Raw genomic sequence first — 144179 nt, forward strand, 5'->3', positions numbered from 1 at the left:
AGGCAGAGGGAAGTTTCCTCAAGAACTGGTCCATGACCAACCGTTCCACGATGTGGCTTGCTGAGTTGATCTCGGGTTGTAGCCACTTCCGGGCGAGGTGGATGAGGTCATACATCTGGCTTCGGGTGGCTTTATCCATCGTGAAGGACCATGCGTGAAACCTTTGGGCACGAACAGCCGTGGTTACGCCGAGGCGGGCGAGGATCTCGAACTTCAATTTTGCATAGACGTTAGCTTCGGCTGGCTCTAGATCAAAGTAAGCCTTCTGGGGTTCGCCGCTTAGGAAGGGTGCGATTAGACCAGCCCACTCAGCTTCTGGCCATCCCTCTCTCTGTGCCGTGCGTTCAAACGTGAGAAGATAGGCTTCCACATCATCCGAGGGTCCCATCTTCTGAAGGTAGTGGCTTGCCCTGGTCATTTTCGGAACTGGGGCTGCCTCTGCCAGTGGAAGGTTACTGATTGTCCCCCTCAGGATCTCGAGTTCCTGCTGTAAGCCCTGAGCGAACCGCTTTTGCTCCTCTCTCAGCAGGCGGTTTGTCTCTTGCTGGTTTGCATTAGTCTCTTGCTGGGCTATTAACAGCTGTCGCTGGGTTTCACTCGCCTGTTGCTGGGCTTCATTCGCGTCTTTCTGGACAGCGACATTGCGTACCAGCGCACTCACCACGTCTTCCATCTTGTTTGGAGAGAGAGAAAAAAAAACCTTCTTTTTTTTTTTTTTTTTAAAGTTCTTTAACCCCCAGACCTTTCAGTGTTCTGCCCGCATTCTCCACCATATGTGACAAACGGCTTACTCCGGGGCTCCGCCGTCTGTCCGGGACTGTTAGAACACGGTCTTTTAGGGTAGGTTAAATGATGAGACGTCACGTACTGTTCCTTTAAACAGGCTATGCCTGGTTTATTCAGTCCCAGGCATTGAGACTGCCACAGTTTAAACAGAAAACAAAGCCAAACAAAAAGCTGCTCGTCTGAGCGATAACTTAAACTTAGATGTCCCTGACTCAGAGTTGGAAGTGGCTTGTCCACTTCCACCAACAAAATAAGTACCTTTGCAGTCTTTAGACAAACTAACAGAATGAATGAAGCGATTTGGGAAAGAGGCTTTCTCACCCCTCTGCAGTTCAGCAGCCTTCCAGGCTCTTGGGCGGGGCTCAGAGGAAACAGGTCTTATATACCTGAACTCTAATCAGCATGACAGGTGACAGAAAACAGGCAGCAGACAAACTGTGGAATGGAGTGCCTGTACCACGAGGCTGCCCTGTTCAGCTTAGACAGGACAGAAACTGTTCAGTATCCTGGGAGCCCTGTATATGGAGTTTATTACCAACCCCTGGTTTCTGTCACAATATATTATATATATATATAGGCAAAACGATACCGCATCAAGATGAAATATCAGAGGCAGCACTCCAAATGGTAATCAAAATATTGTATTGAATCAACAAGACATCATTCCAACGTTTCGGTCCTCAAACGGGACCTTTATCAAGGTGATGTGGACATGTTGGAATGATGTCTTGTTGATTCAATACAATATTTTGATTACCATTTGGAGTGCTGCCTCTGATATTTCATCTTGATGCGGTATCGTTTTGCCTAAATTATTTTATAGGATTTGCACCCAGTATTTTGTTGATTCGGACGGAGTGCTTGTGGTTCTTTCAAACTATATATATATACTTAGTTAAGTTATGGTGGGTAAAAAAAGTGACAAAAACCCTCCACAGCAAATCATATATCAAATGGAAATATTCCTGTAGGCTCATTTGCAAATGAGCCTACAGGAATATTTCCATTTGAGATATATATATATATATATATATATATATATATATATATATATATATATATATATATATATATATATATATATATATACATATATACACATATACACAGTTAGGTCCGGAAATAATTGGACACTGATACAAGTTTTGTTATTTCGGCTGTTTACCAAAATAAATTCAAGTTACAGTTAAATAATTACTATGGGCTTAAAGTGCAGTCTATCAGCTTTAATTTGAGGGTATTCACATCCAAATTGGAGGAAGGGTTTAGGAATTACATACATTTAATATGTAGCCTCCTCTTTTTAAAAGGACCAAAAGTAATTGGCCAATTGACTCAAAAGCTGTTTCATGGACAGGTGTGGGCTACTTTGTTATTTCATCATCAATTAAGCAGGTAAAAGGTCTGGAGTTGATTCCAGGTGTGGCATTCGCATTTGGAAGCTGTTGCTGTGAACCCACAACATGCGGTCAAAGGAGCTCTCAATGCAAGTGAAACGGCATCCTTAGGCTGCAAAAAAAAAGAAAATCCATCAGAGAGATAGCAGCAACATTAGGAGTGGCCAAATCAACAGTTTCGTACATTCTGTGAAAAAAAGACCGCACTGGTGAGCTCTGCAACACAAAAAGTCCTGGACGTCCACGGAAGGCAACTGTGGTGGATGATTGTAGGATTCTTTCCATGGTAAAGAAAAATCCCTTCACAACATTCAGCCGTGAAGAACACTCTCCAGGAGGTAGGCATATCATTATCAAAGTCTACCATAAAGAGAAGACTTCACAAGAGCAAATACAGAGGGTTCACCACAAGGTGCAAACCATTCATGAGCCTCAAGAATAGGAAGGCCAGATTAGACTTTGCCAAACAATATCTAAAAAAGCCAGCCCAGTTCTGGAACAGCATTCTTTGGACAGATGAAACTAAGATCAACCTGTACCAGAATGATGGGAAGAAAATGTATGGAGAAAGCTTGGAACAGCTCATGATCCGAAGCATACCACATCATCTGTAAAACACGGTGGAGGCAGTGTGATGGCATGGGCATGCATGGCTTACAATGGCACTGGGTCACTAGTGTTTATTGATGATATGACAGAAGGCAGAAGCAGCCGGATGAATTCTGAAGTGAATAGGGATATATTGTCTGCTCAGATTCAGTCAAATTCAGCGCAGTTAATTGGACGGCGCTTCACTTTACAGATGGACAATGACCCAAAACATACTGCGAAAGCAACCCAGGAGTTTTTTTAAGGCAAAGAAGTGGAATATTCTGCAATGGCTGAGTCAATCACCTGATCTCAACCCGATCGAGCATGCATTTCACTTGCTAAAGACAAAACTTAAGGCAGAAAGACCCACGAACAAACAACTGAAGATAGCTGCAGTAAAGGCCTGGCAAAGCATCACAAAGGAGGAAACCCAGCGTTTGGTGATGTCCATGCGGTCCAGACTTCAAGCAGTCATTGCCTGCAAAGGATTCTCGACAAAGTATTACAAATGAACATTTTATTTATGATTGTGTTAATTTGTCCAATTACATTTGAGCCCCTGAAATAAGGGGACTGTGTATGAAAATGGTTGCAATTCCTAAACGTTTCATACGATATTTTTGTTCAACTCCTTGAATTAAAGCTGAAAGTCTGCACTTATATATTTGGAGACACGAGGAGCCCCTGGACCCATAGCAGCCTCCACGGATTATACAGCAAAGCCAGCTGACTACCCCCTTGCCGAGAATCTTAGCAGTGACGGAGGAAAAGCCACACAAGCTCTGTGAGATACAGATGTAAAGTGTCAGCGTGTGACAGGAGCTGTTGGAGGCTGCGTGAGGTTTAAAACTGATCAGGTGCATTCAGCATTAATCGGGCTCTCTCTACCCCCACTGATGACATCCCAAAGAGATTTCTCTCCCATGAAGGTGTTTTTAATATCTTGTAAGTGCATCTCCTTGGGACTGCTGTTGCTTAATAAATTTACCCTGATTTTTACACATTTATGCTATGGAGCCTGCGCTTCTCTGTGTTATATATATATATATAATATATATATATATATACACGCGCGCGCGCCATCCTGGCGTAATGCTGATGTCTGTCTGGGCGCTTCTCGACATGGTCTTCTAGGGTTTATTTAGAGAAACACAAGGATATGACATAGAATTATAGTGCATAACTCAGGCTTCTGCCTGTTTTATTTTGTGCCTGTAGGGGACTGCAGTTTCAACAGATACATGTTGGAGACACTCAGCCATTAACCTTCAGTGTTTATTCTTATATTAGTGACACAATATTTTATACAGCCTGTCACTTTAAGAAAACGAAACCATAAAAATAAAGCCTACCCCTTTTTGGGAAACTAACTGTACATCAGCATAAGCCTCTCTACTTGTCACTGGCCAACTATCCTGGTTCCCAGTTTAAACAACACACTCCTGTTTAGGGTTACTACATACTTAATAATATCCACAGTCTTTATGTATAGACATATACATTGATTTCTTATCTGATAGAAGGGGACAGCGTCCCAATAGATTGTCCCAATAAATTCTCTGCAATCCTTACAGATACTGCAACACATGAAGGGGGCGTCCTCCCCGAACTGGATACAGGGTAGCAGTGTGCCCCCAGCCTCCAGGCTCTAGGAGAGAGACTGAAACAGCAAACTTTTCTGTCCTAAATACCTGTTTCTATAATTAGGTGAGCTGGTGAGGGGGAACTAGAACCACTATAATCTATGGCCTGGATTCTTTATCCACCAGCCTCAGTAAATGTGAAGCGGTGGAATGGATCCTTTTAGACTATTTTTGCACTTTGACCTAAATCGGGCAGAAAGCTGCCTAATATCCTGGGACTATGTCACTATCTATATATATATCTATATATATTTGGTTCTAGTTACATAGAACAGTGTTGCAAAGGATTTAATGTGCGCAAAGACGAGGTTTGCCAGAGTTTGATAAATAGACCTCAAAATCATCAAATGATACAGCATAAAGACAGACCTGTCACCTCTCATACTATGTGTCACTTGGTTGTATTTTTACTGGGCTCATAGAACTCAATAAAATCTCATAACTCTGCAGCCAGCAGAAAAAAATATGTGGAATGTCAAGGTTGCAAGGTGTGTTCTGCTCTATAATTAGTAGTTGTATGTAATAATAGATATACTGTATACACAGTGATTATTATTTTTTTTTGTGCAGAGCAGATTTAAAAAAAAATCTTATGTAGGGCTGTCTATCTCCAGAGAAAATACTGAGATGCTCAGGGTCAGGAAAACCTGAGATGGGAACCAGATATTTCCCACTCCCGTCAGTGAATTTTGCCACAAGGCCAGTACTTCTTTTACACAGTACTCTTATTGAGTCCACAAACTCCACCACCTCTCTTAATTAGGACATTGGACTTAAACAGTCAGCAGTCTTATAAACACCTGCCAACTAGCACTAGAATGCTACAGCATAAGAAAGAAAGTGGCACAAACCCCGTGGAGAGGGGATTAGCATCAATTAGCAGGAGATACATATACTAGATGTAAAGTGTGGGGTGAATTGGAGAGATGTGAAAAGGTGTTAAGTGGACACCCTCCCAGAGACAGAGGACAGGAAATACAGTTTCCTGGTCCATACTTTGAATATACATGACCTCTCTTTTTTATTTCCTTTCTTGATTATTAAACACGTTTCTCCGAGTGATTATCCTGCCTGGGAAAAACACTGTCCCAAAGCTGTCCTGGTATGCAGTGCAGGGGAGGCCAACTTCAGTCCTCAAGGGTCACCAACGGGCCAGGTTTTTCAGGATATTCTTGCTTCAGCACAGGTGGCTCAATCAGTGGCTCAGTCAGTGATATCCTGAAAACCTGACCTGTTGGTGGCCCCTCAGGAGTGGAGTTGGCATCCCCTGCTGTAGTGATTCAGCTTCAAAGAAAGGGAACAGAGCCCCGAAAAGCTTGGATCAGTAAATAATCAATAGTTTTAATACACACCGCGTGTGGTCACTTACATAACAAGAGCAGGAGACAGGATTGTGGAGATCTGAAACAGGCATTTCATTTAAGTCCAAATGTGGAAAGGGAATAGCTGCCTTGGGTTTTTCCATATAGTTACCGTAAGCTTAATTCTATTAGAAGTTGGTTAATAACTTTCACATGCTGAAAAAAATCTAGCAAGTAATTTAGAATTTGAATTCTACTAATTCTACCAATCTAATGTAAGTAATCCAAAATATATTTTTGGATACATACAATGTGGCTTTTCCATTGGGAAATATTATTGATCTACTGTACAATGTATGCAATGATGATACATAATGAATGAAACTCTGAAGCAATATTTAGAAGTGATGGGCGTTTATGATGCTGTTATGCTACAATTTAGAAATATGACAACAAGCGTCCAATTTCGTCTTCCACCCAATAAACATATTTTTTTAAATCAATTTGCCAATATAATTGACTTGTTTTAAACAAATGTGTTTTAATGAAAATTATTTTATAGTTACCATATAAATGAAGTAAGACTTCCCCAGAGCTATCAATCATTGTGCATAGCGGCAGCTACGAAACTCGAACCAAAAGAAGGTCCAGATTCAGATTGTACACAGAGCAAACCGCCCCCTTTAATGTGGAATATACAGCAGAAGACAACAGAACTAATGATATTAGACACGTTGCTGTGGTTTAGATATATCTCCTTAAGCATGTCACTATCATAGCTGTGCAATCAGTAATGACATTCGTCAAAGTGGCAACACAAATCATTCCCCACGTTACACAAAACGAGTAATGTGAAATCTGGGTCACAGGATGTGATTGTTGTAAGGATACTTTACATAGCCATGACATCTTTGAGAACACACAGTTAGTGCAGTTATGGCAGGGGTGCTCAACTCCAGTCCTCAACCCCCCCCCAACAGGTCAGGTTTTCTTGATATCCCTGCTTCAGCACAGGTCGCTCAATTAGAGGCTCAGTCGAAGCCGAAGCCTCTGATTGAGCCACCTGTGCTGAAGCTGGGACTGATTGGGCACCTGTGCTGAAGCAGGGATATCATGAAAACCTGACCAGCTGGGGGGGGGGGGCTTGAGGACTGGAGTTGAGCACCCGTGTTAGGGTATGAAATGCATGTGTCTGGAAAAAGGAATTGCTATCAGGAGCACTCCATAGCAACTTGGGGGAAATCTCAGTTTGTAGCAGATAAGAAACGCAGAACTCGCCAAATCTGTCCATTTCTCCATCCTAAAACTGCCCAAACGAACGGATCCCCGTTTCAGTATTTCTCGGCTAACGCCAACAGTTCGCTTGTGTATATCCTATTTGGTTTTCATGCCCCCAAACATTTGCACCGACCAGCACGCAAAGGGTTAACTCCCACTCTGCTCAGATTCCCAGCCAGAAATGTTAACTGCCCTGTGCTGCAAGAGGGAGATTCTATCTCCCAACCCAGCTGCACCTCATGCCACCCATGGGACTCTCTCTGTCCTTACAACACCATAGCCCTGCACATGAGGCGCCCTGCACATGAGGCGCCCTGCACAAGAGGGCGACCACTTTGCTGTCTGCTACTGCAATGCCATTAGACTCTACTCTATAACCCCTGCTGCGCAACCTCCCCGCTAGTCCTGGTCACCTATCGCTCCCCTTCTTGTTTTAGACTGTAAGCTCTTCGGGTAAGGGGTCTCCTTTCCTATTGTCTAATGTTGTGTCAACTTACTTTATATGTACTATTTTTTCTATGTCATTGTCCTCCCTCCCACGTTGTACTGCGCTACGGAATATGTTGGTGACCTACAACAAAAAGATAATGCTACAAAACCTTTCAAGGTTTACATAATGAAATCAATATATTGTTCCTGAAGTATTATGTAACAGTGCAGATCTAGAAAGAACCATGCTCAAGATACGGCACTAATAAAATAGTTCGCATTTGTAATTGCCGAGAATAAACACTAGATGGCAATCTAACCCTTGTAGTACTTTTTACACTTGCTTTATAACATGTTTAAAGATGCAATACATGCTTCTTTTTTTTTAAATTACTGTTTTTGTAACATAGGTTGGAAGCAGGGGAGTCTCCGGAGCTGAACCCCATTCATTTCAGCTTTGGGAACCCCTTGCTTCCTGAGATACTTACCTCCAAATGGGGTGCTGGTATCTCAGCAAAGTTTAAAGCTGAGCGGAGCTATCTAAGGAAACAGGGGGTCCCCAGAGCTGAAATGAATGGGGTTCATCTCTGAAGACTCCCTGGTTCAATCCTATGTAAAAAAAAAAAACAATCACCTGTTTGGATTGCCTATTTAATATCAAAGAAAGTAAGCTTTCAAAAGCTTGTTAATAGAAAATGTCATAGGTCAGTTAAAACTGTAACACAAACAGATGTGTTGTTATTTATTTGTATATATTAAAATAATTTATAGTGTTAATTACCCCCATAAACTTATATAGATTTTTTTGCCCCCCCTATTATATATTTTTCTTATAAAGAGCTGCCTGCATTCAGCACTTCACTCAGTGATTGCGTGAGAGAGGAGAAACCATGTCTGGTGCTATGGGGGTTTAGCTCTGGGGGTTAGTCATACTATATCTGCCCCTTTAATTACTGCTGGGTCACTGCCATTGGTTTAACCGTGTTCCAAGGTGGGACTCACTCGTTAATCCATTATTACCTTGCTCAACTTACTGGTGTTCGGGGAGAGGCGTAATAGGCTTGGTAGTAAGTGCTGAAGAAGGAAGATAATGGCCAATTGAGGATTAAGGAAACAGGCTGAAAAACCCAAACCTGAGCACCCCTATCTCAAAGAGTTTACAATCAGTGTTTTTAACTTGACCTTCAAACATCATCACATAGGTCCCCTCTTAAGATGTGTTTCATCAGAAATCATTATAGTCTCCAGGGGGTCCCCGGATAGGGTTGCCAGGTGTCCGGTATTGAACTGGACTGTCCTGTATTTGGATACTATGTCCAGTAAAAATGAGAGGTACTGTAATACTGGACATGTATGTGTCCGGTATTTTCCTCCCTGGACATAGTGACCTGACGCACATTTTCACCATTGAGTCCAGTATTTTTGGAGAAGCCACCTGGCAACCCTATCCCCGGAGCACAAACTCTGTAGGACCCCTCTGGTTCCCATCCCATAAAAAAAGGGGCGAATAAAAGGGAAGTAGAAACGGCAGGATTGCTACTTTAACAATAAGCTTATAGATGGTCCCAAAGCATGCATAGAAATATCATGTTTTCTACAGGAGCAATTACCGTATTGGCCCGATTATAAGGCAGTGGATTTTTAATAAAGTTACATTGAAAAATCCATACTCGCCTTATAATCGGGCCCTGCTCACTTGGCGAGCAAATTAGCAGTCGGGTGTATCAGGTAGGAGGGTAAAATGGAGGAAGCTCCACCTTGGGAGCCTGAGGCAGCCATGTTGCTTGTGGCAAGAAGGTCAAGCCGAGAGATACCACAGGGAGATAGAGACAGAGAAAGAAAGACACACGCAGAGAGACAAACAAAGAGTGTGTGTGTGTGAACTGTTTTCTTTCTAGCTGCGTCTAAAATTAGAGGGTTGCCATATAATCAAGCAAATACGGTAAGTTACTTAAACCCCCTCTAAATGCAGTCATATACTGAAGTATGGGAAAGTTGATAATATATGAGCAGCTGGAGAAACATTTATTATAAGGAGCAAACCCCCCCTCGTGGTGAAAGTGTTTATGTTCCAACATGTTCTGGGAGCCAATACAATTTATTCAATTTCAGAATTTGTATCTACAAAATTACATTAAAAAAAGTTATGGTGGGTAAAAGAAGTGACAAAAACCCTCCACCGTACAGTGAACAGTAAATAAAAACCCCACTTGTGGTGCATTTGCGTGTCTCAGACGGATCTGCTGCCCTGTATTTCCCCCTTATCCCTTAGCAAATGGTGCTTCCACTGCAGCTAGGGATTCTGGGTAATGATATGCAAATGAGCAGTGTGTCACTTTTTACTTCTCATCCATTTGAACATGGATCCCTATAAGGAAGCACTGTTTGCTAAATGATAAGGGGGAAACGGCAGGGTAGCAGACCTGTCAAAGACACACAAATGCACTGGATGTGGTATTTTTATTTACTTTCTATAAAATGCTTTTTAATTCTATTTACTGACCTAAACTGCATGCCATTAAAATATGGTACATAACAATACAACAGATGTTGTTTTGTTAAAGTATTACAGAAAGAATAGGGTGGATTGTGCAGCTATCCTGCATTCAGAGTTTGTGCAGATCAGTAATACTTTGGCCCAGTTACATACAGAAATACCATGTGCTCCCAGCTCTTCCTTACACGGCACAGCTAACTGGGAACAAAACAAACTGATCTCCTGTCTGGGATGATTCACTGCAGCTGCAAAGTCAGCCCTAAACAGGAAAAGAAGGAAGTGCTTTACCAAGCCAAGAGGATAGAGGGAACAGGAAAGGGGAGAGGAGGGACAAGGGAAAGAGGGGGGTAGGGGTGAGAGGAGAAGGGGAGAGAGGGGAACGAGGAGAGGGGGTAGAAGGGAAAGAGGAGAGGGGGAGAGGAAGGAGAGAAGATAGTGGGAGGGGAAATGGAGGGAAGAGGAGAGGAAGGCAATGGGAGGGAGGGGAATTGAGAGAAGGGAGGAGGGGAAATGGATAGAAGGGGCAGGGAGAGGGAGGATGGAAGAGGGGGACAGGAAAGGAAGAGGAGAGAAGGGAGGGGGAATGGAAAGAAGGGAGAGGTTGGAGGGGCGAAAGGGAGAGGAAGTGGGAAAGGAAGAGGTGGGGGTAAAGGAGGTGGGAGGGAAGAGAAAGGGAGAGGGGATGAAAGATACATCTTTACCAATAATAAGGGAAATGTTCACACCAAACAAGAGGGAGTTTGGGGGATAAAACCCTCAATATGAGAAGAAGTACATAGCAATAGCATTACTGCTGTATAATAATTTTCAGAGAGAACATGTTTTTCCCACAAACAGCATCTGCAGTTTTAACCACTGGACAATTGTTCATGTAGAATGTATTTTAAGTTGAGCTAAATGCATTGGGGTTGGATGAATGAACTGTTACATGTATCTGATCACCAGGGCACAGTATATATATATTTCAAATAATAAACACATAAAACCTCAAAAATTGTCACCACCATCAGACTACAAGACAGAGGAACCAAACCTTTGCTTGAGCAACTTTTGCTGCTTATAAATGCTGTTACAGTGTGGAAATAATGGATATAGGTGCTTGAAAGTTGTGTTCGTATGAGATCATATCACCATGAGACGCCATATCAATCCATTGCTTATTAAATGGCAGTAAACCAACTCATTACTGTAGACCTATCAACTCTCCATCATTAATTGTCATTCTTAATTATTGTCATCACCAGTGGAATATACTTTGATGCAGTGCCACTCCTGCAACTGAGGACTATGTCATTAAATCCTTCGGTGACGGAGGCACGAAACAAGGATTGTCTTGTAGCTAAATTGTTACAATTACACATAATATTGACTACTTAGATTATAAGATCTTTTGGGGCAGGGTCTCCTTTTGCCTTATGTTGTCACTTACCTGTTGGACTTATTGCCATTGTTTGTCATGCATTTACCTTGTAATGTTGTAAAGCACTGCGTATATTGTTGGCGCTATATAAATAAAATTATACATATATACATGTATTAAGCATTACATTTTTTCTTTTGTCCCAAGACCTCCAAATCTGACCCCATCCAGACCTTTTCAATCTGCCCAGTTTATTGCGTGAAGCATTCTTCACAGAAACTGGATTGCAGCAGAGCAACCCTGCAAGTTAATGTTCATATAGAATAGCATAGCAATACAGAGTACACACCAAGAGCCTCACTTTATTATTTTATTATAGCTGACCCTTGTGTTTTGATGACAGCCCCATCCCCCTCCTTTCCCAGGCACAGCTAACATCTGACATCTGTCTGTGTCACCCTGTCAGCTGCTTGAGGCAGCGCCCTGCCCCCTTTTTCCCTTTTCGTCCAATCAAAGCGCAGTTTCCTTGAACATTACGTCAACGGCGTCCTCCGATTGGCTGGCTATATTAAGCAAGCAGCCTGACCCTTTAAATACCCAGAACGTCGCGCGGCTCGTAGTTAATGTGCATGGAGAAGCCGGAGCAGCGCATCTTCCCGCACAAATTGCACGCGGACAATACACCAGGAACTAGCAGCGCAGAAGCACATCGGCGGATGCTCAGCAAGTGCAGATCTGCAGAAAGCGACGGCTGCCCGTGCACCCGGAGAGCCTATATACTCTGTGCACCCGGAGAGCCTATATACTCTGTGCACCCGGAGAGCCTATATACTCTGTGCACCCGGAGAGCCTATGTACTCTGTGCACCCAGCGGCATAGCAACTATATCCTCTATGCATCCAAAGACATAGAAGATCCTACATCCCCCCCCCCCCTGTGCACCCAGACACAGGATCAGCCATATCTTCCTACCATCCCACCCCGTGCAGCTGAGCCTGCGCTCTCCTCCTCCTCCCCAACCCCCCCACAGTCTTATTACAGATACACACCATAGGCAAGATTAGAAACCGCCAGGGAGCCGCCGGCAGCTCCTCCAACAAGGTGTCCATGGCGGCCATCCGGAAGAAGCTGGTGGTGGTGGGGGACGGCGCCTGCGGCAAGACCTGCCTGCTCATCGTCTTCAGCAAGGACGAGTTCCCCGAGGTCTACGTGCCCACCGTCTTCGAGAACTACGTGGCGGACATCGAGGTGGACGGCAAGCAGGTGGAGCTGGCGCTGTGGGACACGGCCGGCCAGGAGGACTACGACCGGCTGCGGCCCCTCTCCTACCCGGACACCGACGTCATCCTCATGTGCTTCTCGGTGGACAGCCCGGACTCGCTGGAGAACATCCCGGAGAAGTGGGTGCCCGAGGTCAAGCACTTCTGCCCCAACGTGCCCATCCTCCTGGTGGCCAACAAGAAGGACCTGAGGAACGACGAGCACGTCCGCAACGAGCTGGCCCGCATGAAGCAGGAGCCGGTGCGGGCCGAGGAAGGCCGGGCCATGACCGTCCGCATCGCCGCCTACGAGTACCTGGAGTGCTCGGCCAAGACCAAGGATGGGGTGCGGGAGGTGTTCGAGACGGCCACCAGGGCGGCGCTGCAGAAGAGGCACGGGCCCACCGGGGAGTGCATGAGCTGCTGCAAGTTGCTATGATCCTGCAAAAACTCCTTTTTGGGGAGGGTGGGGGTTGGTTTCTTTTTGACTGGACTTGGGGCACAGGGATGGCCAGATTATCCACCTAACCACTTCTGCCAAGGAGGAGGTGATGACATGCAAGGACTGGTTTGAGAGACAGGGGGTGCGGTGTGGGTGTTGGCAACTCCTGGTTACGGGATGGGTTGGTGCTCAAGAGTTGGGTTAGCAATCGGGTCATGTAGCCAGTAGACTTGTAGGTAACCCAACTGTTGTGTGTTCTTGCATGGAGAGTGGGGGAATCGTGAGATCTGCTCCTCCAGTTTGACTGACTCCTATGACTTGTGCTGGTTTTGGGGGTGAATACACTGCCTCTTTCTCCTCCATAGTCTGCTGAAGACCATGCCACCGGGAGGAGAATAATACACCAGATCCCTCTCGCAGTCGGTGCTTCCTTGTACAAGTATCCAGATGTGATTTTTATTCCTTTACCATATAGGGAGGGGGGATTGCATGGGTGACTGTATCCTCGCCCACCAGTGACACAAACTTTTGTTTCAAAATACTTCCTGCGGTGTAAGATAATTCTCCAGTGGACCCTGAAGGACCCTTTTTTTTTGTTTGCCCTAATGAGTATGGGATTGGTGGGTTGTGGTCTGCAATCTGCAGATTTGGGAGGGAAGCAAACACTATATAAATATAAAGGCATTAATCACTTCAGTGTCAAAGGGCAAACTGTTGCTATACCCTATGGCATTGAAGGGGTTGAATAGCTTGTCCTAAATATTCAGGGCTACATGAAATGAAATCCTTCTGACTGTAAAATAATCTGGGACTGTTGTATTGAATAAGCCTAATGAGGAAGAAATGTGTATTAAAAAAAAAAAAAAAAAATCTCTGCCTGTCTTCGCAGTACAAGTTTTCATTTTTTTTTCTGTAATTCTATTTAAGTTTTCGTATGGAAACGTTATTTTTGCACATTTTTAAAAAAAAATAATTGTATTTGACACTTAATGCACTTGCCATCTGCATAAAACACTAGCGTTCTGAACACCTTTCTTTGTAACCTCATCTGTTGATTTGTCAAAATCCAAGACCAGAACTGAACAAGAACAACCACTGTTTTTACTTTTTTTTAAAAAATTTCTTGAAATATATAAAAAAAAAAACACTGATGTTGATGGATGTAATATTACATTACGTAGCCATTGTAGTGCTAAAATTACATGAGTTTATTAAAGTAGTACATTACCATTATGTACATTTTTGTTAGAGAAAAAAAAAACAAATGTTATTTTTATACCTCCTTTTTGGACAGTGGTACCAAGTTTGTTAAATTGAGAACAAAAGCTGACAGTGGTGAAGAGATGTTTGACCTATGTTTACATGAAGTTCTTTAAGATGTGTATATACAGGTTTTTATGTAAAATATTAAAATGCTATATAAACATGACATCTGGTATTCAGTCTTGATTGTATCATTTTTGATTATTAAGGGAATCAAAATATATTATATATATTTATTTTTTAATTTTTGCTTCTTGTTTGAAGCCCACTCACAAATTACAGCTGCTGGCCTCTGCATCTTCTTGCAGTGAACCCTATTCTCCTGCAGGCATCAGCATAGAAACCCTTAAAGATACCATGTTGAATTTCTTTGACAAACATTTCCCCTTTCAGAGGCCCAATCAAGTGTTGTCTTTATCCTTCCTTTCCCCTCCCCCCCCTCTCCCCCTTATCAGAGAGCCAATAAAGTTAAGGGGAAGGGGATCTCTGGCTGTATAAGCATTTGTGGGAAACCGTGACCAGAGCAAACCCAACCCTCCCAAGTGTAGCTTTAAAAAAATAATAATTTAAAATACTTACGGGTGTCAGATTTTGTTTAAAATTAAAAAAAAGTATCCATTACCAAGGTGAGGCCTTTTTTAAATTGCACCTTGAAGAGTAAGATACAGTATGTCTTTCCTACTGTATTAATGCAGTGACATGACTTTAAAAGGTAGGATCTGGTTGATTTGATACTTATCAGATTTTAATCAAAATAAGTATTTCTATAAAAGTGTTTTTTTTTGTTTGTTTTAAGTTAGTTTAGTAAAGCTGGTGAGCTGAGGTTGGATTTCCGGTTACTCCTTGCTGTATGTTAGTGTTTGGTTTAACACTGATAGTCTGCTCCTATATCGCTTTCTTATTGGTCGTCTAAAAAAAGATTGGGTGGGATAAGAGGAAACGCTTGCTAAACACCAGCCCCTTCAAAAGCCCCAAAGAGAAGAATAGTGCCCAACTTCTACAGAAACTGAAACAGCCAAATTGTTGCTTAAAAGATCAAAACCTACAACAAATGTGCATGTATGCAGCACTGGTGCAGCTTGTACCTTAACATAATCCCCAACAGAACATTTATTTTTTCACAGTATAGGCAAATGTTTTGGTCTTTGGGGATTTAAAATATACGTGGCAATTTGTCTGTTGACTGACACGTGACAGGTCTGCGATGTAATTTTTATTTTTTTTGTGTGGGTTGTTATTCCTTTCTGGGCTATGTGCTGATGGTGGAAAAAGTTACTCCTCAGAACAGTGGTTGCCAACTGGTTCTCAAGGGCCACAAACAGGTAATTCCGAGCCACTGATTCAGCCACTTGTGCTGAAGCAGGTATAGCCTTAAACCTGGCCTGCTGGTGACACTTAAGGACTGGAGTTGGCTACTCTTGCCCCAGAAGAACCATACTCCTCACTTTAGGCAGTAACTCCTTTTACGAGAGGGAGATGACATTCATATTTCTTCAACCAAATGGGCAATCCAAGCTAGCAGGTAAAAAAAATAAGCTTTTCATTTACTTGACAAAAGACAAAAAGCACTAGTGCTACGTCCAATATGACAAATTATATAGTTAAATAGTTTTCTATTTTTCTCATAAGTGAGGGTCATTTAAATTCTTTGGCCAAAGCATTATTATAAGCTTGCGCACCACTCCAAGGTATCCTTCTTTTGCAAGTCCTAACATTATCTCCAGCGGTTTCATTTACCCGCCAGTATGATTGGCTTCATGAACATGTAACCCTTAACCCTACTTAAAGTAACCGTTTGACTTATTAGCATCTTGTAAAAACGTAATCTGCTTTGTATTTGTAGCCCCTCACATTACCCGCCTCCAAAAGGAGCGTGTTGCACGGTGGGTGTATAAGTGCAGGTGGTGTGCACTGGACTCTAGTTACCTGGATCTCAGGGCACGTGTCCGGCGGGCTGGGTGTGTAAGCCTTGAGGTAGATTGGTGGATGATGATGAAAAGGGCACCAGAGACCTTTATACAAACAGGACAAGTTTTATTACTTCAAGCAGGACAGGTTTTCACATAGATATGCTTCCCTGGATCCAATACAATTCATCCAGGGAGGTCCACATGGCTTAGTCATCTTTGCAGTGTACATACCTTAGTGGGAGGAACACACCTTTTCTTGTTAATGGCCCTAAAACTAGGAGGGGCACTTTTCCTGCTATAGAAAATAATGAAAGGTGACTTTATACACTCACACTAGTTCCACATGAAACATACACCTTCTACCCTGATGTTATGTGGGGTCCTCTTGGGGTCTAAGGCTGCGCTTATAGTGCCGGCGACGCGAAGTCGCAGCAAAACAAATGTATAGAAGTGACGCGACGGAGCGACGGCTTGGTTGCGATTACTGGAAGTTGTCAATTTGATTTTTTCCAGCGACCGCAACGTTACGTCGCTCTCCAGGCACTATAAGCGCAGCCTAAGGCCTTAAGTCCCCACCCCCAATATTTATAGTCCATGGTGATATAATACCTCCCAGGTAACCATGGTGATTTATCCTGGACCCTCTTAAGGACGAGTTCAGGGTGGCTGCTACGCGACGTGCGCACGCCCGTCCGTCTCAATTTCAGGTTGTTCGGTGGGAGTGTTCAAACTGAAAACTCCACCGGCGGCAAAGTGCAGCGTTGACACTGCTACATTTTGCCGCTGTAGCCCTGGTATCCCTCAGGGGATTGTCACATGCTGCAGCTTAGCCAATAGGGCGGCTGCAATTAGATAGGAGTATAGCAGCTTCAGAGGCTGCAGTTTACATGTTGCTAGGCAACCAGTGACGCTGTGAGATGATGACAGTTAAGACAGTGTTTGAAGAGTGGCAGTTGGAGCTGGGAGCTGGGTGAGTTAGGGTGTGTGTGTGCAGGGAGCAGTAGCCCCTGGCACTAGGCCTAGTTACCCCCTATGTCCCAGATAACTATTATCCTTGCCCCATCTTGTGCTACTTTAGGGACAGGCTTTAAGTAAGGAATCTGCCCCTTTAGCTGTTTGATTAGACCAAGGAACTGCTCATCTGCTGCGCTGCCCGATCACCGGGTCTGGGAGCAGACCCCCTCTAGATAGACTATCTTCACGGAGTACTCCGCCACGCAGTGACTGCGGACTGGAGACGGACCAGCCCCAAGGTATAGACGGTACGTGTACGGTGATATTATCCACGCCAGAATTCACCCCACGCGTAGGCGGACGGCACGTCGGATCAGCTGGATCCCATTCTGTTATACTGCGGTACCCGGGTGCCGGAGCCCCGGGCAGGTACCTATAGTAGTGCACTAACACTCCACGGGATAGCGCTATCTCCAACACTTTGGGTGGGCTTGGACATAAGGGACATCAGGGAATTGGTGCCCAGCACCCAGGTACTTTGGGGACACCTATGTTGATATGTGGGTGGTGAACTTCTATACGTATAGTTATATGCCTATTACTGTGTGGTACAGAGTACTAAGGTTATTAGTTATAGTAAAACGGTTGCTAGCATATATATTGTGTGCGTGCATTATTATTATTGTTCCTGTAAGAGGACCATCTCACCCCGTTGGGAACCCTTACAGGTGGAGGTGCTGTATCCGAAGAATCAGGTAACCCCAGGCTCCCAGCGGCAGAGGTTCAGGCCTTCTGTAAGCCTATTAGGTAACGCACCACATACGGTAACACAGGTGTATTTCCACACAGGGTCCCTATCTGCGATTGGGGGGGGGGGGCAAACTGTGTTACACCTCTATAACCAAAAATGATATTTGGGGCCGCAGTCGCGTCACGTGAGCTGGTTCAGCAAACCAGCTCCGTGACACATTCGCCCCACCCCTCGCCACGCTCCCAAATGCCGCGACCCAACTCCTGCAGCTAAGACACAGATCGCTGGGCGGGAGAGGCGCACACGGACGCTCGCAGCTGTAGCATCCACCCTGAACAAGGCCTAACATACACCCACTCTGGATGACAGATTAGGCTCTTTCTGGAAAGAAGGCGGGGCTAGAATGGCAGTTGCTTAACTGCAACACTTATTACTAAGTTCTGGCTTACTTCAGTAAAAACTAACATTAACCCCCTCTCTCCCAGATAGTAAGCCCAATAGGGGGGTTACATATTACTTCATTAACACTGGATTCCAGCATTCTCATTGTGTACATGTCTAATCATAAATGGCTTCAGATTTACTTTGCAAACACAGAACAGGGAAAAGGGAGACCAAAAAGCGCACCAGCACAAACGGAGCAGGAAAAAACCAGAACAAAAAAATGATTAAAAGGGCACTTTAATGTGGCAAAAGACCCATCCAATGCATTTCGAACCTTGAAAAAGAACGCTGCGACGTTCGAAATGCATTGGATGGGTCTTTTGCCACATTAAAGTGCCCTTTTAATCATTTTTTTGTTCTGGTTTTTTCCTGCTCCGTTTGTGCTGGTGCGCTTTTTGGTCTCCCTTTTCCCTGTATTGCATTGAGTAGCTGCACAGCTTGCCTGCCTGCCCTACCAGGATGTGAGTATTTGCATATTTTTCAGGGGAACCTGCCAATGAGACATATGGTGAGTGGGTTGCACCACACACCACCTGTCTTCAGGAGGATAGTACCCATTATATGACACAATAGGTACTATATCAATTGTTAGTACCCTGGTACAGTGGTCTGGCTTATTATCATTTTGAGATATACCTGCATTTGAGCGCTTCAGCTATTTTCCATATTGCAAACACAGAACAGCACTTGGACGACTCAGTCTTCATCATCATCATCATCATCATCACGACCACCGCCATTTATTTTTTTAAGTAAATACAGGCCCCCACTTAATGGGGCATCACAATACTTTACTGTCAGTTTTAGAACAACTACAATGAAATACAATTATTTTGTTACAAAGTAAGCATGCCACTGTCCTCAGTTCACATTTATCCTAGTCAGGACTCAGGACTTCCCGTATAGTACTACAGTAATTATTCATGGCTGATTCCCAGCTCCATATGCATTTGTTTAAATTTTATTTATAACATGTTTTACCAGGAAGTAATACATTGCGCTGCCTCTCGTTTTCACGTATGACCTGGGCACAGAGTTATGGTGACAATACATGGTTACATTAAATGAGCAGAGGTTATACATTATAAGTTCGAACATTTCATGGACACTGGATAATATATGTTATGGGCATACAGTAGGTCACAGTTAATGGATTCTACATGGGCGGTAGATGGTTCATATCATATGTGAAACAGAGTTGCTGTTTATAACCCAGCATTTGCATTAGTTTTGTATGGTGTCTGATCTCTGGGTGGTGGCCTTCGTCCACATGGGTACGGTCTGCAGAAACGCTGCTTATCTCAACACTTTACCCTGTGCTTGGCCTACCTTGGAGACCTAGTAACGCTGATATAAATCTAGTAAAAGGTTATCTGGTACGGACCTCAGGAGGCTTTCTCTGAGTTGGAAGCCACAATGCCACATTTCAAGATAAAGAGAAGCTCTAACATATGAACGAAAGAAATGGCATTTCACTTTATAATGAAACATATAAAACCATGTATCATTAGCTTTCCCAGGGTTGCACAGTATACAGGCTGCTCTGCATAGTTATGACAGAGTCTTTTCTGGGACACACGGGTATACAAGGACACTAGCCAGTATCCAGAAAACACACCATAGAGTGCTTGTAATGAACCATCAGCGAGTGCGGTGTACAAGGAGAGAGTTCTGCCTAGCCAGGGGTATGCCATGCGTTATATTCACTGGTTAGAGCACCATTGAGAGTAGTAAGTGTCTAGGAATGAGTTGCACCATAGGCACTGAGAGTAGCGCTATCGTGGGCTTAGAGGGCTCACTAAAGATGGCGACGAGAGATACATGTGCTCTGCGGGGCATGGAGGAGGTTAAAATGGCGACTGCTGCACCATTCACGGCAACGCGTGTTGCAGCCGATCCAAAATGGTGACTCCCGCCAAGCCTAGATCGCGCACGTGCTGCGTGCAAGCAGGCTGCGTGAAAAATGTGGCGAGAGATGTGCAGGGGTTTGGTGCCAAAACCAGAACCCCAGCTAAAAGAAGGGAGCGGCGCGAACTCTGTAGCCGCACCCACCTGTGCAGTTACTGGCCAAAGGACGAAGCCACGTCACCCAAAGAGAGAGAGAGTGCCCCTCCTCTACTTTCCACCAGAGGGAGGGGGCACACTGAGAACTAATCCCAACAGTCCTCCCCAGGAGAAGGAGGGACAGGAAGAGGGACTGAGGTACTTCCCTTCTGCTTGACTGGTGAAGGAGAAGAAGCTGATTGTCAAACCAGTAAGCTGAGCGAATCAACCCCTGTGCAAAAGATGGCTGACCTAAGTATGAACACTTATCAGTTTCCAGGAGGCTTCCTGGTTGTGGAGGTTGATGGCCGAGAATATCTGCGGTGCCTGTGTGTCCAATGCAGGTTACCGGGATTGGCCCCAAGTACAACAGCACGGTGCCAACAGTGTGGCATTTTCTACCTCTGGCCTATCGAGCCATATGCTGCAATCGTGACCCCACGAGAGGCCTCTCCAGCAACGGTGATCGAAGTGGAGGAGGCGAATGCGAAGGCTGCCCTGGTCCCATATATCACCCCTGCGGTAGGGATCCAGGCCCAGCTACTAAGATGTGCTCTGACGGAAGAGAGCACGACCGCAGTGGAGGTACCGGAGCGGGCCCGTTTCGTACCCATATCTACTGGCGGTGCCGCAAGGACCCGAGGTGACTCCCCAGCGGAGGAGCCGTTGCAGTCCTTGTCGGATGATGAGAGAGACAGCCTGTCATCGGTGGTGATGCGCCGGACTGCGGACCACCCCAGCTGTAAAGAAGGAGTCCCACTTACCCCTGAGATGGAGAAGATGAGTCCAGAGACCCCCCGATGGTGAGCGCTGGTGCGGCCTGAACCGCGTAGAAGTCCCACGGCCGTGGCGACTCCCAGTGCAGCGGAGATGGGACCCGAGACGCTCCAGAGGAACCAAAGAGCATCGCAAGACAGCGGAGTGGTAAGAGGACACCACCACCCCCTAATTCCCACCAGGTGAAGGAGGAACCTGTGGAGAGAGAGAGGCTTGAGGCCTACCTGCCTGTCCGCGACCCTGATGGTCCACCGCCGCCCCTTCCGGTCCTCGGGATGGAGACTCCGCGATGACCAACGATGACGTCACTTCCGGGTCGGACTGGTGCCGAGGCCCGGAAGTTTTGATTGCTTCGCTATAGAGAGCTGGGCTGGAAGCAGAGTTCGAGGAATTTAAGACCCAAGTGGCCAAGCGGGGAGCCAGAAACGCTGCCGCAAGAGACAGTAAGAAAGTACCTAACGGTCGTGGCAACACCCGACTCAGAGACATTGTAATGGACTATGGCGATCATGTGGTCACCGCCCCTAGCGCCATGGGAGTAAGGCGAATAAGGCGTCCAAGTTTTCAACTGATTGGCGGGATTGGGTGACAAGTGATGAGCGTTCTGATGGGGAGATACCTTGGTCAAGTGTGATACTTGTACCTGACCCCACTGTGTTTAATCCTGTTCCTAGAGGTAGGGCCAGAGGGTCCCAGTCTACTGCAAAAGCGGGTCCCGTAAGTCCCAAGGCACCCAAGATGAGCACTGAGACAAATGGTGGGCACCGTTATTCACAGGGTATGATGAGGGGATGGACCGCACCAGATTTGTATTGATAAAGAAAGACACTGTAAATCACTGGTGGGACGCAGGCACCTATTCTCCACAGGAGGTTGCCGATGAGTGAGATAACAGGTGGAGAGAATTTATGCAAAAAGTGAAAACCCCCAAAGGCTCATCTATTCTATATGATGATATTGCGCCTGAGGAGCCAAAGTACTGGGTACTGCCAGGAAAGGCTGGGTACCGGAAACTTACTAAGTTAAGTAGAGCAGATAGAGCCATAGCAGCGAGATACCGGCAGTCTCATGGTTATGAGTTTCCGTACGTGCCAGAGCCGATCATTCAGGAGATCGAGGATCAAAGGGACACCTGGCTTAGAGATGCGGTCATTGAGCACCTACGAATTAAATTTGGTAGCACTGCTTACTTAAGGGAAGACAAAATATGTTCTGTAATGAAGTCTTGGAGTACTGGCAGGAACATATTTATGCACAACATATTGTACAGACCGGAGAATGGGCCTGTGCAACCTTTCTTTGTCAATGTTGTGGATCATAACAGGCGGGAAGTGAAGAAGCCTGACCCCCGTCATTATTATTGAGTTAAGGGTTCTCCATGTTGGGAGGTTCCCGCATGTTATGTCACCATCATGGGTGTTACAGTCCTGTGTACACAAATATTAATTATGTTTGTATGTTCACAGATTGTTCACCTGCAGGATGGTCCAGCAAATTAGGTCCAAGTGGGGACCATTGGATTCCACCTGAGGGAGAGTGTAGCCCTGGTAAGATTAGGGGCTATATATCTATCCTCCTCCTGTGTATAATCTCTGCTAAGGGCAGATTCCCAGGAGTTATCATGGCTTTTCCCCACTTCTGACACTGTGCTGAGTAAGTGAAGGTAGGTCACTTGACCCTGTGTCCAATCAAGAGGCACAGGGACAGTGCCTATTGGAAGTTACAAAGAGCAGTGTCACTTCCTATTTAGTGGTTGTGTGTGAGCTGTCTGTCTGGACAGTGTAATGTAGTTAGTGAGTTATTTAGGTAAGCAGCCTATGAGTAGAGCTGATAGAAGATAGTGAGGTGGACCAAATACCTCTTACCCTGCATAGGTGTAAGGGAAGAGCTAGCCCCACTCTGGATGGCCCTGAGTCCAGAGTGGAGGTAGGGACCATCACAAAGGAGAACAGCTAGTGGGCATTGTATATCAACTGTACCTGTCTGCTGCTGGAGACTGAGTGAATAAAGGAGTCTGCTGTTTAAAGAGACAATTGTGTGAGATTGGAAACTCTCATGCCTGGGAGGGGAATTTCTGTGGTAGGGATTACACCCTGTATTCCTGGGGCTAACTACAGATGGAGGTGCTGTGGAGACCACAGAACACCTTAGGGGGCCCGATCTGCGATTGGGTGGGGGTCCATGGGTTACATATATATAAGGTAATTATAGGAAGTTAAGGGTTGCAGAGTCTCTCATCTGCAAAACGTAGAAATTGTGTCCTGGTCTCATTAAGCCTAATTAATGCACAGCCGGTTTTTTAACCTCTTTTACAATGAAGATTTTAGGCCTACATTTGAAAACCGATTAATCATGTCTTAAACTATGAAACAAACATTATAACAGCAATTCCCCTCAAAACAAATTCCCTTTTCGCATTACTAATCTAATCCAGGAGTGGCCATTAAGCAGGACTTTATGAGTGAGATTCCGTAAAACAAGAAACTGATACTGTATATCCCTTTACAATAAAATGTTCACTGATTACGGCAGTGCAGGGAATGCCATACCAAATATGGACAGTCCCTTTTTTCCAGCCTTTAGTCCAGGTGCTGGCAGCCATTTTGATTGTCCAGAGGTGGAGATTGAGACATTTCAGGTTAGCAGATAGGCATACACAAGCACAATTTAAAATGAGATTTCCGTGTGCCAATATCGAGCCAAAATGTTCTTTTGCTATGCTGAGTAAATTGGCACGTTATTTTCCATCTGTGATTGCACCTACGTAATTAAATCCTTATTTTTTTTGTGTACTGTTTAAAAAATAAGACTTAGCTACTTTATAATTGTTACCTAACCAGAAACATCTGCTAGGAGCTTATTGCAGGGGGATGGAGAGGGTGTGTAAACATACTTTGGGCAGATCCACAGAGCTCTTTTAAACCAGGGCAAATAATGTGACAATATCGAACGTTATTTTCTATGTGTGTAACGCGTATCCACTATGCTAATTATATGCAAGAAAATTGGTGTTATCTCATTAAAATATGCTTAACGCCATGTTAAGTTAAGTTAACACTGCTTTGCATTAGCTTAACATGACGCGCATTACACCTGAGACAGAGTTAACTATTTTAATAGAGTCCCAAGCACTATGTCTATATATATATATACACACAGTGGTTGACAAATCACCAAAAAATCTACTCGCCACACAAAAAAATCTACTCGCCACCTAGTACCAAATCGTGTGCTGCTTGGGCCAATATTTACTCGCCCGGGGGTTAAATCCACTCGCCCGGGGCGAGCAAATGTATAGGTTTGTCGAACACTGTATATATATATATATGAAAGAACAAAGATTGTAGCGCCAGAGTAGAACTGCGAGTGTTTTTAACCTAATGAGTGACTGAAGTGTATAAAGTTTAATATTGTGATTAATGTGCAAAAATTCTAATAAACATATATATCAATAAACAAATTAGTGAAACACAATAAACTTAATATAAAGATGTGCAAAAGTAAAAAGGAAGAGTAATAAAGTCCAACCAGTCCTTTTGATGTTAGTCCATGAATAAAGGTAAATAATGCTGATAAAGGGGTTCTCCGGCTGCTCTCACACGGGATAAACCACATCCAGGGGTATCTAGAAACAGAAAAAGAGAGAGAGCGCACGCCCCATAGCATAAAACGGTGTATTTAATATGAAAAGGGGGAAGGGAAGGGGGGGGGAAGAAACACACTCACAAGAATAAAATGGTTAAAAGGCAATTTGTGATTATATCACCACCATCCGGTTTCTTTGCTGCAGAATGTCCGTTCTTGTGGGCTCCCTCAGGGCTGCCTGTAGAAATCACAGCTCACCGGATGCCAGGGGTGCCGTTTGCTGACTGGAATCAGTCCACCGGAGTCCAAACACTTGCCTCTCCACTAAGAATGGCCGCCGTATGAATCCCACGCTGGATGTGGCCTAGTGCGCGTGCGCAGCGTCGTAGTGACGTAATCGCACTATCAGCCCTTTGAGAAAGTCACCCAGCGGTGACGAAACGCGTCAGGGACTCTGATAGTGCGATTACGTCACTACGACGCTGCGCACGCGCACAAGGCCACATCCAGGGTGGGATTCATACGGCGGCCATTCTTAGTGGAGAGGCAAGTGTTTGGACTCCGGTGGACATTCTGCAGCACAGAACCGGATGGTGGTGATATAATCACAAATTGCCTTTTTATAATTTTACTCTTGTGAGTGTGTTTCTTCCCCCCCCTTCCCTTCCCCCTTTTCATATTAAATACACCGTTTTATGCTATGGGGCGTGCGCTCTCTCTCTTTTTCTGTTTATATATATATATATATATCGATAAACACACTCGCCATCTGGATTTTGAGATCTGGCGAGGCGGCCTCCTCTCCCCTCAGTGTCTGTATTTACTGAGTATAAGTGGCAGAAGCCTCGGCCCAATTGCAGCACACCGTAGCCAACTGTCCCATGAGGGAGACCCACAGCTGGGGAGAGCAGGGCCCAGCGGCAACGAGAGGACCGGCAACCGGGAAAAGAAGTTGGGCCCGGCCAGAAACCTGAGACCATTTCCAAGATCGGTAAGTCTGTAGATATTTGGGGGGGGGGGGCTTAGTATGTATTTGGGGGGGTGGGTTGTATGTATTTGGGGGGGCGGGAATTTTTTTATACAGTATGTATTTGGGGGTTGGGAAGGTTTTTTTGTATTTGAGGGTGTTTTTTTTTAAATTATTTGGGGGGTGGGGTTTTTTATATGTATTTTGTGGAAGGGATTGTGTGTGTGGGGCTAGGGAGGAAATGAGTGAGTGAGGGGGGATTGAGTGAGAGTGGGGTAATTGATGGAGGGGGAGAGTGACAGGAGAGAGGGGGTGTAAGAAAGAGGGTGTAAGAAAGAGGATGTAAGAAAGGGGATGAGGTAGAGAGGGGGTAAGAATGAGATGGAGGGGAAAAAAATACATGGGAAGAGGGGGAGGGAAATAGAGGAGGCTGGCGATGTGTGAAATGGGGGGGGCACGGGGACACACACACACACACACACACACACACACACACACACACACACACACACACACACACACACACACACACACACACACACACACACACACACACACACACACACACACACACATTTTACCCTCCCACCTCATACATCCGACAGCTGAATGGCTCGCAAAGTGATTATAAGGCAAGTGTGTACATTTCATACGAAACTTTATAAAAAAAAAAAACTTTGCCTTATAGTTGGGCAAACCCGGTTTTGTTTTTAAAATTGTAAGCTCCCACAAGCAGGGCCCTCATGACCTCTTTGTATCTGTTTGTGCATGTTTGTTCTCACCTATGTAACTGTTTATGTTTACATAATATACATATAACAGGGTATGTCCATCTGTACCTGTTTCTCTCCACATAGTGTATCTGCTATGTAAGTCCTATTAAGATCCAGGCCTTGGAAGGTTAATCTATGGGCCATTGATCCCCCTTCTGCTTCCCCAGAAAGTGAAGGAAGGTAGGTGGTGACTCATGGCCTGTGTACAGCCCCCTTGTAGGTGGGTACAGTCCATGAGCCCGCCCCTTCCAGAGGTTTCTAGGGGAGTAGCCTAAAAATTAGTGTAGTCTTTTGCTCCCTGCTCCTCAGGGAGTGAGGAAGTCTTTGCCCCCTGCTCGTCCTGGAGTAAGGAGGGTGAGGGTGTTCCTCTCTGAGCCCTTGGGAGGGTGAAGGAGGTCTTTGCTCCCTGTTTCTCAGGGAGTGAGGTGGGAGCTGTAAGTCTTCCCTATGGCGGGGCAAGCTTGCTCACTTTAGGCTGGCTAGCCTAAAGATCACCTGAATTAGAGCACTATTGATGAAGGTGCACCGTCTAGACAGCCTGGGTCAAGTGGAGTGTGATATATGCTGCTAGAAGAGCTGATGCAGAATGCACTATAATAAAGTATCTTTCAAGATACCTCTGCCTCTGGTGTCAGTTCCTGGGCTGGAGGGAGGTAAGTGTGCAGTGATGGGGGTTGACACCTACACTCCGTGGGTTCCATCACCGTAGGAGGCGTTGACACCACCATGAAGAACCCAGAGACCTGTGCAAGCCAGTCCGGTTCCTGTCTCTTTAATATCTGGCAGACAACTCAGACCTCATGAAAACCTACAGGTAGAGTACCATACAATCGTAAAGCGCCCACTCCCATACACTGGTCCTTAAGTGAGGCAGGGGGGGACACGTGTTACATACATATGTTACATACATAAATCTGTACCCCATTGTACCGCGCTGCGGAATATGTTGGTGCTTCACAAATAAACAATAATCATAATATGTTCTAATAAATGGAATTTTATCCACAGTCCTTAAGTATGGGGGGGGAGGCAGGGAAGAATTGTGGGTATATATATTGTGTTAGGAGGGGTGTAACTGTAATAGTCCATGATAAAGAATGGTAAAGTATGTAAGAATGGAGATCTAGTATGTCTTAGTATGTTTGTGTAGCCCCTGTAAGTAAGAGCGGGCTACTTATCCTTCTACTGGAGTAAGCCCTGGTAAGGGCAGGCGCCAGTAGTAACCATGGGTTTTCCCCCCTCACCAAGCCCTGCCTGGAGTGATAGAGGTAGGCCCCTGACTCTGTAGCAGGCCTGAGACAGAGGGGAGGTTCTGCTGACATCACAAGGGGCAGGGCTGGATCTATTTAGTGGGCTGTCCCGTGTGTGTGTGAGTCAGTTCTGGAAGGTGTTGAGTCTGTGGAGTTGGAGTGTCTGGCTGGTGTGTCAGAATCTGGAGAGGAGATTAGCAGTTCTGTATGGTGACAGGAGAAGCCATGCTGAGCGTGAGAAGAGTGCTTGGAAGAGATACTCAGAGCCCTTCTGAGTAGAGCGGACAGAACTATAGAGGTGGACCAATGCCCCTCACCCTGTTCAGGGGGTGAGGGGAAAGACATCTAGCCTCACCCATAGGGCCTACCCTGGGGGTGGAGGCATGGGTATTGAGGCCCCATCCAGACCATCCTGCCGGGATACAGTCTGGAGGAGAAGGAGGGAGGAAGAGACCTTGTTCATATGTGGAAGTACTGCTGCTAATGAACTGCTGCTGTGTATGAGCTAAGAGACAATAAAGACATTGCTGTTTTACACAAAGAGACTATGTGAGAGCTGGATCATTCGCCCTGGGACCAGGGTTTTCTCTGTAAGGGTCCTATCCCACATCCCTGGGACTTATGGAGATGGAGGCGCTGCACCACAACCACTAAAGAATGGAGGCATATACCCCAGAAGCCTGGCCCTGTTATCCCCCACACCAACGCGGGAGACTCAGGCCCTCCTGTTCCAAGCAGGTATGCACCACCATACACATGTAGCCAGCCCTCACTACACCCTAGAGGTCCAATCTGCGACCGGGGGGGGTGGAGGGGGGGGGGGACATGGGCTACATTTGTATGATTTGTAAAACATTAATACTGTTTTCATATTTTTTTGGTTGCGTTGTCTCTTTCTCTTTTCTTGCTTTTTAAAAATCTCCACCATTTTTTAGAGTAGTTCCTTCAACTCCATTTATGTTACACCCCCACCTCCATTTTATTTTACATGTATTAAAAAATGACATGTAAATATCAGCTCATGGAGGCCCCCTGGTTCTTGAGATAGTTACTGGGGAAAGTGCTGCTGGTAGACCAGGAAAAACAAAATAAAGCTTTAAATCTCCCACGTCACGCTGACCAGTAGGAAGCCACAACATCATCCGTCGTGGCTTTCTATTGGCCCACGTGACGTGGGGATTTAAACATCCATAAGGTAACAACAGCACCTTATCCGGTCACTATCTTGGGGATACATCTCCGGAAACCCCCTGCACGTTTAATGTCTGCTTCATAATTAAAGTGAGTTTAAAAGATAAATGTGAACGCTAAAAAACACAACCACTATAATGGAAACACAGTACAGTATATACAGCTAGGAGGACAAGACGCTGAAGCAATTTAAAGGGTATTAATCAGTTAAAAAACAAACAAACAAAAAAAACCAGTTGTAGCTATTTTTAAGTAAAAGCAGAACAACAGATAGTGCAGATATATTTTGAGTACTTCCGTTAGAGGCTAGTTAGTAAAATGTCATGGAAAACAAATAAAAAAAAGGCAATTTGGACCAAAAAAATGTAAACAGTACTGCACTTTTAACTTTCTGACACATTAGGGGGGTGATTTAATGATCAAGAAATCTGTTTTCATTACCATCTCTCCATGTTGCTGTAGGTTAAGCACATGTTTCACGAGGGAGCATCTGGCAGTTGTCCTGGCAGACTATATATATACTGTATATACTACACAGCAAATTCCAGTTCTTTTTCTAGAACAGTTCCACACTTTTGTTTCATCCCACTACAGCAGTGTCACCCTTTTTCTTTCCCCAAGATTGAAATATATATATATATATACACGCACAAAACAAAATAAAAATTAAAGGTAAAAGGAGGGTGCATACTGTCCAAAAAGATACAGAAAAGGGGGAAAAAGGGACAGGCGCTCCTATATGCAAAAAAGTGACATTTATTGACTAAACGTTTCTGTCCCCACTGGGACGTTTCTCAATATAAATACACACACACCTGGGCGGGGGCCAGAGTCCACCTTCCAAGCATGCAAGCGATACTAATCAGACGGCAAAGAGCCTGGCTGGGGTCAGACAATATATCAAGACATGTATCTGTAAACAGCATGGATTTATGTTCAGACGGCAACACAATGATCACAATTAGGGGTCCACAGATGTGAAGCCCTTTTGATACCCCTTAACACAACTTATAACAGAAAATAACCAATGATTGTGTCGCTGCGCTACTGTCCCTCTGTGTCTTTTTGTCAGCCCTGGTGACCCAATACTCGTCAATGAGTCACTGTAGGTGCCGGACAGCGTAGGAGCTTGTTGTGACTACTGATGTGTTTATAGGTGCAGGCTAGTTAATTCGCAAAGACTTGGTGTAAAACCAGAGCCGGCTTGAAATTTAGGAGGGCTCGGTGCCGGGGGAGCACAAGGCCTCTTACCTGCTCCGACACAGTGAGTACATGAATCTCCCACTGCTCCCCTAGAAAAGGGATTCCTTTTTACCTTCCCCTCACAAGAGCCACGTCCTCTCACAAATGCTACCTGCAAGTTCTTTTATGTTTCTGTTAACGTCCACCCAATAAAGTTAAAGAAAATAGAAGGACTCCATGTGCATTTAAAGGGGATGAGTTTATGCTACCTGCTCCTACTCCTTTATTTATTTATTTATAAAATATTTTTACCAGGAAGTAATACATTGAGAGTTACCTCTCGTTTTCAAGTATGTCCTGGGCACAGAGTAAAACAAATAATACATGGTTACAAGTACAGTACATAAATGAACAAGGTATACATTATATACAAGACATTGCATGCACAGTTAAAGAAAAAATATATTATGAGCGTATGAAACACTTACAGACCAGGTTAAAATGTGAGACAGCCTTAGATTTGAAAGAACTTAAGCTGGTGGTGGATATGAGAGTCTCTGGTAGGTTGTTCCAGTTTTGGGGTGCACGGAAGGAGAAGGAGGAACGTCCGGATACTTTGTTGAGCCTTGGGACCATGAATAGTCTTTTGGAGTCAGATCTCAGGTGATAGGTGCTGCATGTGGTAGGGGTGAGGAGCTTGTTCAGGTAGCTGGGTAGCTTGCCCAGAAAGTATTTGAGGGTGAGACAGGAAAGGTGAACTTTGCGCCTAGACTCAAGTGATGACCAATCTAGTTCTTTAAGCATTTCGCAGTGATGTGTGTTGTAGTTGCATTGGAGAACAAAACGACAAATTGAATTGTAGAGGGTGTCAAGTTTGCTAAGGTGGGTTTGAGGAGCCGAGCCATATACTATGTCTCCATAGTCAATAATTGGCATTAGCATCTGCTGTGCAATACGCTTTCTGACCAGGAGACTTAGGGAGGATTTGTTCCTGTAAAGTACCCCTAGTTTGGCATAGGTCTTGGTTGTCAGGGTATCAATGTGCATCCCGAATGTTAAGTGGGAGTCAAACCATAAGCCCAGGTACTTAAAACTAGTGACAGGTGTTAGGATGGTGTTAGCATTGGTTCTAATCAGGAGCTCAGTCACTGGAAGCTTTACAAATTTAGTCTTGGTCCCAAATACCATTGTTACAGTCTTGTCAGTGTTTAAAAACAGTTTGTTTTGGGAAATCCAGTTTTCGAGTCTCAAAAAGTCAGATTGAAGTATGTGTTGAAGGTCAGAGAGGCTATGGCTGTGTGCATATAGGATTGTGTCATCTGCATACATGTGTATTGAGGCTTCCTTACAAGCTGTGGGAAGATCATTAATGAACACTGAGAAGAGTAGGGGCCCCAGAGCAGAGCCTTGCGGGACACCACAGGTGATATCCAGGGGGTTGGAGTTAGAGCCTGAGATGGACACATGTTGGGATCTTCCTGATAGGTAGGACTGAAACCAGTTTAAAGCATGCTTCCCTATTCCAGAGCTCTGGAGTTTGTTAAGCAGGATAACATGATCAACTGTGTCAAAAGCCTTTGCAAAATCTAGGAATACTGCGCCAGTGAGTTGTCCCCGTTCCATTCCATACTGGATTTCATTGCAAACTTTTAGCAGGGTAGTTACGGTGGAGTGTTTGGGACGAAACCCAGACTGGAATTGGCTTAGTGACACTGAGCCTGGAACAGAATCATACATTGTAAGTGTTCGTAGAAGGGGAGTTACAGCAGGAAAGGGCCTGAATAGATATCATGTCTGCCTGGTGTGGACTTCGGTAAACAGGAAAAGGTGCACTCACACACCATCAGTAGACTGCCACGAGCAGGGTGGAAATCAATCCAGCAAGATTAAAAAAAACCCGGCAATCTAGAGGATAAAACAAGTGCAACCCTCCTCCCCTTGCTCTAAAGGAGGTAAATATGCAATGGCAATGCTCAGTCTCTCAGGCCTTTGCAGGGTGCTGGGTCAGTACAGGCTGGGCGTGACTTAGATGGATGGGCGCCAGGAACTTTTATAAAGCAAAAAGGTGCAGTCAATAACGCTCCACAGACATTAACATACTTGGTACTTGACAGAAAACTTGTGGCAAACAATATATTTTGATACTTCATCCCCCGGTAGCTCTCACTCCTACGCAGAGAAGTACTTAACTTGCTACGCATAGTAAATGTCAAATTGTCCATCTCTTGAATAGAGTTACAGATGTAGTAAGACGTACTGTTTTCGGTGCCGTGATCACGTTGGGCTGCCGGACAGCACCGCCACCACGCGCGATCACGGCCCAGAAAACAGTAAGCGGCCCGGGAGGATTTAGGCGGAGTCCCCGCTGGCGCTGAGCTCGCTATGTGCTTGGCGCGCTTATCTTCTTCAATGTGGATCAGCACATCCCCTCTCCCGCTGTGCTCGCGCGCTCATGCACGTGCACACACGCTCTCCCAAGCGTTGTGCTTGGGGAGACAAGGGAGAGATACTTTCGTGCTGAGATGACCCTGCTCTGACACATGGGAAGTGAGAGGACGTGTTTTACTGTCCTGTCACACACACAACACAAACACTGAATTCAGCAGAGAGAAGTGGAAAGGGGGGGGGGGCAAACAGACTAAGAGGGGGGGCAAACGGACTGAGAGGGGGGCAAATGGACAGAGGGGGGGGCAAAAAGACTGAAGGGGGGGCAAACGGACAGAGGGGGGTGGCAAATGGACAGAAGGGGGCAAACGGACAGAGGGGGGGCAAACAGACAGAGGGGGGCAAACGGGTGCTGCTGTGTGGTGGGGGGGCAAACGGAGTGCTGCGGTGTGGTGGTGGGGGTACAAATGGAGTGGTGTTGTGGGGGGAGAAGGGAGAGAGAAAGAGAGGGGGGAGAATGGGGAGAGAGAAAAAGAGAGGGGGGAGAAGGGAGAGAGAAAGAGAGAGGGGGGAGAAGGGAGAGAGAAAGAGAGAGGGGGAGAAGGGAGATAGAGAGAGAGGAGAAGGGTGAGAGAGAGGGGAGAGAGAGGGGGGCCGGGAGAGAGCGCGATGGTGGGGGGGCAGGGGAGAGAGAGTGCAGGGGGGGAGAGAGAGCGCAGGGGGGAGAGAGAAAGAGCATATATAGAGAGATATATATATAGAGAGAGATATACACAGAAACACAGACAGCCCCTATACATCCAATGACACACCCCCTCCCGTAGTAGCCACGCCCCCCGCTCCTGCTCTAAAAATGTTGCAGGACAGCGATCGCTCATGCTTGGTGAGCTGGTGACATCACCGCTCTCCAAGCATGAGCGAGCTCAGCGGCAGCGGGGCCGCAGCCTCTCTGTGGGGGTTGGGGGACCTACTTCTCGAATGAGACCTCGCAAGTGAAGAATTAACGCTGCAGGGTCCCATTCAGAAGCATGGACCCCGCAGAGTTAATCCTCCCGGGCCGCAAACCTTACTGTTTTTGGTGCCACGGACTTCAGCATGTTTTTCTGCAGCACCAAGAATAGTAAGTCTGTCAACATCTGTTGTAATGCCCCACCACTTGTCGATTGGGCTTTTCAGGCATACACTTTGGGCTCCTGGATTAGCAACCCGCTATTATGTAGTGCTACTTCCTCCATACCTATGCTATCAGGAATGTGCAGGGAACCTTCCGGTTGGGCCGGTCCAGACATACTCCGGTGTTACTATGCTAAGAACTATCAGAGAGCATGATGCATCCTTATCAATAGAGAGAACAATCATGTTCCCTTTACTACTGGCGCTTACTTAGATCAGGGCATATTTCCTAACTTCAAATAATAACAGGTGACAGGACACATTTTAATACACTCAAATACACACATAAAACTATTTATAGGACTCACAGTGAGGAACCAGTTATAACTGTGGAGGACCTGCTTCTAGAACATAAGGGGGATCTATTTATACCCTGTATGCTCCGTATCATAACATCACTGGTTATGGTATAGAAAAGGAGTGGAGTGAACACTGAGGGATCCCACCCAGTTAACCCCTTAAGGCATTAGCCCCTTTACAGATATAGTAGTCACCAAAGAGGGGGGCTACACAAGGATTATAAATGTGTTAGTAGGAGATCAACATTTCGGTCCTCTCCTTGACCTTTGCAAAGATCTTGACAAACCTCCACTAATAAATGGACATCTGAAGTGGCATTTTTGTTTAAAAACCTTGCTGGTGTGGAGTTAGCGCATTATTCTATAAACACTGTTTTCAGCCAAAAATGGCCCAAGAAGCCACTCCGGGGAGGGGGGGGGGGGGGGGGGAAATGACCACCTAAGGCTTTCTAATTGGATGGTATTGGCACTCGGTTTTAAGAATACAGATCTCACTCATTTGGCTGCCATAGGGACTTGCAGTGTATGAGAAGGCAGACTATTGCAGCGGAAAATGGGACTCATTTGACATCTTCAATCTCTAGCTCAACAAAATATTAATGCAGAAAAAAGTCCCCATTTAAAAGAGCATTTCCCTTTCTGGGTCCTTCCCCATTTTAATAATGGATGGAAAGAAGGGGGTCCCTGGGGTGAAGCTGATGTCTTCTTCCCCTTTCTAACACTGTTTTTTTTTTTTTGTTTGTTTTTTTAATCTGATGTTCTTTTCAGGAGATATAAGCTTTTGTAATATTAGGTGTCCGGGAGATTAAAATGGAGTTCTATTCCGACCCCAGTGCAGTCTACAGGTTACTCCCATAAGCAGTCCAGGTCGCTGGTGTGACGGGAGCTTTGTGACATGCTATAAATAATACACCACCAAGAATATAACTGGGTTGAACTGGACGAGACTTAGATATGATAAAATTTAATTTATTCCTTGAAAAAGGTGAACACGAGTGTAGCCCCGAGGTAAATTTTCTCTTTCTGGCCCCCCTCCGCGAGTGCCGTGCGGTAGCGGCTGCCGCCGGAGGCCTTGACGGACCCGCCGGCACTTCGCGAGGGTGGGGGCCAGTGCAGGGAGCAGATCGCGCTTGTGGTTGCCGGGGACGTGATCGGGCCGTCGCTAGGGCCGCGATCGCGTTGCCACCGGCTCGGCGGCTTGTAGAGAGTGCGCCGCCATTACGGGGAGTCTCGCGCATGCGCAGTAGGCGGCAAGCGCAGGGAAGGCCCCAGAGAGATCGCGCGAGAGTAGGGAAGGTAGGAGAGAGAGTGAGGCGGCCATTAGGGGTTCGCGCATGCGCAAGGGAAGCGCGCACGCGGCCCCAATGCTTTAGGCAGCCCCTGGGAACTACAATTCCCAGGAGGCTTAGGGAGACAGGCATCAGGTGCCTGAGTGTAGCCAATAGGGCTGGAGGAAGCTCAGCCCGGGAATATAGATACATTTCCCGGGCTTTGCAACAGTCAGTCAGGCAGAGGAGAAGGAAGGTGTAGGAAGGGTGCAGGGAGCGCGTGGCTCCTGCATCAGGTAAGGGTCCTCCCTAGATTCCCAGGCAGGCCCCAATTCCCGGGTAAAGGGCAGGGGGTAACTGAAGAGGGACGCCTTAGCTAGGGAGGTGACCCTTGAGTGTGGAAGGTGCTGGTTTGGCAGTGTCGCAGCGGAGAGAGCTGTGGGCACTGTCAAAGAGGCACGGTGTGCTAGCAGTGGGGTTGCTGCGGGATCCAGGGGCTGTGTGTGATTGCAGCTGCCTGTGAGTAGTGTCGCTGTATGTGCTGGGCACAGTGCGTGCAGTGTGTGTGAAGCGTGGATCCCTGCAGGCTGACAGTGTGAGCGGTGTGTCAGCTGCAGGTGCTTTGGGAGTAGCTAGTTAATAGCTAGTTGTTAGTTACAGTTAGGACTGGGTAGCTGGGGGAAGGGGGGCAGGTTATTGTCCACAGGCCCTAGGAGTTTTCCCCAAGCCATCCCAGGTTGCGGTTCTTCAGGGACAGGCCCTAGGTTAGGGTTGCTGTCACTCTAGCAGTAGTCAGTGATAGGGATAGCGGCGGTTGCTGTTCCCATGCGGTTGGTGTTGCCGTGATCCGGTTGCAGTTCCCGTGAAGCGGTGGGACCCTCGTTGGGGTCCACCGGCAGAGTACCTGGAAAGGATCAGACGGACGTCTGACCCTTTTAGAAGAGAGTTGCGGTCCCGAGCATCGGAGTGCTCGGAAGGTATCTTCAATATTATAAAGTGTACCAACTGGGCCCTAGCTTAACATAGTGACTGCGCAGTCACCCACGACCTTTCGCAGGATTGCGGGACATTGGGTGTGGGGTGATCACAGGACACTGGGTGGGGAATACCAGACATTGGGCTGAGGTGATGCGGATAGAGCATCCGGTTATGTTATGATGTTATGTACTGTGTTATGTGTTATTAAGTAAAGTGTTAGCTATTGTTTTATATCTACGTGTGTTATGGTATTTCTTACTCAGGGCTATCTTTCCTAACGGGGGATCCTGGGTAAGTGGAGGCGCTGCACCAGGTAACGTTAAGGGTTTCCCCAGGCTCCCAGCTAGCGGAGGCTCAGATCTCCTGGAGCCACACAGGTTATGCAGTACCAGTAGTCCTTTAGAGCAGGTGTGTTGCAGGGAAAGGGACCGGTTAGACCACGAGGGGCCAATGTGAGATTGGGTGGGTCGGCCGGTTCACAAAAAGGGCTACATTTGGAGGCTCTGCTGAGATATCAGACCTGGGGTGCCCTGTACATGTTTTTCTAAATTTGTGTCCTATTTTTGTTCCGCCATGGGGAAGCCCTCAAGGCGGAGGAAGCCACGTGCTAAGTTCCCGACCCCGCGGGAAAATGTTGCCAACAGTCATCCAGGACTGGCGGGAAAACCCGAGCCCCGCCCCCACACTGTGAGTGACTCAGTACAGAGCTCGCAGCACTCGATGAAAGAGAGTACTGGATACAGAGAAAATTGCTCGCCGTCGTATGGATCCTGGCAGACCAAGGCTGGGAGCGTATCCTTTTTGTTGTGTCCATGTACAATACAAACATTGAGTCTCTGGGGTAGTATGGACCTTAATGTTTTGGCGTGCATGGTAAAAATGCGGTTGGAAGACGCGAACGAGGAGGGGTACCTAGACTGTTTTTGTAACCAAGGTGACTGCTCGTCTTGTAATTTGGCTTGGGGGCGTGTATGTGGCTACTGCACGGTACCGACCCTGCAACCCAAACTGCCGCAGCCTACAGAACGGCCAGTGGGAGGGGACACTGTTGTAGAAATGGAGTGACTTCCCCTGAGAAGGAAATAGACTGCCAGGGGTTACACCCCAATGTGTATATGCCCTGGCGAGCGACAGGACTAGATGAAGTTGTGCTAGCGTGTCCCTGCCTGCAAAAAGCCCATGCCTCGGGAGCAGTCCTGTCGCAGTTACCGCTCGACTTCAAGGACATCGAGTTGGATGGAGAACTGGGTATCCAGTGTTTTATGCCAAATTGTGACTGTCCTAGGGAGGTACTGGAGTGGGGGCCTCAATGTGAGTGTTGCGGGGCCTGGTTCCTACAGCCTATCCTGCCCCAGGCGGCGGAACCAGCCGATGAAGAAGAGGAGGAACCGGACCTCTTTCCTGAAGTAAGTGATGCGTGTCCCCAGTCTGTTCTACTTCCAGAGGCCGCTGGGACCCGTGTGTCCAGACCACTGTTGCAGACCCTCTCAAAGGGGACGTGCAAGTGGAGGAGCAGGAACTTCTGATGGCGGAACCTGCGGAGGAAGAGGCGCCTGATGGTGCTACCGAGGTGGGTGAAGCCGCTACTGATTTGTCCACTTTAGCCATGGAGGTGGTGGAGGGCCAGTGTGCCCAAATTAACTTTCTAGATGCTGAGCCAGAGCCGCTGAAGGCGGAGCTCCAGATGTCGGAACCCCAGATGTCGGTTCCAGACCCGGTTCCCGAGCAGGAACCACCGAGACCAGAACCACAGATTCCGGACGGCCAGGGTAAGGTGCTTGTACCCCCGCCCATGTGCGATGATTCTAGCGACCCACCGAGCGTGGTGATGCGCCTGCCGGCGGACCACTCCAGTGAGGTCACCGAAGCGACCGTCTCAACTGATCCAGACCATGATGTGGGCCCGTGTGCCCTGCAACGGCCAGTCCGGCCTACCACCGAGGTACCAGCGGTCCCAGGCGTGGGATCAGTACCTGCCAATACCGACCGGGGTAAGTTGACTGCCCCAGGGGTGTCGGGTGTGAGCTCCCCGGTGATCGTGGAGCCTGGTGACTCCAAAGGTAGGGTCACCCGGGCGATGGGCTCACCCCGTCATCGCGTCCTGGTGGAAGTGTCTCCCCCAGAAGATCTCTGCAGATCGTGGAACGAATCCGACCTCATGAAGGTATCCGGTGTAGCGGACCGGAGTGACACATACTCCTGCACGAGGAGTCTCCAAACTTGGCCTTCTCAAGACCTGGGCCTACCCGAAGAAGTGGTGCCGTCCGCGGAAGAAGTCACTGTTAAAGGGATTGCTGACAAAGACAAAGACTCTGTTGAGACCACTCTGGTAGTTGTGGCCTCTCCCAGGTGCGCGATGGAGCGCTATGTTCGCCATGTGGTGGACCGAGGAAAGAGACTGAACCTCCCTGTCTCCCGTGAGACGAGACCGGAGGAACCGGAAAGGGTCAATACCCAGGACCCCTTACTATTTTTTCTGCGAGGGGGAGAAGGTGGGTTGGTGCAAGGGACAGGTCTTGAGTTCCAAAAGACTCACAGGAGTCAAGGTGGGATACCCTCACCCAGTCTGCTAGGGGCACTCCAATCTGAAACTCAGCTGGCCTCGGGTATCCATGCGGGGATGTTGGGTACGAACGGGAAAATGCTTATGTATGATGTACGGTTTACTATGCATTTTTCATTGTGTAATCCACTGCATGGTTGCTACCCAAGTGAGGGCGTTGGGATTCTGCGAAGGGGAGAATGTAGCCCTGAGGTAAATTTTCTCTTTCTGGCCCCCCTCCGCGAGTGCCGTGCGGTAGCGGGTGCCGCCGGAGGCCTTGACGGACCCGCCGGCACTTCGCGAGGGTGGAGGCCAGTGCAGGGAGCAGATCGCGCTTGTGGTTGCCGGGGACGCGATCGGGCCGTCGCTAGGGCCGCGATCGCGTTGCCACCGGCTCGGCGGCTTGTAGAGAGTGCGCCGCCATTACGGGGAGTCTCGCGCATGCGCAGTAGGCGGCAAGCGCAGGGAAGGCCCCACAGAGATCGCGCGAGAGTAGGGAAGGTAGGAGAGAGAGTGAGGCGGCCATTAGGGGTTCGCGCATGCGCAAGGGAAGCGCGCACGCGGCCCCAATGCTTTAGGCAGCCCCTGGGAACTACAATTCCCAGGAGGCTTAGGGAGACAGGCATCAGGTGCCTGAGTGTAGCCAATAGGGCTGGAGGAAGCTCAGCCCGGGAATATAGATACATTTCCCGGGCTTTGCAACAGTCAGTCAGGCAGAGGAGAAGGAAGGTGTAGGAAGGGTGCAGGGAGCGCGTGGCTCCTGCATCAGGTAAGGGTCCTCCCTAGATTCCCAGGCAGGCCCCAATTCCCGGGTAAAGGGCAGGGGGTAACTGAAGAGGGACGCCTTAGCTAGGGAGGTGACCCTTGAGTGTGGAAGGTGCTGGTTTGGCAGTGTCGCAGCGGAGAGAGCTGTGGGCACTGTCAAAGAGGCACAGTGTGCTAGCAGTGGGGTTGCTGCGGGATCCAGGGGCTGTGTGTGATTGCAGCTGCCTGTGAGTAGTGTCGCTGTATGTGCTGGGCACAGTGCGTGCAGTGTGTGTGAAGCGTGGATCCCTGCAGGCTGACAGTGTGAGCGGTGTGTCAGCTGCAGGTGCTTTGGGAGTAGCTAGTTAATAGCTAGTTGTTAGTTACGTTAGGACTGGGTAGCTGGGGGAAGGGGGGCAGGTTATTGTCCACAGGCCCTAGGAGTTTTCCCCAAGCCATCCCATGTTGCGGTTCTTCAGGTACAGGCCCTAGGTTAGGGTTGCTGTCACTCTAGCAGTAGTCAGTGATAGGGATAGCGGCGGTTGCTGTTCCCATGCGGTTGGTGTTGCCGTGATCCGGTTGCAGTTCCCGTGAAGCGGTGGGACCCTCGTTGGGGTCCACCGGCAGAGTACCTGGAAAGGATCAGACGGACGTCTGACCCTTTTAGAAGAGAGTTGCGGTCCCGAGCATCGGAGTGCTTGGAAGGTATCTTCAATATTATAAAGTGCACCAACTGGGCCCTAGCTTAACATAGTGACTGCGCAGTCACCCACGACCTTTCGCAGGATTGCGGGACATTGGGTGTGGGGTGATCACAGGACACTGGGTGGGGAATACCAGACATTGGGCTGAGGTGATGCGGATAGAGCATCCGGTTATGTTATGATGTTATGTACTGTGTTATGTGTTATTAAGTAAAGTGTTAGCTATTGTTTTATATCTACGTGTGTTATGGTATTTCTTACTCAGGGCTATCTTTCCTAACGGGGGATCCAGGGTAAGTGGAGGCGCTGCACCAGGTAACGTTAAGGGTTTCCCCAGGCTCCCAGCTAGCGGAGGCTCAGATCTCCTGGAGCCACACAGGTTATGCAGTACCAGTAGTCCTTTAGAGCAGGTGTGTTGCAGGGAAAGGGACCGGTTAGACCACGAGGGGCCAATGTGAGTTTGGGTGGGTCGGCCGGTTCACAAAAAGGGCTACACGAGATTATACAAATAACAGACACAATATGGACACTCACAAGATGGAATGATGAAACAGTCATATCTTGACTGGCAGTTCATACAGCAATCTTGAAAATGACAAAGACACGAAAGACATGAAGGACAATAGCCATAGGCTGAGCTTGGTTCTTATATAATTATTTCCCATTGAACACAACCTAAACCCAGCCCTTCTCATAAATCAGTGGTGAAGTTGACAGTTTTCCTCAGAGTAAAACTCCTCCCACCCAAGGACGTTTAAAAACTGCTTTTCCTATCTAAATAACTTCATAACTTCGGTTCAGTAGTACTTACTGGCACGCGAATATATTAATACATTCCGGCACGCACGACGCTCCCAATAAGACTAAATATTACCGTGTAATATTAAAATTAAGAGAGATATTAATATCTGTCTCTTAGTACCGGCGAGACATCATGTGTCTGTAATCATTATTTGCGGCTCGGTCCCCCGGTTACACATAGGTAACTCTTAGCATATTCAGCCGAGGACATCTCATAATATTCTTATATTTAATAAGGTCACTCATTCTGAGATCTCCTTGCGTAACCGCACCCCTGGCCCCATCAAGAAATCTTTTGAAGCTGGGCTGTGTGTAGTGAACATTTGTCACCGGTGCTATATTTCACACCCAATGCCCCTGCCCGGGTCCTAGCTGTCTCTACCAGCCAGATGTGTTAACATACAACAAACCCCCTCTGTACTTTTCACACCCAACTTCAATCAAGCCTTTTGAAGCCCAGAGATTTCTGAAAAGACACCACGCATCCTAATGTATTTTCCTAAACTGCAGCTCATTAACCCCTTAAGCCCCAGTGTGTGTGTGGTGCAGACACTGGCCCAGAAACAATACATTTATACAGGGGAATAAAAAGTTGGATGGCTGAAGCAAGGCAAAAACACATTACTGGACCCCAGTCCAGTTAACCCCTTGCTTCCCAGGTGAGAGTAGAGGGTGGCCAAATGGGGTGAAACCCCTTTAATCCCGGGCCAAATCCCCTCTCTCTTGACACCTCCCCTGCTCAAGGAGTGCCTGGTGCCCCAGCTGCCTTCCCTGGCACTGGGACACCACTGGCATCCTTGAAGCACTCAATAAGTCCTGAGGGATTGGCCTGGCAAAATTGTCCTCCGACATTGTCCAGTACATTGTCCTGGCCACAGTGGACAGTGAAGTCCAGATCCTGCTGAGCAGGGCTCCACTGTGGCCGCCGGGCATTCTCCTTTGCCTCCCCCTGCCCCCCACCCAGTGCCTGGTGAACCAAGTCCATGGTGAAGGGGCCCCTATGCACACCAGGCTGCACACTGCCCAGAGACTGGCATGTCTCTGCACCAGCAGGAGACCAGCTATCAAGCACAGACCGTTGCTTTCCTGTCAACCAAGTCTGGGAAAGAGCTATGTCACTATCCTGTAGGGACCCTAACTGCCCTGGACCTGTGCCCACCTGTAGCTACTCCGCTATACCCTTGACTCGCCTCCCTGGCTGCCTATCTACCCACAGCCCCTCCTCTGGGAACCCTGGGGAATCTGTAAGGGGGGTCACTCCTGGCCGGTCAGAACAAGGGACCTCCTGCCTACCTAGCCCATCCCTAGCTTCTGCCAGCTGCCTGACACCCCACTGACCTCCTATCTCCCCCTGCTCCACAGTGTCTCGCTGCCTAGCCTCCCCTAGGTCCAGCCCCTCAGCCCCGGCTGATGACTCCTGCTGCTTACCTCCCTGCAGCCCACCTGCACTTCTCTCCCCCCTGGGCAATCCTAACCCAGACCCTGGAACTACCTGAGTGCACCTACCTCCCTGACCTTGTCTCCCCCTTACCAGGGATGAGCTCAGAGGCACCTCTCCAGATGCAACCGCCTTAGCTCATGGCTGGCAGGTATCCCTGGGGTGGCACAAGCTGGCCACTGCCCATGATACGCCCAGCCCATAGCTAGGCTGCAACAGGGGGTTGCTGATCTGAGAAACCCCCTGAGGCTCTGCAAGGGTAATGGGGAACTCTAGCTACCATACCTGATGCTTTCCCTCCCTGGCTACTCTAGCCCATCTTCTCTCACTGAGATCTGATGCTGGCTACCTACCTGCAGCCTCTCCTCACTCCGCTTCTCCATAGCTAATCCTAACCTGGATCCTAGGGACACCTGAGTGAGGCCATCTCCCTGACACTGCCTCCCCATTACCGGGGATGAGCTCAGAGTTGCTGGTGCAGATGCACCCACCTTAGCTCCTGGCTGGCAGGTAATCTGGGGGTGGTCTAACTTTGCCACAACCCCTGATACCTCCAGCCCATAGCAAGGCTGCAACAGTGGGGCTCTTAACTGAGAGTCCCCTTGCTGCTCCGCCAGGGTACTGGGAAAGCCTGGCTGGCCTACAAGCTGCCCTTCCTTCCCCTCCCCTGGTACCCCTATCTCCTGCCACCCCCCGGTCACCCCTATAGTGAAACAACAGGGTACAGTCATAGGAAAAAATAAGTCAGAATCAGTCTGCGACTTGGTCTGGCTTACCTCGCTGGTCCCCGCAGAGACCGCCACCTTCATTGGTCCCGATTGCAGGGGGACTGGAGTGGCCGCCGCCGGCATCATCTGGGCCGGGCAGCAACGGGCCACTGCCGCAACAGCGCCCGGGCTTGGTACAGGTAAAACGGTGCAGGACAAGGGTCCCAGGTCTTTGTGGAGTAACACGGCTCCCGCCAAACCAGGTAAAATAACCCCCTCCTGCAATCCCGGTCCCTCCCCCCATTCAGAAAGGGCTCCGGCACTTTGCCGGAATCGCGGCTCTTCCGCTGCCGTCGCCGCCATGGGCGAGCCCCGGGTAGCTGATGGATGGCCGCCGCTCTCCACCACTGTTGCCGATGCAGCCCGTCCAGGTTCTCCAGGAGACGTCCCGAGGAGGGTTGTCGCCCCGGCTGGGCGGGAGCCATCAGAGGATACCGCTAACTGGGTCATCTTTTCCGCAGCTCGTGAGCGCTGGCCCTAAGGGGCTTCTTTGCCTGACCGCATATGGTTCGGGCACCGGGCATTATTGTGGCCCATTTGTTGGCAGTGCCGCAGCGCCTGCCGGAGCTTCTCTGCTGCCGGTGGACTACCACTCGCAAGGGGCAATGGAGTCCACAGCGGAGTTGCTGGCGCGCCGGGCTCATTCCGGAGCTTCTCCGCCGCTGGTGGACTACCCCCAGCAAGGGGCCACCGAGTCCAGAGCGGAGTTGCTCGAGCGCCGGGTTCTGGGAGGGGGTTAGCGGGTCGGTGCGGCACCAACGCCGTGAACTGGGTCCACTTCGCTGAGAACCACGTCTTGCCCAACGCACACACCAGTGCTAGCTCTTTCAGGGAAAATGGACGGGCCGCCGCAACGGCCGTTACCTCTCCTGGTGCAAGACTTCCATGATCTCCGAGACCACCCGCTCCCTCCACAAGTTTCTGCTGTCCCGGAGCTGGGTCCCTTCCCTGCACCCCGGGTGGTTGGATGGTTACAGCGGCTGAAGCTGTGGATCTTTGCTCAGCCAGCCGGGTTTCATGCTCACCGATCGCTGCCTCTCTCTCAGCCTTGCCGGCTGCTGATCCCCGCGCCGACTTGATGCACTCCTCCGGTCTCGGTGCCCGGCTCCAGTCACATGGATGGCCAGCACTTTGGTTCTGGAGGCAATGCTTCTCACAAGTAGGGGAACAGTGAGGAGGTGCCATATCTTGTGTTATATGTTGTACACTGTGTGTTCAATATCTTTAGTCCCAGGAACTCGCAATTACGCTTGAGTTCCCACTATATTACAGAGTCCCTCAGAACACTGTAATTTAGGTCCAGTTCAATCCCGCCGCTGCCACCAGTTTTATTAATGACAGGCTATGAATAACACACCACCAAAGATATAACTGGGTTGAACTGAACGAGACTTAAATATGATAAAATATAATTTATTCCTTGAAAAAGGTGAACACACGAGATATACAAATAACAGACAAAATATGACACTTACTTAAAGCTTAGGACAAGAAAGCCATCAGGATACAGGATGGACCTTTTCTTCCATAATTTAGGTTCAGATGTTGACATCATAGCAATACATGAAGATCATACATGAAGACATTTGAGTAAGGGCTGACTCTGGTTTAAATACCATTTTGAAACCCATCTCTTAACCCTAGATGCCGAGTTGGCTAGAAAAAATCTCTTTGAAGCAGATTTTGGCTTCCATTGTAAGTGTGAAGTATCACACTTAAAAACACTCAGTTCCTTGGTTCCTGCCCCCAGTATAAACAATTAGGGCAGTTACCTTTTGATCACTGGGCTATGCTAATTCTTGCAGGATTCTCTCCCTGCCCTATTAGCATAGCAGATGGGGGTCTGCATTTTCAGAGCAGATCCAAAATCCCATATACACTGTAAATAACTTCATAACTTCAGTTCAGTGTACTTACTGGCACGCGAGACATATTAATACATTCCGTCACGCATGACGCTCCCAATGAGACTAAATATTACCGTGTAATACTAAAATTAAGAGAGATATTAATATCTGTCTCTTAGGACCGGCTAAACATCAGGTGTCTGTAATCCTTATGTGCGAATCAGTCCCACGAATACACATATGTAGCTTTTAGCACGTTCAGCCGAGGACATCTCATAATATTTTTATATTTAATAAGGTCAATCATTCTATAGCCCCACTCCTAAATCAGGGGTGTCGGGCAGGATACTATGGTTTGTAAGTGTGAGTTATAACACTCACAAACCACTCCAGCTTCCTGCAAACAGGTAGAGTGGCTGAGCCTTTGATCAGGGGTCTGCTTCCTAAACATTTGGTAGCTCTACTTACCATTTGCATTTAGTAGGCAGGCATCTTTGAGGGTAACTTAAACAAAGGGCTATAATCACTATTCAACTATTAACCCTTGCCCTCCCGGATGGATCCCAGTGTTTGTGTGGTGCAGACACGGGAACAGAAACAATACATTTTTACAGGGGAATAAACATTTGGATACTGAAGCAAGGTAAAAAAACACATTGCTAGACCTCAGTCCAGTTAACCCTTTGCTACCCAGGTGAGAGTAGAGGGGGGGCCAAATGGGATGTAACCCCTTTAATCCCGGGCCAAATTCCCTCTCTCTTGACAGCTGGAGCCAGGGATTCCTTCACCCATCTCAAGGCTCTTCCAAACCATTGCACCACAGATGATCTTGGCCCACGCTCCCCTCTTCCTCTCCCGGAATCAGGTACCTGATAATAAGAAAATCATGATTTTTAGCACTAAAAATATTATATATTTTTGTTTATTTAAGAGAAGTGCATGCTTAGGTAGCAGGATAAAAACATACTAAGTTAAACTTGTTTAGGCTTGTGGGGGAATTACTGCTTTAATATTGGTTACTTCTGGTGGGATGGCACCTTTTAACCCATTTACTACCAGAGGGGCGAATGCATTACTGACCCCGGAGGCTTCGAAGTGACTTCAAAAATAGTACTGTGTCCAAATTAAAATGACCACAACAATGTTGCAGTCACATCTGGCAGTACAAGGGTTAATTATTGGGGTAAATCTTCTTATATTCCAGGTTAGGAAAATAAGCAGTGTTACACCTTCAGTATGGCTGGTACCATCACATCTGAATATACTGTGTACTGTACAATGAAATAGAGATACGCATGCCTCTGGCCCTGCACTGGCAACATGTTTTGTGATGAGTGATATAAATATGATAAACCATGGTGTTTCTCTAAATGAAACAATCATGCAGCAGGATAATTATCACTGTCACACAGAATAGAGAGTATGATTCACAAATGACCTCAGTGCCAACTGACTCTACAGAGGAAAACAGCTGTCAGCACTTGTCTATAGCCCAGCTGTGAGATAGACAGGGCTGCCAACAGGAGTGAGCATGAGCAAGTGTCCTGGGCAAGGTGGATGTGGAGGGTCTGGCCAGCCGGTTATAGAAGTTGGCCTTGTGAGGCCCCCACCTCTCTCTCACCCCCACCACTATATCTCTCTCACCCCCACCTCTCTCTCTCTATATATCTCTCTCTCTCACCCCTCCCCTACCTCTCTCTTTGATCACCACCTCTCACCCACCCTCTCCACCTTTCTCTCACCCAACCCCCTCTCCCACCAACCCCCTCTTGCTCTCCCTCTCTCCTCCCTCTCTCCTCTCACCCACCTCCTTCTCAACTCTCACCCACCTATCTCTCACCCACTTCCCTCTCTCCCCTTCCACACATCCCTCTCACCCTCCCCTACCTCCCTCTCACCCACCCCCTCCACAATTCTCTCACCCAACCCCTATCCGTCTCCCACCCAACCCCCTCTTCCACTCACCTCCCTCACCCACCTCTCTCTCTCACTTGTCACCCTCCTCCCTCTCTCTCTCACACCCACTTTTCCCAACCCCACCCACCTCTCTCACCCACCTCACTCTCCCTCTCACCCACCTCTCCCTCTCCCAGTCTCTCACCAACCCGCCTCCCACTATGCCGCTCCCTCCCCTGTACACATAATAACTGAGGATAGAGAATTTTATTGCTGAACTATCATCTCATTTTAAGGTTTATGTGTTCAGGTACCTGATTCCGGGAGAGGCAGAGGGGAGCGTGGGCCAAGATCATCTGTGGTGCAATGGTTTGGAAGAGCCTTGAGATGGGTGAAGGAATCCCTGGCTCCAGCGACCTGGACTGCTTATGGGAGGAATGGTGAGGGTTTTAGTAGAGTTAGGTTAAAGGGCATAGGGAAGTTGTGAGTGGGCATGATGGCAGCTTTCTGTTGCATTAATAGATTGGGGTGCGTCAACAAATTCGGTGGACAAACGGTTGGGGGGGGGGATATCATTTTTTTACTATTGGAAAGAAGGGTCTTGACAATTTTTTTGATTACCCGAACGGTGAAGAATTGGTGGAGAAAGGGCACGACCAAGGACAAGACATAACCGATGTCTTTGGAGTTGTTAGGAGAAGTAATGGGTTCGTTAGATGTAGTTTCTTTCACCACGCTTTGAGAACTCCAAAGTTAGAGTGGGATTACAGGAAGGAATGGCCTCATGGGAGGAGTAGGTGGAGCACAGCAGACAGGATGTTTGGCAGGCAAATATGGCACACAGTATTAAAAAACGAATTTATTGTGTGACTAGGAGAGACATCACAAAAAAACAGTGAGTCAGTCCTGGAGTCTTCCCTGTAGTAGATACATCTGCATAGCCTATTTGCTCTAAGTAGTGTATCTCAGTGGGGTGGTGAAAAGGGGAGCACTTTACCCTTGGGTTGTTGTGCCCCCCCTAGTATCCCATAAATCCCACTTTGATTAGCCTACAAATTAGGCAACTACTATACACTGAGCTCTAGGCGTTCAATGCTATAAATATCATCTGCACTTATTTTGCTTGAGCAATATACATTGTATCATACCCCAAGGATTAACACGAACTGCTCACTATTAAAGGGATATTAAGAAGATTTCATGACAATATCCTCCTGTTGATTGTTTTCTGTCGCACCGATTTACAGACTAGACGTCTGCTCACATACTTAGAGTGGGATTATACTGCTGAACAACACTGCTATTTCCGGCTCCCATGCAGGAAGTTGTCAGCCTCGTGCTCTGGTGCCATGATTTATTGATAGAATAAAGCTGTCTCGTGCATGCTCCGGTGGCACTCTACTCTTAGCCCATTTATTTCAGGTTTTATGCTGCAGAGTTACAATCATTATGAATAATTGATCAGTCGGACAATAATAGATGTGAGATCATCTGTAAAGGGCTTCAAATGTATGAAGAGATTTTTCTGGTTAGATATTAATGGTGATCTCGTGCTTACTGAGGCTTAAACAAAAAAAACTACATATGATGTTAAAACTATAATCAGAGACACACTTAGGTAAATAAACAACACTAGGTTTTTTAAATAATAAACAATATGACTATTATTTGTATTAAAAATGAGGATTGTGCTAATTGTTGATAACACATTATTTAAACATCTTATAAAAAAATTAAATAGTGATCTAATCATGGGGGTAATTCAATAAATAACTATGTTGTAACTGTAACACCCTCCCAGCTATAGGGCTTACATCAGAAAAAAACATTCCCTCAGAACAATGTGAATATTTGCAGTTTCTGGGGTTGATGACCGGAAGAAATGGATGCCAGGGACTTACGCTACAAGAACTTTTATTAAACATTCACAAACGATCATCAGCACAAAATAAAGCAACAATTGATCTCAATTCACCCTCTCAGGGGTCGGGGTCCTCATGTACAGGAGGTATTATGCTTGGCAGAGAGTTGGAACGGTTAGTGAGGTTCCATGGAATCAGATTATGCATGGAATAAAAGCATATCTCTACAGTACCCTATATACCTGGTTCCTCGTAGCCTGGGAACTTTCAGGGTATATTGCAATTTTTGTCCCAATGTTCTCTAGACCAGAGGTTCCCAACTCCAGTCCTCAAGGACCACTAACAGTGCAGGTTTTAAGGTTATCTTCTCATTAGAATAAGGAGGCCCAATCATTTTGACTGAACCACCCGTGCTCATGCAGAGGTATCCTTAGAACCTGCACTGTTAGTGCTCCTTGAGGAATGGAGTAGGGAACCTCTGCTCTAGACCAGTGGTTCTCAGCTCCAGTCCCCCAGAACCCACAATAGGATCATTTTTTTTTTCAACTTTGTTTTTATTAGTTTTTTGTGCATACAGACAGTAGAATACAGGATATTGCTAATTGTTTCAGGTATACACCAAACTTGCAGGGACAACTTACGAAGAACGGACGTACGTTGGGGGGACCACAGGACAAGACAAAGACAGACCAACAACATTTAGGGAGAAAGAGAAAGGGACGGGATGGCGGGGGGGATGGGTAGGGAAGGGGGAACGGCGTAGAAGAATCGCTTTCCAATTGTTTCTCAGGAGTCCTGCACCACCACTGCAGTTGCTCTACTCTAGTCCACCTTTCAGGGGGCCCTGATTCCGGATCACATCAGATTTTCTGCGTCCATCGAATCGGAATAATGCTATAACCCTGGGGGAGCCCTACTGTCAGATCGTCCAGTCTAGCTCCCGACCCTCCATCCAAGGAGAACTCACCTTCAACTATCAGAGCCATATTGTGGCCTCATTCATCCCCTGGATATCAGTCTGGGCCAACCATAATGACCAGACTTTTTCGAATTTATCGGCCGAATCGTTAACTAAACTCGTTAACTTCTCCATTCTGCAAATGAACCAAATTCTATTTCTGATTTTATCTATAGAAGGAATCGCATTCTGATTCCACAGTGCTGCGGTCTCACACCTCATAGCGGTAGCAAAATGTGCTATCAGCTTGTTACCCGATCTAGATACCTCATTTGTAGGTTTACCTAATAAAAATAGCCACGGGTCCAGCTGAATTTTGAGCCCCAAAAAGATCCTCTGCAGCCAATCTCGGATCTGGGTCCAGACCGGCACTATTTTCGGGCAAGACCACAGCATGTGAACCAGATCCCCTTGTTCCCCGCACTGTCTGGGGCAGAGCGGGGAAGATCCCCGGATAAATTTTGCTAATCTAACTGGGGTGAGATACCAACGTAGTAATACCTTATATGAGTTCTCCTTCAATGTCGTGCATATGGAGCTAGAAGCTGCGGCTTTGAACACCGCAGCCCAGTCCTCGTCCTCTAGTTGACCCTGGAGATCCTCCTCCCATTGTACCATAAAGCGGGGTTTGACTGTCCTGTCCGAGTCAGTATTCACCACCTCTCTGTATAAGGCAGAGATCAGTCCCCGCGTGTCTGCCCCGCGCACGCAGAGCTGTTCGAAATTAGTCAACGGTGGTCTCACCGGGTGTGCGTTGTAGAATGCCCGGACCTGGAGGTACCTCATAAAATCAGTGTTAGGTATGTCCTTTTCCGACTGTAATAGTTCAAAGGATTTGATCTTGCCTTTATCCTCAAGGTCCTTCAGTCGACTAATCCCCAATTTCCGCCAGAGCGGGAAACTTTTGTCTGCCAGCCCAGGAGCAAAGTCCGGATTGCCGTATAAAGGTGCCATCAGTGTGTGTTTGGAGGTTACAGAGCGATTACCTTTAGAAGCCTCCCAGACCGAGAGTGAGTTGAGCACAGAGGTCAGCGGAATGAGTATATCCTTCACCCGTGTCCTCGGGTACCAGATCAGATCCCTGAGCTCCAGCGGGGCGCACACCTCCCTCTCCAACGCCACCCACCTCCTGAGCCCCGGGTCACTATGCCACTGCGTGATTTGGCACAATTGTGCCGCTTTGTAGTAGGATATAACGCTCGGAACCGCCAGGCCACCAGCTTCCTTATTTTTCTGCATCATTTTTACTTTAATCCGTGGTTTTTTACCATTCCAAATAAATTGAGAAATTGCTTTTTGGAGCCCTGTAATGTTTGCTCTAACCACGGCAATCGGGAGAGTTTGGAACAGATATAAAATTCGGGGAAGGATATTCATCTTGACACTATAGATCCTCCCCAACCAAGAAATACCATATGCCTTCCAATCCTGTAGCTCTTTTTTGAGAGTCCTCAGCAGTTTGGATAGTTTGCAGAATATAAGGAGCTTGTCTTTTTTGTGATATGCACTCCTAGTTATTTCATGGAAGAAGCACGCCATCTAAACTCAAAATTGAGTTCTATCAGCTTCTCCATTTCCCTTGGCATGTATAAGCTTAGGGCCTCTGATTTAGATTGATTGATTTTAAAGCCAGAGATCTGGGCAAAACGCTCTAGAAGCTCGAACAGATTGGGTAGCGAGATGAGCGGCTTGGTAAGGGTTAGAATAATATCATCCGCGTACAGGGCCACTTTGTGCTCCTGCGAGTGGATCTGTACCCCAGAGATATCAGTATGTATAAACGTAGAGATTGACGCTCATACAAGTGTATAGACTCACAAACTGTATTACAGCATATAGGTAGTTAGGAACTTCCATAAATAATTCCAGCAATTATATAATACTAGGTTAAGGGGGGACATGAACATGGGACCTAGCGGTCAGTCAGCGCGACTACCGCAGATATGGTTTACCCTGCTTACCCCCCTTACCATATACACTTCCCTAAATAGGGACCAAGGTAACATAGAATGAGGGCTACTGCCCATTACCTTTCCATTGAGTGTATAGGAATACGAAATCCATCCAGGCGAAGTTCCACTGCGTGCAATCCTGATCAGGGAAATCAGAGTGTAGGGAAGCAAGGAGCACAGCTGAAGTAGAAAACTGCAGGTAGAGTCCTGTAGAAAAAATGAATAAGGGGCACAACTCCGTGCTAAAACTGAGGGTGATTTATTGGATAATTGCACAGGGACAGAAACACAGCCCACACTGTGGGCTGTGTTTCTGTCCCTGTGCAATTATCCAATAAATCACCCTCAGTTTTAGCACGGAGTTGTGCCCCTTATTCATTTTTTCTACAGGACTCTACCTGCAGTTTTCTACTTCAGCTGTGCTCCTTGCTTCCCTACACTCTGATTTCCCAGAGATATCAGCGCTACTCCGAATTTGTGCTGCGAGTGGTTCGATGCATAAGGCGAATAGCAGGGGCGAAAGCGGGCATCCCTGTCTCGTACCACTTTTAATTGGAAATAGTTCAGAGGGGAATCCCTGGTGGACCACCCTGGCTGATGGTGCAGTGTATAATGCCTTAACAGCCTGTTGGAATATGCTTCCAAACCCAAACGCTCCAAGCGTGGACTCCAAGTATGGCCAATCAATCCTGTCAAAGGCTTTTTCCGCATCTAAGCTTAGGGCTATACTCCGAATCTCGTTGGCTCCTATAAAGTCTATTATATCCACAATTCTTCTAGTGTTGTCGGCCGCTTGTCTACTTCTAATGAAGCCAACTTGATCCGGGTGGATGAGCCTCGGCAGGATTACATTTAATCTATTGGCCAGTAATTTAGAGTAGATTTTTACATCTGTGTTAATTAATGATATTGGCCGGTAACTTTGGCAGCTAGTGGGATCTTTATCCTCTTTATGGATTACTGAAATCGACGCCTGGAGCATCTGCCCCGGAAAGGGCTCTCCCGCTAATACTCCATTAAACAGCTGGAGCATGTGTGGGGCTAGAACTCCGATAAATTTTTTATAATACAAATTGGAGAACCCATCCGGGCCTGGGGCCTTTGACGCTTTTAAGTTTTTTACTACCGCCTCTAATTCTTCCCTTGTAAAGTCGCGTTGTAGAGCCTCTCGCTCCATTCTGTTCACTTGTGGCAAGGCTGCGTCCGCCAGGAATTTCTGTAGATTACTACTCGTCCTAGCGTTATGAACCACCTTCTCCCCATTATATAGCTGTGCGTAGAATTTCGCAAACTCCCCTACTATGACTTTTGGATTTGAGGAACTCTGGCCTCCTACTGTTTTAATAGACTGAATATTAAAATTTGGTTTCCGATTACGGAGTCTGGTGGCTAGCATAGTGTCCGGTTTATTAGCTTTCTCATAGAACTTCCTCTGTGTCCAACTCATGTCTTTCTCAGCCCTGGAGGTAAGGAGGAGGTTTAGCTCAATCTAACATCCTTCAACTCCTTCAGAGTATCATCTCTACCTGTCCGTTTATGTAGAATAGAGAGCTCATGTAACCTGTGATAAAGCTGGGATAATTTGGCTTCCTTTTTCTTTTTCCTATTTGCAGCTATACCGATTAATACCCCCCGAATCGTGGCTTTATGAGCCTCCCATAATAGCGATTGGGACTCCACACTACCACTACTGTATTTATCCGAAAGTACTCAGAGATTTCGGATTTAACTTTTTTCTGTATATCCGGAATTTTAATTATCGATTCGTTTAACTTCCAGTTTGCTCCTGGTCTGGCACATCCAATTTGATTGCATCTTAGCTCTATTGATGCATGGTCCGACCATGTAATATCATGTATGCTTGTATCGGAAATTTGTGGGACCATTCTGTTCGACACAAAGAAGTGGTCAATCCTACTGTAGCTGTCATGGGGGTGGGAGTAAAAGGAGTAACTGCGGTCACCCTGGTGCTGCTCTCTCCAGATATCCACTAGGCCAACTTGTTTTAGACCTTTCAGTAGTGAGATATTCCCCTCTCTCTTCATGGTTTTCTGGGATGTGGATCTATCTTCCGTGGGGTTCATGACTGTATTAAAGTCGCCACCCAGAACTATATGTCCCTCAGCCCACAACTGTAGTTTCTGGAAGAATGCGTTATAGAAGTCTGGTTGTCCTTCGCTAGGCGCATATATACATGCCAACGTTATTCTGACCTGCTTAAGGAGCCCGATCAGTACTAAGTACCTCCCCTTAGGGTCCCTTTTAATCTTTTCAACCTGGAAGGGGGTGTTATTCTGAATTAATATAGCTACTCCTTTCTTTTTTTCCTCCCCTGATGCTAGGAAGAACTTTCGGAAGTGAGAGTCTAGGAATTTTGGATTATTGCGCGAGCTAAAGTGAGTCTCCTGGAGGAAGACCACGTCGGCCCTTCTCCTCTTAATCTCTGCAAAAGCTACCCATCGCTTATGTGGACTATTGAGCCCTTTGGCGTTTTGCGAGATAAAGATTACCTCCATTTTATGAAGCTGTGTCTGTGGGGTGCTAGTTTATAATCAAATCTGATCTTACCCAAATCCCTGGGCTTTTTCTGTATTTGATATTCGTAGTGCAGGCACCAGAAGCGCAGATTCGATCTACCGCCGGTTGGGACTAGGAAGGAAAAGGGATAAGACATGAGGGAGGAATACATACAAATAACACATACTGCACCGACACACTTTATTCGAGCAAATACCCAGTATGTACCTGGCAGATACCTGGAATGTGCCGCTCCTCACCTCTGACAAGCCCCGTTGCGTTTGCCTTCCCAGCCTGGGTTCATGCCTGGCTGACGGGCGGCTGATCTGTTAAATTATAATGATTAGGATTTAATAGGCTGCAATGCTTCGCGTGTCTACCAGATGGCACAAATTCATGAATTGTAATGCAGTATACATATATATACTGTGCAGTATTGCAGCCAGCGGGAATAAAATGCTTCAATCCCTGCCTGGAAAATAACCCAATGCACTCGGGCAGAAAACAGTCACAAACCTCAATACACCCGGGTATACCTGAATTCGTGGGACTAGCCGAGCTCGAATAAAGTGTGTCGCCAGTGTAGAAACACCACAAGAACCGTATTGGTCCTGATAGACCTCGGGTTCATTGCCCGGTGGAGATATTTTCTCCCTGGACCACCCTCCCCCCCTGGTCCAACTCCATGGCTCCGGAAGCCGGTCACGGACCACCGGGTCTTTGCCAGGTAAGTGGGACATGTCCCACCTCCTGGAGATGACGCACATACCTGCAGGCAGAGTGGTGGTTACTCCCCCCCCCCGCCGGCAGTTATGTTTAGTCACAAACCTGACAACTAGCTTCACAGCTACCTATACTTTTAACCCTAGTTAACCAATGCTTAAACTTTAACTACCTTGAGCTCATCTCTCTAACTCCTACCTCTCCTCTAGCTCTAGGTCTGTAACCCCTACTCTAATTGGGCCCATTCTGCCGCTGTCTACTTTCCTTCCCTTATCTACCCTCCTGTGCTCTTTGGCTCGAACGGCCTCTCTACTCCCTCTTCCCTCTGGAGTCATATCTATCAGATAGCTGCAGCATACTTATTATATATGTTTTCTGCTCCCTGCTCACTACGCTCTTTTACCTCCCCTGCCTGTCTCAGCTCCTCCGCGTACTCACTATACTTTTTAATCCCTCCCGTACCCCCCCCGCTCCCCTCCCACCGTCCAGATATACCCCCCCCCCGAGCGGCCAGGCATCCTCCTTCTGCACCGCTATCATGGTTCCATCCCGCAGTGTTCAGCGTATACAGATGTCGCTCCCCGGCGGCGGAACTCGCGCGCCTCCGCCAGGGACGACCGATTCACTTCCGGGTTGTCGCCGCTCTTTCGACGTCATACTGCCACCTGCCGGATCCTCTATCTGCGTCCCTCCTGCTGCTCTCGCGGGAGCGGACCCCTCGATGTCACGGTGTGGGCGGGATGTGCTCAGTCAGAGGCGGATCTCCACGGAGAGAAGGCTGGATCGAGGGAGGCTCCCTGGGCGGGTCTTGACAGCGGAGCATTCCTTCCCGCCGAAACCCCCGCCGCCATGGGAGACTTCGCGCCTTGATGTCCTCCTTCACCTCAGGTAGGCAGAGAGACGCCATTTTGGGGCACACGTGTTGGTTCAATCTCTTTAGGGCGCTCAGTTGTAGATCATCCTGAAGACTCAAGCACCTCAGGAGTCTCCCGGTAGGAAGGATGCCTGGCAGACTTGAAGGGCAAAGACTTGTTTAATCCGCGCAACAGGTGCAACCTCAGTTCACGGTCTGTGTTCTGTCCATTGTTTATGGGCTTTTTCCGTTCCCCCCTACCTTGTTCTGTCTCCTCTCTTTCGTGGGAGAAGGACCACGTCTCCCTGGTGGGGAATCCGCCCTATTCCCCTGTTGGTCTCCCTCTGCCACCTTGTCCTGTAGCCCCCGCACCCCCAGCTTTTTTAAGAAGGCTGCTCCCTCTGAGGGTGCTTGAGTACATGCGGTCTGCCATTTTTGATGGCCACGAGGGCGAATGGGAATGCCCATCTGTATCTCACCTCGCTGTCCCTTAAAGCCTTAGAGATATGTGCTACCGCTCTCCGTCGGGCTAAAGTAATGGGATATAGATCCTGAAAGACCATAAGGGTGATCCCCTCAAAGGTAATATGGGGGGTGGCACGGGCGATTCTGCTCACCTCCTCCTTGATGGAGAAATAGTGAAGCCGGAGTATCACATCTCTAGGGGGGTTTGATGGCAGAGGTCTGGAACGTAGAGCTCTATGACATCTATCCATTCTGAAGTCGGATTCCGGATTGCCCGGTAGGATAGAGGCCATCCAGTGGGTCAGCAGGGCCTCTGGATCCAGAATCTCCTCCGGGATCCCCCGGACTCTTAAATTGTTTCTTCTGTCCCTATTTTCTCCATCTTCTTGTCGGGCCTCCAAGTCCAAAACTCTCTGCTCTAAAGCCTGCACCCGGGAGTTATTTTCTTTGTGGGTATTAGAGCTGACATTCATGCGCTCCTCAAGCTCGTTCGTTCTTGTCCCTATTTGCACAAGGTCGTGCCTGAGCCCCTCCACCTCTCCTCTGAAAAAGGATTTTAAGTCTATTAGTAGGCGGGATATTTCTTTTTTGATGACTTTAGATTGCTCCGCTGCAGCCCTTGAGCCCTCCGCATCGTGGGCTGAGTCTGAGTCAGAGACCGCTGAAAGCTCCGCGGCCCCTGCCTTGCTTTGCCCGGTAAAGTAGACCCTGACATCCGACTTGCGTCGGGACTTCTGTCTCGTTGCAGCCATCCTTTTTTGGGGTTTATTTGCCGATCTGGGGTGGGTTTAGACGTCTGTAGCGCTATTTTGATTTTCAAAATTGCCGGTTTTGATATTGTTTAATTGCTAAAAATTGCCGGCGGTTGGTGGAGCTGTGTGATTACACATCCATCACCAGCCAGCCGCGCATGCGCATCCATCAATAGGATCAGTTTTTAAGGATATCCCTGTGTGAGCACAGGTGGATCAATCAGTGGCTCAGTCATTTTGACTGAACCACCTGTGGTCATGCAGGGATATCCTTAAAACCTGACATTTTGAGGGTTCTAGAGGACTGTAGCTGGGAACCACTGGTCTAGAATCTCCCTGAGGAGATAGATTCCATCCCTTCCCCTTTAACTTCAGAAGATCCCTGGCTTGTTACGTGAAATGAAAACTTGAACTCAAATATAACAGGGAACTAGAATACTAAAACTGCACAGAGAAAAAACTATTTATAAAAGCCATAAATCCTCCCTCCCTCCCAGTACATCACACTTCTATGGGAGGGAAAAATATCCCACCCCCAAACAATGTAACCCTATGGGGGTAATTACATATAGTCTGAAGCTGTAAGGATGTGCTCACCACAAACGAGACGGGACCGCGGTGCTGAGGTGGGAAAGGTTAGAACACCACCCACAGCCACGAGGACACGTCTTGAGAGTAGATTGGTCTGGGGTTCCGGATCGGGGTAGGAGAGGTACGGTTGGTAGGGGAGGCCGTTTGCCAAGTCCAGGGTTAGAGAGAGGGACGTTGTCATTTACCGTAAGCCAGGATCGGGATGCCAGAGGTGCGGAGAGTCGTGTAGCCGTATGCCGAGTTCAGGTTGCCAGAGGTACAGGAAGACGTAGCGGAAGCCGGTTCGGTTCACGAGGAAGTCTGCAAAATAGAACTAGGGAGGCAGAGAGTGATGAGAACAACTGGTTCTATGCTCAGCCAATGAGTTAGTGACTCTGCAAGGTATATATAGGAGAGAGGGTCCAATAGCAGTGCAGCAAGGTAGGGGTGTGTGGAAGGGCCAGGCTACAGCAGGGATAGGTCCAGCATGAGTCCCAGGGGAGGAGCCATAAAGGGCAGTAGTCTGACTGCATTTAATTGTAGCAATATTTTGGGTTGCTGTACCTTTAAGAGGCGGGTGCGCCTCTGTGTGGCCGCGCCTCTGTGTAGCAGCGCCAGTGGCTGCATGAACGGACCCACGCCCTGATCCGAGGGCAGAAGAGGGAAGCAAAGGTGCGCGCGCGCATAGGAGCAATGGGGATCGACGGCTTGCTTCCGGAGTCCATGTGGGCCGCGGGGAACCCAGACGGAGCTGCAGGTAAGTGAGGAGCACGCCGTGAGCGGCGTGACTCCAGAATCCTCACAGTACCCCCCCCCCTTCAGGGGCGACCTCCGGGCGACCATGATAAGGCTTGGAAGGGTTTCTATGATGAAAAGCCTGTAGAAGCCGAGGTGTGTGAAGATCCCGGTGAGGAATCCAAGAACGTTCCTCTGGTCCGAACCCCCTCCAGTGGACCAGGTATTGTACTCCTCCTCTGGAAATTCTCAAATCCAGGACAAACTGGACCTCGTACTCCTGTTGACCCTGAATCATAATCGGACGTGGAGAAGAAGTATTCTTGGAAAAGCGAGGGCTGCGAAACACTGGTTTAAGTAATGACACATGAAAGACCGAAGGTATCTTCATAGAAGGTGGAAGGCGTAGTTCGTAAGCCACAGGATTAATCCTCCTGACCACGGGAAAGGGACCGAGGAACTTGGGAGCAAGCTTCATGGTGGGAACCTTCAGTCGGATATTCGTAGACGAAAGCCACACCCTGTCTCCTGGGACGAACTCCGGGCACTTGGCGTCGAAGGCGATCTGCCTGGAGTTTCTGTCTCCCTGTAGCTACCTTTAAGTTCTCCTGAATCTTAGACCATAAAACCTTCAGGCAGGAGACGTGCTTGTCCACTGCTGGTACCCCTGAGGATAGCGAAGAGAAGGGTGACCGGGAAGGATGAAATCCATAATTTATAAAGAATGGAGATTCTTGGGTAGAGTCATTGCGAAGAGAGTTCAGAGCAAACTCAGCCCAAGGAAGCAGATCCACCCAGTCCTCCTGTGTATCAGTTATAAAACATCGGAGATATTGTTCCAAGTTTTGATTGGCCCTCTCCGTTTGCCCATTGGTCTGTGGATGGTATCCTGAGGAGAACTGAAGTGAAATCCCCAATTTTTTGGAAAAGGCACGCCAAAATCTTGACACGAATTGCGACCCCCGATGAGAGACAATGGTAGAAGGTACTCTGTGAAGACGAAAAATCTCCTGGATAAAAACATCTGCCAGCCTGGAGGAATTTGGAAGACCCCTCAAAGGAACAAGGTGCGTCTGTTTGGAAAAACGATCGATGACCACCAGAATCGTATTCTTCCCTTTGGAGTCTGGAAGTTCCACAATGAAGTCCATAGAAATATGATTCCAGGGACGGTCTGGAATGGGTAAAGGAAGAAGAAGCCCAGCAGGTCTGACTCGAGGTACCTTGTTGCGAGCGCAAATGCTACATGCTTTGACAAACTCCTCCACGTCTTTAGCCCTCTCTGGCCACCAGAAGGTACGTTGAACCAGGTCGTTGGTCTTCCGTATCCCTGGGTGTCCTGCCGATTTAGAGGAATGACACCACTCGAGAACCTTTTTGCGGTGTTGAGGTGCCGTGTAGAGTCTTCCCTCTGGAACCTTGAGTCCCCCAGGAGTCTGTGACTGTTCGGATTGAATCTTGCTCATGATATCAAAGGAGTTAGCGGACAGGATACAACTAGAGGGGATAATAGACTCAAGCTGCTCCTCAGACCTGTCCTCCGCAAGGAATTGTCGAGATAGGGCGTCCGCCTTTAGATTCTTGGAGCCAGGAATGAAGGAAATGAGAAAATTAAATCGTGAAAAAAACAAAGCCCAGCGGGCTTGTCGAGCATTCAAACGACGTGCCCCTTCCAGGTAGAGGAGGTTCTTATGGTCCGTAAGAATGGTAAAGGGTGTCTCAGTACCCTCTAAGAAGTGTCTCCACTCTTCTAAAGCCAATTTGATCGGCAAAAGCTCCCTATTCCCGACATCATAATTCCGTTCTGCGGATGAAAATTTCTTCGAAAAAAAAGCACATGGGTGCAGTCTGGCTAAAGGAGATGTTCTCTGGGACAAGACAGCCCCAGCCCCAATGTCCGATGCATCTACCTCCAAGGTAAAAGGGAGTCCAGGATCTGGGTGGGTGAGGATGGGAGCAGACACAGAAGCCCCTATGGCGGTCTCCGACCATGATGAAGGATCTGCACCCTTCTTAGTGAGGGCAGTTATGGGAGATACGGTATCAGAAAAATTGCGGATGAAACGTCGATAATAGTTTGCAAAACCTAAAAATCGTTGCACGGCTTTGAGAGTGGTCGGAAGAGGCCAATCCAAAATAGCTTTAAGTTTTTCCGGATCCATATCGAAACCGGAGTCCGAGATAACGTAACCCAAGAACGCCACGGATTTGAGGTGGAACTGACATTTCTCCAATTTAGCAAAGAGATAATTCTCCCGAAGACATAATAGTACTTGTTGAACGTGTTTAATATGTTCTTGAACGGATTTAGAAAAGATGAGGATGTCATCTAAGTAAACAATAAGAAATGTGTTAAGAATGTCCCGAAAAATCTCGTTGACAAAATCCTGGAAAACTGCTAGTGCGTTGCACAAACCGAACGGCATAACTAGGTATTCGTAGTGGCCGTCATGGGTGTTAAAAGCAGTCTTCCACTCGTCCCCCTCTCGTATCCTTACTAAATTGTAGGCACCTCTTAGATCCAGTTTAGAAAAGATAGTTGCTCCCTGGAGGCGGTCGAAGAGTTCCGGAATCAAAGGCAGAGGGTAGCGATTTTTGCGTGTGATATTATTCAAACCCCGATAGTCTATGCATGGACGGAGAGAACCGTCCTTCTTCTTGACAAAGAAGAAGCCTGCTCCGACCGGGGAGGAAGATTTTCTGATGAAACCCCTTTCTAATTCTCGGCAATGTAAGTGTTCATGGCCTTTGTCTCTGGGAGAGAGGGAGGATAGGATCTTCCCCTGGGAAGAGGTGCGCCAGGAAGTAAGTCAATGGGACAATCAAAAGAACGGTGCGGCGGTAGTACCTCGGAACGTGCCTTGTCGAATACGTCACGGAATTCCCAGTACACAGAAGGTAAGGATTTGATCTTCTCTGATATGGTAGACACTCCACCAATCCTCTGGAAAACCCTGGTACATGTCTTGGCACAAGAAGGAGCCCACTGAACAGGTTCCCGATCCGTCCAGTCGATGCGAGGATTATGAAGTTGAAGCCAAGGAAGAACCAAAATCAACTCAGCAGAGGGAGTGTGGATTACATTGAGAGTAATGATCTCCGTATGGACGTCGACGAACTGCAGTAGAAGAGGTACCGTCTGTAGCGTGATAAATGCCGGCTTTAGAGGTCGACCGTCAATGGCCTCCAGACCTACAGGCGTCCTCCTGTTGATAAATGGAATATTGTTCTGTCTAGCAAAAGTCTCATCAATGAAATTGCCTGCAGAACCGGAATCAATGAACGCCCGTGCCCGAGTGTGAAACCCCTCTCCAGACAGTATTATAGGCAAGACTATCCTGGTGGGAAGGACGTTTTGGACGATGGGAGAAAGTGTCAGTATTCCCAACGAAACTCTCCGGGATCTCATTGGGAGCTGGCGTTTCCCGGTCTGTGGGGACACTGGGGTAAAGCGTGAGTGGAATTGCCACAGTACATGCAAAGTCCGGCCGTGCGCCGACGTTGCTTCTCAGCAGAAGCCAGCCTGTTGCCCCCCAACTGCATTGGTTCAGGAATGTCCCCGGAAGAAGGTGACGAAGCCACGAAGGAGGGAGCAAGAGTTCTTGGAACCCGTTGACGGTAATGAGAACGTTCGTATTTCCGCTCCAGTAGGCGCTGATCCACACGAATAGCCAGAGCGATTAACTCCTCTAGGTTAGTAGGGCGATCTCGTGCGGCGAGCTCATCCTTTAGGGTTTCAGACAGACCTTGCCAGAACGCAGAAGATAGAGCTTCCTTATTCCAACCCGTCTCAGCAGCAAGAGTGTGGAACTCCACAGCATACACAGCAACCGAACGATCTCCCTGGGTTATGTGGTGGAGAGCAGGAGCTGCCGTTAACTTCCGTGCTGGGGTATCGAAAACTCTTCGGAATTCCTCAACGAAGAGATCGATGTCCTGTGTGAGAGCACCCTGTTGTTCCCAGATGGGAGAGGCCCATGCCAGTGCCTGGTCGGTGAGAAGGGAGTAGATGTAGCCAACCCTGGAGACAGAAGACACAAAGCGAGAGGGAGAGAGATGAAATTGGACGAGGCATTGGTTAATGAAACCCCGGCATCCTTGGGGATCCCCCGCATAGTGTTTGGGAGGTGGAAACGTGGTTCCGGAGTGAACGGAGGTGTCGGAAAAGGATTAGCCGGTGCAGAGGGTGCCACGAGTGGAGATTGCCGAGTGAGGGTTCGAACTTGAAGAGTAAGAGCATGGACGCTTTGCTGCAAGGTATCCATCCGTCTATCAGATTGGTCCAGATAAGTCTCTAATCTGGTAAAAAGAGCAGTATGGGCATTTAAAGTCCGCTCCACCTCAGCGGGGTCCATGTTTGTTGGGCTGAGCATAATGTAAGGATGTGCTCACCACAAACGAGACGGGACCGCGGTGCTGAGGTGGGAAAGGTTAGAACGCCACCCACAGCCACGAGGACACGTCTTGAGAGTAGATTGGTCTGGGGTTCCGGATCGGGGTAGGAGAGGTACGGTTGGTAGTGGAGGCCGTTTGCCAAGTCCAGGGTTAGAGAGAGGGACGTTGTCGTTTACCGTAAGCCAGGATCGGGATGCCAGAGGTGCGGAGAGTCGTGTAGCCGTATGCCGAGTTCAGGTTGCCAGAGGTACAGGAAGACGTAGCGGAAGCCGGTTCGGTTCACGAGGAAGTCTGCAAAATAGAACTAGGGAGGCAGAGAGTGATGAGAACAACTGGTTCTATGCTCAGCCAATGAGTTAGTGACTCTGCAAGGTATATATAGGAGAGAGGGTCCAATAGCAGTGCAGCAAGGTAGGGGTGTGTGGAAGGGCCAGGCTACAGCAGGGATAGGTCCAGCATGAGTCCCAGGGGAGGAGCCATAAAGGGCAGTAGTCTGACTGCATTTAATTGTAGCAATATTTTGGGTTGCTGTACCTTTAAGAGGCGGGTGCGCCTCTGTGTGGCCGCGCCTCCGTGTAGCAGCGCCAGTGGCTGCATGCGCGGACCCACGTCCTGATCCGAGGGCAGAAGAGGGAAGCAAAGGTGCGCGCGCGCGCATAGGAGCAATGGGGATCGACGGCTTGCTTCCGGAGTCCATGTGGGCCGCGGGGAACCCAGACGGAGCTGCAGGTAAGTGAGGAGCACGCCGTGAGCGGCGTGACTCCAGAATCCTCACAGAAGCAGCCATTCAGGAGTTTGATGTCAATAGGAGTTTTCCATCAATAACGGCCCGCATGCCTACTTTGAACTATATTTAATTACCCCCTATGTCCTAATTGTTCTGATGATGGAGCTTTTCTAATACAAGCTGATTGTGATGCATTTCATTTATTTAAACAGCAAAGACATGTTCTGGATTTTTAAATAACAATATTAAAAGCTGAAAGGGTTAAAGGAACAATAGCAACTTGTTTTGTTTATATTTTGATCAATCTTTATTGTTAACAGTTAGCTTTATCAATTATGTTTATTATTTCATTATCTTTCAATTTATTTATTTACTTATTTCTTCATGGTTATATCCCTGGTCAGCTCTTTATTTTATACAGCGGCATCCAACGCTATAGCAACCACTGGCGTGTTACAGCGGGACAGACACAACACTACCTGCGGGAGAATCGGTCGTTGCTTTAAATCAGCCGGGCGTGAGAATGGAGCGTGGCTATGGTGCTATTTAATCAGCAGGAGTGCGCCAGAATGTGCAATAACTTCGCTACACCTGTATATTGATGGAAAATGTAGTCAGGCCAGAAGCTGTTTTTTTTAATTTCTTATTGTTAGGGGGTATTTATCATTAAATTGCACCTTTCCTTTTTCATTTCTGATAAAGTGACTTCAAACCCATTAGGATGCTAGTGCTATATTGTCTGTAATATGTAAGACTTTTTCCTTCTTCCTGTTTATCTATTAAACATGACTTTATTTCTATTCAAACCTGGAATAAGTTGTACTCTGTATTTTGGGACTTTGTTGTTCAGCTCTAGTTGAAGTTTACTGTCACTTCAACAACCAAAATGAGTTAGGCACCCTTACTAATTATTAAAAAGGACAAAGAAAACATTGCACTGGTTGTGGAATATTTGTATAAATATGGAAATTCTTACATCTCCTGATGTATACAAAAAAAAATGAATGATTTTCCTATGTTACCCCTCGTTGCTCGGCCTAAATAGTGTTATTTAGGCGTAAGTGCTGAGTGCGATTAGGTTACCTTTCTCAGGTGCAGGCTGGTGTTGTGATCGTGATGGAATGAAGGGCACCAGGAACTTTATTTAGACAAACATTTCTTTTATTATTGTAGGCATTCATATTTCTTCCCTGGGGCTCAGGCAGCACTCCAGGATATATAGACGATATATACAGCGAGGCTCCTCTTGTCCTCCAGGAACCTAGGGTCTAGACGCTCCTGTAGCCTAATCTGTACCTCTCTGTGAGGTCACCATCACCTGGACACAGGGGGAGGGGTTTGAATATTGCTTAGTCATTCTGACCCAGGTGACAGACTAAGCACCTTCCGTAAGGTAGGCTTGGCTGGACCTCTGCTAAGTCACTTTGCAATATAATATGGGTAAGGGCACGGTAACTTGCATCAACCCATGCAATTAACCATTTCGGGGGCCTTAACCACCTAAATACACACAGTAATTCCAGAGGGGGTTACATTAATAACCTCTATTGCCTCTTTCAAGTAGTTCGTGTTTCTCAGACAGATATTTGTAATATCACATGACCCTCATCTTCCCTTTAATGTTACAAGATGACAGTCACCAAATGTGACAGTCGTTGACTGAGCCTCTGATTTGAGCCACCTGTGCTGAAGCAGGGATATCCTTAAAACCTGACTTGTTGGTGGCACATGAGGACTGGATTTGGCCACCCCTGCCCTACAGCGATGTGGAGTGAATCCTTTGATAGTAATACATGAAGAAAGACACCCTATGTATTCTCAAATCTTATTTTGGTCACTTAAAGTCAAATTGTGATGGTCAATACTTCAGCATGTTGCCTATGTCACTCAGTAAATTACTTACCATGCCATATAAATACAGACATGTGTTAGAAGAAACCTTCAGTGCAGGACATTTGCAATATCTGCCAATCTGGTGCCAAGAACATTGCATTTTGTCTTGTATAGTATTTTCGCTCCATGTGGCGCTCATTGAAGACAGAAACATTTGTACAAGTGTTCAGTAAGCTATCTATGTTCATGCAATAAACCAGTGGTTTTCAATCTTCTTTTCGCTGAGGAGCTCTATAATTATATTGGGAAATTCAGTGGAACCCTAACCCTCTCTAATAGCACGTCTGAGATCAGATGCATTGTGAGGAACCCCAACCCTCTCTAATAGCGCGTCTGAGATCAGATGCATTGTAAGGAACCCCAACCCGCTCTAATAGCGCGTCTGAGATCAGATGCATTGTGAGGAACCCCAACCCTCTCTAATAGAGCGTCTGAGATCAGATGCATTGTGAGGAACCCCAACCCTCTCTAATAGCGCATCTGAGATCAGATGCATTGTAAGAAACCCCAACCCTCTCTAATAGCGCGTCTGAGATCAGATGCATTGTGAGGAACCCCAACCCTCTCTAATAGCGCGTCTGAGATCAGATGCATTGTAAGGAACACCAACCCTCTCTAATAGCGCGTCTGAGATCAGATGCATTGTGAGGAACCCCAACCCCCTCTAATAGCGCGTCTGAGATCAGATGCATTGTGAGGAACCCCAACTCTCTCTAATAGCGCGTCTGAGATCAGATGCATTGTGAGGAACCCCAACCCTCTCTAATAGCGCGTCTGAGATCAGATGCATTGTGAAGAACCCCAACCCTCTCTAATAGCGCGTCTGAGATCAGATGCATTGTGAGGAACCCCAACCCTCTCTAATAGCACGTCTGAGATCAGATGCATTGTAAATTCTTCAGTATTTGGTATCATTTTCAAATGACCTGAACATTGCTGGGAACCCTTTAGGGGTGTCCTAGGAACCCTGATGAAGAACACTGCCAGAAACACTGCCACTTGCCACGGAGGTAACCCGTTTATAACCATGCTGGTTTTAGTGATGCAAAATAATTATGAGATTTTACGTTACAGATTAGAAAGACAGAAACCGTCAACATATAAAAGCCCTTATAAACCACCTACTCTTTCCTTTTTCCGTATGTTATAAAACCTAAAGGGCTATTAAGTCCCTATGCATTTTTTTTTCTTTTTAATGTTCTCTTGTGCTTATATAAAATATCTTAATAATACTTATTCACTATCCGAGGAGCCTGTAACATACCAGTTTTGCACAATACAACAAACACAACTCTTTTTCAGCATAGGTTGGAAGCAGAGGGGGCGTCTGGAGCTGAACCACATTCATTTTAGCTCAGGGGAACCCCAGCTTCCCGAGATACCTCTGAAGGTGCCCCCGGTAACTTTCCCTGCTGGGGAAACAAAATGGAGTTTAAAATCTCCCGCGGCACGCTTGGCCAATAGGAACCTGCAACATCATCCATCGCAGCTTCTTATTCACCCAGCAGCATCTAAGAAGGCTCAGCTCCTGAGACCCTGTGCTTCATTTACTTGGAAAAGCACCTTTAAGAGACAGGTTCTATGTGTCTCCAGATAACTAATAAATACAAGACGTCAGAATCATCCAGAGTTTAACAAGAATAAACACAGTAAGGACATACAGGTACTGTACATTACTTGTAGCAGTGATATCATCTGTCCCCATACTATTGAGGGGCAAATTCAGTGTAACCCTAAGTGCGAAAATATTTACTAAATGTGCATATCCATGTCTCCCTGCCGCTATGGCCATTATACATTCATATAACATTTTGTTCTGCACATATGTCTTAGACGACTTCTTGTAGATGTCTTCCTTTCTGTAATGTTACACTTTAGTTGGCCGATTCTTGGAGACACAGGAAGTTTTCCTACAGTACGTGTGCCTGCAGATTGCTTCCAAATCAGTTATAAAACTATCATTATGTGTACAAAGCGGTGTTGTGCATTTCTGGAAAGTAATGCTATATGAAACGTATTCAGCCTTTGTCCTTTTGTATAATTGTGCTTTAATGGATGTGTTCTGTTCCTGATGATCGGTATTAGAGTTGGACTCCTTGCATCATTAACAAATTATTGCATATCCTACTCACCAATGTAGCTTTGTTCGCAATAGAAACATGCCTTTTCATTGTCCACAAAGGGAAAAATGCTTTCTTTCTCATTCCTCCTTTGAAGTGTCACTTTACATTGCTTCTTTGTAGTTGTTTGATCTGTGGATGTGGTCCATACTATTTATTTTTTTCCTTTCATGCTATAGAACAAGTGCTTATGTATGCTGCAAAATTAGCTAATTCATGGCCACAGTTCCCACCTTTTAGCATATGTGTGTAAAGTGACATGATCTGTTGTATTCTACATATTTAAAAGCCTTTCCAAATATTCAAGTTAATGCAATGATCAATGCCATTCATAACCAAACCAATATATTTTTCTTATATCGAGCCAATCATAAACACAATATTTTACAGAATAAGCCAGCGGTGCGCAAAGTGGGGGGCGCAAGATTTTTCTGGAGGGGTGCGGCGTTGCAGGGGCCCTGCGCTCTTCCCCCCCTGGCATTTAAATGAAATGCCGGGGGATCGCGTGAGGCCCCTGCAACTCTAAAGTTACCTTGTCTCTGCCGGTGTCAGGACTCGTGTCCATGGCAACGCGACGTCAAATGACGTCGCGTGGTCATGTGACGTCGCACGTGTCAAATGACGTCGCGGGTCACGTGACGTCACATGATCATGCGGTGTCATCTGACGCCGCGCGAAGTAAGGGGGTGGGAGGGCTCACCACAGTAGCAGAAGAGGCAGATGGGGCGCAGCAAAAAAAGTTTGCGCGCCCCTGGAATAAGCATGCAATTTATATGAAATAACGATGTGTAGAGATAAGTAATAAGAGCACTGAGCATATAGTGAACATCCAAGGAAGACACTGAAAATCTCACAATCTAAGTTATTTATTGATAACATTTTTTACCAGGAAATATGTTGAGAGTTACCTCTCGTTTTTAAGTCTGTCCTGGGCATAGAGTTATGATGACAAATAATACATGGTTACAAATACATAGTTACATAAGTGAACAGGGTATACATTATATACAAGGCATTGCATGCACAGTTAAAGATAATATATATTATAGGCATATGAAACAGTTACAGACCAGATTAAAATGTGAGACAGCTTTAGTTTTGAAAGAACTTAGACTGGTGGCGGCTCTGGGAGTCTCCGGTAGATTGTTCCAGTTGTGAGGTGTACAGTAAGAGAAGGAGGAACGGCCGGATACTTTGCCCATGAACCTTGGGACCATGAACAGTCTTTTGGAGTCAGATCTCAGATGATAAGTGCTGCATGTGGTAGGGGTGAGGAGCTTGTTCAGATAGGTGGGTAGCTTGCCCAGAAAGTATTTGAAGGCAAGACAGGAAAGATGAACTTTGCGCCTAGACTCAAGTGATGACCAATCCTGTTTTTTGAACATTTCGCAGTGATGTGTGTTGTAGTTGCATTGGAGAACAAAACGGCATATTGAATTGTAGAGGGTATCAAGTTTGTTAAGGTGGGTTTGGAGTGTCCCCATAGTCAATAATTGGCATTAGCATCTGCTATGCGATACACTTTCTGACCGACAAACTTAGGGAGGATTTGTTCCTATAAAGTACACCTAGTTTGGCATAGGTTTTGGATGTCAGGGTATCGATGTGCATCCCAAATGTTAAATGGGAGTCAAACCATATTCCCAAGTATTTAAAACTAGTAACAGGGGCTAGGATGTATTAGCATATACATACATACATACACACATACATACATTCATAAATAAGAAATATTAGTATAAAGCCATGTTTATGTTTCCTGAATGTTACATTAGTCTCCAGTCCTTTTAGCATAACCGGAATACTGGGAGTGATAAAAGGAACTGAGCAGATACATTGACTCTGATTGAACAAAGGCAGGGGGATGGGATTCTGTGTGAGAATATATTTCTATAAATGTTATCCCTCTGCAATTATACCCAGCCACACGCTACAGGAAGACCGAAGCAAGATTACATAAAAAAAGTTAGGACCATTTTAACTTGCACATTTCTAAATTTACTCCAGGATTTACATTTTTGCAACGATAATATATAGTATGACGTTCCTATAAAGCTTGCAATCCCCCTCTCAGTGTAACAGGCATAAAAGAGAGAAAGTTCTCAGTTACTAGCACTATTCCCAGATAAATAAACAGGTTTAAAGCAATAACAAGTCATAGAAATTACCCCTCTCTTGGCAGGATCTTGAAAGTAATGAGATTCAGACAAGGGGTTAATTAGCTGTGAGGAAAATAATCAGCAATGGCAAAAGTTCTATGTCACTGAGGAGTCGTTGAAATCTCCCTGCAGCCCCACAGGGACAGTTAGAGGGGGTTTCTTCCACTTTGTAGAATCTTTCATTACACCGGATAAGGAGGCGAGGCGCTTGTAGAACAAAATTCAGGATCCGGTATGGGCTTCCCCGATGCGTCATCATGCAAGATCACGGGGCAGTGTACATTTAAGATGGATGTCGGCGCAGGGGTTGGGAAGACATCCTGGCCATTCATCATAGGTACAGGATCCAGTGACTTCCCCGGCGCATTAGCGAGCTCAATCATAGAGCCAGGTGCATTCAGGATGGGCATCAGCTCAGAGACCAAGTTGGCATCCAGGCAGGGTGAAGATTCAGACTTGGCCCCTGTGGTTGGGAAGGGATCCCGTCAAAGGGCAGACTTAGACAGCCTCCAGACTAGTTTTTACAGCTGAGTTCCTCTCAGACGTAGCATGTGAAAGAGAAGCTGTGGTTTCTGCCCCACTTTGGGTGAGGATATTCTGACTCTGGAATTATCGGTTGGGAATTCCTGTTGACTGCAAAAATACTGCCCAAGGAAGCTCTGACACTGTCATAGTTCCTATCCAACTTTGCCACAAATTTCTATTATTTCTCTCTTTGGCAGAGGTTGTGCTAATGATTGTCTCTCCCTTCTGCACTCAGTCATATCCGGAGACATGCTTGCCACAGGGATAGTCACAGTATCTACACTGGGCACAGAGCTTGGAAAAGTAGCTTAAAGATTCTTTGTGTTCCCAAAACAAGCATGGAGACTAGAAATAAGTCAGTGGTGGGTGTAACAATTTGCTGAGATTAAGCAGACTGAAACCCTATCTACTATATATTTGTGAAAGCGTCTTATGTGTCTATGTCTATATGTGTCTCCCTGTGTCCCTCCCTGTGTCCCTAGCGGCAATCCCATTGGACCTTGGGCCAGGCCAATGAGATTGCTCCCTTGGCCCGCCCGCCCCCGCACACCTCTCATTGGCCTGAGGCGGGGACACACACACGCACACACACACACACACACACACCTCCCCCCCCATCACGTGCGCCGCCCCGCACCGGCTCCCGGACGGAGGGGAAGCGTGGCCCTCCTGCCCCTGCCGCCAACTGCAGGCTCCTCCCCCCTCGCTCTCAACCGGCTCCCGGAAACACAGAGGGTAAGCGCGGCGCGGCCCTCCTACCCCAGCCGCCAACGCTCCCTTACCTCCCCGGCGCTACCTTAACTCCCCGGCGCTACCTTAACTCCCCGGCGCTACCTTAACTCCCCGCCGCTCCCTTAACTCCCTGGCGCTCCCTTACCTCCCCGGCGCTACCTTAACTCCATAGCGCTACCTTAACTCCCCGGCGCTACCTTAACTCCCCGGCGCTACCTTAACTCCACGGCGCTCCCTTAACTCCCCGGTGCTCCCCTAACTCCCCGGCGCTCCCTTAACTTCCCAGCGCTCCCTTAACTCCCCGGCGCTCCCTTAACTCCCCGGCCGCTGGGGGGGGGCCAAGCAGCCTCCTCGGATGTATGTGTGTGTGTGTGTGTGTGTATGTGTGTGTGTGGACATTTTACTCCTGACAACAATTTGTGCCTCACTTTCACCCCTAACCCTGCCCTTCCCCACCCCCCTACCCCTGCCCTTCCCTACCCCCCCTACCCCTGCCCTTCCCCACCCCTCCTACCCCTGCCCTTCCCCACCCCCACTACCCCTGCCCTTCCCCACCCCCTCTACCCCTGCCCTTCCCCCCCCCACCCTTGCCCTTCACCCCCCCTACCCTTGCCCTTCACCCCCTTTACCCCTGCCCTTCACCCCCCTGCCCTTCACCCCCCCTGCCCTTCACCCCCCCTGCCCTTCACCCCCCCTGCCCTTCACCCCCCCTGCCCTTCACCCCCCCTGCCCTTCAACCCCCCTGTCCTTCACCCTGCCCCTGCCCTTCATCCTGCCCCTGCCCTTCACCCTGCCCTTCAACTCCCCCTGCCCTTGCCCTTCACCCCCCTGCCCTTCACCCCCCTGCCCCTCACCCCCCCCTGCCCCTGCCCTTCACCCCCCACCCCTACCCCTGCCCTTCACCCCCACCCCTACCCCTGCCCTTCACCCCCCACCCCTACCCCTGCCCTTCACCCCCACCCCTACCCCTGCCCTTCACCCCCCACCCCTACCCCTGCCCTTCACCCCCCACCCCTACCCCTGCCCTTCACCCCCCACCCCTACCCCTGCCCTTCACCCCCTACCCCGGCCCTTCACCCCCCACCCATACCCCTGCACTTCACCCCCCCTACCCCTGCCCTTCACCCCCCCTACTCCTGCCCTTCACCCCCCTCCCCCTGCCCTTCACCCCCCTACCCCTGCCCTTCACCCCCCCTACCCCTGCCCTTCACCCCCCCCTGCCCCTACCCTTCACCCCCCCCTACCCCTGCCCTTCACCCCCCCTACACCTGCCCTTCACCCCCCGCCTGCCCTTCACCCCCCACGCCTGCCCTTCACCCCCCCACGCCTGCCCTTCACCCCCCCCCACGTCTGCCCTTCACCCCCCCCGCGTCTGCCCTTTGACTGACGCATTCACACAAACCCTGACAGGCGCATGCAGACACAACCTGACTGACGCACGCACACACCCTGACTCACGCACACAAACCCTGACGGGCGCACGCACATAAAGCCTGACTGACGCACACACACACACACACTGACTGACGCATGCACACACTCACTGACGCATGCACACACACACACACACTGACTGACACACACACACACACACACGTACTGACGCACGCACACAACCCCTGACAGCCGCACGCACACAACCCCTGACAGCCACACGCACACACACCCTGACACACACACACACACACACACACACACACACACACACACACACACACACACACACACACACACACACACACACACACACACACACACACACACACACACACACACACACACACACACACACACACACACACACACACAGACTGACACTGACTGACTCACACACACACACACACACTTACTGACACACACTGACTGACACACACACACTGACTGACACACACACACATACACACACACACACACACACACACACACACACACACACACACACTAACTGACGCGCGCACACATACACACACACACACACACACACACACACACACACACACACACACACACTGACTGACACACACACACACTGACTGACACACACACACACTGACTGACACACACACTGACTGACACACACACTGACTGACACACACACTGACTGACACACACTGACTGACACACACACTGGCTGACACACACACAATGACTGACGCGCACACGCACACACACACACACTGAATGACACACACACACTGACTGACACACACATACACACTGACTGACTGACAAACACACTGACTGACACTCACACTGACTGACACACACACTGTCTGACACACACTGTCTGACACACACACTATCTGACACACACACTGTCTGACACACACACACACACTGACACACACACACACTGACTGACACACACACACTGACTGACACACACACTGACTGACACACACACTGACTGACACACATTCTGACTGACGCGCGCGCGCACCCCCCCCCCACACACACACACAGTGACTGACTGATGCACACACAATGACTGACGCACACACACTGCATGAAGCTGTAAAGGGGGACAAACAGAGCTGTAAAGGAGGGAGGAGGGGGGGACTGGATTGATGTGAATGGGGGACAAACAGAGAGAGGAGAGAGAGAGGAGCGGGAACATTACATCCCGGGCAACGCCGGGTCTCTCAGCTAGTTGAATATATAGGGAAGACTCCGGAAGAACAGTCTGTGTGGTATGGGAATACAGCACTCCCTCTTCAGGCTGATTCAGACATTGCCTTCTCTGTAAACAACCCACCACAGAGGGCAAACAGCAATAATATATATTCAGGGCCGGATGGTATTATTGCGGGGCTCACTGCAGGGAACTGGTGCAGGGCCTCTTACCTTCTCCCTCGCAATGTCTTCCTGCAGTGTCCCTCATCAAGGCACAGTGCTGTTAATGGTGTTGCGTTGCCATGACGTCACTCGGCATCACGTGATGTCATGATGTGACGTCATGCAGCATCATATTGTTATGCAACACGGCACCACAGGGCGTTCCGTTGCATAGCAACGCAGCTGCAGGAGGAAGGGGGTCCTTCCGGAGACTGCCTGCCCACTGCCTGTCCCCCCGCCAGGGAGGGAGGGAAGTGAGCATTGGTGGCTGGGGCAGGAGGGCCGCGCCGTGCTTCCCCTTCGTCCGGGAGCCGGAGGGGGGGAGGGAGAGGGAGAGTTGGGTGACGTCATAGAGCTGGGTGACGTCATAGAGCCACCAATCTGATTGGCCAGAGGCTGAGGACCAATCAGATTCACCGCAGCTAGTACCAACCTTTCGATTTTATATATTAAGATATGGACAAATGCACTAATATTCTGAGAACCTGAATACGAACAAGAATTTTAATTCAAGCAGCAGTGGTTTTCGAAGGTCTCAATTTTCCATAAAATATGTTTCACAGAGCTCTCGTTCCTAAAACCTTTGCATTCCCCTTCACTGACCCATATCATAAAAGGATTGGGTGCTTCTTTTAGATGGAAAGGTTGGACATTGTCTGTACATGTCAACCTATTGTTCAATGCTGTCAACTCCTGAAAGCACAGTTCTTAGCTTCATATACCTCGTAATGCTGAACGCTGCAAAACATGATGTGTGAATGACAAATAAAAGATTTTTTCCCCCCTAAGTTCAGAAGAATTCCAGAGATCATGAGGTTTAAATAAAGCTTCTAAAAGCTTTCTAAAAGAAAATTACTTGGTTTTTGGTTGACTTTTGCATTCAATATTAACTGTTGTCACTTTAGTGTGTACGTGAAACATTATAGGATTATGATTTTAATATTTAAAATGAATATATTTGCATTGAATCCATAACAGCTTGTCAAAAGAGTAATCTTAATGACAGACAATGTATTACACATACATACCCCCTCTTCCGAGGGCCAAACTTGTGCGTTAAAAGGTGCAGTTGTTTTTAATAATGACTCAAAAGACCCACAAATATAAATAGGGCAAAAGTCGGACATGATGTAGGACTAGTCTGGCCATATTTTTCTTATCTGTGTGTTATGTTTTTCTTGAATGTTTGCATTAGCATTAGCTAATAAATGTATCTTTTCAACCTAACAATTATTTGTTCTAGAACCTTTCTTTGCCTGTTTGTTCTAGCATATCATCTGAAAAACAAACACATAATTTCTTTTCTACTTTTCCCCAACACTACAGTACATAAACATTCACTTAGTCCAGACTGCTGTGCCCAGACAAGGTACTTTTTTTGATGATTTTAAATAGGTTTGTCAACTCACTGTTTAAATAAAATGCATTGTCCATACACAGGACTAGTACAAACACACATATAAGTGCAGATATTGCAGTGGTGTTTTAGGCATTAGCAAAGTAAAGTCTTGGGGTCCAAACATTTCCATGGTCCCAACAGGAAGGGATTGTAAATATTAGGCCTATTATTCATATTTGATCCTAATCGTGTTTATATTTCAGTATGCCTACAAATTGCATTGATATTAAACACACACACATACCTGACTATGTGAGGGTGAGGTGTTAAGGCTAATTTGAAGCAAAATGAATACAAATTGCATCATTTTCATCTTGCCTCAATGTGTCATTGGTTTTCCACCAATGGCATCATGTGCATTTTAGGGAGTGGCTATAGGAGGAGTTACTTGACGCACAGATTATAATGAGACATATCAAGTTCTGCGCCTGTGCATAATTTATACTACGTCCAAAATTGTAATGGGTGCTTGCCACAAACAGGATGAAACGGCGAGGCCGAGGTGGGGATATTGATACACCGACCTAAAGCCGCGAAGCCGCATCCGTATGTAGGACTCGTCGTCGTGGGTAGCCAGGTATGGGTCGGAGAGATCAGAGCAGCAGGGGAGGAAGCCGAGTTCGAGGAGTGGAGAGGTGTGGATCGTAGAGTTCGGTGGCCGGGGTCGAGGAGTGGAGAGAGACGGTCGTAGAAGTCACTAGCCGAGTCGAGGGTTGGGGAAAGCAGCGGCGTCAAGGCGAGGCAAGGTTTAGTGCTTGCGACCAGCACACACCACATTCCTGTTGGAAGAGGCTGAGCAAAAATAGCAGGGGTGAGCCAATCAGGCGCAGAGCTGCACAGCAGGCTGGAATAAGACTGGAGCCAATCAGGCGACCGAAGGTTGACATGGGCGGAGCATGCGCCCAATCCTCGCAAAAATATCCTAAAGTTTGATGGGGCGTAAACCTATTTGGCTAAAAATATGAGTCACGTGTGGGAAACTCCCCTACGTTGAACGTTGATACATCTCTCCCAATATTCTTAAGGATACTGAAAGCAGACGTTCTCCCCTAATAATTAGCTTTAAACCTACCTGAGCTGGAGTCTCCTGTCATATACTTATAGGAAGAAAAATGGGTTCTGGAAATAAGAGCTATTTCGGATAGTCACAACGGGTTCTGGTACCTTTTTCACATAAGAGATGCTTTGATATTACTAATTCTTGTGGCTTCAGGTTCTCTGGGTATAAAAAAAAATCACATCCTCAGTGCTGTCCTGTAAAACACCTTGTATTGTGCAGTACAAGCGGTGGTGAAAAACTGACATGAAAATAACAGAATACAATAACAAACATAACAAGATTAAGATGATTTGGGCCGAGTTTCACCTTTCCCTATATATAGTAAATAGTTAACAAATAATTAAAATACCAAATATAATAATAATGACTGTCATAAAATAGCATTTTATAACTAACTGATCCACTAGGTAAGGAAGTTACTGCTCAAAGTCTTATCATGTAACAATTACTGTATTTGTGATGAAATACAAAATGTGTATCACTGAATTGAAAAATGAACCATCTCTATAAGTGAAGCTGTCCAACACAATCTTTTTTCACCCCGTTCAGAGGGGCAGTTTCTCTCAGTAAGTGTTAAAGTTTCAGAAAGACATTGATGGGCCTGCACAAGCAGTTGCCAAGGTACCAAAGAAGGAGTAAGTAAACTAATTAAAATAAAGCACTGTGCAGGGTAGATTTCAGTTTTCAGCCATATAGTACATGTTACAGGAATTCAGAAAATCACTGTGAGCTGTGAAGCAGGTTGTAGAACCCCCTCCCCCCCCCAATTCTCAGTGTTAATATATTATTTTAAATCAATATTTCTACAAAATAGGAAGTTATTCAAGTATGTGTGCACCAACACACACTCGTACTGTATGTAGCACATGTTCCCCCACACCCTCGGAGATATGGTGGCTACCGTGTGTGTTGCGTTACCTGTGGCTCACAAGAGGGCCGAGCCTCCGCTGCTGGGAGCCTGGGGTGTGCCTGATCCGTCAGGCGCAAGCGCCTCCACCTGTGCTGGGATCCGACCATGTGGGATGACCCCGTTACAGGACCCAAATAATAATACACATGTAGTGATAGACAACAGTTTACTACAGGCAAGCGAACAGAATAACAGTACCACACCAATGTGGGCCACGAATGGCCGTTTCCCCCCACAAGGCCTGTCAACCCAACTCCCACACCTCCATGGAATGTCCCCTGAAAGTACTGAGGTGCCCCTGAGCACCTAACCTCCCCGGTTTCCTCAAGAGCTATCCCACCCAAGTGTCTGAGACAGCGCTGCCCCACTAGAACTGAAGTTGTACAGTTGGTCCGGTGAGGTACCTGCTCCCGGTAGCGCTGATACAGTATGGTGGGATCCACTGATCCTGCGATGTCATCCGCAAAGCCTCCGCCTCTACGTTGGGTGGTGTCCCGCGTGGGCGGTTCCACCATGAAGAATGTCTCTGTACGTATGGTTATGATGATCCGGTCCTAGATCACCAAGGGCCCAGGTTGCAGCCGCGTCCTGTCTTTTCCTCACGCTGGTGCTACTGGACATGGTCCCTATCTATGGGGGTCCCTATCTATGGGGCTCCCTATCTATGGGGGTCCCTGCAATAGCCACAAGCTATCACAGTGAGTCGGGGCCTAGCTGGGGCCTAGGGGGGTCTCTGGTCAAGTGCAGGTGTCACAGACGCCCTGCACCTACACAACCTACCCTAACCTTGTCCCAGCTCCAACTGGCGTGCTCCTCTGAGCGAGAAATGTATCCTTTCTCTGAGCAGGGGATCCAGGCAGCCCTATTGGCTGCATAGCATCACATGGCTCCTGCAGCCCCTGTGCATGATGGAGCTTGTAGTCCCTGCGAAGCCTTTCTGATAATGGCTGCCCTGCAGCTACTCTATGTTCATGCGCGACTGCACTACGCATGCGCGACCATACTCAAGATGATGGCGCCCTGCAGCAGCCACAAGCTAGCTGCCTGACACTGCTGGCACCTGCCCCCTGCCCCCGCCTCCGCTGCCTAGTGCACCTGCGTAGGGAGGTAAAGGGCTTACGGGGGACCCAGACTACATGTACATACACACGTGCTTACATGCAGATGTAGACACACACACATGCACATGTACGACCCACCCAAATGTACACAGGTGATCATATCCATCCGCACAAACATGCACACACATGCACAAACTCCCACACACGTGGCCACTTGCACATATAGATGTAATGTTTTTGGCTTTTTATTCCTTTGCAATGCTTTGATAGTCTCAGTCATCAAAGCGGTTAAATAATTTGAATAATTTAAGCACACATTTACACCATGATATCTCAAACCTCTGCCCCCACCACACACGCATCGCTAGCGCTGATTAACGCACATTTCTATGACACTGCTTATTTGTATTTCTAAGGATATTTAACGTTGAGTTCCTGCTTTTTGGTGTTCGCAGAGGAGATTACAAAAGCACCACCCACTTATAAATACTTCCTGTTCAGTAAATGCGGCAGAATTCCGTAATAATATCACTGTGATCCCAATTTTATAATGCAAATTATTAATACAGCAATGCCCAGCTTTAGTACATCTTTATTTTCCTCTTGTCCTCAATCTCGCTGTGGAACTAAGCTTTAGAATCCTTCCTGCAAACCCTCCCCCAAACATTCCTTCTTATCCACTAACAAGTTCTTGAAACAGGTTCCCCACTTTACCCCCTGCTGTATACAATGTCTATTCACAGTTTACACTTGAGGATAAGAATCTCTTAAGTATTTGATTCAATCAAATGGCCTTCAGCAATGTGAGTGTTTTACAAAGAGCTGATAACCTGGTAGGAAATCATCAGCTGAGAGCCCCATATCTTCATAAAGGGAAATGCAAATACATGGAGTTAAGTCCTCTTCTCTGCCCCAGCATGTGTTTCAGAGACTGGTGAAAAATAGTCTTGCAAAATACGATCTTCAACATGGAGGTGCCCGGTGGAGGGGCTGGGGGGTTGTATTGATCGCAAACAAGTTAAGCTAATGCATTGCTTCTGTATTCTTGATACATTAATGCAAAAACAAGAATGTTCAGTGTTCTTGAAACAGGCAATCTCTCACAGAAAACTAATGGTAGTGACATATTAAGTCCAGATTTACCAAGCAGTGTTGTTCTATAAACCAGGGGAGCGCAAACATTTTGGAGCTGCGTCCCCATGCTTGCTTCCCCTCACTTCCGGGCCCCCCTTACCTTGTATGGCGGCGTCAAATGAAGCAGAGGGGTCACGTGACGTCACGTGACCCCATTGCCATGGAGACAGACATGGGATGTCACTCCGCATGACACCGCAGCGTCATTTGACTCCGGGTTGCCATGGCAACGTGTCTTTGCAGCTCGGCAGAACCCCGGTAAGTGAATGGCAGAGGCCTCACGCTATCTCCCGGCATTTAATTTACATGCCTCAGGGAAGAGCACAGGACCTCTGCAAGCACCCCACGTGAGTAGTTATTATTAGTATTACCAGTGGTTGACAAATCACCAAAAAATCTACTCGCCACACAAAAAAAAATCTACTCGTCACCTAGTACCAAACGTGTGCTGCTTGGGCCAATATTTACTCGCCCGGGGGTTAAATCCACTCGCCCGGGGCGAGCAAATGTATAGATTTGTCGAACACTGAGTATTACTATATTATTATTCTATTATCTCCCCTCACTCCACCAATGTGAGTGTAGAAACCCTGTACACCAAACAGTGTATAGACTTCTGATAATTCGAGTGCGCTCACCTTGTATTCTTTCTACACATAATAGAAAGTCATATTTGTACTCCAAATATAAAAAGAACAGCCTTATAATAATACCCAGAGGGGATGTCTGTGAAACCACAAAAGTGGAGAACCCAGACCCCCTCACCACTTTAAGGTGGCGTCTCCTGGAGCTAGACTGTGAACAATCTTCGTAAGTTCTTAAATAACAATGATACAACCATATCGAGAGGTAATCACGATCATGTTCTTTGTGGGTCTCATGTTGGCGTACTCCCAGCTTGAAATCGAGTACCGGAAATGATATCCGTGGGGGAAGGAATAGGAATAAGAGGTTTCTCTGTTGTTCTTATTTTTTTAGAATGTTGCTGATGATCCAATAAATTGCATTTATTTGTGAGCGATCCAGCCTCCATCGTTTTTCGAGGCAGTGCACCGCCTATTCCTTCCCCAACGGGATATTATTTCCAAAGCCCAAGGAGATATGCCTTAGGGAATTTAGCGAATTTCACCTTTTTTGAGTTGGCGAAAATGTTTACTTTGGTCCAAACGTTCATAGCAAGGATTACGTAACTCTAAAAGTCAGTGGGCATCACATGTTCAATCCATTTTGATTACTTTTGCTTTCAAAATTCAATCGAGTTTAAAAAATAAATAAATAACTTTGTGAAAAGTCGCTGAGCTGCTATTTAAAAAAACAAAAATCAAAATGGTGATTTTGAACAGTTTGGCCTGTTTTACATGAACCAATCGACTCTGCTCTGTGCCATCTACGCGCAAAAATAACCCAAAGGAGACTTCAGTTTCTTCAGTCCCTTTGTAAAAGCATCCAATAACCCTAGTGTCAAATTCTCCAACAGACGTAATAAAGTAAGCAAGGACAGATGGCCTTTGTGCATGACAAACACAAGAGACCCTCAGCCTGCCTTTGTACTATGTGTGTGTCCAGGCATGACAATTGTCGTTTAGTGTAGGGTGATTTACTTCTGACATTGTTAGATTAATTCATTACTGTATTTATATAAATTAAGACCATTATTTACCTGTAGGGTTTGATGATGGCAAAAGTTATATGGTAACATTGGCAGCAGAATGTAATACAAGGTGTCATCATTAACATATATTTAAGTTCAGATAACATTAAATCACTCAAACATGTACCACTTATAAGTCATACTGCTGCGGCCCCTCCTATCCCCCGACTTACCCGGAAAAATGCGGGGATGTTCTCCGTTTGTCATCAAATAAATTATTTTTAACGTTTTTTCTGGTCTGGGGCCCCACTCTTTGATACTGCTGTGCTCCGTTTTTTGGACCCCACGGGACATCTACCTTACCTACTTTGCTGGCGTGAGGCACGCACCACCCAGGGATGAGCTGCTGTATTATGAGTACTTACCTGTTTACTCCAAGTGTCAGGTTATTCATGCAGGTTGTTTTATTGGGAGGGTAGGCATGACCATTATGGTATATATATAGGTCTGTCACCACCTCATAGTCACTGTTGCACTGTTTTACTGACGGGAGTTTAAGAGTTACAGGTGTATAGCAAGTCTCACATAGCTCTTATCATAGCTCATTCCTTAATGGGTGATTTCTTTTTGTGAACATTAACACACTGATGTTATGGTGTAATTGAGCCCTGATTCTGGGACTGGTTCCCTCAAACCCTACGGAAAAAAAAAAAAAAGACTGAACTGCAGCTTTAACCCCCCAATACATACAAAAACACAACCCACTCCCCCCAATACATCTACAATAACTCCTTTACTGTGGTCCCACAGAAGGCATCCAATCATACTCTCAACACAATGCACAGTACAGTAGGGCCCCGCTTCTCGTTGTTTTTCTTCTCGACAATCCGCCAATACTGCGGTACTGAGAAGGGGGCCACCATGTCCGTGCATGCGCAGAAGGGGGACAGCCAAGTTTGCGCTGCGCAGAAGGAGGACGGCCGAGTTTGTGCAAGCGCAGAAGGGGGGAGCAGCCAAGTTCACGTAAGCGCAGAATGGGGACGGCCGAGTGTGCGCATGCACAGAAGGGGTAAGAGACACGGAAAGTCGCTAGTGGACATAGCAAATGTTATGTTCCGCCTTTCGACAATTTTTACTTTCCGGTGGCGGCCTGGAACGGAATCTATCGTATGATCGGAGCCCTGCTTTAATAACAGTAATATCGTCCGGGGGTAGCTAGCCCCTAGGGTGCTTGGGTACCTGTAACCCAGTGTCAAGCAAGCGACCTCTCCCAACGTATGTGTGTGTGTGTGAGGGCAGCGCTACCCTCTCCCTTGCGTTGGTGCACAATACCTTCCTGGTTTAAGGTCCAACCAGGCAACACTTCCCAGTGAAGACAAGAATAGCTGCAGCATCCCATGGCGTGGTGTCTCCAACAACAAGCCCCTCACGCCTTATGTCCGGATGCTGGCAGGAAACACAGGTCACTGGGGAAGCGTCCCACTGTGATCCAGTCTGCTCCACTGGGCTCCCTAGCTACCGGGAGCTACCTAGTCACGTGCACCAACAAACACTTTAGTGGGCAGCACTGTACCACACCTTGGGTGGGGTATTACTTTGTGAACACCGGGGTGGTTGGTTGCCAAGGCCCCTCCCTACCAGTACTTTGGGACTGTGACTCCAGGGAGGCAACGGAGTATTGGAGGGTAGGGCCGTGCGTGGCCTGGTTTGTGGGACTGCATATGTACACTGGCGTCCGCCTTTATTCTAAAGTGGCCGCCACCGCAAAGTGCGGGCAGACGCGGCTGTCTCGCGGCTGTTTCCGGGCGCGTGCCGCACGTCACAGTGGCGCCGGTCACACCGTGCCAGGGTTCCCCGGCATCCCCGAAGGCCCCGAATGTTGATGGGGTAAGGGGAAGATGCGGAGCAGCCAGGGGGAGCAAGGGGGAGCAGCTGGGGATCGCGAGGTGAGCAGATGCGATGCACACGCGGGGAAGAAGATGCGCACGCGGGGTGGGGAAGGCGGCTGGCGTGCGGTTGGCGCGGAGCCAAGTTCGGCCCCCAGCCGAAAACAATTCCGGGCAAACATTAGAATAAAGCTGGTCGAAGCAGTATATTGTTTATGTTGCTTGCAGTAAAACTGTTATCTGTTCACTAGTGTATGTTTTATTGCATGTGGCTCCTGTTATGGGGTTATTCTACATAATAGAATCCCTTGCAGGTGGAAGCGCTACTGAGCATCGATCCAGTTACACCCCAGGCTCCCACCAGCAGATGCTCAGGCCTCCTGTGAGCCACAGGTATTGCACCCTACACACACACACACTGTACCCACACATCTCCCAGGGGGTGGGGGAAAATGCGCTACATATATGTAAGTTATTTTGACTAAATGTCATTATTAAACACTAAAATAGTCTGTTTTGGAGCATTATTTTACTACAATATTTTTGTCATGTTCTCCAAGCAGCAATGAGCTTATAAGTGTGCAATGTTTATACCTTGAGACCTGTCCTGGTTAGCTGTTCATAGATTTGTTTCACAGACTTTTTAAACAAAGTAATAGGCCCAGGCACTGTTTTATATCCGAGTGCTCTCAGTTTAGTGCAACTCCATTGCTTGTTTACTTAGAAATCCTTATACTCTTAAGCATTCTAGAACTGAAAACCTATAAAACATCAGTTCCTGTATACCAATGGATCAAGTGTAATGAATTGCTTTGTACAGTTCTGCAAGACTTCACAACATCCCACTGCCTCGGGCGCCTGCTTTGCATCAGTAACGTTCTCAGTAGCTCAGGAGGGCAGGGATGATATATTCACTTATTTACATTCTCTGTTAGAACAAATGTTCCTATTCTGAAGACCGACCTCCCAGAGACTGCCCACTGAGATCGGCAAACGGGCCATAATGACATTCTTACTTTAGAGCCACAGCAAGCATTGAGAGCCTCGTGTGACAGCCATTACATTATTTGCTTAGGCTAATGGTAGATTTGTCCCCCACTGATATCGCAGCGGCCTACAATAATAGTGAATTAATTTAGGACATTGTATCTTTTTTTTTTTAAAACCACGTGAGTTATTTGGCACAGCCACTGATTAACTGCTAAGTGTTCTCAGGTGCGTAACCTGATGTGTTACTCGTCTCTGCAACCAAAAAATGTACAGTTGTGCGCCTTGGGGGAAATATTCTGTCTTTTAACATCTGCAGAGTAGGGAATGATTGAGGCGATGAAAGACATTGGGCTTCCTCATGAGCTTCCCCTAGGATGGCCACCTGGATTCACAATTAAAAGGACATTTCAGCTGGTTTCTATATTAGGACGAGTAGTAAATAGAGAGAGCGTTTTTTTTTTCTTTCTTAAGTTGATTCCTTGTGAAACATTTCGCCAAACTTTAAAGGGTTAATAATGTTGCAAATTAGTAAACTATCACCAGACAAGGAGCAAAACGTGACCGTAGCGATGTGATTGAGTTACAGTGTTGGACTGTGTAAGTGAGTTGGTGTGTGTTAAAACTTAGTGTATTTGTGTTGATATTGATTGTTTGACAGTGTTGATTGTTAATGAGTGTATAGTGAGTTTGAGTGTGAGAGAGTGAATGAGTGAGAGAAATATATATATATGTAAAAAAAGATGTTTAGTAGTTGGTTTTAGTTTTAGTTACTTGATTGTTACTGCAGCCAGACATTAGTTTTAGTTACATAGTTGACTAAATTAGTTAATTTAATTAACTTTGTTATTTTTTGTTGTACTGTAGTTTGATAGTTCACTTCTAATTTTTCATAGCACAGTTTTTTTTCAGTATTAATGTAGCTGTATTTTAAAATTATAGTTTTATACAGTTTATAATTGTATTTTCTCCCAGTGTCTTTATAATTGAGTTCCTGTCTTTTGTTTTGTTACTGTGGGGGAGAGGAGGGAAAGGAGAAGAGTAGTGTCAGGAGACCAGAGAAGGAGGCGGTACTGGGAGGCAGACAGACTTTGGCAGAGGGGGATCTCCCCCGACCTTAGTTAAAATAAAAAGGGTCAGGGAGGCTCAGAACAGCAACCCCCCCCCCCCACTACTACTGCCACCACTACTAATGCGACCACTATCACCACCACTAGTAGTAGTAGTACCAGTGCCACTACGTTAGCAGCAGCAGGAAAGAGTGGGGGGGGGGGGGAAGTTGGGGAGGGCACTTTCACACTCTTTCTGCTAATCCCAGCACCGTACGTTTTATGAGTGTAACCCTGTTTCCCCCCTCCTCTGGGAAACTACCCTGGTTACTGCTTCTTGTGTGGTGCTGAAGCCTACCTGTGGTGTCAGGAGAATCTAAGCTGCGCGATGGTATGGGCAATGAGACAAGCTTTAGGGACATTTCTTAGTTACTCACACTCAAGGTACAGGGCCTCCAGCCATGACAGGATCCCAAGAATAGGATATCAGCTTCTGTCATTGCAGTCCATCTACCTCCTGCTCGGTAACTGACACCGAGGCAGAGGCAAGGTGCACAAGCATCTTTATTTTCTTTCTCTCCTTCTCCTTCCTTAGTGCAGCATAGTATTCTGCAGTACAGGGCTTCTGGATGGTGCTTGCCCATTCTCTTGGGGCATTCTGGTCTGGATGGTCTCTTAGCTGGCCGGCCTAGAATGGCATGCTTGCCCCACAATGGGGAAGACTCGTAGCCCTCTTACTCCCTTTCAGGATCAGAGCCAGACCTCATCTCCTTCCACACCTACTCCTAGAGCAGGGCAGAACTCCACTCTCCTACGCCCAACCTCTCCCGCAGGAGGGTAGTGCTGAACCTCCTCTCTCACACCCTATCTCCTGGGAGGTTAGAGTAGAACTTTTTCCACCCTCTCCCGCAGGAGAGTGAAACTTAACTCAATTTAGATCCCCCCCCCAGAAGAATCTAGAAGGGGCGGGCTCATGGACTGTACCCACATCCAAGTGGCTGTACACAGGCCATGAGTCACCACCTCCTTTCCTTCATCTTCAAGGAAAGAACAAGGGGGGGGGGGGGGGTCATTAGCCCATAGATTAACCTGTTACTGCCTGGAACTTAATAGGGCTTACGTAACAGACCATTCTATGTGGGGAATGACAGGTACATGAAACATACCATGTTACATGAGTATGTTAGCTGAAGAGGATGGGAAGGATGAGGGAATCTGAGTGAGGCAGTTTATTTATACCAAGCTGGAAGCCTCAACTTAGTGGCACTGGTTGTATTCTTGCTGCTGCCTACAATATTGTGCCAGTTGAGGAGGAGGGAGGCACAGACAGAGGGACAGTTGAAAAGGAGGTACATGATGGAATGCAGTAGTGTTGCTGGTGGTTATGAGGAGGAGGAAGATGATAATGGTGATGGTAGATGCCATTCCAGGGAACTATGCATGATTCAGGAAAGATCCACTGTGCAATATGTAGTGCCACCTTTCGTAGGGGGAAGGAAGGGTCCCATTGCCACATGTGCCATTACCATAAGAAGACCTGGAGAATCCATCACCAGCAGTCTTCCTCTAGACAAGCCACAAGGGTCATCACCACCATCCCTGTCTTCTCCCCCACCTAGGTGAGCCACAACGACTAACAGAGCTAACAGAATCTGCAGGCCAATGGACTCTCGGAGAGCAGTTGTCCTCCTCCTGAATCAGTTCCCCCTCCACACAGGACAGATGTCCCTGTGCTCTCCCCATTGACAGTATGTTGTCCCTCTGCCCCTCCCATGGCAAACTGTGCGGTTTTAGAAGGACAAACTAGCAGCTACTAGCATATTCCCCTATGCATCATATGAGTATGGGAAAAGACTTACATAACATTAACAACCCAATGATAATCTACCTTTGCAATCATGTTTTAAGCCCCACAAAAAAAAAATACCCATACACAACAGGTGCAGGATAAAAGTACAAATCACTCCAAGCTCGGATATGTCAGATCTGGGGATCAATCCATTGTTAATACTTTCAGCATGTTATGTAAAGAAAGCTCTACTGCTGCATTCAATACAAATGCAAAATGTTATTAATAAATCTGTGACGAAATCCAAGCGGACAAAACATCTCGCATAATGCCAGCGGGAATGATAACAGTGTTTTGATGGCCACAGAAAGTGACAATATCCTCAGGTCCAAAACTGTACAGTACACGTATACAAAGCAATTCTAAGGGCTTCACCATTGTAATATGTTTTGTTAATTTTATACTGTACATATTCTGAAACACAAATATAAATGAGTCTCCTAAATATTTTGCACTTTATCATAATATATATATTTTTTAAAATAATGATTCACAAGCATGTGTTTTACCCAGAACTGAAAAAATGATGGGTATTTGCTGCACACCACAAAAAAAGATAAATAGTGATACTTTTACCAGTGCTCCCAGGGAAGACCTACAGTACATTTCGTCCCATGTATCCAATATGATTGATGGACAAGGGCACACGGATTTGAATCAAAAAATAATTTAATGTACCATAGACTACTTACCCAGAACTGAAACTCACCATTTCTTTCTCCATGGAACCCTCTACTTATTCCATATGAACCTCTTTATGTGGGATTGTGTCTGCTCCATTTTTGCATATTAAGGTAGGTAACATCCAAACCTCATTCCTATGGCTCAAAAGGAAGACAGCTTTTTATACGATGACCATGTAATGCATGTGTAACCCCCCCTCCTAAAGGGTTAATAACATGGCTATTGAACGTGCAAACAAAAATGAAGAAAAAAGTTGCAGCGCACCAATTGTGTAGTGAAATCACTGCCGCTATCAAAGTTACTATCGGGAAAGATAATTAAAGAATATAGTGTATGCACACACGTGATTAAATAACAATCTCCTATTAGTCAAGCTGTTTAAAAAAAAAAAATGTGAACAAAGTGGTTTCAATAAAGATGGCGGCCACACGTGATGGAAAAAGTGTATGCCACTATAAAACCTTGTCCCATCACGATATTAGAGGGGGTCTGCTGCCATCCATATAGATGGCGCGGCATCTTGGTGGCTACAGAAAAGAGAAAAAGGACAAACTCACGACCCTCATAGTGTAGTATAAAAATATATATTATTGAGTAAAAGGTGATTATCACACGTACAGTAAAGCAGCTAATTGAAGCTTTTCATGTATCACATTGACATGAGTTACCGCAGAATCACACACAGCTGATCCCTACGGGCGATGTATGTGCCACTCACTATCAGGCTGAGTCCCTGCTGGCGCTGAGCGCGCTCATGCTTAGAGCATGTCCTGCAACTTGCGGACCCGCGCGTGGGGGGAGGAGAGGGGGGGGCGCAATTGCGAACTGACAAGTGGGAAAGTATAAAAAATGTATTTACAAAAGCGCCGAGCGTGTATGCACGCGCATGCGCACGCATTCCATGAGCCGGAACTTGCATATATATACAGTTAGTTCCGGAAATAATTGGACACTGACACAATTTTCATAATTTTGGCTCTGTACGCCACCACAATGGATTTGAAATGAAAAAATTGAGATGCAGTAGAAGAGCAGACTTTCAGCTTTAATTCAAGGGGTTGAGCAATATTGTATGAAACGTTTAGGAATTGCAACCATTTTCATACACAGTCCCCTTATTTCAGGGGCTCAAATGTAATTGGACAAATTAACACAATCATAAATAAAATGTTCATTTTTAATACTTTGTCGAGAATCCTTTGCAGGCAATGACTGCTTGAAGTCTGGAACACATGGACATCACCAAACGCTGGGTTTCCTCCTTTGTGATGCTTTGCCAGGCCTTTACTGCAGCTGTCTTCAGTTGTTGTTTGTTCATGGGTCTTTCTGCCATACGTTTTGTCTTCAGCAAGTGAAATGCATGCTCGATCGGGTTGAGATCAGGAGATTGACTCGGCCATTGCAGAATATTCCACTTCTGTGCCTTAAAAAACTCCTGGGTTGCTTTCGCAGTATGTTTTGGCTCATTGTCCATCTGTAAAGTGAAGCGCCGTCCAATCAACTTCGCTGAATTTGGCTGAATCTGAGCAGACAATATATCCCTATACACTTCAGAATTCATCCGGCTGCTTATGTCTTCTGCCACATCATCAATAAACACTAGTGACCCAGTGCCATTGTAAGCCATGCATGCCCATGCATCACACTGCCTCCACCGTGTTTTACAGATGATGTGGTATGCTTCAGATCATGAGCCGTTCCAAGCCTTCTCCACACTTTTTTCTTCCCATCATTCTGGTACAGGTTGATCTTAGTTTCATCTGTCCAAAGAATGCTGTTCCGGTACTGGCCTGGCTTTTTTTAGATATTGTTTGGCAAAGTCTAATCTGGCCATTCTATTCTTAAGGCTTATGAATGGTTTGCACCTTGTGGTGAACCCTCTGTATTTGCTCTCGTGAAGTCTTCTCTTTATTGTAGACTTGGATAATGATATGCCTACCTCCTGGAGAGTGTTCTTCACTTGGCTAGATGTTGTGAAGGGATTTTTCTTTACCATGGAAAGGATCCTACGATCATCCACCATTGTTGTCTTCCATGGACGTCCAGGCCTTTTTGTGTTGCAGAGCTCACCAGTGCGTTCTTTTTTTCTCAGAATGTACGAAACTGTTGATTTGGCCACTCCTAATGTTCCTGCTATCTCTTTGATGGATTTTCTTTTTTTTGCCGCTTAATGATGCCCTGTTTCACTTGCATTGAAAGCTCCTTTGACCGCATGTTGTGGGTTCACAGCAACAGCTTCCAAATGCGAATGCCACACCTGGAATCAACTCCAGGCCTTTTACCTGCTTAATTGATGATGAAATAACGAAGGAATAGCCCACACCTGTCCATGAAACACCTTTTGAGTCAATTGTCCAATTACTTTTGGTCCCTTGAAAAAGTGGGGGCTACATATTAAAGAGATGTAATTCCTAAATCCTTTCTCCAATTTGGATGTGAATACCCTCAAATTAAAGCGGATAGACTGCACTTTAAGCCCATATTCATTATTTAATGGCAACTTGAATTTATTTTGGTACACAGCCAAAATAACAAAACTTGTATCAGTGTCCAATTATTTCCAATCCTAACTGTATATGCAAGTTACCGCGCCAAGCGTCCGCCCGCTCAGCGAGCTCAGCACCAGCGGGGACTCAGCCTTAAGCAGCGATCAGGGAGACAGGGCAGCGGCCTCGGGCAGGTAGTGCAACATCCGATCATCAAGCTCACAGGTGGTTCAGCGCGAGTGCAGCTGACCGGATCGATATAGCACTCAGCGTGTGATCTCCGTAAAGGCAACCAGTGACGCTACTTGAGCGACGTTCATAAAGGTAGTTGGTTTGAAAGGGGCTGCTGTGGTAAGGTTTCGGGAACAGTCCAAAAATGTATGTCTGTAATAAAATACAGTCCAACATTATTAATATGTGTATGACCTGTCACTGCCCATGGGGACATGAATAAATGAAGGTTGTACTGTAACATTTCCTGGTGCCAATGACTATGTAATCTCCCTAGAAGCTGGGCAGGGAGGGTTACACATGTAATCATTTTAAATAAGTAAATCATTAAGTCAATGATGGACCTCTTTGAATCTTGGCCTAATTAAGTAAAGAATCTTGTTGCATATAAACTTCTAAAGTTCAATAACACGACATGAAGGGCTAAAAGCTCATAAATCCTCTGGATTTAACCCACTAAATACAGGTGTAACCCCCTTGTAAGTGCATGCAGCTGAAACACACTGCCCCCTGCCTGGCTCCTCTCCAAGGTGTGCTCAGGATGTGACTTGTGATGGACATGGCCTCAGCCAATGACATTGGACTCTGGGGAGAATGGGTGACAGGAGGGAAAAGACCCTGGTGGAGCACGAGAGGGCAGAGCTGCTGCGACCTGAGGATTAAGGTGAGCCGATCCGTGAGCAGTACAACTCGGAGGATGCTGGGTGACCAGATCACGTATCGATCCAATAAGTGGAGCCATCGCCGAGCAGCGGTTTGCCTGACACCGTTGGCATGAGTAGCTAACGAGGTGATCCTCATCACAAACAAGTAAAGGGTACCAAAGTATTTGCGAAGACACAGGCATGCTACGTTCAAACACTTTCAAAAGAGCTCCAACGGTGTTCCTGGAACCTACACCAGGGCCCCCTAAGTACAGGGCTGGGTGGTAGTAAGGAGAGACATAAGCATACACCTGCGCAGCATCTCGTGTAATTTCTATATTGTTCATGTTGATGAATGATCCTCCTGTTTGGGGATCATATGTACCTGTACTTGTTAAGAGTAATGCTATAAATACTCCTGTGTTATTTACATCACTGTGTTGTGTTTCCATTTCCTGACCTACAACCACGTGCTCGGTAAGAGATATAGGGGCCTATGCAGAGAGCAGCGCTATTTCGAAATTCGCCATTTTTTGGAGAAAATCGCGCAGAAAACAGCAGAAAATGGCGATTTCCGAAAAACGCGCCAATTTTTATTTTCTATTTGTAAAACTCGCCTCGCGGCTGGCGAGAACCTCAATCTCGCCAGTTTTAAAAATATCCTAATGCAGAGAGGCGCGAATGGCATCTAGCGGCTGTTCGCGCCAATAAAATGGCGCGATTGTCTCCTTTTTGCCTCGCCAGAAAAAATTGGCAAGAAGCTGCCGCTCGCGGCCATTGCAAAGGGAAAAAAAAAGGCGCAAATTTGTTTTTACACGTTTCTGAAGCGCGCATCTCGCCAATTTAAACTCGCCACACGCATCCATGTTAAACATAGCAGAATTCGCACTTTTCTGCATATGGAGAATAAAACTCTCCAAAAAAGCTACTTTTTAATAAATTCGCCATTTTTAAAATTCGCTGCTCTCTGCATAGGCCCCATAGTCTGGGTTGACATAGGGTAGTTGGACTTGGGCCCCCACCTTAGCAGATAGACATCAGTCTGAGGATAAAACGAGGGGTTTAACAGGTGACAATGTATAGTTTGGAAAGCTGTTGATGATAGACAGATCATAGTGTCGGCCTCAAAGAAATCCTTACATTTTTTAAATATTCCCTGTGCATCATAGAGAGAGGTAACAAACCTGTCACCAGTTAGTCTGAAGGCTATATTAAATATACAATATCATTGGCCTGACACCTGTTTTCAAAAATAACAAATACATTTTTGTAAATATTGCAATGAAACAAAATCAAATGATGCCTTATTCACCAAACTCGCCGGAACCTATTGATATGACTAACGTGTGTCTAAGAATTATGGCCACAAAGTTATATATTGTGGCCTTATATATATTGAGTCAGAATTTAAATGCCTAAAGAAAATCTTTTTTTCTTTCAAGTCGTAAAACTGTCAGGAATGGGGCGAGTTTATGTGTGGTTCAATGCAGAAGGTCTGGGCATAAAAGTTGGCATGTTTGAATAGTAAATTAGAATTCAACAGAGGTGTGTTTTGGGATCAGACACGTGCATTTTCATCTTTTCTACACCAGTGACCTCTCTGGGAAGAACCTATGACATGTGGTAACGTATAGGGAATTCTGCTATGTTTATCCATTTATTTTATGAAACTGGTCTGCATTTATTGTAACTGTTTGTTCTTGTAATAATCTTTCCTTGTAATCTGAGCACTGTATTTTATATATATTAAAGACATACTTTAATAAGTAATGCTTTGGGCTCTGATTGAGCAGGAGATAGGTGAGTTGGCAAGCTTAGCCGTGCATATTAAGCCTGGATGCAGATCTAAGTCACGTGCTCACTTCTGGGCTGTTCGTGACAGATGGTATATTTGGACAGATTGAGGGGGGATATTGTTCATTTGAGGCAGAGATCTGTGGATTAACCCTTGTCCCATAAACAGGTCACATGCTCACAGGTGTGCCATACTGACAGGCACCATAGATTTATAGAAATGTAAAGACTTAATCAAAGTGTAACCCTTCTTCACCCAGCTCAAAAAAAAGAGTGCTACATCGAGGTGTTTTATGTATAGTAGTGCTCAGTGTCTCTAATTACTTTCTCAGGGTGCTGGAATATGGGCTGGCTGGGCATGTAAGCTGGAAGGTGGAACTGAAGGGACCCAGGACCTTTTATTCATTCCACAGATTGAAATCCACATGCAAGAACATCTTTCTCTTTACACAATAATGGGTGTCAAGTAAAACAGTTGAATTTGGTATTCTTCACGGATAGCTTTCACCACTATCTGAGGGAGGTTCTGGACTTGGTAACCCTAGCACTTGATATGCATGGTATCCGCTGTCTGTGTGTTTGAATTTACCTCCTTCCTATCAGGACCCATGGTAGAAATACTTCCACCGTCAGGGATACATATCCTGTCACTCTAAGGAGTACCCTCCTTATCCCAAGACATCACAAGGGGCTCGTTTTTTCAAACTGGTCAGTATGGGCAAATCCCGCACTGCTCCGGAACCCATTTTGTAAAAAGGATTCCTCCCAGAGTTCCATGCATCCTCCTCTTTCTGGGCAGATGACTAACCTTGGACCATTATTTGGGTAATGACTAGAAGGGGCACATTCCCATCTTTAAAATAATAAAGGTGACCAAACATCCTTAAACATATAGCTCTACACATAAACATGACTTACACTATGTACAATAAGATCCCCCATCTGTGTCACCTCAATCTAGAATCTTCCAGCTTCACTATATAAAGTGATTTGCAGAAGTATTCACCCCCTACCAATAATGTCACAAGTTATTGAATTAGAAATAATGTATTCACATTTTTTCAAATTAACTATTTTTATGCAATGCTACAAAGCTGCAGTAGTTAAACTGTTATACGAGGAGGAGGTTAATGTCAGCAAACGAAAAAAAAAGAAGTGAAATGTACTGGTTGAATAAGTATTCAGCCCCTTAAGTCAGTACTTGCTAGAAGCACCGAAATGCTTGGAATTTAGACCACAAAGCTACTGTATGCCTTTTTTTGATACTTTGTTTTATTGCGTCCAGGTATGGTGTGTTGCCATCGGTGTGTACGCAAGACGCCATCAGTAGCACGCCGGGTTGCTGGGACAACAGCCGGATACAGACTACACCTAGTTCCCATCATCCATTGCGACGGAGGAGTCGCTGTTGGATCGTGGTGAGGAAGACCGGATGAGTTTGCAGAGCTTTTGGGGAGACCGCCGGGCCCTCTCGTTAATCGTGAGTTTCATGATCTATATTACTAGAGCTTGTGCATAAGCCAATTACCCAATGACATTTGCCATCTCACGTTTTATATTTCTGGAGGTCAGCCTGTGACTCGGTCGCTCCCTATTCATGACACACTATATGATGCTGTTCAGCTTCCTGATACACCTCTGAGCGCCGGATTTGTGAACGTCACGGTTCACTATACAACTGTTGCCATTTTCGATCCACTTTATTTCAATATCAAGATAGTAGAAGCTATGTGGAAGAATTTAGCAGCCAGTGTTCCCTTGTTTAAATGTTTTTTGGTCAATTAAGTTGTTTTAAGAATTTTTTTATTGTTCCACAGACCTTGCGTGATGACGCACCAGCATGTCAGCTGCTGCGTGATGACGCGAACACCGGCTTTTTTGCCGGGAACACAAGGTGTTTAAAAGTCCTGACGTGGGCTAGCTCAGAAGGGACCTCGAGAAAGCGCACTACGCGCGTAACATGTCGGCCCATGTGTCAAGGATCCAATAACGACTTTTTGTGTATTCAAGTCATCCTCCCTCTTCATTTTGGTGCTGTGTTGGAGTCACTTCATTTTTATGCCATGCTTAATACAGAGTGATCCATGTATCACAAATGACATTTCAATACTACTACTGTTCATACTGTGGTCAAAGTGGCAGCAGATGACTGACAAATGGTGAGGCAAAGATGAAGCTTTTATTGGGTTACTGACAGCAACGTGGCACAAGCGCCCCACATGGTTTTTTGGTTTTTTTTCAGACACTTTCAATTTGGTGGATTATCCGTTCCTCTGCATTTGTTGCTGAAAGAAAAGGATAATAATAATGTATTTGACCAACCAAAGCAGTTGTTTACAGAGTCCACGCCTTCTAACCTCCCATATGACAACTGTGCATATTCATTTTATAATATGGTTATTTACAAGGACGGTTGGTAGATGATGTACTGTACAGTCGCCATTTGTTGGTTGGCGCCTGACAAACTGTACAGTTATTTATAAATAATACATCAATCACAGCTGCCAGCTGGTTCTGCATGTTTATCATTTCTACCTGAGACACATTTTTAACCTTATAAACTTTCTTTATTGGCACCACCAACGCCTCGTAAAGCGTACGTAATGAGCAGGAATGTGAGAGTTCCTCAAATGTTTTCCAGATGTATTTTGGTTTCCAGATCTAAAATTAAAGCAGCAATTCCCCCATCCCCATAAACCTATGAGTTTAAAGCAGCAAAACATGTGAAATCTTATGTTTTTTAAATAAATCAATTCTATAGTATTAGATAATACTTACTGCGTTATTTATTTATTTTTTAAATTCAACTCTTAATGCCATTTTTAATGAGTTTGAAAGCATCCTTTGATGTCTATAGTAATTTATAGTCCACCTTCAAAGAAGTGTAAGATATTTGCAACACTTTCCTTTTTGGGATAATTTGTTGCCAATATTCCCAGCAGTTTGAGCTGTAAACTGTAACAATAGATAGTTACCTTAGTAATATAAGGATACATTGTAGCTGCAGAGCTACTGACTGAAGGATTGATTGAAACTGAAAGGCGGCCATTATGTTAGGCACACAATCAGGATTTTACCGATTTATATCAGGAGCATGAAACGATTGCCAGTTTAGGTACTTGCAAAATATCTATCCATCAAGCGCAATGAACAGAAATGCTGTTGGGGTCTCTGAAGTCCAGGAACAGTTTAGTCCGGTATTCACCCAATCTTGTTGGCGCCTCCGCCAGACTGGTCCGATCTCTCTGCTGTCCTGGTGCTTCCACACCATGTGAGCGATGCACTGCCGCGTCACCACATCGCTATGTCGTGACATCACCGTGACACAGACGTCCATCTCCGGAATGAGCACGGAGATTGGTATGAGCAGGAGTAAACACCATAGACATCACTTGCTTCTCCTTCTCCTGCACGCCAGTTCCTGCTACACCCACAGTTCAATAGCAGCCACTTAAAAACCCACCCTACGCATTTCGAGGCGGTACCTCTTTGTCGGGGGTGTGGCTTTAGTTGGCAAACATGTCCCTTTATATTTGTGAAAGGCATGTCCTGCGATGGAATATAGAAAGTCTTTCTCAAATTCCAGTGACACAAAATACTTCCAGATAAGACAGTACTTATTTAAAAGTGATAGCGGATCAAACTATATAGGTAAGACAATACGGGAGTTGGGAAATTGGATTTTGGAGCATATTAACTATCTTAAGAACTATCCTCCCTATAGAAGTTTGCTGCAGGTAAAAAGATACCTATAGGGAGGAGCGCGGTATTATGTACAGTTTTTCACTAATATTAGGCAATCCTTTTCCTTGCTGCACACTCCCATAGGGAATTTTAAATATAGTATCTCTGAAACGTCATAGGGTAGGTTTATTGGCACATCTGCTTTACATAGCAGTTACTGAGCCCCTGCCAATTTTCCAATTAGTGCAGGTATAATACACCCCGGTGTCAGTCTAGACACCACCCTCCATTGAATGATAGGTGAATGTGTAAAGCTGACAGAGAGATATATGTGTAAGTTTTATTATATTCACACCTTGGGAATTTGTGCACCCAGTTTACCTCCATAGTAAAGGTAAGTATGATACTGGCTTTAGCCAGATTTTAATTGCACTACTCACATAAACTCATGCTTTATTTAACCCCTTCAGGGCTTTGAATTTTTTTTTATATGTAGTGTAGGTACCTGCATTAACGGGTATGCCTTGACGTGGCATGCAGACTTACAAATGTTTTGGCCAAAGGGTTTAACCAAATACCCCTTTTCATGAGATTATTATTTTATTTTATTTAGCCTAATTGGTAGGAGCGCAGGAATCGTTCTTTTTGTTATGACCGCCTTTCAATAAAACTTTAATTAAGCACAATGGAGTGTATATAGAACAAGGGGAAGGAATGTGAATGAAAAAGACTATATTTGTACATGCATTTACCTCAAAAAATAAATAATACATATATCAATAGAAATATATTGATAAAAATGAGTAGAAATACTTAGAAGTAATTGAATATATATATATATATATATATATATATATATATATATATATATGAGAGAGAGAGAGAGAGAGAGAGAGAGAGAGAGAGAGATTGAGAGAGAGATTGAGAGAGAGAGAGAGATTGAGAGAGAGATTGAGAGAGAGATTGAGAGAGAGAGATTGAGAGAGATTGAGAGAGAGATTTAGGAGAGTCCCAAAATGATCACACTTTAAATGATTTGTTAAAATCTATATGACTCAGATGGAATTTTATAAAAAGGAGTAAGAATGTGGAATTATACATTGTCACATGCTTTATATATAAAAAGAATAATGTTAAAAATCAAGGTCTTAATATTTTTTAATATTTTTTTTTACTGCAGCATTGTGTTATGCCGGTGCTGCCCGCAGACCAGACCCGTCCCCTGAGCTGAAGGGGGAAGTGGTAATACACGCACCCGCAGCAAAGGGAGCGTGTCCGGAGTGTGGTATGAAGCGTTGCCAGGCCAGGTGAAGTAAGGTAGACAATACTTGCCGGTACCGGTTGTAGAGATAGAGTGAAGGATGCCTCGCCGAAGTCAGGGAGTGGAGAGTGGAGATAGGTCGTTGTCCAAGCCGTGTTCAAGGGGTTACCAGAGTGAGCGTTGTCCAAGGAGTGCCGAGATCGAGAGCCAGAGGGGGTAGTCGTACAAGCCGCGTCAGAACCTGTGAAAAACACTGAGAGAATCCAGAAGTACTTCCATACAGAGACTATGTCGAGCAAAGACTGAGAGCAGAGAGGAGCTAGATAAAGCAGGAAGGTCCAATTAGGAACGGAGGCGGGACAGGAAGAGCTACAGGGAGACACTGCAGATTGGTGCAGGCATAACAGGCCAGGTGAGTCTTGTTGGTAACCTGAGTATGCCCGTGCAGTGTGCGGGGGCGGAGCCTGAGGTCCGGGGGACGGGGAGAAGAGTGTGCAGACTGAGCGTGCTCCGTAACTCGTGTACGCGCGTGAACCGAGCCAGTGGATGGTGCAGGTGTGCGTGCAGGTGTGCGTGCAGGAGGGCGTGGGCGCGCCCGGAGCTGAGCAGAGGAATCGCTGAGGGGAGAGATCCCGTGATGGCGGCAGGGGCGAGGAGCCGTGGAGGCCGGTAAGGCAGGTTTGTTTTGTGTGTCCAGGGACTCCCTGCGGGAAGGGGGTGCTCTGTGTGGGGAGTGTGGAGAACGCCGATTCCTGACACATTGTAAGTGGAGGGTCCTCCAGAACCGAGCAGCAATATTTGTATATGCAGTTCTTGTAGTTCCTGAAATACTTACAGGTGTAGCTACCAGTGTATCTGATCCCTCCCAGGAAACAAAATGGCCATGAGATGTTAGGAAGTCACAATGTCACCGTTTGCGGATTCCTATTGGATGGCCATTTAAATCCCCTCAGGGAACACTGTAATTAAACCAGTAATTATCTTGGAAACCAGGAGGAGGGAGTCCCATTAGCTTAAAACAGAGCAGTTTATTTCCAGAAGCCCCGGTGGTTTTAATGCTGTAAAAAGAAAAAATGAATTAAGGCGACATTGCTGCTTTAAAGATTGCACTGAAGGTCTTCGACAATAATCTTGCTGTCTCTTCTGCAGCATGGCAGAGCCGGCCTTTGCACACTAATCGGACTCTGGCAGCTCAACTCGCACTATGCAACTTGTTGAGTGAGACAAGCTGCATTTTCACAGTGATGGCAGATTTTCCCAGATGTCATGATATGAATATTAGGCAGTGCTATGTCCATACCCATGGCCCAACTGATATGTTCCCAGGAACTACTATGTCAGTTAAGAGGGGTTACAGGCCATAAGAGGTTAACTGTGTGGGCTCACACTCTCACATCACATGGTATAGAGTAACTTAGCAGGAAAGAAGCCACTCTCGCTATATGCCTAGTTACCAGTGATGTCACAGTCAAGGTATGTATTGTGATACTTCAGATTCTAGAGGTTAGGTTCCTGGGAGTGACAGTTGGAGGAGCCTCGCAGTTGGTAATGTAAATATGTTCCCATGTATAATTAATGTATAGTGGTAATGTCCTGTCCCTGTTTGTTATTTTGTACTTAGGGAAAGTGTCCTATCAAGTTAGTGTCCGTAGCCATGGACGTACAGAAACTTACAGGTTTCAACAGAGAAAGCATATGTCCTATTGGGGTTATCACAGTAGTAGCACTGGGATCCAATCGGAGCGGCCCTGCTGAGAGGCCCACGTAGCCTCCAAACCAGAGTGCTTAAGAGAAGAACGGAGTAATTCATGATAGTAATGGGTAAACTACGATGGGGCCCTATTGATATAACGAGTTACAGACGCTATGTAGAACATGGCCACTTAAGATGATAGTACCAGTAACAAGCCTAGGCACCTCCTTAGCAACAGAGTAAGGATTATCTAGGGACGAATTAGAGTACAAACATGGGTGCACTGTTGTAATGAATGTCTTGATATGAAGGGCATTATCAGCCACTGTTAATAAAGATTCTGCTTGTACTTTAAAAGATCCTGGCACCCTCATTATTCCGTGAAGTCTTAAATAGAGGGGAGCACAGGTCCACGTGTGAACAAGGGGGGGGGGGGAGGGGGAAGGCGCACATGGTATAATACGTTCTGGGTGTTATGTGATAAGAGGGTAGTTGGTGTGGATAGAGCACAGCTTCCAGACGTCTGGAAGCTGTGCTCTATCCACACCAACTACCCTCTTGAATTTTCCTATGGATGGACTGCACGCTACTGATCCTGAGAGTGCCCCCTGAAGGAGCAGGTAAAGTGCCAATGTGCCTTATTCAAATCCTGCTGTCATGGACATAGTTCCTCTTTATTATGCTGTCAGGGTGATTATTGTGTACATCCCGGTGGTTGTCTCAACTGACTCCACTTGTCACTTCCCCTACAGTCATCACGCAGATTTATTGCATTATTGAGGGGCACTCCATCATCGCCGGACTTCCTAATTAAGGATCTTATTAACAATATGTTTAAGGATGCTACCTGCTCAATTTTGAGCACCACATATACCACATTCCTCTGTTATGTGATAAGGAAAGGAGATTTTACTCGCATTTCCCAAATACAGGCATTTCAGAGACACATACTCTCTCTGAAGGGAGCTAAGGGCACGTCTATGACTGGAAAGGTGAGTAACATTATGGGGTGATCTGTTCCCGGAGTATGTGGATCAGATGGTCCTCAGAGGAATATAAAAGGACAACCAATAGTGCAAATCATCTGAGTCACATTTATTTACAATAAAAGACAATCAAATTTGCACTCACATGTTGCACATACAGTAGGACATGCCATGTACATAGTCAATGGATGTAAACTCCTTAAGAGCCAGGCAAGGAGGGTTACATGATGTTTCAGGAAACAACTACAGAAAACTTAAAGGGGGGTTATGAAGGGACTGAGCACATATTTATTCCACAAGAAGGATGAATGCCTCATATTGGCAGAGGATATATGTCAGGGGGCCCCTTAGAGAGGACGCCGGTGCAAGTAATGCTTTTCACTTCAGGAACTTCAGTTACGGTGTAGCTTAAAATCAATCTCTTCTTCCTACGTGGCAGTGTTTTTATGCTGTTGCTAATGCATCTATAGTCCTCCTGTAGCTCTGTCAGATAGCAAGATCATTCATTAATAACATAGACATCACACGCGCTTCTCAGGGCACCAGTACAAATTTTATTTGACTAATTTTACTTGTAACACAGGCTTCATCCAACTTCTTCTCTTGGCTGGGTTCCAAAGTGGCCAAATAATGTGTCTGGGAAGAGGGAGGAAAAGTTCAAGCAGGTCTGGTTGCAGCTGGTTCAAACAAGCTACCCTACTCATTGATGCTCAGTAGCTTTTCATTACCCACAGGACAGGAACACTGAACAAACTGGGTAGCAGCAGCATATGCTGTGTGTATTCATGACAAGTCCCTAAACTACTAAAACACCTTTTTTTTTTCAAATCTAACATATTTGGCTTTTAGATGTATCCATGACAAACGTATTTCTTTTTATGAGTTTCTTTTTCCAGTTTGTGCTAGTAACTTCATATTCCTATTATTGATGTTTTTGACATGGCTAAATATATGTACCTTTCATTACTTATCCCCTAATGTTTAACAAAAACACATGGTACATTTAGCCTTCACAAAAACTCTTGAAGATACATTGAATTAATTGTGTTCCATCTTCAATTCCTTTTTTTCTTTCGAAAGTGGTTATTTCGTATACATCATATAATTATCTTAGCGTATTAATTATTGTGCATATGCTTTATATAAATAAAATACATCAAGAAAGGAATAATACTTATTCAATTTGATTTTAAAGGAACAGGAACAAACACTAAGTGCTCTGATATTAATGCCGTATCTTCAGAGCTCTACACAAAAATAACGTTTGTACTAAAACTCATTACATCGGCTTAACATCATGTTATTTCGGCATAACGATACATTATCCTCAAATAATGTGACTTGATATAAATCTTGGTGTTACACCCAGCCAGACAATGAAATATGGCTTTTGTAGGAGAGGAGACAATGATATAACGCAGGGAAATAATGTTATTTTTTGAAGTTATAACTACACCTGGGGTTACTCCCGTACAGACACTGAAATAGTGCTGCAAAATGGGACCCCTTTTATTTCTCGTCACATCTTGCAGAAAAACCAAACCATGTTCATGAAAATGTGAGTAATTATGGGCCAGTCACGGTAGATTATTACGTGTAAGAATTTTTTGATAATCTAATATATATTCTTTGGAATTTGTGACGGCGCGATGACCGGTGCATAGTTACAAAATGGTGTTTAGTGAAGAAGATAAGCACGTTATATAGTGCTTGAGACAGACCAAGAATTATGGTCCAAAACGCTTACAGAAAATGTTTCCTGACAAAGGATGGTCGCTAGGAGGACTGAAAAAACAAATTTGTAAAACAACTTATTGTTTAGGAGTGGGAACAGCTGGATCAACGCATTATCGATCATGCAATCAAACAGTGGTGTTCTGGTGTGCATTTCAACAGAAGGAAAACATTTTGAAAACACACTTTGAACTCAAACTTTATAGTAATCTTAGGAGCCTATTCACGAAACTTCGATAAGTGCATTAATGCTGGTTAAGTGCCCTTTCCAAGCGATATTGCATGTGTAGCTATTCATAAAACTTCGATAACAGGGCAATATAGCACTAAAACGGCTTTTCAACTAGCTTTAACACTCTGGCTATAAAAGGTATTGCGGTAGCTGAAAAAATGTCCAAACGCGCATTTTTTTGCCAGCAACTGCTATTCCCTAAGCTCCGAGATGCATATCGCTCAATAAAAACGTGCATTTTTGCAATATAATATAGGATGAAAAACGAAATATATATATGTGTAATATAGAGAAAAGCTATGTTGAAGCCATCCCAACAATTCCTACAGGAAACAATACTGGTTTTGAATGATAAAGTTTCCAAAAATGTGAGAGATGCAATTGCACTGTTCTATGGGGCAGATTCATCAAGTACAAGTATGGGTTCGTGCACCCGATCCAGCGATAATTCCTATTCAAGTCAATATGAGTTAACACTGGATCGTGCCCTAACCTGTACCAGCACTTGATTAATCTGTGTCACGGTTGTGCTCGCCACAAACCAGGGTCGGACCGCGAGGCTGAGGTGGGGTTGTAAAAGCACCGACCTTAGACCGCGCAGGCTGATCCGGATTGCGCAGTTCGTTGTCATATATCGCAGGATCAGGATAGGAGAAGACAGCGTCCTCGTTGTACAAGCCAGGGTCAGGACAGGAGACATCAGGATAAACATTGTTCAAGCAATAGTTCGGCAACATGTAGTCAGAAGAGCCCCGCTTCAGCTTAGGAGCGCGGGGTTGGCCTCTGCGCGTGCGGCGACCATGGCCCATGGTACTGGTCTCAGGAGGTGGAAGACAGACCAGATTTACACACCGCCTAGCTGCACGGTTAAACCAGTGCTACAGCGCAAGAGTCCTGAGCGGGCTAGGGAATCCTCTGTAGCAGCGCAGGAACCAGGACACGGCCTCTCTAGATTAGGGAAAGAGTAGGCCCCAGGAACCAGGAAGCTGTAGATACACAGGGAAACCTCCGCTTCAGTGCAGGAATCCAGGAGACTGAAGGACGCAGGGGCGAAACCTCCGCTTCAGTGCAGGAATCCAGGAGGCTGAAGGACGCAGGGACGAAACCTCTGCTTCAGCACAGGAGAACAGGAAGCTGAAGGACGCAGGACGGAACCTCCGCTTCAGCACAGAAGAACAAGCGGGAGCTTGAAGGAAGCTGAAGGACGCAGGGCGGAACCTCCGTATCAGCATAGGAGAACAAGCGGGCTTGAAGGGAGCTGAAGGACGCAGGGCGGAACCTGGTATCAGCATAGGAGAACAAGCGGCTTGAAGGAAGCTGAAGGACGCAGGGCGGAACCTGGTATCAGCATAGGAGAACAAGCGAGAGCTTGTGGCAGAACGATGGTGACATCCAGTAAGGACTATGCTCGGCAGGGAGCATTATGGGAAGACAGTACTTAAAGGCCAGCGGGCCAATCCCCGGAGGGGGGTGTGAAGGTACTGCTCCAATGAGTGAATGCAAGTCTAGGTTGCAGTGATAGGCTGCACAGCTGCAATAGATACCAGAGGGAGTGTGTATTGCTTTGGTGAGTGAATCCAGGCTGCAGCAAACATCAGGAGAGGTGCTCCAGGACTGCACAAGTCTGCAAGGTAAGGCAACCAGTAAACTGCGGAGCGGATTCCTTACAATCTGACCTTAACTGTGATGAAGATCATAAGCTCATGACGTTGCTATCTTGTTTGGACATAGACTTGGTACTGTAAATGTGCGCAATACTAGAATACTCTGCTGCTTTACATAACACTTCCTTTTGGATTTATACTCATAGCAATTCTAGGAGACATTACTATGGCACAACTCTTGCAATATACCTATCTGTAGATACACTATTGCAACACATGAACTATAGACAGTTGTGAGTACACTGTATATAAGGTTTTCTTCAATACATCACATCCTTTTTTTGTTTTTTAGACCCGATATACATATAAATGCAGGGGTAGTGCAATGCAAGGCGTTAATGGTGAATAATGACAAGCAATGGCTAGGTAACATAACATAATCGTTACACTAAGGTAGGGGCTTGGGGCACGGGACCTATAACTAATCATGGCATTAGAGGAGCTTATTCCAGTAATAATGGGCAAGATCAGGCTTCTTACGCCTCCCTTGCCATTGGGCCCCTCAACAGTATGGACCCTTTTATACCCAGTGTTATCCATATACTCCACCCGGTCTTTATACAGTATATGCTTCGGCCTATATGCCAAGTTCGCATTATTTGTGCCACCCGGTTTTTACTGGTAGCAATGGCAGCATTTCCATTGCCAGTGATATATGCTTTCACAGTGTGTTCGATCCACTAACCCCAAAACATATCAACAATATCCAAAAACCCCACAGGTACAAATGGATATTCATAACCCCTTGTCCTGGGCTCTTTCCCGCTCCATCCTATTGATTAGGCTCAGCAATGTTCAGTGTCTTCTTAAAGCAGCCCCTGGTAGAATCCAAACTAAAGGTTCCTCTTTAGACACCTCTGCTCAAGCCATGTCCCATTGCACATTGTCACGGTAATACATTCATCTCTGGCATTTAAACTCTCTTGTAGGCCTCATCCTCTTTTTGAAAGTTAACGGGCCTTCCTACCACTGCTCTACATCACCCATCCACGTCGCAGTCATTTGGGTCAGTTCGGTTTGTGGCGACTTCTTTAACACCACGCCATTCAGGCTGGATTATGGATTTCCATCATCACCATAATCGAGTTTAGCATCCACATCATGGCAAACTCTCAACTACACTGCACAGGGGTTATTAGCCAGGATATCCTCAAGAACGACTCTAGAAGCTGTATGAATGTATAGACCAGTCCAAAACAAGCACGGCCATGATTTCGCCCCACTTTTATGCACATGCACTGCAAGTTGGTTGCACCCATGCACAATTGACTGTTAAAAATATTAGTTCTTCGGGGGGCAAAGCAAACCTGCGTGCTTTTGAAAACACTTTCTTGGTGGCAAACTTGTGCAATGTAATCATCAGTAGAAGAAAAAAACTAATGTGAGCTCTAGGAGAGCAGGGGAAGTATTAAGAATTGAGGCGTTTATATAGCGGCGCTCTTGACGGGTTATGGAGGTGTAATGTAGGGAGTGGTGGATGAAAGGAGACACATTGAAGGGTAATTGTGGACAAATGAGAGCAATAAGGGAACCTGTATGGATAGAGTGGAACCCCACTGTACCGTGTAACTCCATTGATTGCTCTTGTCCTTATCCCGTGTCTCCACTTAGCCCAGTGTGGAGTAGCATTACTCACTAGAAGGCAGCGTCCTTCTCCTCCTGCTGTTTGTGAGTCTAAGTGTGAATCACTGCACATACTCACCTCCGTTTCCCCCGATGGCATCCAGTCGACCAGAGTATACAGAAAAGGTAAAGGAGTACTCCTTAAAAAAATGCCACAGAGGGCGTGAAACACGTGGAAAGAGGCGTTTTTGTTCTGTCCTGTTCCTTTTCATGTAGTTTAATAAATTGCTCTTATTTTTCAATGCTGGTGAGTTTACGTATTTATGCTCTGGAGGGGCAGTCTCATCGAAATACAGTATTTATCTTTAATGTAATCATCAAGCCTTGAGTATTGCAAACTTTAACTTCTAGAGTACATATCTAACAAACAGTTTCTGACACACGCATTGTGCAATTTAGCTTCACTGGCGGGAAATAGCAATCTTATTTACTTTGAGAGAATTTTCCGAAGTGGGAATTATGGACACACTATAATTCAGCACAAAACTCTAAGCACGATACATTCTCAGCGTCTGGTGCACAAAACGTTAAATTACAGGGCCTCATGCAGAGAGCATCGTTATTTCAAAATTCGCCATTTTTTGTACAATTTCGCGCAGCAAACGGCAGAAAATGGCGAGTTACGAAAAACGCGCCAATTTTTTTTTTCTATTTCTAAAACTCGCCTCGCGGCTGGCGAGAACCTCCATCTCGCCATTTTTAAAACTCTCCGAATGCAGAGAGGTACGAACGGCATGTAGCGGCTGTTCGCGCCAGGAAAATGGCGCGATTTTCTCATTTTTGCCGCGCCAGGAAAAGTTGGCAATAAGATGGCACTCGCCGCCTATAGCAAAGGGGACAAAAAATGCGCGATTTTTTCTTTACACATTTCTGAAGCGCGCATCTTTCCCATTTAAACTCGCCACACGCATCCATGTTAAACATAGCAGAATTCGAACTTTTCTGCATATGGAGAATAAAACTCTCCAAAAAAGCTACTTTTTATGAAATTCGCCAATTTGAAAATTCGATGCTCTCTGCATGAGGCCCACAGTCTCTAAAACATGACGCGCACATGGAACGACAATTTCTTTCTTTTGAAGACTTGCATCTTGCTGATAACATCTGAATTTTAGCCCACATATCTGGGACCCTAGCAATGTTAGTTTTCTGGTACCGGGAAAACTTTGCAATTGAATACTTGACACTTTTGCAAAAAACATTAGCTCCTAGTCCATAAAACGTACAAAATACTCTGTCTCGATTCCAAACACGTGCAATCATTTCACCTGCTGCAGTGACTTACAAAGGAGTTCTCTTTGCGGGAGAATGGATCAATATTATTTACATTATAACGGCAGAAAAAACTGTGGGAAATACACAAAACTCTTCTTTATCCAAACATAAAAAAACAACAAAAACATTTTCTTTGCTCTAAAACGAGCTAAAACACAAAAAGTTTCCTTTTGCATGCCCAGACCCATGTTGGGCACCAAATGTAACCCTCCCTTGCCCTGCTAGGAGACCTACTGGGGAGTGGCTATCCTTTCGGCAAGTCACCCTGAATCACATGATGGGGAAAAGAGTCATTCTGTGTGACCCCACCCAGTTAGCACTCTAGGGTCATTAACTACTAGCAGTCCCTAGAAGGGGGGCTACGTTTGAATTTGCAAAATGTATTTCTTGATAACAATCAAGATTGCCAAAATGGCTTTTCCTCTGTGCATAATAAACTCTATGCATTGTTTTAAAAATGTTAAAAATGTCAGTATCTAGGTTATTTGAAGTATCTGCATTACTTGTATCTTTTGATGTGCTAAAGATGTATAAATAAAGGAGTGACCAGGAATAAAAATAGATTTTACACCTTGATCAGAAGCCCCTAAACATGTGCTGCCTCTTCATATTTTAAAATCAAACTTGATAGTGATTTGTCTTATAATATGCAGTATGACTTTAAGGACAGATTCAACCAGTTTTTACTTTGTTACCCCAAAAAACAAACAAAGATGCCCAATGTTACTTTCAATGTGACAAAAATACACAGTGCATTACCTATATATTCTCTTGAAAAAGGGTAATTTAGTTTAACCCTTTGGCGAAAGCGTCTTAAGCCTGCTAGCCAACTTCAAGGCGTGACCGTTAGCTGTGAACACTTCGCTAGCAGGAAGGTTTATGCTCAGCCAAATTGCCAGTGTGGCAGCTGAGCATATAAAGGGAAATTGTCCAATGAAGAGGATGCATACTCCTGAGTAAGCTGGACTGTGGTTGGCTGCTGGAAACAGCACAGGTGAATACTCAGGCAGAGGAGCAAGGAAGGCTCTGCGCATGTGTGCGAGTGCCGCACATAGCGGGTGCGCGCTGCGTGACGGTGGCGACACCGCATGAGCGTAGCCTGGAGGCGCGGACAGCGGGGACGGCATTTAGTGCAGAGTGTGCTCCACACGTGCCCGTAGATGGGATGCTGGTATTCGCCAGCAGGCGAGATGTGCTGCAGGAGGCAGGAGAAGCGGAACACCCGGTCGTGAGTTGGGGCAAGCGAGGAGCGCGCCGAGGATCACGGATCCTTACAGTTACTTACCTGTCCTGTGTCTTCTGTCACTTACTATCTTTCCCTGTCCTGCATCTCCTGACACTGACTGTCATGTTGTGGCGGTGCCTCAGCAACTGAGCACTGCGATTAGGGGCGACTCGAGAGAAAAAGGTTGGGAGCCACTGCATTAGAAGCTAGTGCGCAACCTTGTTTTTTTTATATAGTACCCGTTTGTATGTACCCAAAATGTTTTAGCCCTTCTTCTCATTGAGACTATGGCCCTGTTGTAAAATAACGGTAGACTAAAAATTGAAATGCTGTTAGAAGAATTCATTCACCCCCTTTGTGAATACACAGGTCCTGCCTTTATGTGCTTGACTGCAAATAATCATGTAAACTACAAATAATTTGTCTGGCCGAAGTGAAAGCACACCCACGGGTTTCCCAACAATGAGATCATTCTGCATTAGTTATTCCCAAGGCTTTTCTATGTACTATGGCACATTTACGCATTTCTGAACAGAGTCTGCCAGGGCAGTAACAGCAAACATGAAATGAGAGACCTTGTTGCAAATGTGTGTCTCACGGAACTCACATCTCCGATTTGCTGTATTAGGCTTATTTGCGTTCCCAAGCTTACACTTTGCTAATTAAAACAAATAATGGCACAAGTGCTGTAATATTGAGCAATTGGTAGAACACAGTCAGCTTTTGTATGGTCTAGTTTAAGAGTATATAGAAAGCCATATATAATGAATAGTACATAGGGAAATACAGTGGTATTTACCGGTAAACACACATTTTAATGAGGTATATAATACAGTATTTGTATGGTATATCATAAATTGCCATTTTACTTTTTACTGTAGCTTCTATTCTTTTTTTTTTTTTTTTTCAACTTTGTTTTTATTGGTTTTAGTGCATACAACCAATTGGTTACATTACGTTGATAATTATTCCATGTATACACTTAACTTGCAAGGACAAACTTCAAATGACGGACGCACGTTGGGGAGACCCACAGGACAAGACTTTGACAGACATACAACATCTACGGAGAGATAGGGGGGGGAAGGAGGGGGGGTAGGGAGGGAGAGGCGTAGCCGAAACTCGCACCACTTGATGATCCGATGGCCTGAGCCGCCACTGCTATCACCCTGCTTTTGACCACCTCGCAGAGAGCCCTGAGCCAACTCCGCATCCGCTTTTCGACTTCGTTCCCGTTGGGATAAAACTACAACCCTGGGGGATCCCTGCCGTCCGAACGTCCCGTGCAACTCCCCGCCCAGCATCCAAGGAGAACCCACTTCCATCTATCAAAGCCATATTGTGGCCTCATTCATCCCCTGAATATCGGTCTGGGCCAACCACAGTGACCAGACTTTTTCGAATTTATCGGCCGAATCGTTGACTAAACTCGTCAACTTCTCCATTCGGCAAATGAACCAAATTCTGTTCCTGATTTTGTCTAAAGAAGGAATCGCATTCTGATTCCACAATGCTGCGGTCTCACACCTCATAGCGGTAGCAAAGTGTGCTATCAGCTTGTTACCCGACCGAGATACCTCATTCGTAGGTTTACCTAATAAAAATAGCCACGGGTCCAGCTGAATTTGGAGCCCTAAGAAGATCCTCTGCAGCCAATCTCGGATCTGGGTCCAGATCGGCACTATTTTCGGGCAAGACCACAGCATGTGAACCAGATCCCCTTGTTCCCCGCACTGCCTGGGGCAGAGCGGGGAAGATCCCCGATTGAATTTAGCTAATCTAACTGGGGTGAGATACCAACGTAGTAATACTTTATATGAGTTCTCCTTCAATGTTGTGCAGATGGAGCTAGTGGCCGCGGCCTTAAATACCGCGGCCCAGTCCTCGTCCTCTAGTTGGCCCTGGAGATCCTCTTCCCATTGAACCATAAAACGGGGTTTGACTGTCCTGTCTGTGTCAGTATTTACCACCTCTCTGTACAAGGCAGAGATCAGTCCCCGTGTGCCTGTCCCGCGCACACAGAGCTTCTCAAAATTCGTCAGCGGTGGTCTCACCGGGTGTGCTTTATAATATGCCCTGACCTGGAGGTATTTCATAAAATCCGTGTTAGGAATGCCTGTTTCCGACTGTAATGATTCGAAGGATTTGATCTTTCCTTTAACCTCCAGGTCGTTCAACCGTCTAACCCCCGATTTACGCCAGAGCGGGAAGCTCTTATCTGTCAGACCAGGAGCAAAGTCCGGGTTGCTATATAAAGGTGCCATCAGAGTATGTTTGGAGGTTAATGAGCTGTTATCTTTGGAAGCCTCCCAGACCGAGAGTGAGTTGAGTATAGAGGTCAGTGGAATGAGAATATCCCTCACCCGTTTCCTCGGGTACCAGATCAGGTCCATGAGCTCCAGCGGGGCGCACACCTCCCTCTCCAGTGCCACCCATCGCCGCAGCTCAGGGTCACCGTGCCATTGCGTAATTTGGCACAATTGTGCCGCTTTGTAGTAGGATATAACACTCGGCACCGCTAGGCCACCAGCTTCCTTGGCTTTCTGCATCGTCTTTACTCTAATCCGTGGTTTTCTACCATTCCAAATAAATTGGGATATTGATTTTTGGAGCCCTGCGATATCCGCTCTTACCACGGGAATCGGGAGAGTTTGAAACAGATATAGAATCCGGGGAAGGACGTTCATCTTGACGCTATAGATCCTCCCTAACCAGGAAATACCATATGCCTTCCAATCCTGCAGCTCTTTTTTTAGAGTCCTCAGCAGTTTGGGATAGTTAGCCGAATATAAGGAGCTTATTTGTTTTGTAATCTGCACTCCTAGGTACTTCATGGAGGAAGGACACCATCTAAACCCGAAATTGAGTTCTATCAGCTTCTCCATCTCTCTTGGCATGTTGAGGCTTAAGGCCTCTGATTTGGATTTATTTATTTTAAAGCCTGAGATCTGGGCAAACCGCTCTAGAAGCTCGAACAGATTGGGTAGCGAGACGAGCGGCTTAGTAAGGGTTAGAATGATGTCATCTGCGTACAAAGCCACTTTGTGCTCCTGTGAGTGGATTTGCACCCCAGAGATATCAGCGTTGTTCCGAATTTGTGCTGCAAGTGGCTCGATGCATAGGGCGAAGAGCAGGGGCGAAAGCGGACACCCCTGTCTCGTGCCGCTTTTAATTGGAAAAGGATCTGATGGGTATCCTTGGTGGACCACCCTAGCTGTTGGTGCCGTATACAAAGCCTTAACTGCCTGTTGGAATATACCCCCAAACACAAATGCTCCAAGCGTGGTCTCCAGGTATGGCCAATCAATCCTGTCAAAGGCCTTTTCCGCATCTAGGCTTAGGGCCACACTTCGGATCTCCTTGGCTCCTATAAAGTCTATGATATCAACAATCCTTCTAGTGTTGTCGGCCGCTTGTGTATTTCTTATAAAGCCAACTTGATCCGGGTGGATAAGCCTCGGCAGGATTATATTTAATCTATTGGCCAGTAGTTTAGAATAGATTTTAACATCTGTATTTATTAATGAGATGGGCCTGTAACTCTGGCAGCTAGTGGGATCTTTGTCCTCTTTATGAATTACTGAAATTGACGCCTGGAGCATCTGTCCCGGAAAGGGCTCTCCTGCCAGCACTCCATTGAATAACTGGAGCATGTGAGGAGCCAGAACTCCAATAAACTTTTTATAGTACAGATTGGAGAACCCATCCGGGCCCGGGGCCTTTGACGCTTTTAGGTTTTTTACTACCGCCTCCAATTCCTCCCTCGTAAAGTCGCTCTGTAGTGCCTCTCGCTCCAATCTGGTCAATTGTGGCAAAGCCACGTCTGCCAGGAATTTCCGTAGCTTACTACTTGTCCTTGCATTGTGAACCACCTTCTCCCCATTGTATAGCTGTGCGTAAAATTTCGCGAACTCCCCCACTATCACTTTAGGGTTTGAGGAACACTGGCCCCCACTTGTTTTGATAGACTGAATATTAAAATTTGGTTTCCGGTTTCGGAGTCTGGTAGCCAGCATAGTGTCCGGTTTGTTAGCTTTCTCATAGAACTTCCTCTGAGTCCAACTCATGTCTTTCTCGGCCCTGGAGGTAAGGAGGAGGTTCAGTTCAATCCTAACATCCTTCAACTCCTTCAGGGTATCCTCTCTACCTGTCCGGTTATGTAGTGTAGAGAGCTCATGTAACCTTTTATAAAGCTGAGTTAATTTGGCTTCCTTTTTCTTTTTCCTACTTGCAGCTATGCTGATTAAGACCCCACGGATCGTGGCTTTATGAGCCTCCCATAACAGAGAATGGGAATCCACACTGCCACTATTTATCCTGAAGTAGGCTGATATCTCGGTTTTGACATTTTTTTGTATTTCCGGGATTTTAATTATTGATTCGTTTAGCTTCCAATTTGCTCCCGGCCTGACAAATCCAATTTGAGTGCATCTTAGCTCAATCGATGCATGGTCCGACCATGTAATATCATGTATGTTTGTGTCGGAGATTTGTGGGACCATTCTGCCCGATACAAAGAAGTGGTCAATCCTACTGTAACTGTCATGGGGATGGGAATAAAAGGAGTAGCTGCGTTCACCTTGGTGCTGCTCTCTCCAAATATCGACTAGGCCAGTTTGTCTTAGTCCCCTCAGAAGTGCAGTGTTACCTACTTGCCTTCTAGACTGTTGGGATGTCGTGCGATCGACCTTAGGGTTGAGTACCGTGTTAAAGTCCCCTCCCAATACAATATGACCCTCGGCCCACTGTTGCAGCTTTTGGAAGAAAGCATTAAAGAAATCTGTTTGTCCTTCACTAGGCGCGTATATGCATGCCAATGTAATTCTGGTCTGTTTGAGGAGCCCTATCAGCACAATATACCTGCCCCCGGGGTCCCTTTTGATCTTCTCTACCTGGAATTGGGTGTTATTGTTTATTAATATAGCTACCCCTCTCTTTTTTTCCTCCCCTGAAGCTAAGAAAAACTGACGGAAGTGTGAGTCTATAAATTTAGGGCTGTGTCTAGAACTGAAGTGTGTCTCCTGCAGAAAGACCACCTCAGCCCCTCTCCTCCTTAACTCCGCGAAGGCGACTCTCCGCTTGTGCGGACTATTAAGCCCTTTGGCGTTTTGTGATATAAATGTTACCGCCATAGTGAAATAAGTTGTGTGTGCAGATAGGGTGTATAGGCGTAATTACTCTTACCCCTGTCCTGGGGCTCCTGATGGGCTTGCGAGCCGTGGTGCTTGCCCTTCCCAAACGGGTTCTGTCTGACGCCTGTTGGGGCTGGGATGGGGAGGGGAAAAAACATGAGGGAAAATAACATATATACATCACATATAGAAATAACAAGAACCGTATTGGTCCTAAGAGACCTCGGGTTCACTGCCCGGCTGTGATCTTTTCTTCCTGGACCTCTCACCCCCTTGGTCCACCTCCATGGCTCCTGAGACCAGCCACGGACAACCGGGTCTTTGCCAGGAAGGTGGGTTTTATCCCATCTCCTGGATTGGATGCACATGCCTGCAGGCAGAGCGGTGGGTACTCCCCCCCCTCGCCGGCAGATATGCTAAACTAAAACCTAACCTCTAAACTCTGAACTACTGTCGTGTTTGGGCAATTTTTTTGTGTTTTTTTGTGTTTCCCCCCCCAAACCTGGTGTAACCCCTAATTAACCTCTATACTCTACTCTCTCCCCCTCGACATTCTCTATACTACTTCCCGAAACTCTGAACTACTTTAACCCTTCAATTCTGTCCTTCCTCCATTTCTGCTAGCCCCATCTGCAGACTCTTGTGCCCTACCTATCCCTTGCTTCTCCCCCGGGGATAATTTTTCCCTTGGCCGCCTGTTAATGCTGGGACTTAATCCTTTTTAGTGGACTCTGTGGCCCTTAGCGTCCCTCTGTGGCTCCATGCTATCGGGTGGAATCTGCCTTCTTGCATACCTCCCGCCTCTCACTTTCCTTCCCCCCCTCCCCCTCGGGACCCCCCCCCGTCCGCCCTCGAGACCTCCACTCCCCTGCCCCCCAGCATCGCTCAGGACCCCTTTGTCTCTTTGTCCCTCTTGTATCGGAGCTTCGCCCCGGCGGCGGATCTCGCGTGCCTCCGCCGAGGAGCCCCGCAGCATATCCGGGTCGTCGACGTCCTCCTGACGTCACTGCGCCTCCATCCCGGCACTCCGATGCCTTCCCTTCCAGCGCTCTCGCGAGATCCAACGCTTTGACGTCACCGAGCTGGGCGGGCCATTCTCATTCACAGGCGGGCCTCCGAGGAGAGAGGGCTGGTCCGGGGGCAGCTCCCTGGGCGGGTCCCGCTGCCGGAGCATTCTATCCCGCCAAGAGCTGCGCCGCCATGGAAGTCTTCGCGCTTCTTCCCCACCTTCCCGCTCAAATAGGTAAGGAAACGCCATCTTGGTTCCTCCAGATCTGTGTTAGCCTGCTGAGATTAACGGCCGCCATTTGAGGCCTTCTGGCCTTGGTCTCCCTCTCCGGCCGTAGTAGTCCTTGGGGTAGCCTTTTGGCAGACTTGAAGTGTATTAACTGGTTGGATAGAAAAAACGCAACAAGCGTAACAGAACTATGCTGGCCTTATTACCTTCCTTGTTCTAAGGGCTTTTCCCGCTCCCATCTTTTCTGTTTAGGCTCTTATCCTTCGGGGGAGAGGGACCCTGACGTCTTGGCGGGGAGTCCGCATTGGGACCCTGTTGGGCCCCCTCTGTGGTGTTGGCCACATTTCCCTGCACTCCAAGCTTTTTCAGGAAGGATGCCCCCTCCGAAGGGTGTTTGAGAACATGGGGTCTTCCATTTTTCGTGGCCACCAGGGCAAAGGGGAAAGCCCAGCGGTATTTTATTTCACTGTCTCTGAGTGCCCGTGTAATATGTCCTACAGCTCTTCGCCGAGCCAGAGTGAGGGGCGACAGGTCTTGATATACCGTGAGGGTGACCCCCTCAAAGGTGATATGGGGGGTGGCCCGGGCTATCCTTCCTACCTCCTCCTTTACGGAGAAGTAGTGGAGGCGGAGGATCACGTCCCTAGGGGGATTTGAGGCCAGGGGCTTAGAGCGCAGGGCTCTATGGCACCTGTCCATCCTGAAGTCAGATTCCGGCTTATCCGGCAGGATGGAGGCCATCCAGCGTGTCAGCAGCGCCTCCGGGTCCAAGATCTCCTCCGGGATCCCCCTGACTCTCAAATTGTTCCTCCTATCCCTATTCTCTCCGTCTTCCTGGCGGGCCTCCATTTCCATCACCCTCTGTTCTAGGGCCTGTATACGGGTGTTTGTTTCCTGCTGTGTGTTAGCGCTAGCTTCCATGCGCTCCTCCAAGTCGTTGGTTCTGGTCCCGATCTGCATAAGGTCATGCCTGAGCCCCTCCACCTCCCCCCTGAAAAAGGATTTCAAATCCACCAAGAGCCTGGAGATTTCCTTTTTAATAATTTTGGATTGTTCTGCCGCTGCTCTTGATCCCTCAGCGTCCTGGGCGGAATCGGAATCCGACACCGCTGACATCTCTGCGGCCCCTGCCTTACTTTGTCCCGTGAAGTAGGCCCTGACATCCGACTTGCGTCGGGCTTTCTGCCTCGTTGCCGCCATCAGGGTCTAGGGCTGATTTGCCGGATCGGGGTGTGTTTACGTTCACGTATTGCCTTTTTGCTTTTATCCGAAGTCGGTTTTAGTCTGATTTATTATCTTTATTATGCCGGCGGTTGGTGGAGCTGAGTGACTAAGGGCCTCATGCAGTAAGCGACGATTATGTGAAATCGGCAAGCTTATCGATTAGTCATGTTATTGGCGTTTTTCCCTCTCCGTATGCAGTAAGTGCCGAATACATTCAAAATCAACCAGAAAACAAATCCGCCCACTCTCACGATGATGAGCCGATCACACACAGGTGTATCGGCGTGCGTGGCGGGGTGCTGTTAGGTTGCACAATCACAAATCTTGCTGAATCAGGCGAAACAAGCATGTTTTTGATTGCGCGCCATATTTAAAGGCAACGTGTACTGCTAATCATTCTCTGTGTTGTTGGGAGTGAGAGAGAGAGAGAGACGCACAGAGCTGGACGATTGAAGATTTGCATATTGACTGAGAGACTTGTTGTGTATTGGGTGAGCTTTGTCCTTTGTTGTTTTGTTTACATCTTTGTCTTGTTTTATATGTGGAAGTGGGTCGTGTGATTGCCTGTACATTTCTTGTCTGTTTTTTGTGAGTGCTGGAAGTATGCCCGCAAAGCGTGGGAAGAGTGATGCTGGTGGGAGTGGGAGTGCTACTCGTGCGAGTACGCGTCGGAGTGAACGTTCTGTTCAGGGGAGTGATGTTGCTGGTGCACCGAGTGGTGTTGCTGGGAGTGGGAGTGCTGTTGTTGGGAGTGGGAGTGCTGGTGCTGTGAGTGGTGTTGCTGGGAGTGGGAGTGCTGTTGTTGGGAGTGGGAGTGCTGTTGTTGGGAGTGGGAGTGCTGTTGCTGTGAGTGGGAGTGCTGGTGCTGGGAGTGCTGGTGCTAGGAGTGTGAGTGCTGGTGCTAGGAGTGTGAGTGCTGGTGCTAGGAGTGTGAGTGCTGGTGCTAGGAGTGGGAGTGCTGGTGCTGGGAGTGCTGCTGGTGGCGCAGTTGCTGATGGGGTGTCTGGTGGTGGCGTGCTTGCTGGTGGCCAGCTTTTGGAGGCTCTTCCATTGGAAGAAGGAGAGTCCAGTCAGCACCAGCCAAGCTCTGACCCTAAACCTGCTCGGAAAAAACGTGTGGAGAAGCCACGTAATCCTCGCTTCAATGACCAGGAAAATAGGGCTCTTGTCACTGGCATTCTGGAGCACTATGACAGTCTCTATGGACATTTAGTAGGTAAGTGTAACTTTACATTTATTATTCAAATACATGTGATCCTAGGTCATCTGAGTTTTGTTCATATGCAAATATGGGTACACAATATCTTTCTATGTTCATTAGTGTGGAAACACAGCTTTTTATCATGCCTTACAAGGACAAATAAACACAGGCGGTCAATTTGCCAGAACTGCATACAATATGAATGCAACCTTGCTTACATGTATAGGTTTAGTAGTGAATGCTCATGTGCTGCACATATTACACATAAAACAGCATGTTTGCTATCTCTTGGAACAGCTAGCAGTGTAGGAAACTGGTGCTTATATTATTATTAATTTACCTCATATCTTTTATATGTTTTTCAAGGGCGGACAAGTGCAGCAAGCAAAAAAGAAATGTGGGACACAATAGTCATTGGTGTCAATGCCTGTGGGAATAGTGTCAGGGACAAGTATCATTGTCGGAAAAGATTTGATGATATTAGGTCCAAATTGAAAAAGAAAATACAAGACCAACGCGTGCATGCTACTGGCACTGGAGGTGGGCCCACACCACAACGTCTCATATTGACTCCATTGGAGGAGCTGCTTCGGCCAAAATTACTTACCGTCGTCGTGGAAGGCTTGGCTGGTGACCGTGACATTGGAATTTATCCGTCACAATTTCCAGCAGGTGATAAATATTACTGTACTAGGCGTGTCGTTGCTTACAGTTATTTTGCATATTTACACTGCTTTTTATACTGTCTTCACAATATAAGCATACCTGCATCTATATATGTATATGTCTGATTCTGTATATATATATCTCAAAATAGACATATATGTAGTAGTCCTACTAAAAGCAGTAACTAATATAGCACGTGCCATTGCGTGCTCATTTACATGTGAATTCCCAAAATGCATAGCTGCAGTGGAAGCAATTGATGGTGGGCGAAGATGGGGAACAACAGGGTAGTACACATGTGTAACACATGTTCATGAGAAATTATTAGTAGCTACAGGTACAGAACAGAAATATGTATCATATTATTGTGTATTTTATTGATTTTACTCCGACAAACATGACATTACTGCCTATTTTAAGCATGCATCAAAGAAATTGCATGTAACGGCCTACAAACATCACTGGCACTAACACATCTATAGTTGCTTATGAAAAGGTCCATTTTTGCTTTATGTCATATACAGACAGCATAATGAGGCACACGTATCATATGTTATGTCATTGTTTTCATAACTTAAACACTGCAGATGACTACTTAGCTCATCTACCATTGTGTTAAAGCAGCTGCAATTAATATCTCATCACAGCATACACTTCAACAGAGGGGGTGGGGTTCAGCACACACACTAATTACAGCCTCATTTCACGGTCAACTTAGTTCACACCATTTGCACCTGTTTCAAGTCATTGAAAGGTGTGGCTGATTAGGCTTTTTGGGGAAGGGAATACCTTTCTTACAACCTGAATAGCACAACTGAAGTTAATCACACTCATTTGAAAGCTTAACTCTAGCTACTAAATGCCCCAACAACTCATTACTTATCAAAGCGTACGTCACACATTAGTTCACTCATATCTATAGTTGAACTACTATCAAAGACACATTATCACACACTGCATGTGTTGTCTTGTTGAGTCACAGCCACATTCAGGTGTGCCACATCTTCGATTAATGTACCACACATATCCTCTACCAAAAACAACACTTTTTGCAATATGACCACCTTCATGATAACCATTGTGAATGGTCATCTCATGATAGTTATGTACATTATGATACTGATATCACTACACAACATATGATTTTTATGTACTCATTTAATCTATTTATCCTCACGCATTACTGCAGAAACATAGTATGTTGTATGTTAGGGAACTCAAAAATTCTAAGTACACAGGCATGTACAGTGTTATTACAACTATTTATGTTCACTTTCACACACATTTTCGGTTAAGGAACTGATGTTGTTAGTTAATCATAAATACAGAACATACAATAAGTGTTTGTTCAATATTTACACATGTAAATGTAAAACTTATGTTATTGTTATATATAGTTGCCCCTGGAGGACATGTGTCACCTGAGATGGAACAAGTGTCTTCACCTGGGTCAGCCAGCTCAACACTACTAGAAGGTGAGTGTATCATTTGCTGGCCATATAATATGTGCTCTTCTATATGTTATGTTGTCATGTGCATTATTTGTTTTGCACATCTTCTTTAAATAGGATTACTTAGTGTCAGTGAAAATTAAGTGTAAGGCAACATGTATTGTGTTAGTGATGTTAATTATCATGTAGGACTTCTGAGTTTAGAGCAACTTTTCATTCATTCATATTTCATACTGAGTCCAAACATTATTCGTAAGTCAAGGTAGTTTTTAATGAGGTTATAAAACGTATGCTAACATGTTAGGTGTTACTTAGGACATAGTACAATTACATAGTAACACAGCATACATTAACATGCCATTTAATAATGTGTACATTTCTTTTTAGAACATCATGGTGATGAGGATGATGAGTATGATGAGGATGACGCCACAGAAGAGACTGAAATACAATCATGTGACCATGAAGAGGTGCCAATAGAAACTGTTGTACCGCCAAATCGTCCATCAACTTCCACATACGATGCAATTGTAGCTTCAGAGGGAAAAATAGTGGACGCAGAAAATCGTCGCCATTCAGACATGATGACAGTGCTGGAAAGGATGATTGGACTGCAGGAAGAAACAGTATCACAATTGGCACATCTCCACAGAGTCTTCATTGAAGTGCCTAAACAGTTGCAAAAAATCAACACCTCATTCGAAGCATTAGTTGTTCAGCAAACACAAGCTAATTACTGGAGAATGACTAATGTACCACAATTCAACACCTCCCAGCCAGGATCTGTTCATGCAGGTCAGTTTTCACCACATTCATCTGATATTCATTCACCAGGCCCAAATGTTACCGGTCAAGTAGCAGACATTGCTGTGCAGGTTCCTGATGACATCCTACCGCTGCCATCTGTACAAATTCAGCAGCAGACACCTACAAAGGAGGCGACAAAAACAAAACAAGACACACATGAAACAGACCAACCATCACTTGTGCAGTGTCTACCAACTTGCTCACATGTGTCACTGGGCACAAGCCCTGTCCGTGAACAGTCACTACCCAAAAGCCCTGTAGGTGAATCGCTGCCCAAAAGCCCTGTAGGTGAGTCGCTGCCCAAAAGCCCTGTAGGTGAGTCGCTGCCCAAAAGCCCTGTAGGTGAATCGCTGCCCAAAAGCCCTGTAGGTGAATCGCTGCCCAAAAGCCCTGTAGGTGAATCACTGCCCAAAAGCCCTGTAGGTGAGTCACTGGCCACAAGCCCTGTAGGTGAGTCACTGGCCACAAGCCCCGTAGGTGAACAGTCACTGGCCACAAGCCCTGCCCGTGAAGTGCCAGAGGCCACTCAAAGTGGCTCTGTTGTGCCTAAAGTTGGTGGCAAAAGAAAAAGGAAAATTCAAGAGACAACAAGCAGGCCTGTTACTCGCTCGCAAAAGGAACAAAAAAAATAAATGTTATAATTCAGAAAATATGTCTTTGGCCTTGTTTTGTTGACTTCAGATTATCTAATTACTATTGTATGTATGCTGAAGACTGTGTTGTTTCCAAACTTTCAACTATGTTCTTGTACACGTGAAGTTTTGGAAATGTTAACACTCATAATTAATTGTGTTATAAATATTTATGTTGTAATCGTCTGTTCAGTAATGGTCCACCAGGAGCCAGTTGCTAAGTTTAGAGAAGCTGCCATTGACTTTGCAGCAAAACATTGCATTTGGGTGTGTTAATTGATGTAAGAATTGCATATGCATATTAGTCACATGCAATTATTAAAACACCTAAGTAAGTGCAAACATCTTTCTTGTACGTGTACAGCAGGATTATGTGTAAATTATTACTTACCTTTGCCTTGCTTGGCCATTGTAATTTTGTCCTTTAATCAGTTGTGTGTTCGTTTCTATAACATCTCAGAATGTATAATAATATATATACACACACACACACACACACACACACACTGAGTGAGTGTGAGTGTGAGTGTGTGAGTGTGTATATATATATATGTATATGTGTATATATATATGTATATATGTGTATATATATGTATATATGTGTATATGTATATGTGTATATATATATGTATATATGTGTATATATATATATGTATATATGTGTGTATATATATATATATATATATATGTGTATATATATATATATATATATATATATATATATATATATATATATATATATATATATATATATATATATATATAGTACTATATAAACTGGTATACACAAACTAATACACTTCATGCTTCCTTGTGAAAACACTATTTTAATAATACAGGCCTAATGTTTGAGAAATATCCTAAGTATGAGACTCTAACAGTATTGTGCTTAAACAAATGTTTATTACTTCATTCAATCATGTTTCTCACCATTTAAATAGGTTTCATACAAGGTATACTTAATGCCATCAATGTTGTGTGTACTCCTGCAATATAAAAAAAAAAAAAATATTATATATATATTTTTATAAGAGATATATTTATATATATATATATATATATATATATATATATATATACACACGTATTTAAACTCATGCAGACAGGGAGTTAACCAGACTTTCACATACACACAGAAATGTAAGCGGGGAAAAAACATTTCTTTTTGCAGGTGTGTTTTTACTGATATGCCTGGCTAAGAAATATTTTCACACACTGGTCTTTGTTAGTTTTCAAAAAAACACTATGTGAACGCATTCACAGTCTAGGGATGTTTTTCACAAACGAGATAAAAGAAGGAGAAATGTTTCTCCCACAGTCCCATATCACGAACCACAACTGTTAACCCAATTAGACAAACAAATCCAATTGGCGTTTGAAATAAGGAGTCAAAGTAGTTACTTTTGTTGACCTTGACAAGGAAAAACAGGAGTTTGTTAGCCATTCAGCACATTCATTTTGATGAGCAAATAACACAGACCTGCACACAGCTTTTGTGCTACTCAGACATGGCTGATGAATTCGTTAACAATATTAATCCCCTTTTAGGGTATAAGTACATGATCTGTGAAGCCATCTTGAACAGTCGCGGACAGAAAGCAAGCACACGCCAAATCGATGATTTCATTCGAGCAAAATATCCTTATTACCAAGACCGTAAGCATGCACGGAATTTTAATTCCTCAATAAGATTCACTTTATCAAGTAATGACTTTTTTGAACGTGACCAGGATAAGCTACAACACACCTATGGTTTCTGGAAGATTGCCCCGGAAAAACAATTTATCCTGAAAGACGGCACTTATATTGTCGTGAAAGGCATATTTATTCCTAATGGCAATAGCAATGTATCCGCTACTACTGATCCGTTTGAATCGATACGTGCTGCAATATCTGCAGCCTCCATTCCTGAAACCCACATTGTACAAGAACAAAAGTACTATGATTATGTACCAAGCCTTTCAGCTGAAATTGCATTGGAATGGGAACCGGAAGAAATGAACCTACCTCCCGACCAATTATTTGAAGAAAGCAGTGGCGATTCCTATGAGCGCATCCTGGAGGAGATATGTGCCATACTGGATTCAGCGGTTGGGTTAAGCGTGGATGAAAATGGCTTGCATTTCTGGAGCGACCAGTTGCAGCCAGGCGAAGAGTTAATTCTAGAAGAATGGTAAATATAACAATCGTTATGCGTTGACTCTGCGTTTAAATTTTTTTTTTTTTTGTAACCACCATTTTCACTTTCAATGCGTGGATACAGCGTAACATTGCAGACTGCATAACATGTAGCGATCACAAACAAATTGTTTCCTAATACAATATAGTAGGACCTGAAAGAGTAGTACACATTGCTGACGGAATAAATATACGTACTTTCCTATCCCTTTAAACATATTAGTAACATTTTACCATTACTCTAACACATACCTGTTTTGTTATCATGCAACATCTACAACATTGAAAACCGGGTCCACCACGTATGACGTGGGACCCTTGTCATGGGCCAAGGCGTCCTTAAAAAGGATTAGTGATGTAAGTCCCGCCCCCAAGCGACGTGCGCACCTCAAAGCCTATTGGCTGTCATGTTTTGTTATAGTAACGGTAACTGCAGTGTGTGATGCGTGCGGCTCAGTGTTTGTAGGCGTACCCTGGGCGTTAGCCGAATGTTAATTGAGTGGGAGGAGTGTTAGCGTGCGTTTCACGCTGGCTTAACATGACGTCACACGTATTGCATTTGCGCATTGTGTTATCGGCCGTGCTTTCTGTTCAAACACGTCTGTTTAAAAAGAATACAGATGTACTCGTTTAGAACGAATGTAGTTTCGTCTTCATTGTATTTGAAATAAAGATGTTATGTTTACTGGTATTTTCAACATGTATTGAACGCACAACGTACGCTTTGTTTTGCGCATGCGCTAACAGTTAGTGGAGCCAAGCGTGAAGCGTGTGCGCACACAAAGATGTGCGCGCACATCTTTCAGTATACAGGCAACGTTCACTTCTTATACATAGTTATGCCTGCTACAAATTTAAAGAAACATTACATACTGATGAACAGTTTTACTTCTAACATATAAGTGAGTGACGTGTGTATCTACACAATCATATAGAGCTGCGTAACGCGTTGTCACGGATGCATATCTAGTAAGGTGCCATCTTTGACCATCATGTGTTTGCTGTATTTCAGAGATGTCGGGGAAGATACAATCGGATCAATGTATGATTTCAGAAGAGTCTACCTTTATATGAGATGATTGTGAGGAGGAGCCACCGACTACTATACTACATATGGAACTAATTTTATATTGCTTGCAGCGCTTATTAACAAACAATTAAAAATGTGATACCCTTATGCCTATATTGCATAAGCACTTAATTAACATAATGATGTTGCAAAAGAGTGCCTCATGAATTTTTATTGAGTGTTCTTTAATGACTACTAACATTTTATGACATGGTGTGTTTTATATATAACAACCATTCCCACTCTGCTAACACATTTGTGTATTCTAATATGTAATGGAACGTATGACTGTCGAAACTATGTAACAATAATAATAATAATATGAGCATGTTCATGTATAGGGCTGCTAGTTGTACGCAGCGATTTACAGACACATGTTTCAGCCTGAGGTCCCTGGCCCGTGGAACGTACAAATGTTTTTTTGCCGCATGAGGCACAGGGAGATAAAGTGACTTGGCCAAGGTCACAAGGAGCCCACACCGGGAATTGAACCAGACTCCCCTGCTTCAAACTATCAGTGCCAGTGTGTGTCTTTACTCAGTGAGCCACTCCTTCTCCCAATGTAAAGGACACTTACAACCAAGTAGCCATTTATTTTTAAAATCTCTTGTTACATGGGTATGTAGATAAAATGGTTTGGGACTGTAGCAAATAATGTTACTGGCCAGATGTTATGGTCCCCTCCAATGCATGATGTTCTGAATATGACATCACCATCATGTTATGAAGTACGTTTCTGTGTATATTTCATTAACCTAACTAACTATAGTTTACTGTGTTTATTAATCGTTTAGAAATACATAGTATAGTCAATATGATGATATAAGCTACCATAATAAAGCTGGTGTTATCATTTGTCGGTGTTATACATGGATCCTACACCAATTGATAGAGACACAAACAGTTGTCTTAAAAAGTGTGTCTATGCTAGTGATGAATGTGCTCCCGTAAGTAAACAAATAAGTACAGTTATCCCCTTTTCTCCAACCACCTCTATATTACATTAATGGAAATTATAAGGAAACATACATAAAATGTGATGAAATGTGAGTAATCATTTTGTAATACAATGCACATGAAAGCTCAAGAGTAGCTAAATGCATATACATGATACAGAAAGTACATATATGTAACATTTGTGTTTAAACCAATATGTTGGGTTTTTAGTTCCAATAATTATAGGAAGATTGAGGTAGCCACATCTTATGAGAGATGTCAGCAAATATACATACCATGATCAGTCATACTGGAGATATACCTATAATGCAAAGGAACAATATATAAATTGCAAACATTGACATGCCATCTTCAGTACCGTAAACAACACAGCAAAGTGTGTATTTGGTGTTAAATGTACAACACCATGTATATTTCATGACATTCAAAATGTAAATCAGCCTGGTGTACACATCATCTGGATGTACATGTTACACTGCACCAATAACATTGTATGTAAGCATACTAGAAGCATGAATGATTATGGGCATAATATGTGTTTTGTCTTAGCATAAGGAATAACACAATGCTAAAATATTATTGCTTTGTTACCCAAGTTGTATTCACATACACACAACTAAAGTACAATTGAAGAGGGATTATATAACCTGTGCAACAATAACATACCGGTGCCACATCCCTTTGTGCACACAGCAGAGAAAAGAAAGGTGTGCAACCCATATTCATCTGTGTCCTAACAGAAGGTTATATAAAGAAACATTATTGTTAATATAACATAATTAAACTATAAAAGTAGTACTAGGAACATATGAGTTTGTACTTACAAGAAAAAAATGAATTGATGAGATTCTGTCGTGTCTGGCCACCACTGGCTGTTTGTTCATTTTCAGCAGCTACATGGGTGGGATGCTCGTCTACCAAAGCCTCAGCTAGGTCTGACTGTACATTGTGCCTGAGTGCAACATTGTGCAAAATGCAACAGGCAAGGATAATATCAGACACTTTTTGAGGCTTGTATAGAAGAGCCCCACCAGTTCTGTCCAGACACCTAAACCTGGTCTTGAGTAGGCCAAATGTCCTCTCTATAACAGATCTTGTAGATATATGGGCTGCATTGTACCTGTCCTCTGCTTCAGTTTGAGGGTTTAGCACCGGAGTCAAGAGCCACGGCCTAATTCCGTATCCTGAGTCACCTATAATGAATGGAGCACACATAAGCTGACATTAGTGATCAAATTGTACAATGCCAACATTCCTAAATCAACATGTGTTTTGTGTTAGAACATGTAAATATGTACTCACCCAGCAGCCAACCAGGTTCAAAATGTCCCTCTTCGAACGCATGGAAGACTGAAGAGTTCCTCAGGATAGAGGAATCGTGACTGGAACCAGGGAACTTGGGTACCACATGCATTATCCTCATCGTGGCATCACATACCACCTGTACATTGAGTGAATGGTAGTGCTTCCGATTGCGGTACACATGCTCACTCTGACTAGGTGCAATCAAAGCAACATGTGTGCAATCGATTGCACCCAGCACACATGGTATCCCTGCTATATTATAAAAGCCAGTCCTGACTTCCAGCCACTCTGTCGCCTCTGTAGGAAAATGAATATAATTCCTAGCGCGTCTATTGAGTGCATAGAGAAACTGGGTCAAGGCCCGCGAGAATGTAGATTGCGAGACCCCGCCCACTATGCCCACAGTTGTCTGGTATGACGCGGAAGCAAGATAATGTAATGAGCACAGCATTTTAACAAGCCCAGGGACTGCACGACCTCTGGCTGTGAAAAAATCTAAATCTCCCCTTAACTCCTGATAAAGAGCTAAGATTGCTGCTGAACTCAAACGATAGCGACTTACAATCTCCTCCTCACTCATCCCATCTAACAGGGTTCTCTCCCTGTACAGACGCGGACGAGGCACAACTTGTCTCCTCTGTCTTCTCCTCTGATCTCCTGTCCCTCTCCCTGTCCCTCGGCCTGTCCCTCTCCCTGTCCCTGTCGTATCCGCGTCACTGTCACTGTCCCTCGGTGTGTCCCTCCCTTGCCCTATATGATTGTCTTCATCATCAAGCATGTCATAGAAAAGAATGTTCCTGCGTCTCCTAAACATTCGCAACATTTTGAAATGAGTAGCTGTGAATGAGCAGGTAATGTGCGTCCTTTAAATAGGTATGTGATGATGTCAGGTGACATAGTAAAATGCAAGGTGTTACATTAACATAATAAAGTACTTCTGTGGCAAGCTGTGTGCACTTGTTGTTCTAAGTATTTGTTGTGTGTATTCTGCAGGGAATGATGATATTTGGCAATGATGTGACGTGAAGCTTTGTACAAAGATTGCTTGCAAATAAATAGTTGCATGTGCAATGCATGTAACACTTGTGAACGCAAGAGTCAGTCATGTAATGAGACAAAAAGGCTGAGATTGACGTGGGAAAAGTTTTGTGTAACATGTGTAATTATCCATGTTATTGTGACATGTTGGCAACAATGAATAGTCGTGTGCATATGCATGCATTTGTGTAAGGAGGATAGTTGGTATAGAATGAGTTTACAAGGTGTCCCAATGATGAATTACTGTACATGTGTGTATAAGTTAGGTTGAAGTGCTTGTAATGCAACGGTTACAATGTAAACATGCAATGTGATTGAGCGTCCAATAAGTGACGTCATGAAAATAGGGAGGACCCAAAAGTATATGTAAACATGAGAAGACAGATGTACATGAACGTTTAAAGATGCGTGTCACATTACAAGCATTGTGTAATGTAAAGGAAGATGAATATACTGTGTATGAGTGACATGTGTGACATGTGTGACATCATGTAAATAATTGTCGCTGAGTTGAGTAAAATGTGTGATATGATGTGAGGTTCTCCTTTAAGAGTGTAGTATAGTATTTTCCCTTGCCACATCATCACATGATGAGTAATGTGACCCGCAAATGCTGAAAACATGTAAAAGTCGAATGTTATGCAAATAAGACACATCAGCTGTGACACAATGCAGGGAATGCCCCCACACTGTAATGCAAATCCCCCTTGTATTGTGAGCAATGAAACGTAAACAGTACTATACTGTTATACGTCCCCGCTCCATTGACTTCCATTGATGTACAGAAGATGTTTTTTTTCTAAGTGCCGTTCCGGCAGCCTTAGCGATCGTTCTCCCGTCCAAACTGCCAACTTTAGTTGGCGGGAGAAATCGGCCATAACATCTCAATTTCGTAGTGCCGATCAGCCCCGATAAGCTGTTTTTTTTTGTTGAATCCAGCCGATTTAAAAAAGTGGCGATCAGTGTCGAAAACAGGCTTATCGGCAGGCGACTGGCCATAACCAAATTATCGGCTCCGAAACCTGGCGATATGAAGCACTTATCGGCGCTTACTGAATCTCAAACCCAATTTTGGCTATAACATGGCCATATTTCCCTTATCAACGCTTACTGCATGAGGCCCTAAGCGTCCATCACCAGCCAGCCGCGCATGCGCATCAGCTTCTATTCTTTTATATGTATTATACTGTTCAATAGAAATCAAGCATGGAGGGAATTATATTAAACATAGTTTGGGAGATGCATTTCAAGCAGCAAAACACGTGAAATCTTAATTTTTAAAAAAAAAATCAGTTCTGTAGTATTAGATAGAGTTTTTTGATTTTATTCAACTCATAATGCAATTTTTCATGCTTTTTAAAACATCCCTTTGATTTCTATAGCAGGTTTTAACCCACGTCCCAATACAAGATCTTTGCAGCTCTTTTCTGTTTGAGATCATTTGTTGAAAATGTTCCCAGTAGTTTGAGCTGTAAACTGTAACAATAGATAATATTACCTTAGTAATATAAGGATACATTGTAGCTGCTGAGTTACACTGACTGAAGCAGCCATTATGATAGGCACACAATCAGGATTTTGACAGATTTCTAACAGGGACACCAAAGTAAGTGCCAGCTTAAGTAAGAATGTAAAATTATACATTGTCACATGCTTTATATATAAAAATAATAATAATAATAATAAAAAGTTGGAAAGGAGTACTGCTGCTTTAATCTGAGAAACAAATACATTTAATTATACAAACACACACTTTCAAGCTTGATTTTAATCTACAGAAGGTATGAATTTAACTTAGTAAATATATCAGTGGTGATATTAGTGACTTTGAACGTGTACATGAAACATAGAGGCTTCTCATTCTTGCAAGATATCAAGCAAAAAGTGACTGTCAGCAATGTTCATCTTAGCCAAAAGATGTGTAAACGCTACAGCAGGGGCGGCAAACTCCAGTCCTCAAGGGCCACCCACAGGTCAGGTTTTCAGGATATTCCTGCTTCAGCACAGGTGACTCAATCAGTGGCTCAGTCTTTGAGCCACAGGGGCTGAAGCAGGGATATATAGCAGCTGTAGGAAGGGAGGACGGCCGAAAAGGCAGAAATAAATGTACTTTTCAAGAGAGGGATACTGTAACTGCGCCTGACACAATATACTCACAGGATGGTAGTATTATATGGATGTACTAAACACAACCGTAAAATGTCCCGGGTGAAAATGTCCCGGGTGAAAATGTCCCGGGTGAAAATGTCCCGGCCACTCTGAAATTCGTGGTACAACGGATGATGGTCTCAGCATATGCAAAGAAACAAGAAAAACATAGCATAATACTGTATGGTAATTAGAAGGTAGCCATTTGATGTTTTAAAACATAGGTATTGGTAATTAATTGGAAAAATAGGTGAAGTGAAAAAAGATACATTTAATAAACCATACTTACAGACCATATAACACAATTGGTGATCGGGTGTTCATCCAGTCCTCAAAATTGAAATCCTACTTACAGGAAGCAGGTATATAGATGTGGAATCTGGAGATGTCATCTCTCGTCTCCGGCTGGTACCAAAACGAAATCCCCGGTGATGTGCCGCATCCCAGACCAGCTGGTGCCTCTGAACACTCTACACGGAGATCGAGTGGCTTGCTATGCCGATATCCGAAATGCCTGCTTGTGTCTCGCTGACTTGTTGTATTCTCGTGAGCTTAGGAGGTAGAGAAAGCCGGATCCGGCATATGGAAAGTCAGCTGAAGTTTGTATCCGAATGACCACTGTCAATACTCGTACGTGTCCTGTCGTAGACTCACTTGAGATGGATGAAGGGGTACATATTATCAGCAGATGGGGTTATGTGTTCACTTGATTCTCGTCTTGAAAATATTTTGTCTGTGTCAATATTTCTATTGAGACGTGATTGAAATACTGTAAATAGAAAAAGACTAATGATTGACAGCACTCAAATAGTATACTGCTAATCAAACGCAAATTGCAGGGTGCAAACTCAAGGAACAAAAAGAAGGACCCAATTCCTCCTAAATAATTACAAAGCAGTAATAATAGTTCCAGCACTCACTGACTGATTAAATAAATCTAAGAAGAAGGTAAATGCCAAATCAACAAAAGTATTTAATATCTAGACAAGTTAAATACACGGAGTGATGTGACCCATACACGATAATCTAAAATACACAATGCAAACATAGGTAGCACAAAAAAACGGTGATAAGGAATGAAAAAGCAAAAATAGGGAAAAAACACGAGGGGGGGGGGGTAGGTGGGATAAACAGGGGGGCAACGTTTTGGGGACAAACACCTTCCTCAAGCCCGTTCCCTCAAGTCCCCAAGGGGACACCGAGGTACTTACCTTGCCCCAATAACACAAGACAGCACACCTAACAACCTAAGCACATGAAAAAACTTAAAGCAATAAGTGCTAGAATCTGATATACTGTAGCACTAGAGAGAAAAACAAGTGTAGAATCACACAACAGGGTATATGTCACACGTAATCTCAAGCACTTCTCTCCTGCTGCAAGGGTGAAATAAATGATTCATTTTAGGTGTAGAAGCTGCTCCTGCTAAGGGTGCTAGAAATGCAAAGGAAAAGGGTGGTACCGAGCTACTACTAATTGAATACAAAGTGACTGTGAAATACACACAAAACCCCTCTGTTGCAAAGTTTCCTTATCTGACTAGGGTAGTCAGATTATCTGTTAAGCAGCCACCAGGTATTAATTGCGTTAATCAATTCTTTTTATGTGTAGAGTATTTCACAGTCACTTTGTATTCAATTAGTAGTAGCCTGGTACCACACTTTTTCTTCACATAAATACATGCTCTGATAAAGAAGACTGAGGACTCGATTTGCTAAGCAGTGCTAAACTGTAAGGCACCCCACGGCTCATTGAAATGACCAAACTCTAGGATGCCTTTTGGCTTAGGACCACTTAGGGAATGTGGCCCTAAATCATATTAAATAAATGTAAAGAGTTAAAATAAAGGGCAAACAGCAGAGAGCAGCAACATTTTGAGGTAGTAACGTTTCTTTCAAGTTTGATTACCCCGGCAAAATCTCAATTTTCTGCTTTTTATGTTTAATTTTTGTATACTGTTTATTTAGTATAATTGTATGTATGCATGTATGTCTTTATTTATATAGCACCATTAATGTACATAGCGCTTCACAGTAGTAATACAGGTGACAATCATATAAATAACAAATAACTACAAATAACAGATCATGGGAATAAGTGCTTCAGACATAAAAGTAACATTGTGAAAGAAGAGTCCCTGCTCCGAGGAGCTTACAATCTAATTGGTAGGTATGGAGAATGTACAGAGACAGTAGGAGGGAATTCTAGTAAGTGCGTCTGCCGGGGGCCAAGCTTTATGTATCGTGTATAGTATTAGCCACGGTACTACTCATATGCTTCTTTAAGCGTGTGTCTTAAGGTGGGTCTTAAAGGTGAATAGAGAGGGTGCTAGTCGGGTATTGAGGGGAAGGGCATTCAAGAGGTGTAGGGCAGTCAGTGAGAAAGTTTTAAGGCAGGAGAGGGCTTTAGATACAAAGGGGGTAGAGAGAAGACATCCTTGAGCGGAACGCAAGAGTCGGGATGGTGCATTGCGAGAAATTAGGGCTGAGATGTAAGGAGGGGCAGAAGAGTGTAAAGCTTTAAAAGTGAGGAGGAGAATTGAGTGTGAGATACGTGATTTAATCGGAAGCCAGGAGAGTGATTTCAGCACGGGAGACGCTGGGACAAATTTAGGAAAGAGTAGAGTGTTTCTGGCAGCAGTGTTAAGGATAGATTGTAGGGGAGACAGGTGAGAGGTAGGAAGGCCGGACAGCAGAATGTTACAGTAATCGAGATGGGAGAGAATGAGGGTCTCAGTCAAAGTTTTAGCAGTCGAATAACAGAGGAAAGGGCATATCTTTGTAATATTGCGGAGGAAAAAGCGACAGGTTTTTGATACGTTTTGAATGTGAGCGGAGAATGTGAGAGAGGAGTCGAATTCACATGATTTAATAATGATTTAATAATCTCGATGTGTTTTTTCTTCGATTTGATCTTGTTGGGCAAAGAGACATGAGAGGATCTCTTTGGGTACTTATGCGCACCGATTATTTTTTCGGCTTTGCGCTACAAAGTGTCAAAGGAATAGATCCTCAATGCAGCATTGATATTATATCTAGTATAACTCATTCACACTGTGACATGGAGCCGTGAGTGGCTAACCAAATGTCCCGAAATAATGAATATCTACCTTTTTGTCTTTGAGCACAAATCACATATTCTATTTATGTAACAGGAATTTTTGGTAAATGTTTCCTGCAGGTCTTTGTTTTTATGTTTATATGGGGGTGTTAAAGAGGCAATTCAAGCATGCATTTTTTATACATAGGATTCAAGTAGGGGTCTCTAGAACTGAACCCTATTAATTTCAGCTCCGAGGACCCCTTGCTTCCAGAGGTACTTACCTCCGTAGGGGGTGCCGGTAGACGCTTCGCTCGCAGGGATCACGTCATTGTGGAGTTTTAAAGCTCCCGTGCACTGCGAGCCAATTGGAAGCCGTGACATCACCAGGTTCGGCTTGGCCCGCGTGATGCATGAGCTTTAAACTTTGCCGACATATCGGTCCCACTTCGGAGGTAAGTATCTTGGAGTGCAGGGGGTCCCCAGGGCTGAAATTAATGGGGTTCAGCTCCAGAGGCCCCTCTGCTTCAGTCCTATGTTAAAAAAAATGAATTGCCCCATTAAAGCTGCAGTTCAGTCAATATCCTGCATGTGTGTTTTTTTTAATAAATCAGTTCTGTAGTAAGAAAAAATACTTTTAGCATTTTCTGTTTTAAAAAAAACAACTTTGAAAGACCAATTTTCTTGTATTCTATTTTAACAAGCATGCTTGTTCCTATAGCAACGATTTACATTCCCCATATTTAAAGATGTCGCCAAACTTTGCCGATCAATAGACGGAGAACGAATTGACCGGCAGCTATGCAGTTCTTTAGGTAATTAGAGATTGCACAACTGAAACTATTGAAGAAAAAAAATAAATAAAAAAAAAGACTGAACTGCAGCTTTAATGTGTCCTTCTGTTGCTTTACTGTGCTGCTTTTTAGATATAGGGGATTATATTCTCTGCTGATGTAATGATCAAATCTCTGTATCCCCAATGTACCGCACTGCAGGATATGTTACCACTTTACAAATAGAGAATAATAATAATACATTAAACGGAAGTGTCACGTACGGCACCCTGTGAGCACGCCACCTGCATACGGGACAAGGGTCAATACTCACGTATTGCTGCTTGAGGGGCTGTTCCACGAAAGTTCTCATTGAAATAAAAAAGGGTTTTGGTGTAATAGTGTCCCGATCGGCAATACTGCAATTGAATTAATGATCCCATATAACTATAAAGCAAGGGAGGATACATTAACAGTTTAATGAATATCCCCCATAATGTGTCATTGGTTGTTTGTGTTTTGTATCTTGCTTGGCTTGTGTCGCTTGTGAGTGACATTCGTACGCAGCTTGTATTTCACTTCTATTTTGATCTTCATATTTCTTAGACTTTTTTAATGTATTTTTACAGGACATGACCAAACATGAATATGAATGCAACTTTAAATTCATTCATCTGACTTATTCAAGGTGCCAAACAAGCTGCAGCATTGTACAATGGACGAAGGATAAGATAACAATGTAACATATAAAGGGTGAAATTCACCACGTTCGATTAGGGTGCAAAACTCCCCCACAAATTTCTTAATACATTTACTGTATGAGCTTCAAAATGCGAGTGCACGTATCTTCCAGGCTGTGATACAGCCAGTGACTGGGACATCACCAGGTGGACTGAGGTTCCTGCTGCTACTTCCAATGTTCAACGGGACACATTGACTATCACTAACGAAAACAAATCCTTACTGCTATTAAAGTAAATTATTTTTATAAGCCATTGTATCTGATGAATATCATGCCTTTACTTGTCTTGGGTTATCCCTCTGGATATCTATATTTAACTATTTTTTTTTACCTTTGCTTTAAAATAAATATTTGTGTATTAGTTGCTTTATAACAATGATATATTTTGATTCATTCAGTGAGCCGGGCTTTGGTTTGTATTCACTTTAAGTTTGCAAGCCTTCATATTTTGTTAGTATTTTAAAAAAAAGTCATTTTGTCACTACTCTGAGTAGGTTGAACTGTTCCTTTAGAGATGAGTTGTTTCTCTATAAAAGGTCACAGTTACATTTATAAATCTCCTGTAGTGACCTCACTTAAATTCAACACTACTGCTTAACCCTTTGATTGTCAACGGCTTGCTACTGTATGTGAAATGCCAGCCGAGCTGCCGGAAGTCCCTCCACAATGGCAGCTGTTACCAGTGTAACACTTACTGTAGAGAGCTATTATATCACCGTCAGATTTCCCTTCTGTGGCTCGGCCTCTTCTGAACAGCTGCAATAGCTCAGACATTCCAATGGCCCTTCTCATGGGGAGTAACAGTTGACTGCTTGCCTCCTGCTCCATTGTATCAGTGGTTTGCAGTTGCTGTATTTCTGTGTTACTGTCTGACACAAATATGCTGCTGTGTGTGTGTGTCTCTCAAACATTTATACTGCTGCCTTTCTCTATGGTAAATGTCATAGTTTCCATTTGATTTTGTTGAAGAAAAGGCCAGTCACTAATTTGTCATTAGCTCCGTTTGATTCTATGTACTGCTGTGAAGCGCTATGTACATTAATGGCGCTATATAAATAAAGACATACATACATATATACATACATACATACATACATACATACATACATACATACATACATACATACATACTAACACTGCACCTAGACTTCTATTGCCATTCACCCTTTAGCGCAGGCCTGCACAACTCCAGTCCTCGAGGGCCGCAAACAGGCCAGGTTTGTACGATATCCCTACTTCAGCACAGCTGGCTCAATTAGTGGCTCAGTCATACTGAGCCACTAATTGAGACAGCTGTGCTGAAGTAGGGATATCCTGAAAACCTGGCCTGTTTGCGGCCCTCGAGGACTAGAGTTGTTGAGGCCTGCTTTAGCGCCAGAGGGGCCTGCAATGCATTGCAAAGCAATCTGTTTTAGATGAGATTTTCTAGTCATCCGATTACATTTAAAAAAGCGATGCAGCGACCCCCACTGCAAGACTCAACAGTACATTAATTTTGCCTTCGCAATTACTCTGCCAATCATTGTCTTAATCTCTGTTTTTTGTAGTATGTACATTTTTTGCCACTTGCAAATGTGGCAACCTCTATGGCTAGGATATTTAACATTTGGAGCAGCTGAAGTACAACGAGTCTTCCGGATCTCAACCATGTGATCGATCGGTGTTTCAGCGACGTGTTCGTGGGTCAGCCTCGAAGGACATTTCAATGAAGGCATTCTCTCCATAGAAAACGAGCATTTGTAGCATAACACACCCCGTATATTATATGGCCGCATAGAGTGCTGGCCCTAATGATGTTTAGGGTATGTCTTGTGGAACTCAAAGGGGTTAAACCATGTGCTCGCTGCCATGTTTACTTGCAAGTCTACGGTATTTATTTACTTATTGCACTTTATATATAAAGTGGCTATTTTAATAACGTAATAATTCTTTATAGGCAGTGGTGCATTTTACGAGACAGGGATTTTCTTTTTCCCCGGACCCTGTTACATTTCGTTAGAATTTGACACCATGCAATAAAAATTCCCATTTTCTAACACACCAGCCTCACTCAGATAACATTATGGAAAGAGGAGTGAGAAACAGAATAGGTGGCAAGATACTTTGCTATGGATTTTCCAGCATTGTGATAATGTCCATAATTTGGGACTCACTCATTTGAACTGTACCTTTAAAAACAACAGGGAGGATACTGGATGTTCATTGTTTTGTTAGTGTAGTATAAATTATATTAAGGTGCACTAAATAATAACTCTTAGCATAGAAACTGGTATCCAGGATGTTTGTTGGGAGCGCAGATATATATGTGGAAAGAAAAACACAAGCAAAATAGTGCAAATATGCCTTTAAAAAAACTGGATATTCAGTGAGTTCTTAGTAGAATCCAGAGAAATGTGTACTTACAAATTTCCCAAAGTACACATGTACATAAAGGTATCTTTTATCCCAAAACAGCAGCTTTCACCGAGATGTATGTATGTATATATATATGTATATATATATATATATATATATATATATATATATATATATATATATATATATATATTACAGTGTTCGACAAACCTATACATTTGCACGCCCCGGGCGAGTGGATTTAACATCGTGGCGAGCTCCTATTGGCCCAAGCAGCACACGTGTGGTACTAGATGGTGAGTAGATTTTTTGTTCGGCGAGTAGGTTTTTTGGTGATTTGTCGACCACTGTATATATATATATATATATATATATATATATATATATATATATATATATATATATATATATACTGGGACCTTATCAGAATAGAACAGAAATACAGGACATAGCGCAGACTGTTCAAATTCTATCTTCTTAAAATACAAAATATAAAAATGCACTCACATTTTACAAAATATAATCACGCATTTAGGATATAATATCCGCACCAACAGAACTCTGCTTCCACAATCTGTATGGCGTGTGACGCCTGCTCTCACGTGTCTGGAGGGGAATCCCTCAGGCTGACTGGAGATCGAGCTGCAAGCAGACAGATGTCCTTGGATACGCATCATACGCCCACCTCTGATGTCACTCTGATCGTCACGTATCCAGGAGGCGCCTTCCAACAGCGTGGAGTCAGGAAAGGTAGTGCAGACCGGTCTCAGCTCGTGTCCCTCTGCTCACCAATGCTGGATCACACTCTACGCGTTTCACCTATGCAGGTTTCATCAGGAGTGTTTCATGATGATAATTGCACACTATAAGTACCTTGTCTCTGCTTCTCATTGGCTGATAATAAACCAATGGAAATGTGTGTTATTTACCTTACTATAAGTGCCCTGTCTCTGCTTCTCATTGGCTGATAATAAACCAATGGAAAGGTGTGTTATTTACCTTACTATATACAGTATGCTCAAAATCGAAGATGTAAACATTGAGTCACAAATGTGATAGCACATACAGATTGTGAAAGCAGAGTTCTGTTGGTGCGGATATTATATCCTAAATGCGTGATTATATTTTGTAAAATGTGAGTGCATTTTTATACTTTGTATTTTAAGAAGATAACATTTGAACAGTCTGCGCTATGTCCTGTATTTCTCTTCTATTCCGTTAAGGTTACAGTATATATATATATATATATATATATATATATATAGTGGTTGACAAATCACCAAAAAATCTACTCGCCACACAAAAAAATCTACTCGCCACCTAGTACCAAACGTGTGCTGCTTGGGCCAATATTTACTCGCCCGGGGCTTAAATCCACTCGCCCGGGGCGAGCAAATGTATAGGTTTGTCGAACACTGTTATATATATATATATATATATATATATATATATATATATATATATATATACATACATATCTCGGTGAAAGCTGCTGTTTCGGGATAAAAGATACCTTTATGTACATGTGTACTTTGGGAAATTTGTAAGTACAAATTTCTCTGGATTCTACTAAGAACTCACTGAATATCCAGTTTTTTTTAAGGCATATTTGCACTATTTTGCTTGTGTTTTTCTTTCCACATATATATCTGCGCTCCCCACAAACATCCTGGATACCTGACACTTTTGGATTGAGGAAAAGCAATCTGCACGAAGGGTTGAAGCTGCACCTTATTTTATATATTTATTCACTAAATCACAGATTCACCTTAAGAGTTTGAATTTTCACTATTATTTAAGCACTTATTAGAAGTCACTTATTTACCTTTCAGTAATAGATTTAAGCGCCAATAGATAACTTTTTCTGTTAGCATAGAAACTGGCAGCAGATAATGACCATGTCTGGGTATTTAGCCGACCTGCTAGTAAAATGATGAACCTTTTCTCATCTATAACTTCCCACTCCTGTAGGGCTCTCTTCTATACATGCCAAGCATTTTTTAACTCTGGCTGGATTTGCCCCTAGAAACTGTGCTTAAAGTCTGTCCTGTGCATCTACTGCTCTTTTAATAAAAAATAACTTGCTCATAAGCTAAACTGAGGGCTTTAATAGGATTTGAACCTGATATCTTTCGCACATTTAGACAGAAGGCTGTTAACTTGGTACTTAAACCAGGAATCCCATGTATTTGATCACAAGTTGCCAAAGAGAATGTGTATGGTACTGCGCTCACCCGTAGTTTTTCTTTTCAGCTTATTCAGTAGTGCTGGCTCGGAGACATACAGTAGACAGGGACCCACAAGCTGCCATCAACGCAACTGCAATATACAGGTGAAGCCACGAGTATCCGGGGGAGTAGCCTGGGAAAATCTGGGGCAAAACCCCAGTAATGCTGCAACATTTCTGTGACATTTCAGCAGACAGACTAATGGCCCATCAGATTAACACAGCCGGGGTCCATGGCAGTCTCATTCAGTTTGAATGGGACTGCCAGGGACCCATGCTGTGTTAATCTGATGGGCCATTAGTCTGTCTGCTGAAATGTCACAGAAATGTTGTACTGCAGAAACAGCATCTTCTCCACCGCACACAGAATTCATTCAGCACCGTTTTGTCTGTTTGCCGTAACAAATATCTGCAGAGTAAATGAGTATTTCAGTATTATGTGATACCTTTTTTATTTGGACTAACAATACATATTATGCGACGAGCTTTCAAGAGTTCTCCTCTCTTCCTCAGGTCAGCAATACTGATTCAGAGAATTACTGATATAATATATATATATATATATATATATATATATATGTATATGTATATATGTATATGTATATATATATATATATATATATATATATATATATATATATATACATATACATATATATATATATATATATATATATATATATATATATATATATATATAATATAATATATAATACTGATTTACAGACATTCCATGAGTTCCTTTGTGAATCAGTATTGCTGACCGGAGGAAGAGAGGAGAACTCTCGAAAGCTTGTCTTATAATATCTATTGTTAGCCTGAAGTACTCATTTACTCTGCACTATCACAACTGCACTAACACAGCGATTTCTACTTAATCCATAATAAATGAAATGCTGAAACTGTAACCAGTTCCTGATTGAATTCTGTGTGTGGTGGAGAAGATCCTGTTTCTAAGTTTCTTTTTCCGATGTCCTTTAATATCCATGTTACATGCTCATCACTCACTTCATCGGTTTTAGAAGAAATTTGATGCTAAACTACATTTGTGCACCGCAGATGGTGTAAGGTATTTAAAACAGGTGCTTTGAATGTAAGAGATAATAAAGATAACCAAAAGGGGCAATCCCCTATACGTATGTTTTGCTTTCCTTAACTGTCTAAAGCACATCCATATCCTCCACATTCCTACAGGACTCTTCTAAACATCTATGCATCTTTCTAGGTTGAACAAATCCCTCTGAAATCACAGGGATAGAACAACATGGCAGAGAAGTACCACAGGACACTACGCTTTCAGTGTGATGACGTCACTGCCCTCGCGTTGAAGGTAGAGCCCATATAGCTTTGATAAGATATGCAGAGGATTATATGGGTGGATATGGTAACCATCGGTCTCAATTCCATGTGCTGTGAAGTCACATAAAATTAAACAGATGTACGCCGCACACCAAAAAAGTAACTATCGGTATAGCCACCGGTGCTCCTGTTTCAGGGAATCCCTGGCAACACTCCAGAATCGGCCAACCGGAATGGCCGCAGGGCACTACGGATTTCTGCAAGACTATTTATTCAGCCAATTTTCCACGTGACGTTTCGGCCGATACAAATGCCAGCTAAACGTGAAAAAGGCATTTGTGTCGGCCCGAAACGTCAAATGGAAAAATTTTAAGTCACATCCCAGTGCTGAGAAAAAGTTCAACTCCATTCAAACAAATTGTAATTGTTTCTTTATCAGTAATTTGCACTACTTGGAATTGGTTGTTCTTCATATCATATGTTATTATATGTTTACCTCAAAGTCAATTTTGGAAGCAACTGCACCTTTAAATTATGAAATACCCTATTTCCTCATTTTTAAGACGCACCTTTTTTCTGATTTTCACATGTCTCAAATCGCGGTGCGTCTTAGAATCGATGTATTAAAAAAAATTATAATAAAACCAAGTGTCTACAGTACTAACCCCATCTTTTCACTTACCATGTTTCAGGAGAGGTCCCATGTCAGCGGAGGATAAAGCGGGGGGCAGGAGTGTGCCGGGTTTGCGTCGGGTGAGTGGCGGGACTACGGCAGGACAGGTCCCAAGTCTGCAGGTAAATGAAGATGAAGACGGCAGGCGGGCGTGCGGTGGGGGCGGCAGGAGATCATAATAGCAGGAGAGCTGAGCAGGAGCAGAGCGGCATAGGGGAACGGCTTGGGAGGTGGACACTGTAAACAGAAGTCAGACACCGGTAAACATCCCGTGTTACAGTTTGCACCTCTCAAGCCGTTCCCCTACGCCGCTCTGCTCCTGCTCTGCTCTCCTGCTATTATGATCTCCTGCCGCCGCCCCCACCACACGCCCACCCGCCCGCTGTCTTCTTATCTTCATTCACCTGCAGACTTGGGACCTGTCCCGCCGCCCTCCCGCCTGCTGTCAATCTTCAACCATCTGCAGACGTGGGACCTCTCCTGCCACCGCCGCCTGCTTCATCCTCTGCAGACGTGGGACCTCTCCTGCCACCGCCGCCTGCTTCATCCTCTGCTGACATGGGACCTCTCCTGAAACTGAAAAAGTAATTTTCCTTGATTGTAAGGGCCAAATCGATGGTGCGTCTTACAATCGAGGAAATACGGTATTGAAACGACACAGCATGTGTCTCCTGGGTATATGTTCAAACATTGCTGTAATACCAAAATTACTTCTTAATTACTTGCTAATTGGGACTAGTGCTTTAAACATGCTTCCCATGGAGCTTAAAAAAAAAAGATGTACTGTAATCATCCCGAAAAAAATCTTTTTTTTTTACATTTTCAGTGGGGAAAATGATTCTCTATTAAAGTCCCTCACCCTTCACGTCAGTAAATTAGTCAAGAAGAAGAATAAGACACTTTGCTTGTGCCTACAAAGTCCTGCTCAACACAAAAAGGAGGGAACTAAAAAATTGTTTACATGGTTTACAAATTAACTTAGATTTTTTTTGAATCACTTAAGGAGAGAAAAGGGCGAGTTGGACAAACTCCGAGTCTCCCTGAAGTCCCATGCTGCGGAACGACCCTAACCGCGGCTACGCCCAAAGAGTCAGGGGCTAAGGCAGAGGCAAATCGTTGTGTCTGCTTCGGGCGAGACTCGCTTCTGCTTGTCCTTACTGTATTTTCCCGCCTTAAAGTCATGCTCTTCTCTCCTCACTGCTATTTGGCTGTAGGGGGGAAAGGGGGCAGATTAATGCTTCATAACGTGACGTTAACTAAACCAGGAAAGGACGTTGTGTTCCCTGAATTAACATGGTATCCGAATTATATGCAAAAACAACGGATGGATTACATCTCATTTGCAGAGACTTACAGATGAAGTCTCCGATTCATATCCGCTCGCAGGGACGCTCCGTGGGCAGTCTGTCAGCTGCCCGCGGGGGGAATTTGTGTCCCCCGCAGCAAACGTTCACCCGCTGCTGCTTGTAAAAATCCGGGGGAGGCACACGCATAGCGCGCATGGGGGGTGGGGGGTGGGGGCGGGGTGTTGGGGTGGAGTTGACGTGCAGGAACCGAGAGGAGGGTGAGACGGAACCGAAGACTTCATCTGTAACAACAAATTTGCTTTGTGTTTGTTTTGACGAATTTTCAAAACAATTCGTAAATACGTCAAAGAAACTTTCAGGGTAAAAAATGCGAGAAATATTGACGAATTGTGGCTATTTCTAGTAAATTCTCTCTTTTTTTTTTTCATTTTACAAGTATTTGCTAATTTTCATATTTGTTTTTTTATAATAGTCACTTATTTTCCAATTTTTTCGCAGAATTTTCAAAAATTTGCCAATTTTTTACTTTTTTAAGACTTTTTAATTATGTTAAAAAAAAAAACACTAACAGGAGTTAATTTCAAAGTCCAGTGAATTCATAAAAATTCAAAATATAAAAATATGAGCCGTTTTCACAGCAAATTTGAACTGTGGTAAAATGTTTACTCTAAATGTCACGGTATTGTAGCATAACAATGTGTTATCTTCCAATAATGTGACGTTCTGTGTCTGTGTTATTCCTATCCAAAGCCAGAAAAATGACTTTTAGTAAAGTGGATAAAGATAGGAGAGGGATATAAGGGCAGGAAATAATGCATAATAGTTAAACTAGGCCTAACTATAGGCCTAACTGTAGACAAGAATTTATGTCTTCCCATTACACCCATCTGGACACTGCAAACCCCCTATTTCAGTGTCTGGATAAGAGTAACACCAAGTTTAGGTACAACAGAGAAAATGTTAAATCCCTGTGTTAATCTTAACAGACTTTGCATATCATTTGAATGTACATATGCCTAACGGCTGTTATAGTTAGCGCTATGCTCCTTATGGGAGAAAACATGATGTGATGTTATTGTTCTTTGAAAATGCACCATTCTTGTTAATGTGACTTTATGTTAAGTGACTTAAGATTTGGCTCGGGGGTTCACTAGATGGCTGCAGAGGAGTATTGACTCAGAATCTGACTTTGTAAATGGTTGCTATAGAAACAAAAAAAGGCTTGTTACATTATAATACATATAACATGTGATTCAGAGTTGTTTTAAAAAAATGCTACAAGTATTTTCTCATAGTACAGAGCTGATTTATTTAAAAAGAAAAACACACATGTAGGATATTGCTTGCTCTGCAGCTTTAATTGAGCTTTGTGGATCTCAGCCTTAGGCTATGGCCCCAGTCCTCCCGGCTGCACACACACGCCTGGAAGCATGGTGGCGCATGCAGCGACTACAGCCGTGATCGGCGGTCTGTAGGGGAGCTCTAGGGAAGCGCAGGGCGGGGGCCCTGACAGGGGCGCAGCCATGACAGGTCACGGCACGGGAAGACAAAATTCTTGTCTTCCCTGCCAGCGTACGCGTCACAGCGCTTTGCGCTCCCACACACACACAGCCACTGGGGCCTGCCCCATAGAGGGCTGTGCTGTGGTGTGTGGCGCGCACACACCAAACAAACAGAAAACAAACAAAAACTAGTACATGACAACCCTACGCGTTTCAGGCACTTTGGTGCCCTTTCTCAAGGGGGATAATGGGGACTGAGAGTGTGGCTGGTATATATAGCCCCTCCTGTTCAATTAACACGCAGCTGGGATGATATAATTAACCAATTAATGCAACACCAATTCATCCCAGCTGCGTGTTAATTGAACAGGAGGGGCTATATATACCAGCCACACTCTCAGTCCCCATTATCCCCCTTGAGAAAGGGCACCAAGGTGCCTGAAACGCGTAGGGTTGTCATGTACTAGTTTTTGTTTGTTTCCTGATTTTCATTTTATGTAGTCCTCAATAAAAGTTTTTTAGCCCTCCACTTGGTGAGCTGTTGGTGCGCTTTTTGAGACTTCAGTGAATCTACTTTCCAATCTCTACCTTCCACGTTATAGATATATGTAGCCCTGTTTCCCCCTGTATCACAGCGACTACCCGTGCTGCCCTTGTACCTGTTGGCTCACAGGAGCCCAAGCCACTGCCACTAGGAGCCTGGGGTGAATCACTCTTACAATATGGTGCAGCGCCTCCACCTGAGAGGGATCCCAACAGAGAGGGAGGAGCCCCTCACAGGACACATTCACAATGAATACATACGCTTTGTAAGAATAGTAAGGCCTATACTGTAACAGAGATATAACAGATAACGCGTAACACTATACTCTATAGCGACTAGAGATACAACTACCTCGCAGGGCTGCAACCCCACGCCATGTCCCTGCACCCCAACCCCCCTGGTGTGTGAGACAGCGCTGCTCACTAATTTGAGATGTTGGATGGTGCACTTGTGAGGGGGAAGGTACCTGCCGAGTGTGTCCACACCCGGGCGCGCTGACGTGGAGATAAAGTGGATCCTCTGATCCCGTGACGAGTTCGCCTCCACGTGCGGTGATGTCCTGCTGGATGATCCCACCGTGCAGACTGTCTCTGTATCTTGAAAGGGTCTGGTCCCAGACCCCACTTATCAGAGATGCGCAGCGTGGCAGCTCTGTCCCTGAACTACTAACAACTAAAGGGGCAGGGTCCCTACCTCAGGGCCTGTCCCTGTAGCAACCACAAACTGGTATGTGTAGGGCCTAGCTGGGGCCTAGGGGGTCTCTGGCCTAGTGCAGTGGCCGCTTTCCCCTGCACATACACACCCTCCCCTGTCTGTGTCCCAGCTCCTACTGGCTCTTCCTGT

General features: G+C 45.4%; 2 protein-coding genes and 1 long non-coding RNA gene across 3 annotated transcripts; all 3 read left to right on the forward strand.

Annotated features, from left to right (window-relative positions):
* The first annotated feature begins 11883 nt into the window (after positions 1-11883).
* RHOB (ras homolog family member B) lies at positions 11884-14412 on the forward strand. Its single transcript, XM_075598442.1, has one exon. The coding sequence runs from the start codon at positions 12390-12392 to the stop codon at positions 12978-12980; it is 591 nt and encodes a 196-aa protein (XP_075454557.1). The 5' UTR covers positions 11884-12389; the 3' UTR covers positions 12981-14412.
* Positions 14413-17108: 2696 nt separating this feature from the next.
* LOC142492177 (uncharacterized) lies at positions 17109-95174 on the forward strand. The gene is made up of 3 exons (XR_012800795.1): positions 17109-17418; positions 93739-93933; positions 94271-95174. It is a non-coding gene; the product is annotated as an uncharacterized LOC142492177 (long non-coding RNA).
* Positions 95175-118691: 23517 nt separating this feature from the next.
* On the forward strand, positions 118692-129490 carry LOC142492429 (uncharacterized). The gene is made up of 3 exons (XM_075595071.1): positions 118692-118765; positions 119129-119836; positions 129432-129490. The coding sequence occupies exons 1-3, from the start codon at positions 118717-118719 to the stop codon at positions 129488-129490; spliced, it is 816 nt and encodes a 271-aa protein (XP_075451186.1). The 5' UTR covers positions 118692-118716.
* The last annotated feature ends 14689 nt before the right edge of the window (positions 129491-144179 follow it).

This window comes from Ascaphus truei, chromosome 4, assembly GCF_040206685.1.
Source record: "Ascaphus truei isolate aAscTru1 chromosome 4, aAscTru1.hap1, whole genome shotgun sequence".
In the NCBI taxonomy this organism is placed as follows: domain Eukaryota; kingdom Metazoa; phylum Chordata; class Amphibia; order Anura; family Ascaphidae; genus Ascaphus; species Ascaphus truei.

Coding starts and splice junctions, on each gene's coding strand:
- LOC142492429 (XM_075595071.1), top strand. CDS start 118,717: ATGGAACAAGTGTCTTCACCTGGGTCAGCCAGCTCAACACTACTAGAA. Junction 118,766..119,128: donor CAGCTCAACACTACTAGAAG/GTGAGTGTATCA, acceptor ATTTCTTTTTAG/AACATCATGGTGATGAGGAT. Junction 119,837..129,431: donor GCTGCCCAAAAGCCCTGTAG/GTGAGTCGCTGC, acceptor TCGTGAGCTTAG/GAGGTAGAGAAAGCCGGATC.
- RHOB (XM_075598442.1), top strand. CDS start 12,390: ATGGCGGCCATCCGGAAGAAGCTGGTGGTGGTGGGGGACGGCGCCTGC.